Here is a 144,179-nt window from a genome sequence, read left to right as displayed (position 1 = left end):
GGTAACTGCAGCTATTTGAAGTTTCCTTGCCTAACGTGTTAAGAATATTTCTTAAATTGTCAATGAACATTTTTCCATGTTTCAATTTCTTTCACCTATCTATGAGTTGGAATCGACTCGACTGCACTGGGTTTGGTTTTTGGTTTGGATGTAATATACTAACATTAAGTAAATTTGATTGGGAAACAGCTATATCTGATATATTTATTTCAGATATTGAGCAAAAGGCAATGAAATATATCATCTTATACTTTTAAACAAATCTTTCTTAGCCAATGTGAAATGTGTCCGGTGCATATTGTCTGCATGAAAATATTATTTTTACCTCATAAGAGTACATGAATCTATCATCAACTACATGCTATTACTCAGTGTAAGACTGAGACATTTTAAACTATAGGACTGAAAAATTATTTTAAAATTATCCAGTGGAAAATTGAAGACCAACAATTTAATGCCTGTATGTACAAACTCTATATATTTGCATGGGTATAGATCATAAAAGCATTTTAGTACTGTATGGGTGAAAATAAAAATTACCCTTTAATTATAGCTAATGGATTTTGAATATGTAGTTAATGAGTGCTAGAATGACTTTATTTAAACTTTTTTCTTATTTCTTTAGCCACAGGGAAAAGAAGTTAAATTGATTAAAAAAAAAAAAAAAAAAAAACCTTGTGACTTTGTTTATAGCCGTAGAAATGGATACTAATCAAGCTGGAGGAGATCGTGTAGAAATCATGTAGTCAAGCCTTTCATTTGCTGGATGTGTAAAGTCAGGTACCGCTCAGGGTTCAGCCACCAGTCCCAGGTAGACCTGGGCTTAGCAGGACTCCTGACACCGGATTTGGTGTTATTCTCACCCACTATTTCTTATTTTATGATTGAGCCAGACTGCAGGTTTTGGCTCAACTTAAATCTGATTTAAAAATGACTTCCTACTGTATTTTTCATCTGGTAATCATTTATTATAAAATGCCTGTCACTGGAGATTACAGAAATAGCATGCACTAGCAGATTATAATGATTATTTTCACCCCCTACCCAGCATTTAAAAAAAAAAAAAAACTTTTTTTTTTTTTACCCAGCATGTGGTAGGAAATATTCGTTGAATGAATGGATATATAAATAAATAAGTTGTAATTACATATACATGCACACTCATTGCCATCAAGTTGATTCTGACTCATAATAACACTATAGGACAGAGCGTAACTGCCCCCATAGGGTTTCCAGGAGCAAATTGCCATATCCTTCTTCCACAGAGCAGCTGGTGGGTTCAAACCACTTATCTTTCAGTTAGCAGCAAGTGCTTAACCACTGCACCACCAAAACCCAATCCAAACCCATTGCCATCAAATGGATTCCAACTTATAGTGACCCTACAGGACAGAGTAGAGCTGCGCTATAGGGTTTTCAAATCTGTAAATCTTGATGGAAGCAGGCTGACCCAGCTTTCTTCCATGGAGCAGCTGGTGGGTTTGAACCATCAACCTTTCAGTTAGCAGTCAAGCACTTTAACCACTGCTCCACCCACCCACTGCCATCAAGCTGATTCTGACTCATAGTGACCCCATAGGGTTTCCAAGGCTTTAAACCTGTATGGAAGCAGACTGCCACTTCTTCCTCTCAAGGAGCCACTGGTAGTTTTGAACTGCCAACCTTTCAGTTAGCAGTCAACTGCTTTAACCACTGTGCCACCCAAAGCTCCTTAAATTGTAATTAGGATTGATAATCCTATGAACTAGCTGTACTTGAAAGAATTTTCCCCATTTTAGCAGTCAAGGTTTTACATTATGCTCTGTTAAAAAAAAAAAAAAAAATCAAAGAAGCTCATATTCGTAATCATGAATTTCTCAAAAGAATCTTTATTAACCTTCATTGTCCTTACCCCATTAACTGGTACAAAGATAAATAGCAAATGAAAAAAATATCTATTTATTTATAAAAATGTGTAATACAGTTAGAATAGAATATGTAATTTTAAGAGAGAAAATCTATTACTGACTTTCTATATATATTTTTTACAGGGCCAAGTAAACATGAGGTTCTTCATCTTTATCTGCCTTCTGGCTGTTGCTCTGGCAAAGCATGTAAGCATAACGGAACACGTAGGGGATCTAGTCTTAAAAGCTTAAGAGAGTGAGCCTTTACTGCTTGCAGAAGCTCTCAGGGTGGGTCTCAGTGAAGAGAGACTACTGTAAGTGTGTGACCTTTCTATTTGTGATCAAAGAGTGTGTTGACCCTGTTTTACATAGAATGTGAAGGTAAACAAACTTTCTATGAATGTCTTCACTATAGTGTTGCAAAGGCTATAGTTATAGGAGAAAAGGCATATATTTCCCTTCATCTATGTTTGAGAAGTCTGAATTTTTTAGAGGACTATCCTCACTCCCCTAGCATGTCTCTGGAAGTATAAGCAGGTCCCACCACTATGATCTGTGATTACTACATCAGCTGTCAGTAAAGTGAGGAAAGATTTTACCATTCTTGTTTTACTGTCTTGATTATTCAGAAACAACGATGATAAAATACAAACAAGGACATGTGACAGAGCATGGAGTTCACAGGCCTGAATTTAAGTGGTTACTTTGTAAATTACTCACCAAACTCCTGAGGTTATAATAACAATATTCAGGTCACAAAATAATGTGTCTGTAACAAGATAATAAATGTGAAAATGCTTTGTTAACACACACACATACATATATATATATACATACACACAAATATTACTGTTTATGTAATTCTGTTCTATCAACATTATTACTACCATCATCCCGAAAAAGAACACACCATCCAACTCCTTCTCACCCAACATCTCACTCTCCCCATAAGGTCACTCTGATTATGGTGTTCGGTTCTTTGCTACAACACACATTCCCACATCGAAGAGATATACACAGATAGGCATTTGTGCCTTCTTAAATTTGTAGCTATTGAAGAGTAAACTTAAGGTAAGAATTCCATTCCTTATATGAACAAGTTATATCAAAATGAAAAAAAAAAAAAAGGAAGAGAACAATGTTTAGAGGTCAATATTATCGCAAATCAATTGCTTCTTCTCTCTTACATTGAGATGTAACAACAGTCTCCTTTCAGTTTGGTAGTTGGTCTCAATCTTTTCTTTTAGTAGACACATTAACTCAGCTAAAAATAAAGAGGTGCCACTAGCAAGATTAGGATACTAAAATACTACTTGTGGCAGAGTTTTCTGGAAACTTAAGAATAATGTTATGCTTGTTTATTGATCATGTTTGAAACTAAGATGACTTTTCAAAGGAAACTCTATTCCACTAAATTTCCCCCATAAACAGTTGTTTAAAATTCCCTTCCCAGTAAAGAGTAGAGACAGAGATTCAACTTGGCAGCTTTAAATAAGTCATAAAAGTTACATTTGTGTTTCTTTTGTTTTTTTAATTTTTGTTTGTTTGTTTATACATAGGAGATGAAGCACCTCTCATCCAGTGAGGTAAGGTACTTTATTATGATCACAATTCCTGGTACCTAACAACATAGAGTAAGTTTTTACACTCATTTTTGTGACCAATAGCACTAGATATAAAATCATTAAAAAAAATTTTAAAAATTGAAATGCAACCATGGCTAAAAAGTTTGGAGATAGTAACCCAAAATCTATGCATCCAAGTATACCAAGATTAGATTTGTGCACTTTTACACTTGCTCTCCAACGGTCAGTCATTCAATATCCATATTAATACAGAGTAACAGTGAGCATTTGATATCCTGTGAATGCAATGACAGGTATCCATTCTTCATGCACGTCCGTATCTACATTAAATGCTAATTTCTAAATGCCTTCTCGCTCATGAGCACTTAACAGATATCTAAGGCACCTTCTATGTCTCCCAAATAATTGTCCTGTTCTCTGGCTGTGTAGCTCATTTTTAAAAATTGGGGAGTCAAGTTTACTCTGTAATTCAGGCAAAGAATAAGTATTTTATATTGAATTACTTGGAGAATGAGTGTGGATTGATATTCTTCAGATAGGATGAATAAATTTTATATAAATAAAAAATAAAATCATATTACCAACTTCTTAAGAAATCTGATAGCATCTACCAGGAAGTAAGTCATAATTTTTTATATTAAATATGTTTTGAAATAATCTATCATGTTTATATGGCAATAAAATGAATATTATTTATTTTGCAGAAGTATAAGTAGGATAATAATGTGGTCTTCCAGATCAGAAATGTAAAATTAATCTATTATTGCCTTTTTGTTCTATTGGTGGGATCTATTTTCTATCCATTGTTAAGTCATCTTAACATGTGCCTATAGTATTATTTTTTTCATCACTGAGCATGAAGTAGGTGATATTTTCATCATCTTAATTACTGTGAAATTAGATGAAAAGGATCCCAGGAAAACATATTTGTGGTCTATTTATGAACCTTGTTTTCAAAATAGCATGTTTCTGAAAGGAGTTCTTATTTATGGTCTTTGATTCCCTTCCTGAATCTGGTCATCATTTTGTATTTTCTTAGCTACCATTTTATATTAATTTTAAAAAATTCTATATAGGAATCACAGTAAATGAGAAGTCCCTCTCAAATCAAGACTTAATCAACACTTACTCTTTGTTTTGTTTTGTTGTGTTTTTTTCAAGAATATTCATTCCAAATCCCATGAGGTATAATACTGTGATTTGAAATCTAACCATAATGTATAGTAGAAATATTATATTGCTTTGATTAAAGTTGAAATTAAGGAGCCCTGGTGGTGCAATGGTTGAGCACTCAGCTGCCAACCAAAAGGTCAGCCATCCAAAATGCACCAGTGGTTCTGTGGGAGAAAAGACCTGGCGATCTTCTCCTGTAAAGATTACAGCCTAGGGAACTCTATGGGGCAGTTGTATTCTGTCATATAAGGCTGCTATGAGTTTGAATCGACTCCATGGCACACACACACACAAAAAAAAAGTTAAATTATCATAGATGGAAAATGTATTAAATGTCAAACAATAGAATTTGAAAACGAGGCCAAAAACATAGGCTTGTCCTAATTCAACGAATAATTCAGTTGAAGATTTATTTGTGTAGAAATCAACTATCGACTAAATACTTCTCCAGTTCTCAAGAGACCTAGTGACTGTGTGATTTTAATTACTTAAACTATATTTAATGTTTTTATCAAAATTGACTCTCTTTTAAACTTAAATAAACTTGATTTTAATAGAAACTATATATAATCACTACCACAATCACAGATTTGATGACTTAATTATGTGTTTTGTAATATACATTAAAATAAATGAATTATTATTATTTTTTAAGTTTATTCTAAAGTACTGCCTAATTAATCATGTATATTCATCTGCCTATTTAACAAATATTTGTTGAAGAAGAACTATGCCCTGGACAGTCTCCTGGGGTCTGAGGATACAACGGTGAATTCAACAAGCAAAATCTTTCTCTTCATATTCCAGCTTTCCACCCTTGGCATGTTTAGTATCAGTTAGAAAATTTTGCTATAAATTGCACAAAACCCAAACAATGGACATAAATCCATTTTTATGCCTCTCTTAGTGGAAGATGGGATGGCTCTCTACAGTCAGTATATTATGTCTTTTAAATAATTTATTTATTATTTATTAATAATAAATATAATTATGTCTTTTAAATAACTTTTACTCAGGAAGTCACAAAGAAGATAGATGAAATGGTGAGATATTTTTATTCATTTGATCTATATTTGATTGATGTTATTAATACCTAATATTAAATATTAATAGTAGCAGGTAGATCATCTAGAAAAATTGTCAGCTAATAAATCAGAAAAAAAAATTTTGTATTGCTTAAGAGTGATAATTTCACTCTGCCCACTTTATTTTGTTACCCTAAATTTGCTCTTATTCTCATAATTGAGATACTTCTATATAAATAACAGGTAATGTTTATTCCCCCCACTTATTTTCTGAAAGTAATTAGCAATGAGTAGCTAAGAAACATGATTTTTTTGGTTTTATTTCAGTTCTTCTTTTGACTTTTCATGCCAATCAAGAAGTAATTACTGATATTCAAGGAATAATGTTGAGGATTCAATTTCACCTGGTTTAACAGATTTTTATCATTATTCATTATTATTTCTCAAGGAATCTGCTAGCAGTTCATCTAGTGAGGTAAGGTACTGTTTCTTTTAAAATCAAAGAACCGCTTCTTTCAAGAAATAACATTCTGGTATTACTATAAAATAATTTGATAAATTATAGCAAATCCAACAGTCATGGGAGATAATGGAAAAACCCTACACATGACTCATTTTTCAGTGCTGAAATTGACTATTTTTACAAGAGGCATTATTCATTCCACCCCATTCTCTTAGAAAATGTGTATGTGACTCTATAGGACACTGCATTTTAAAGCAAGCCTACAGGGTCTCTTGCTATGAGTCAGAATCGACTCAACGGCACTGGGTTTGTTTTTTTTGGGGTTTGTGGCAAATCAAGAGCTTGCCAATTGCCTTCACCATAGATTCACTTTGGTGACCCTCTTAATATTGTTTAAAGATGGCCCCCAGATTAGTAGCATCAGCACCTAGAAATTTATTAGAACGGCAAATTCTTAGGCCCCACTCCAGACTTACCGAATCAGGAACTCTAGGTTGGAGCCAACCTATCTGTATTTTAGAAGGGTTTTTTTTTTTTTTTTTTTTTTTTAGGGGATAACTGATGCACATCAAACTTTGAGAACCGTGTTTGAAGGGACTTGAATGAGGGTTCAGGTTAAGAGTTGAATAGATCCCAGGTACAAGAAACACCTTCTCTGGTAGAAAGAGCGAAAGTGTGAGGGCATCCTGGAAGGGTAAGAAGTGTGATTATGGGTTTATGGGTCCTGGTCCAGAGACTTGTAGGCTGGGGTGATGCATAAATTCTTCATAGCCAGTGCCATGCCTGACCCTTTCTGTAAGGAAGTCTTAGTCTCATACAGACAGCTTCAGCCATGCTTGTCACTTCATGAAAGAACACGGAAGGTTTAGTTTGCTACACATCTCACCAGGCCTATTTTGCTTGTTTTCAGGCACCTACCTACATTATGTAGACATATGAAATTGTCTGAATAATGTAGAGATGATAAAAATCTTTGAAAAAAAAATATTTTAGTCACGTTATTAAGTTAGAGTTCTAATGATAAATATTTTCACTTATTTAATTCTCAATAAATGACTTGATTTCTCAATGCTAGTGACTTAAGCCCTGTAAACCCTGGTGGTGCAGTGGTTAAGAGCTACAGTTGCTAACCAGAAGGTTGGCAGTTCAAATTCACCAGGCATTCCTTGGAAACTCTGTGGGGGCAGTTCTACTCTGTCCTAGGGTCACTATGAGTCAAAATCTACTCGAAGGCAGTGGTTTTTTTTTATTTAAGCCCTGTAGTCTCTATCTAACATTGTACTAAAATTATTTAGACAAATACTCTATGACATTTAGGTAAAGCTATTTCTCACTTTGTTCCTTTAGGAATCTGCTGAACTAAAGTAAATAATTATCATTCAAATAAAATTAATTTAATATCATTGACTGTTTTTACTTTTTTATTTTTCTAACATGGTCTTTACTTTTAACAGAAAAGTGAGCTGACTGATGAAGAAAAAATCTACCTAAAACAGCTGGTAAGTTTTTAATACAATTTATTGCTTCAAGCAAGAGAGTATATTTTATTCTTTACTCTTTCTTCTCCCAAATGATCACTTGTTATTTCTTCTCAATGCGATGTTTAACACCAAATTTAGGATAAAAAATGCTTTTTCCTATTGTTACTCTGATATGCAAATATTATCTCAACATTTAATAAATATCGAAGAAGAACTGTGCCACAGACCACTCCATATATATCAATTTAAATAACAGTTGAAGGTAAGTGGTGCTCTGAAAGATCAAGGAACCAACCCAGGGTCATGGGAATATCTAAGCTTCCTTCTCTCTGACTCCAAGTATCCGGTTTTTTCAACCAGATACGGGGGCAGGGAGGGGGGGAAGACAAGCTGAGACACTCTTAACACACTCATTTACTTTTTACAATCAGTCATTTTGATCTGGAAACCTGCATGAACATGATTTTTTGAATTCTGCAATTCACTTGATGAATGTAGACACTGTTACAGTGAATTTTTATCTTAAAAACTCTGCTTTTCCTTGATCAAGTTACCATCACTTAGACATGATCTGAATAAAGTTCTAATTCATTTGGTTTTGTCCAGATCTTCCCTGACCAGTGAAGGAAATTCAATGCTTGTTTAAATACTGTTACCTTTCTTTCCTTCTGGAACAAAATAAACGAATTTTACGATGAGTTGAACTTTCCCCAGTATCGCCAGGCTTATCGTCAATATCAGACGGTCATGAACCCATGGACTCACATGAAGACAAAGACCTTCCGTCTTGCTCCTGTTCTGGTGAGTTCTGCATTTGTCTGTTTTCTTCTTGCTTTCATATAAAAGAAAGAATAATTAAATTCATGAGCGAAAGGTCTTAAACACTTTTAATGTAAAAAGTAAAACACATTTAAATAAAATTTTCTAGGACGGAAATGGAGCCCAAAAAATGATTTAGTCCAAATACTATTAAAAAATTGAACTCAAATGTCCTAAGATTTACTTAAATGTCATTTTACTTGAAACTAACAGCAAATCTTTGAGGTACGCAGAGGTAGAGAACATCATCTCCATTTTATAAAAGGCACTGAAATTTAAAGAAATGAAATCACTTGCTAAAGTTCTAATTAATAAAGTCACTTTGTTTCATAAAACCTTGTTTTACTTAGGGAACTTTTTCAAACACAAGGAATAAGTGGAAACCGAATGTAGAAAGCAGGCACTGCATTATAAACAATATGAGATTTAGAGACAGAAGACCTGGATTGAGTCCCAGACCTGCCTTGAACGAACTATGTTACTTTGGGCAAATCATTATACTATTTCTTGGATACGAACGATTTTCCTAGGAGACTCTTTAGAAGTTAAAGATACCATCCCCATCACTAAGAAAAATAAATAAATAACCATTTCATACTAAGGATGCCTAAGGAGCATCCTGAAGGTCAAAACCCATTTTTTCCCGAAGTACCTTAAATCTTTATCTCTTATGTCCACAAGGTGACAGAGTTGAGCCACAAAGACAATAGATTATCTATGTGATACTAAGCTATTAATCAGTCAAATGAAACAGTAACCCTGTCAAAAATAGGATGAGGAAGTCAGCTCACTATCCCTCATGGTTTATAAATTATGTTCACTGCAGTAGTGGAGAGGTTACAGTTATAGGTGAAAGCATACACTGCACTCCATATAGCTTTGAATTGGCGGGGAGTGATTACCTTGGCCTCGCGTAGCCCTTTGGCAGTATGTGCAACGTTCACAGCTACAATTGTGGATTCCAAAATCAACCTTCAAACCTGCCTAGAATTTCACCATTCTTGATAGGAATAGTTTGGAATATCTAATAGTCATATACGGACCAAGAATCTGACAGACGAAGATATTAAGCAAAAGTCCTGGATTTGAGTGGTAACTAGACAAGTTCCTTGCAAAACAATATCGTTTCTATGAAAGACATTTTCTTATACATGAAGATCTAATTACAATATTTTCTCCACAAAACAAGTAGGATTAACCAGAGAATATATGTGAAAGCGCTTACGTGATTTTTTTGCAAAACAAAAAAAGTAAAAAAATCATTTTACTAGATTACATAAGTGAAAAAGCTTAAGTGATTTTATTGTAAAAATAACTATATATATGTAACATAGCAATAATATTACCATCATCATTTTAAGGAATAATTTATAATTCATCCCTTATCCCACACCTAGCAAAGAGTAAGAGACCATATATCAATCCCTTCTTAACCCCCAAAATCTACATCTCAAAAGATCAACATTTACCTACTATTCTCAGTCTTTGCTACTTCATTCATCCCTGTATTTTAGGCATATGTTCTAGCTAACTTTGGTGTCTTCTTGTCTTTAAAGCAAATTTAGTGGTAAAGCTAAAGTGGAGAATTGCATATGCAATACATACAATTTAAGGAAAAGTATTTCAGTTATCAACTTGACATGCAACAGTAGTTTTTTCTCACTTAGGTTCTGCTAGTCTTAACCGCTGTCTTCTGTATCTTTTTATTCAGTAGTTGACCCCAAGAGTCCTTTTAATAAAATATTTTTACTCAGCTACAAGTTGTGCCACTAGCAGTTAACTAGTATACTAGCTAGTACTTTTGCCACAGTTGGATTTTTATTTTCATTTTTTATATCAAGAAAAATGCTTTAATGTTCAGCTTATACTTATCTTTGATTGAGGACACTTGCCCAATATTATCATTTTCAGCATTTATCATAAAGCTGAATATATACTTCCTTCCCTATGGATTCTATCATTGTAGTATCATTATATTAAAACATTGGGCATTCCACATATATTATTCTCTATTTTAAAAGGTGGTAACATTAATGTCTATAACCCAACACCTGAACCAGCTCCTAAAATGTAATAAATACCTGTCAGAGCAGTCAGTGGTGGTAGCTGGGCACCATCTAGTTGTGCTGGACTCAGTGTGATGGAGGCTGTGTAGTCGTGTTCCATGAGTCCTTTGGACTAATCTTTCTCTTGTGTCTTTGGTTTCTTCATTCTCCCTTGCTCCAGATGGGGTGGGACCAGTAGATGTATCTTAGATGGCCACTCACAAGCTTTTAAGACCCCAGATACTACTCATCAGAGTAAAAACAAAACAAAACTGTAATAAATACATTAACTAGAACCAGAATTTCTTCCAAGTTCACAGTCATTTGTGTATTACCATTGTACAAAACCATAAGGATTTTGCAAAGCAGACCCTAATTCAATTAAATTTTTCTTAGAAAGACAGATATTAGACTTGACCGTTTGATTAGGCCATCAAACTGAAACTTATTTTTCATCTTTATGCAGGACAAAGAGGACGACTCCTCCAATAAGGTAAGGCATTTTCCTGCAAAGACAAAATATCGGTCTTCAGTAGCAAATGTTGAGGCTGTACTGTCTTTATATATTGAGAAAGACTGGTCTTTCTCCTAAAGTTTTATTTTCATGTATAAACTAGATTTTAGAATTAGAGAAAATGAAAATAAAAGTGACTCAATGATAAGAAGCCTTTAGGATAGTGCACCAAAACTGCACACATTCAAGATTAGCCAGATTAGATTTGTGTACTGCCAGACCCTAGCAAAAATGTGCAATAGCACTTCTTTTGCTAGTGATCGCTGAATAATAATGATACCAATCCAGGGGTCATGGTGTACCTCCTCTGTTTTGTGAACAAAGTGTGAAGAATCCATTCTATGGCTCTGGATTCCTCAAGTTTGTACATTAAATGCTAATTTCCCAAAATGTTCCTGCTGATGGGTACATAACATAAATGCTTAAATACGCTGGGAATTTCACCCAACAATTTGCCTGGTTTTATTATTTTTTATATCATCGGTGAAAAAAAAGAGAAACTGCATGGGGGAAAAATAACATTTGAATGGGAAAGTAATTTAAATGTTTTACTCCTTTTTCTAAGGAACCTACCAGCATATCTCAGAAAATAAGTCACAGCTACTAAAATTAAATAAATTTTTGAAGCAATTTTCTTTATTTTGTTATGGTTATAAATATGTATTATTTCTTTTTCTAAGGAACCTACCAGCATCTCTCAGGAAGTAAGTCATAACTACTAAAATTAATTATTTAAGGTATATTTTTTTATTTTGTTATGGTTATAAATAAATGTCATTTATTTTGCAGAAACATAAGTAGGACCCAGGTTCTCCAATTCCTACGAGGAATGGAGATTTTACCATTTGGTGGTTTTCATTTTTATAAATTCCCAGAATTATTTTCATTTATTATTATTATATCTGTTTACTAAGCAAATAATTACCTAATATTTTTCTTAAAATTTATTCTAATGGAAATTTTATATAAAGAGTATTTAAACCACATTGAGGGAATTGGTGACTGAGTGGTAGATTTTCAACCTTTCATACAGGAAACTGGGGTTTGATTCCCAACAGATACACCTCAGGAGCAGCCACCACCTGCCTCGCAGAGGAGGCTGAGTGTTGCCATGATGCTGAACAGCTTTCAGCAGAGCTTTCAGACTGAGATGGACTAGGAAGAAAGTCCTCGTGACCTACTTCTGAGAATTAACCAGTGAAAACCCTGTGAATCGCTACGATCCAATTCACAAGTGATCATGAGAATGGCATGGGACTAGGCAGTGTTTCTTCCATGGTGCATTGGATTGCTATGAGTCGGGGCTGACTCCATGGCAACTAACAAGAATATCTAAATCACAGAATTAAATATCTTCTTTGATATACATGCACATATTTAGTGTACTTCAAAATAAATACCTAAACAAAAAACCAAACCCGTTGCCGTTGAGTTGATTCTGACTCATGGCGATCCTATAGGATAGAATAGAACTGTCCTATAGGGTTTCCGAGGAGCACCTGGTAGATTGGAACTGCTGACCTTTTGGTTAGCAGCCGTAGCTATTAACTGCTAGGCCACCAGAGTTTCCAAAATAAACACAGTACTCTTTAAAATGTTCCTTAATAAGCTAAAAAAATTAATATTATGAATATATTCAATCTTTTCAGAAATACATAGTTAGCAAGCCCTCTCTCCCTTACGGGGCCCTGGTGGCATAATGGTTAAAGAGCTTGGCTGCTCACAAAAAGGTCAGCAGTTCGAATCCACCAGCTGCTCCTTGGAAACTCTATGGGGAAGTTCTACTCTGTCCTAAGGGGTCGCTATGAGTTGGAACCAACTTGACAGCAATGGGGTAGGGGATGTCCCTTACCAAGGAGCCCTAGTGACACAGCAGCTAAGCTCTCAGCTGCTAACCAAAAAGTTGGCAGTTCAAACCCACCAGCCTTGGAAACCCTGCGAGGCAGTTCTACTCTGTCCTATAGGGTCACTATGACTAGTATTTGACTCAATAGTAGTGGGTTTGGTTTTATTTTTTTATGTCCCTTACATGATTTTTAAATCTTGGGGTGAGTGAAAGAGTAAAACAGTGAGTAAAAGAAGGAAAATTCCATTCCACTTCAAGGTTACAATCCAATGAAACACTAGTTGTGTGTTCCTACTAATTGGGGAACTCAATTACATCCTTCAAACTTGGGAGAACTCATATATCATTCAAACAATGGAAATAAATTCCTTCTTATTCTTCACTTGATGGAAGAGGGATTTTTCTCTCTATATCCAAGAGGAAATTCTGTATAGCCATTACATAGGAAACAGTTTGTTTAATCCTTCTTTATTTTCTTTAAGGAAACCCTAAAGAAGGTTATTGATATGGTAAGTATTTTTATATTTATGTAGCTATATTTGATTTAAAATTTTAGTAGGAAGATACGGTATGCTTTTTTGTTGTTTTTACGTAAAAACACGATGTTTATACGGCCCCTATTTGCATTTCCTTCAATTGTTCTTAATTCTCTCACTTAAGATACTTTCATTTCTATCTAACTTGTCTCTTACATGTTTTTCACTTTTCTAATGAAAAGCTACTTTTACAATTGTTGGAAAAAAAATTGTACCGTTATTTTTACTTGTCATACTAATGATCATATTGGTTACACGAAAAGTTCTGTCATATTATTGATATTTAAAAATAATAATGCTGCTAACTCAATTGACCTTAGTCTTCAGATTTTTGTCTTTTTTTATTTTTTTTAATTTCTCAAGGATTCTCCTCGAAGCTCATCTAGCGAGGTAAGTGACACTTTCACTGAAAGTAAAAAAGCAATCCATTCATCTACGAATAGAACACTTTTCTGTGATGTATGCTTATTTCAACAAATTAGTACCTGCTATTCTTTTATGGCAATGGTTTGGTTTGGTTTTTTGGTATCCTGTTAACAAAGTCACATTAAAATACACACGAGAAATAAAAGAAAAACTGTAAAAAAAAGTACTCAATTCAAAGTCATTTTGGGATCTAAACGTAACTGTCACTTACTCAACATTAGCTGTCCCATTCCAGGCTCTCGGCTAATGTATATCATAGCCTGATACTTTGGAAACTGAGTTTTTTAAAAACAGACCTATATGTAATCAGAGCTTTCCAATTGCTTTTACCTTAGTTTTAGTCTCCCAAGTTGGAATCACCTCTACGGCAACTTTTTTTTTTTTTTTTAAATATCAATTAGGAAATTGAATACTGAGTGGGTTAGATGAGTTGTATAGGTAACTAGAATAAGAACCACTTGCTGTGGTAGAAATAGCCAAGTGGTGAGCACAATGGGAAATGTCCTGGGAGAGCGTGAAGCATAGATTGTAGCCCAGAGTCTTGAGGCCTCAGGCAAAGCCCAAGGTCTTCCAATTTAGTGCTTTAGGAACCATGTTTTATCCTTTCTTTCAATCTCAAGAATCAGTCTCAACCTGAGAGCACATGGCCATGCCTGGAAAGGCCAGCAGGCTTTAGTTTGCCTCCCACCTCACCTAGCCTATGTGCTCATTGTGTTGCCTGCCTACTATCTAATCATTTGTCATTGTTTGAACAATGTACACAGATAAAGATTTTGCAATAACACATATCTTCAGGAATGTGCCACTATATTAACAAGAGTGTGTGCTCTGATAATGAATGTTTTAATTCATTCAATTCTTAATCCTTTATTCAGTAATTAAGACTGTATTTCTCATGAGTAATGAATTGGCTCTCAATCATCCAGTTATCTGTAGATCTCTACTATAACTATTTAGATATAAATTACTGGTATGTCATTCAGGTAGAGCTGATTTTGACTTTCTTTCCATAAGGAATCTGCTGAAGTATCCCCTGAGGTAAGTAATTTTCACTGAAATTATATACATTTAATATTACCCAGTATTGATTTCTTTTGTATTTTTATAACAGTTGATTTTGATTCTTAACAGAAAATTGAGCTGAGTGAAGAAGAAATGGAATACCTGAAACAGCTGGTAATTATTTCATAAACTTATAATTCAAGCAAAAGAATATATTCCAGAACATTTTCTTCCCTCACATTATCACTTATCATTCAATTATAAAGAAATATTTAAAATCAAATTCAAAATAAAACATTCTATTATAGTTGCTATTGTTATTTAGCCATTATCTTGGCAGACAAATTTGGATCTATATTTTAAGAAAAGGTCCCTGGGTAACACAGTTAAGTGCTTGACTATTAGCCGATAGGTCGATGGTTTGAACACACCCAGAGATGTCTCAGAAGACAGGCCTGGCAATCTGCATCCAAAAGGTCACAGCCTTGAAAACCTTACGAAGCAGTTCTAATCTAACCACATGGGGTCACCATGAGTTGGAATCAATTGGATGGCAACTAACAACAACAACATTTAAAAAAAAATTGCTTGGAGCAATTACTTGATTTTGGAGGGGATGTAAACCTCAAAATAAGTATTTTAATTTCAAATGATTTAGTTTAGATACCAGTGTAATGTGCTTGGGGTGCAAATAGTTAACACTCCCTATACTCTAACTTCTCTTTGACAGCATAGCATGACCTGATGTCTAAAAACAAAAGTCTATTAATGACTATTCTCAAACCATAGAAGTCTTTGTAATTAATCCGTGAAAGGTCATCGGCTTTGGAGTCAGACATTTAATATTCCAACTCCAGCTCTACTACTTGTAATATCTTTGACATTTAAATACTTAGTCTTTCTCAGCTACAGTATCCTCAACTAAAAAATGAACTTAGTAATACAGCGCTAACCCTTCTATGAGTATCATGTAAGTAAAAATATGTAAACAATATATTATGCAATGCTGGGGATAAAATAAATATATTAATAGTACTCAGGTTTATTGACATCATCCTCCTATACACTGTAGAATTTTTCTCCGAAACTTTTAAAACAGAACCAGTGTGCATTCCAATTCTTTCAAACTGTAATTCTCCCAACTGAAAACCTACTTGGTTTTGCCAAGTTCTAATCACTACGAGTTGAAATTGACTTCACAACAACCGTTTTTTTTTTTTTTTTTTAATTGCTGAGTCCAATGGACTCAAACATAGCAACGATCATGAAGATGGCCCAGGACCAGACAGTGCTTCATTCTGTTACACATAAAGTCACCCTGAGTCAAAAGCAACTCGATGGCAATCAACAATTGCTATGATGACCTTCCTTACAGTATGTCAAAATGATTCCAGTAGCATTCTCTCATTGTATCAATTTTATCATAGCCATTGATCTATCACTAATGATTGCCTGGCAATTTAAAAAAATTAGTTTTCTATTCATTAAAAAAAAAAACAAAACTGCCATCAAGTAGATTCCAACTGTGTAAATTATTTCCTGAGAAGTTGCCATTTTAATTTCATTTTTATTCCCTATAATAATCTGTGATAAGGTTTATGGAGCAGGCTTAAAGAAAGAAGTTGGAGATAGGGAACATTCATTGTACGTAAAATATGTGACCAGCACTGTGCTGTACGCTGGCTATGTGTTAACTTACCGTAATCCTGCAAAGCAAGTGACCCTTAGAGAGATTCAACAGCTGACTCAGAGTCATAGATTCCAGTGAATAAAATCTGAGAAATTGTGCTGAACCTATCTGGCTGTAAAAACCAAACATGAAAAAAAAAAAAAAGAAAAATTGGACACTGACCTTGGAAAGTCCAAAGATCCTCCTCTTGCCTTCTTACTGTTACAAATGTTTTCTTCTTTTCTCTTAGGCATTTTTGTGTGAGTGCCTGAATTAACTACAGGGTTTCTTCAATTCTGCAATTTGTTCTATAAATGTAGAGAGATTTACAATTATTTTTATATAAGTAAACTCTCCTTTTGCTGGATCTGTTTGGAAAAAAAAGAAATTACCTTAATAGGTAAAGTTATAATTCATTTTGAACCATGAAAGTAATTAAATGTTGAGTAATTATTCATGATTCTCTTTGTTTCTAGGTAAAACTTAACCAGGTTTACGAAAAGTTTGCCTTCCCCCAGGCTGTCCAAGCCGTTCACCCACCGCAGACAGCTGTGAGCCCTTGGCGTACTGTTAAGATAAACACCTACCCATTTCCCATTCTGGTATGTTTGATTTAGAAAAAAAAAAAAGTTTTTAAAAATATAGTTACACTTTGTGTCAAAAGAGAAATAAAGAAACAAAATAAAGAAAAAAAATCCCAAAGGGTTCTCACATAGAAATTACAACAAATTTAAATAAAAAATGCCACCAGAAATGAAATAAAAAATCATATAATTATAATACAACAATATACAATCATAAAAATACTGATAAATAATCTCGTTTATGTTGGATTTTATTTCCCTACATGTTTGCATATATATTTCACTTGATTTTAATTCCCTAAATGTGTGTGTGCATATTTCACTTGATTCCTACAGAAATTCCTTGAGGAAAGAAGATACAGATAAAAGTAGTTTTATTTTACAAAGGAGTCTATAATTTAAGGAAATGCAATGGCTTTTCAAGCTGTACTTAACAGTTCATGCTCATTTAATGAGAATCCTTTTTTTTTTCCTCTTTTATGTCCCCCGAAACTATCGCCCCCAGCCCCCAGCCCCAGCCCCAGCTACTTGATTCCTCAAAGGATTTGGATGTGTCTAGGAAACTACCACCCTTTTGCTTTGGTCCAGTTGTGCCGACTTCCCCCATATTGTGTGTCGTCCTCCCCTTCACCAAAGTTGACACTCTAATAAGGATTTTTTGACTTAGAATGCTTTTTTCCTAACATGGAAGAGAGAGAAATTGAATTTGGAAAGCTGACAATTTAGTATAAACTTTGAAGGATTTGGCATCAGAAGTTCTAGAGCCGAGACCCAGAACTGACAATTCTCTGGATGAGGTTTTTGATTTTTCATTTTTGGATATGATTGAGTTTCCCAGACAGCATGCAACATTTAAAGATACGTTCCTTATCGTTATGGAAAATAAAAATTCCATAATTTAGGTTCAAATGTTAGATTCCTAAAAAATGTTTTAAATAGTTCAAGTGAGATGTAAATATGCTTTGTGACATAAATGTATTGTAATTTCTTTCTTTTTTTAGAGGAACTTTTAAGGTTCTTGAAATAACTGCTGCTACTTGACCTTGGGTAAGTGCCTTCAGGCCTAGAAATTGAGCAACATTTTAAATAAAATCTTCAGTTAAGAATACAACATCAAAGAAAAATTATGTTTAAATGATAAAATTTGAGCTATTCTATGATGGAGCTCAGGTGGTGCAGTGGTTAAGACCTTGACTACTAAACAAAAGGTTGGCAGTTTGAATCCACCAGCCAGTACTTGGAAACCCTATGGGACAGTTCTACTCTGTTCCACAGGGTCACTGTGAATCAGACTTAACAGCAATGGATTTGGTTCAACAGGTATTCTATAATAAATTTTCCTGCAGTAATTTCTCTGGAAAAAACTCATTGATAGATTTTATCTTTTGAAACACCTAAAGCCTACTTTCTCAGCAGCAGTCACTATCACTTTCTTTGAGATTTCATCTGGAATTATATTTGCTTTCATGATAGATTTAGAATCATGATATAGACCCAAGTCAGTCTGATCCATATCAAAGATGCTCCTTGTGGAGTCACCTCCTTTTTTTCCTAATATTTTCATTGGAATATTAAAGTTTTCTCCTTTTCAAAATTCCATCTCCCTTAATTTGTCTCTTTTCATTCTATCTACATATACTAAGTTTAAACTTTTGGTCAAGACCAAAAGTATGTGTAGTACAGTAATAAGTACACGTGGCAAACGTGACAAAGTATACCACAGCAATTCAATAACAGCTGACATTTGTTGAGCTTTTACAGTGTGCTGACCGCAGTTCTAAACCCCCTTGTCTATGTTAATTAATTTTATGCTTATAACAAACTCCTAATATTGTTAACATTAATGACCAATGTGTAGATTAGGAAAGCAATACTCAGGGAAATTAAATAGTCTATGATCAAAGTGCATTTAAAAGTGAGTCAGGATTCGAACCCAGATGTCCAGCTCTTTGGCTGAACTTCATCTCAAACACTCCACTTCTGAGTCTAAACTGCAAGCAAATGCAAATGAGATATTAAATTGCGAGGGCAATTTTTTACTTTATACAGGCATTTGTCCCACAATTTGATTCTCTTTTGTCTGTTTGGCCCTTCTGATGTTAGAAAAGAACCAGACAACTTTTCCAAATAATCTTATGTGAGAAAAATAGTAATATAATTCACATGGAAAGAAGCTGAGGTTGCAGCTGTATTTTCTGAATAGATACATTCAGTTCATTGTCATCATTGATTCATTCTATATTTTGTGAGTGCTCATCAAGACTCTTCCTCTGTGGGAAACTTGTGAGCTCAACACTCCTTAACCTCAGTTCCAGAAAAAGAAAACATTTGCAAAAAAGTTTAGTAAATGTTAAATTAGAATTATAAGCATGATACTGTGGTAGTATGAAAAAGTCAACTGAGGCATTTGATTAAGGCCTGAACTATGACCTTTTAGAAAACTAGAAAGACTGCAAGCAAAACAATGTCAAAAGGATATTCTAAGGCGGAAACAAAATCACCAGAATATTCACAAAATAAACCTATACATAAACTGGTTTCTAATAAGATGGATTATGAAGGGTTTACTTTTAAGGAGACTTTTTAAAAATATCTTCAAAAGGATGTTTTCTGTTAAATACAATTATTTAACTGACATCTAGATTTCATTTAAAATAAGTACTTGGTATGAAGTGATCATATATTTATGCTGAAAAACTACTTGGAAATTAAGAATAATTTAATGGCTCCTTCAAATTTTGCTGAAAATATAAATATTTCCCCTTTTGAGCAACTAGAAGTATTATTTTTGCATAACACATTGTATAGTTTGGTTATTAATTTGCAATCATTTAGTCAGTTATACAACGAATACATCAGCACTAGAAAATATTAACCAGTATTAACTATGCTGTTGTTGTTGTTGGGTGTTGTCGAGTTGATTTTGACTCATAGTGACCCCATGTGGCAGAGTAGGGCTTTCCCATAGGATTTTCTAGGCTGTAATCTTGATGGGAGCAGATTGCCAGGTCTTTCTCGCACAGAGCCGCTGGGTGGGTTCAAACCGCCAGCCTTTCAGTTAGTAGCCCAGTGCTTGACAATTTTGCCAGCAGGGTTCCTTAGTATTAACTATAAATAAAAATATTCTGTTAGACCAGTATGTATATTTATATGTTTATATGTGTGTGAATATACATATATATTCTGGAATATTCATTTTATAGACAATCCAATGTTTTCATTTTATTCATAGGCTTGACTGGAAAAAATCATGGTGTCTTCATCTGTCACGTCACCTCATAATACCAACATGTGTTTGACATACTTGCTGAAAAGACTTCATTAGTGAGGCAAAAGAAGATTATGTGGAATATTTTCTGTGTTGTTTATAGTCTCTGTGTTAGTTCATGTTGGATATGTCAGATCTAGATTATGGCATCATATTAACTGTACTTATAATTAATTAAGGCCTTTCACCACTGTTTCTGGATGTAGAACCACATATCTCTTCCTGTAACATTAAAATTGCAAATGTACTTTTAAGTGTGTGGTCTTTATTTTCATTCCTCATACTTAAAGACTAGTAGCAACTGACTTAAGCCAGCTTGGGCAGCACTGAAATAACTTTGTGTACATTTGGGGCCCTTAATTCCAAGTGTGCCTCTCATATCTGGCAACTTTGAATGCTACAAATTTATGGACTTAAGTATAGCTGTATTCTCAACACTACTAAACCCTCATCGTTTTGGGAAAATAATGAAAAACAAAATCTCCTGCTCATTCAGAAATTTTTCTCCAGAAAACATAGGAAAGAAAGAAAAGAGTTTTATTATTAAGTATTAAATCAGATTGTGATGTGCATCACAGGCAGTCCACTAAAGAGATTGCAAAGGCAGAAAGAAATCACCTTATCTTATACAGCCAGGCCAACAGAATGCGTTACGTATATGTTCTCAAGATGAAGGATAAAGAGTCCTCAAGTAAGAGGACTGTACAGCACCACTTGCTACACGTAAACAGTAACCAGTTGTTGTTGAGTCAACTCTGATTCATGGTGACCCCGTGTGTATCAGAGTCAAACCATGCTCCATAGGGTTTTCAAGGGCTGCTTTTTGAGAAGTAGATCTCGAGGCCTTTCTTCCCAGGCACCTCTGGGTAGACTTGAACCTCCAATCTTTAGTTAATAGCAGAGCATGTTAAGTGTTTGCACAATCTTTTGTCATACATAGTTCGTTCTACATTCTCCTAGTAACTAGGGTTTGTAACCTACATGTGTTTCCTAACTGACTCTATATAAATGAAAAATAAGCATCTCATATCTTTATGGCACAGTTTTGAAACTTGAAGCCAGACAGCAAGTTAGGATCCTACCCTCCCACCTGAGACTGGGAGATAGGAGTGCTGTCTTTCTTGATGAGAATATTTCAAGGAGATGACTCACACTTTCTTAAGAAAAAAAATATTCCTGGATTGTAAAACTAGCAAGAAGTTTATTTAACTTTTAAAAAGATTTACAAACATATCAAAAGGACAGAGACAGAATTTACAAGTTTTCTAAACTAAATGTTCTAAGAACAGGGAGCAAACAAAATCTCTTTTCCCTTTTGCACCAGGAAGAATTAAATTTATTTCTCATTTTTATTTGTACTTACCATTACAATTCTAACTTTTATCTTATTTATTCCTTTTCCCAATTGTCTATCTCAAACAACTTTCACTAGCATCTTCACATTTGCAATCACAGTCCGTGCCTGGTCAGAAAACCCACAACATCAATCCACAAATGAATCAAGCACCGAAAACTTTAACCATCCAGGCCCTCCGTATTCTCTTAATAGCCCTCACTGCTCCTCTGCCTGTGACCCATCCTACAAAGAAAAAAAGGCTCAACTCTGGAAACCCCTACTTCTGCTGCTATTCTGCCCAAGCAGCTGAATCCCAAAGGGAAAAAAAAAAAAAAAATCCCATCTATGAAGTTGCCCTCTCTGTAAATCTATGTTTTCTAAACTTTTTTGGAACTTAAAACTGCTTACCAAATGTTGCTTTGTTGAAGTTAGTTATTTTTTCTCTTTTTTTTCAGAAATGATTCTTAGTTTCATTATTCTCCTCAAGGCTTCAATTATCTTTGCTCCACTCATTACCAAAAAGAATCTGCCTTTCTCCTTTCTGGAAAATGTTGAGACCATTAGACTACCATCCTTCCAATCTGACGCTTCTATGTAACTCTATCTGAATCCAAATATTAACTGTTTCCTTCAGTCTCAAAAGATGTGTTAATCCTCCTTTAGTTTAAAGCCAACTTCCATTTTTCTTCTTTCACCCCCTACAGAACTATTCTTTTTAATAAGAATGATTTAGGTAGTAAATAAATAAATAACATCTAAAATTTACTGGACAAAGATTGCATGCAGTACAATTAATACACCTTGTCTGAATTAATTCTCACAATTTTTAACAGCTGCAGTTGAAGCACTGTAGCTTGTTCACAAGGGCACTACTCTATTTGGTACTGTTGATTCACCCTTATATAGACAGACAGACAGATAGATAGGTAGGTAATAGTTGCGTTCAGGTGAACTCCAACTCCTGGCAACCCTATCTACAACAGAAGAAAAAGTTGCCTAGTCCTCCATCGTCCTCGCAATAACCAGCACGTTCAAGTCTGTTGCTGTAGCTACTGTGCCAATTCACTTTACCGAGGGTCTCCCTCCATCTTGGTGGCTTTCTACTTCACTAAACAAGATGTCCTCTCCTAGCGATTGATCCTTCTTGAGGACAAGTCCAAGACAAGTGAGAGACAATGCTCTGTTGTAATCCTTGAGGTTTTCATGCTTAATTTTCAGAGGTAGATCACCAGGCCTTTCTTCTTAGCCTGTCTTAGTCTGAAAGCTCCACTGAAAACTGCTCACCATGGGTGACCCTGCTGGAATTTGAAATACCGGTGGTATGGCTTCAGCATCCTCAACAGGCAAGTCACCACAGTAGGACAAACTGACAGACAGGAGGTTAGGATTAAACCTTGCTGCTTACTAATTCTCCTTCTAAGATCCTTCTTTTTGACTACTTCTTTCATATATTCTACATCAACTCTTTTTCTTTTTCTTACACATAACACATTTGCTCTCTAAGATTCTGACCTCAGCCTACTTCTTTTCTGACTATGTCCTTTTTACTACTTCATCTTATCACTTTAAGGGTTTTAATTACCACCAATTGTCTGATAACACCCAAATATTGAGATCCAGTCCTGAATTTCCATTTTCCAGTTTAGACTGATATACCCAATAGCCCTTACACATCTCTGTATAACACTATTAGCATCTTGAATATCTTTTTACTTTAACTCCCTTTATGCAAAACACATTCATGTAAATTTATATTTTGTTCTGAATTTGTCAGATCTATTTTGTTTATTAAAATAAAATGAAACAGGAATATATTATTTAATATAGCTGCTTTTATGGGTAACTATAAAGACTTCTAGGAATCTTCAAGGGCTCTCCAGACTAGCTTTTCTCATTAGTATGCATTGCCAGTGAGAGACTATTTTCCAGTTATTAGAGTAATTTGAAAAAATTAAAACAGAAAAAGGCAGGATAAAACCTGGGTTGTATTGCATCCTTATGGCGCTGTCCTTATAAGGTTGCAATAGCTCTTTGTTGAATATCTGTCTTATAAATGAAACAGCTTTTCGTTTCCCAGAACATGGAATTAGGTCATGGAGATAAAAGTGTGTTTTTTTTTTTCCTTCATTGCAAAATAGCAGGACATGTTCTTGCCCTTCAGTTTCCTATAACCATCCCGTATTCATGGAGAATGAGATTGTACACAAGATAAGAAAGCCACTTTTATCATCTGTACTTTTTTCTGACTATCAAGTGTAAATCCACACACGTCCTATTTTTTGAACTGAAAAAAAGGCATCAATAAAGTCAATATTTTAATATAGCAAACAAAAACAGGGACTAGCTAAATTTAAAAGTAGTTTTAAACTTCTTAATTTACCAAAAAAAGAAAAAAAAGTAGTTAATTTGGATTTTAATTGCCAAAGGCTTTGTTGTCTCTTTGTTTTTTATATTACTTTCTATTCAACAGGTCGTATAACTCATGTATTTCCAGTGCCTTGAAGAGTACTTAATAACCATTGTTTGAATGGATATGTGAATAAAGAAAAGAAAGAAATAAGGATGGAAAGAAGGGAAATGAAAGGAAAAGAAGGAAAAAATATATAATCAAACACACTGCATACTGAAATGTAATCCATTTCAAAAACGACTGAAGAAGGTTGTGTTTTTAAAAATGCAGTGTATGACCCCATGTGACAGAGTAGAATTCTCTGTAGGGTTTTCTAGGCTGTAATCTTTACAGGAGCAAATTGCCAGATCTTTCTCCCACAGAGCTGCTGGGTGGCTTTGAACCACCAGCCTTTTGGTTAACAGGCAAGCGCTTAACAAATTGCCTCTGTTCTGTGGAAGTGAAAATGATATCAGGTAATTTTTAAAAAGAGTGTGGGGGTAGTAGGGGGAGAAAACTAATTAACTAAAAGCATTAATAGTTAAAAAAAAAAGTCTGATTTATCTTTCTGATTACTTCCAAGAAAAAGTAGGTGTACCATTGGGCTCTAGAAGAAGAAAGACCTGGGTTTGTAACCTGACTTTAAGATCTTGGACAATGCCTGATTCTCTATATGCTTCAGTTTTCTAATCAGCAAAATGGGTATTACAATACTTAATTACATCATAGGATTGGTGAGAATATTAAAAGTCATATGCCATACAAAATTCTTTATCAAAATTGTATATAATTGTGGCTGTGGACTGCCCTACCTTTTTCTGTCCCTGGATGTTTAAAACCATTCTGCCTGAAAGGACCTCAGTACCAGCACCAGCACCAACTGAGAACATGTTAGAGATTTAGTTTCAAGCCACATCTTGGTTACTGAATCAAAATCTGCAATTTAGTGAGATCCTTATATGACTGATACGCATGATAAAAGTTGAGAAGGCCTGCCCTAAGGGATTCTAATGAGCATCCAGGATTGGGATTACTGACCTAATATAATACTAGGAATAACAGAGGAAAATATTATAACTGAATGACAGTTGTTTTCAAATGGGGGCAATTTTGCCCCCCACCCCAGGAACATTTGGAAAAAATGAAGACATTTTGGTTGTTGCTACTAGAAAAGGGGATGCTATTCACATGAGGAACCCTGGTAGTGTAGTGGTTAAGTGCTATGGCTGCTAACCAAAGGGTCAGCAGTTCGAATCTGCCAGGCACTCCTTGGAAACTCTATGGGGCAGTTCTACTCTGTCTTATAGGGTACTATGAGTCAGAATCGACTCTATGGCACTGGGTTTTTGGGGCACTGGGTATTCACATCTAGTAGGTAGAGGCCAGGAATGCTGTTAAATATCCTACAATTTACAGGACAGACCCCCACAACAAAAATGTAATCTGCCCCAATGTCAATATGTTAAATCAATATTTTAATGTATAAAAACGAAATTTTATCCAATTTTACACACATTATTTCATAAATACATGAAAAATTAAATACTTGCTTCCCAAATAAATGTTTCAGTTTTTGGAGCTAGAAGGAGAAGGGTGCGCTTGTATCAAATACTAAAAAATGTGGAAGTGACTTTGGAATTGAGTAATAAGTGGAGGCTGAAAATTTTGAGATGTATGCTCCAGAAAAAGCCTAAATTGCCTTAAAGTTATCATGGGCAGAAATACGGAAGTTGAAGGTGATTCTGGTGATGGAAATGAGAAACATAAGTTATTGGACACTGGAGGAAAGACGATCCTTATTATAAAGTGGGAGAATTATGTTCTACCATTAGGCGAAGAGTAGAACTTGTAAGCAATGAACTTGGATATTTAGCTGAGGAAATTTCTAAGTAAATTGTTAGTGGCATGGCCTGGTTTCTCTTTGCAGCTTATAGTAAAATGAGAGAGAAAAGAGATAAATCGAGGAAGAAATTATTAAGCAAAAGTAACCAGAATTGAAAAATTTGGAAAATACCCATCCTATCCACAATGCATAGATGATGTATTGATCCAACCAATCATCTCAGCAGTAACACTGCCAGCCTTGACTGAAAGAGACAGAGATGGGATGAAATGTTATCCTTCGTGAACATGTGCTATCCTTTAAGAAAGGGAAGAACGACTCCTAGGGTGACCCGTAGACAAGTGGTGCTGCAGATCATGGCTCAGAGGCTGGAAAGGCTGCTGCTGCCACCACCAGCCCAGAAAGCACAGGCCCAGCATATGGGATTTGTACCTCAGCCTAAAGATGAGGCTACACCTAGGGCCTGGGAGTAGGGATACTCCAGGGACCCAGAGGAGAGAACATGGAACCATAGAGAATTATTTTCAGGCCTCTAAATTTTTTAAATCTAATGGAATTTTCCCTGATAGGTTTCAGACTTGTTCGGGACATCCGATCCCTTTTTTCCTTCCAATTTCTCCCTTTTGGCATTGAAATGTCTATCCTATATCTGTCTCATCATTACATTTTTGAAGGACATAACTTGTTTTCTATATCACGAGTACACAAATGGAGAGGAATTTTACCCCAGGATGAACCATACCCAGGAGTCACACCCATATCTGGTTTAGATAGTTTATGTGATGAGATTTGAGACTGTTTGAGTTGATTATATTTAGATGAGAGTTGTAACTTAGAGTTAATGTCAGAATGGCTTAAGACTATTGGAGATGTTAGGATGGGGTTAATATAATTTACACATGAGAAAGACATGAATTTTTGGAGGCCAGTAGGTGAACTGTTGTGGGTTGATTTGTGCCCCCTCCCCGACGAAGTGTTCAATTCTGAACTACCAGAACCTGTGAGAGAATCTCTGATGGCACAATGGTTAAAACATTCAGCTGCTGACCAAAAGGTTGGCAGTTTGTATTCACCAGCTGCTCTGCGCTCTGTGGGAGAAAGATGAGGCAGCCTGCTTTGGCAAAGATTTACAGCCTTGGAAATACTATGGGGCAGTTCTACTCTGTCCTATAGTGTAGCTATGAGTAGGAATCAACTCGACAGCAGAGGGTTTTGGTTTTAGTACCCATGAAAGAGGTCTTATTTGGAAATAGCATCTTTGTAAATGTAATTAGGTAAGTTAACATGAAGTCATACTGGATATAATACAATATAACTGGTGTCCTTATAACAGGAGAAAAGACACCAACAGAGTCAATAAGGGAAGACAGCCACGTGAAGACACAGGCAGAGATTGTAGAAATGTTGCCACATGCTGGGAAAACCAGGAGCTCTCAGGAGCTAGAATAGGCAAGCAAAGATTCCTCCCCTAGCGCTTTCAGAGAGCATGCACCTTTCCACTCTTTGATTTCAGATTTCTAACCTCCAGAACTGTAAGAGAATAAATTTCTATTGTTTAAAGCTACCCAATTTGTAGAGCTTTTTCTAAGAAAGCCCTAGGAAGCCAGTACAGAGAGCCTTTTTCAGGCCCAAATTGAAATGATTGAGGAGATAACAGTCATTCTTACATAGGCTTCTGGAGCATTTATTCAATTTCAGATGTACTAGGACAATAGATTTCCTGAGGCCCCATGGGATGACAGGAGAAGCCTGAACTTAAACCCATAGGCTCTTGGTAATGGCTAAAGATATTTCATTGAGAAAGGTCGAATTGAAAATTGTATTTTTTAGGAAGATAAATGAGGAAGGAATGTATAGCTTGCAATGGGAATAAACTGAACTAGGTTAGTAGTTCTAAAATTAAACGAAATATGGAAGGAAACTCTTAAAAAAGGGAATCAACAGAATTAATGATTGATTGAATATGAGAAACCAAACAAAGGAAAGAAAAATCAATGCAAGTTTTCAGAATTGAATCGTCAAAAAAAAAAGCTAAACAAATAGGCAGTTCAGAAAAGAAACAATGAGCCATTCAGTGTGATTGGCGCTGGAGATATAAAGCCAATTAAGGAAAAGTTTCCACCCTTAAGTGGCTTATTATCTGGCTTTAAAGATGGGTGTAGACTACCATTGGACCATTACAGCATATCTTGTAAGAGGAGAAGTGGTATGTTTGAATCTGTCATTTAAGATAAGTACACAAACCAAATTGTGGAGGAGAGTGGAAAGGAAAAGTAGGCAGATAATAAGCCTAGTTGGGAAAGTGTCAAATAATTTTAGATGAAAAATGACAAGGACTTTAAATAAGACAGTGGTAGCAGGATAGAAATAACAGCAAAAGTATTCCATTGCACATTTTCATTATATACTACTACTTTAGGATAACTTCACTAATAATACATTTAGGTGTAATAGAGTTTTAACGAATTATGCAAGATTTTTAGGCAAGGACTTTTTGCTACAAGGAAATAAAACAACTGAATAAATATTAATAAAAAACCTCAAAATGTAAGATTATAGTTAATATATAGTTCATATATAACAAAAGAACACTTTTCATTTGGAGACTTGATTGGAAATTTGATATTGTGTTCTGCATTTATAATGATTCTTTTTATTAAATAATACTTCTGGCTTCTAGCATCATTTATGAAGCATCATAACAATACTTCCAATGTGTTTTGGAAAGTATGTTTTTTTCAGCGAATGCAGTTGCCCTGGGCTATCTGTGGGCTATTCATTCCAGGGTCCCGTAGATACCAAAACCCGAGGAGGCTCAAGTCCCTTATATAAAATGATGTGGCATACATAGTGTTTGCATATAACCTACGCACATCCTCCCATATACTTTCAACCAGTGTAGATTACTTGTAATACCTAATACAATATAAATGCTATGTAAATAGTTGTTGCACAGTACTGTATTGTTTAGGGAATTACGACAAGTGCTGAAAAGAGACTAAAGATCTGTGAAATGACTGGAGGCTATAGCAGGGATGCCTACACATCACTTCATTCACGTGGATTCAGCCTGGTGCTTGGTGTGCAGCAAATTCAAGTGTTACTTTTGGAATTTTTTTTTCTGAATATTTTCAATCCATGTTTGGTTGAATCTGTAGATACAGAACCTGCCGATACAGAAGGCTGACTGTAATTTTTAAAATAGGGTATATGTCATATCGGCATTTAAAAACAATTTGACCCAGCAATGGGTCAAATGATGAGAATGGTTGCACAACCTGAAGAATGAATTGTACATGTAGAAACTTGAATTGGTGTATGTTTTTGCTGTATATATTCTCAATAACAACAAAATTAAATAAATTATTAAAAATACATCGGCTATGACTTGGATTATTTGATTTTCTTTCTAATGTTCTCTGTTTTAATACTAATTATAAAAAGTTAGCTTACTTTGAATAATATAGTATCACGTGAGTAAGGGATGTCGTATCTTGATTTCAATTCTCCAGTAAAATGTTTTCTCCATCCATGAGATCACAACAATCTGTATATCAATATTTCTAAAAAAGGATCACACCAGGCCTTTTCATAATCGTCTGAGTCAACGTTTATTGAGAAAGGAAGACGGTGACATTTCTGAGTAGTTAATCAAGGCACACATAGCCACATACACACACACGTACACACACAATTTCTTTTTAATTTTGAAATTACTTTTAATTCAATAAATGCTGATTTATGAAGTTTATAAGAAAACTATAAAATTCTAACCAAAATCTTATCTTTTGTTTGAACTTTATTCATACTGGACCCTCTTAGAATGAATCTGAAAAGAAAAACTTCAATTACATATTGATTGTGGGTATTTGCAGTGAAAATGTCCCATAGATCATATTGCAATACAATGGTAATGAGAGAGATAACTTATTCACCCAAGTTCAGAGAGGCAGGGCATCTCTCAAGGGGAAAAAAGAAGCCTGAGTTAGAAATCGAACTCCAGTCCCCAGAGGGCCACTGTTAGGTTTGTCATAAAGGAACAACAGGGGAGTGTTAGGGCGGAGCAGAAGGTGAAACACTGAAAGATATGTGTGCTGTGCACTCTCTCAGAGATTGGACATTAGAGGCCACCTCCCCTCACCCCAAATTTGGCATGTAAGGAACATCTCAAACTTAACAAATCCAAAATAGAACTCAGTGTTACTACCCCCTTCCAGTATGCTCAGCCTCAGTTAATTTCACCACCTTCTAATCATTTTAAACATTTGGGAATAATCCTTGATTATTTATTTCTCTGTTCGTCACTTTTCACATACAATCATTCTTTCTACAAATCTAGTAGCTTTCACCATTATTAAATCACTGAATGAACACAGCCTATTCTAATCGCCTTCACTAATTCTTCCTTCATGTATTAGTCCAGGTCCTTTGAAAAGCAAACACCAAAACTGCGCTAAATGTGTAAGGACTGTATTAGTGGAATAGCCTTGTAGAGAGGACCGAAACTAAAATCAAACCCATTGCCATCAAGTCGATTCTGACTCATAGCGACCCTATAGGACAGAGTAGAACTGCCCCATAGAGTTTCCAAGGAGCACCTGGTGGATTGAAACTGCTGACTTTTTGGTTAGCAGCCATAGTTCTTAACCACTATGCCACAAGGGTTTCCTTGAGAGGGGAAAGGGAGAGAAAACCAGAAAAGATTGTAAGAACCATCAGACTACAAAGCAAGCCTGACCCTAAGGCAAAGAGAGAAGGAGTAAAGATTGTCTGGATGCCTCCTAGATTGCTTTGTAGTCTAAGGAAAGTTCAAGCATGGCCCTCAGGGAGCCTTCATGCTAAAGTCTAAGGACTCCCTTGCTACACAGTAACTCACTTCCTTTAGTACTATTGCAATACTCTATCACTGGCTGGAAGCAGCTTCTGGGAAGTATAGCCTTGGTGCGCTATGGGGATGGATGGATTTCAGAGCAAAGCAGCTGAGGTCCTTTGTCAATTGTGCTCCACAAGGCAGGAAGCGTGAGAGGTGTCTGCTCATGGAGGTCCCACCTGATCTCTTACAGAACTTCTTTTCTCTCCAGCTTCCCTAATCACACACTTTCTTCCCTCCAACTTCCCCCCATACAACACATGCATGGTTCTTTCTCCAGTAATCTCTTAAATATTACACAGATAATATAATTTCCCTCCTTAACCCTTTCATAAGCCCTGGGAGCTATATAATCCAGTTACATTTTTCACTCCTGGACATCATTGGCATGCATTTGAGCCACTTCAATATGCTCTGGGCCGTGGTGGATACTGAGATGGGGCAACTGCTTAAAAAAGAAGGAAGTTGGCCTGCACCACATTTGAGTGTTGAGAGCCATTCGCATGAGGGGATGCTTCCCAGAAGAGTTATTGTGTGAAACTTTTGTGTCATTTGGCTTCTGTACAGTGAGATAAGGTTTGCAAGTATGTTTACTATTTCCTTTGTGGTATTAGGAAGGTACAGTTACCAACATTCAGAAACATTCAAGTAAAAGAGTTATTTTTGGGGTGGAGACAGTTTGTGATGCACTTCCTGGGCCACAGGACCAATATGCCCTGTGAGTATAGTATGCTTCATGGAACATGGTACCAATATGGCCCATTCTAAATCAAACTGGTAACAATTATGTGCAAGAAATACAATGTTTATTCAATATTTCATGTGTACTTTTGGAAAGCTGAGTAAGATATTTTATGGCCCAAGTGTAACCAGGAAGCGTGATGTACTTTGTGGGTCATGGTATCAATATGTCCCATTTTCAATTGGCACCCCATTTTTTCAAATAATAAAAAACTACCAACAATGATTCAGCATCCATTCCATTAGTGAAAAAAAATAGCATCACCAAAAAATCTCCCAAATCCACCAAAACATTTCTCCATATATTAATGAAATTTTAATTAACACATCCAACATGCCATTTTAGATACTTATTCAAAAGATTTTAGACCATAAGAGGCACTGAGGTAATGAAATTTTTTTTTGTCTACAATAACCTAATTTTATACAAGAAAAAACTGAGACTAGGAGAGAATAAAATCTTACCCTGAACCACATAACTAGTTCATGGCAGAGGTAAGCCACACACACATGGAATACAGATAAGTATTTTACGTTACAACATCCTCATTTCCTATTATCATGTTCTAAATCAACCTGAGCTGAAGCACCCCTTGGAATCTGTAGTGCAAAAATTAGATGGAAAAACCACTTCTAATTACCATGATTTCTTACAATTCAAATCTCTTATAGGTATTTCAAATGACAGAGTTACCATATCATGGTGGAACAACATTTAGATACTGGTCCAATAACCTGTCTCAGGTCCCCCACTGCCTGGACTTCTTGTTTTCCATTTAGGAAATAAGGTAATATTTTTGTTTATTTATTTTTTAATCCTATAAACATAATAGTTTTAATACCTACTAATATCCTACAAGTTTTTTTTTTTTTTAAGAAACTAATGTCAGTGTACCTTAAGATACTTTAAGAAATTGTTTTATAACAAATATGAGCTACAGATTTATCTCCTTTTCAGTGTTTCTGAAAACAATTAACATGTAGACATTGGAAACTGTTTATTATACTATCTACCTTACCGGGAAGTGCCAAGGTCTTATTTTAAGGGGAAGTTCATCATAACAAGGTTTAGGGAATTAAGTATATGATGTGTGGCCACCTACATTCCTATCTTGGTCTGATAATCAGACACAATAATACAGTCATTTTAGAGTCTAGAAATAATATTTGTAACATACCTAGTACAATGTCTGGAATATAGAAGGTGCTTAGTAACTGCATTTTATTTCTATTTTCTTATTTTCCTACATAATAAAATATTTATTTAACTTTCAGCTAACATTTTCACATGTTTCAATTTCTTTCATCCATGGAAAATAAAATGTCTAAGTAAAATTGAGGTAACAAGCCATGTATAATATCTATGTCAGATATTTATAGAGGCAATAATATATTTATGATTTAAAACAACATTGTCATTATGAAATGCCTCTAAAATGAATATCCTGTATGATAAACTAGAAGCCCTGGTGTCACAGCGGTTAAGCACTAGACTACTAACCAAAGAGCTAGCAGTTTGAACTCACCCAGAGGCCCCAGAGAGAAAAACCTGGTGATTTGCTCTGGTAAAGGCTACAGTTAAGAAACCCCTGTGGGGGAATTCTGCTCTGTCACATGTGGTTGAGTATGAGCCAGAATCTACTAGACAGAACCCAACAACAACATATAGTAAATAAATATGTCTGAGCTATTTTAATAAGAGTGAGAATGTAAAAACATAATCGGGCAATGTAAATCTGAAGGCAGAGAAAAATGCCTGTGTGTACACAGTCTCTTGATTTGCATAGGTGTGGGTCGCAGACAGATTTAATGCTTTTTAGACAAAAAATATAATCTTGCCCCTTAGACATAACTAATCAATTTAATATTTGTAGGTTATAAAGAGTGAAAAAGGAGCCGTGGTGGTGCAGTGGTTGAAGTGCTGGGCTGCTAACAGAAAGGTTAGTGGTTAGAACTCACCAGCCGCTCCACTCCCAGGGAGAAGGATGTCTACTTCAGTAAAGATGTACAGCCTTGGAAATCCTATGAGGCAGTTCTACTCTGTCCTATAGGGTCAGTATGAGTTGGAAACAACCTTATGGCAATGGTTATAAAGTGTGAAATACTGTCATATATAAAAAATCCATTAGAATATTTAATTTTAGTTCTTCGTTTAACCACATGAAAAGAAACTGAGTGGATAAGTAGGAAAGTTTGTGGATTTGTTTGCAGTCATAGAATTAGAGATTGAGCTGGAAGGAATCTTAGAAATCATGTAGCCAAGTCTCTCATTTACTAGATGTAAAACGAAGTATAGCAACATTCAATGACTTACTCAAGTTTCAATAGCCAGTTCTGAGTTAAGCTGGGACTAGGAGCACTCCCAATGCCCACCCTGGTGAAATTTTCACCCTCTATTTCTTCTTCTTATGATAGAGTCAGACTGCATATTTTGGTTCATCTGAAATCTGATTTTAAAAGTCCTTGTATTTTGCATTTCTGATGACACTCTCCATAAAATTAAACAAAAGTTATAAAATTGTATGTCCTAATGGATTATACTTCTTTTTTTTTAATCACTCTATCTTTATGTCTAGAGTAGTGCCTGACATGTGTTACCAAATATTTGTGGAATAAATGAGTCAATTAATAAATAAATTAACCTATTTACATAGAGCCAATAATCCTACTAACTTACTATACCTGAAAGAACCTCCCACATTTCTCATTTCAAAACCTCATTTCAGAACCTTCTACATTTCAGAAACCAAGACTTTCTATTATGCTTTGTTCTGTTAATAAAGATTCTCCTGGTAATTTTTTCTTATAAAGAACCTGTCATATTCATATCCATATGCTCCTCAAATACATCTACTTGCATAAGTTCTTCATTTCCCTTTCCCTGGTGTCTAGGACAAAGAGAAATTATATCTAATTAATGAGACTCATTTAATTCTCAAGAAATGTCTATATTTAATAAACTAGGACTTTTTTTCTTGGTAGTACCAGCTTGGCACTCAATTTTCAAAATAATTAGCTCTATAACTCTGTTATAACAATTGAGATAAAATTTCTGGTGGATCATCCAAGTAAAGCCGATTCTCATTTTCTTTCCCTAAGGAACCAACTGAAGTAATCCCTGAGGTAATTTTCATTTTAATTAAATTAATTAAATATCATGCCATAATGTTTTATATTTTTTATATCCTACTAACTTGCTATGCCTGAAAAAACCTCCCACATTTCAGAACCTTCTACATTTCAGAAACCAAGACTTTCTATTAGTAGTTGGTTTTTGTTCTTAATAAAAAATTGAGGAGGCGGAGCCAAGATGGCGGACTAGGCAGACGCTACCTCGGATCCCTCTTACAACAAAGACACGGAAAAACAAGTAAATCGATCACATACATAACAATCTACGAACCCTGAACAACAAACACAGATTTAGAGATGGAGAACGAACTAATACGGGGAAGCAGCAATTGTTTCCAGAGCCTGGAGCCAGCATACCAGTCAGGTACGGCACAAGCACAGAGACGTGCTCCACCCCCCTGAACTAACCCTGGGAGGGGGACCAGCCGGTTCCACAGGTGGCGTGGGACGCAGCCGGTAGGAGAAGTCCCCGGGAGGCAGTGACTGGTCTTGGAGCAGAAAGAGCAGCATCTGAGCCGGGGAACCGTCCCGCAGGGATTTGGACTGGACGCAGGTATGCCATAAACACGGAGAGTTGCTCCACCCCCCTGAACTAACCGCGGGCGGCGTGGGACTCAGCCGGTAGGAGAAGTCCCCGGGAGGCAGCGACTGGTATTGGAGCGGGGAGAACAGCGTCCCAGCCGGGACACTCGGTCACGGCACAAGCACGGGGAGCTGCTCAACCCATCTGAACTAACCCCGGGAGGAGACCCAACTGGTTCTCGGAGGCGGCAGGGCCACGCGGCTGGAGGGACGAGAAGTCCCCGGGAGGCAGCGACTGATTTTGGAGTTGAGAGTGCACCATCCCAGTAGGGGAGCCTTGACGCTGGGCATGGGGCTGGAAGCGGAGGATCTGACCGTGACTCCAGCGGGCCAGACCCCCGGGGGGCAATCTCCACACAGCCAGCACACATAGGCGACGCGCCCGCGGGAATCTCAGATATAATAGTCATTCCAAGCAAGACAAGCAACTCTGGCTATATTCTGAGGTGCTACTCTCCTATCTATCTGTTCTCTCCCCCACCCTCCCCAGGCGGCTTCATTAACATCTGAATAGCCTGAGCCAGAGGGAGAACTCTGATAGGGATCTGACTGCATTTTTTTTTTAGCGGATTTTCTGGAAAAACTAGTTTCCCAGTGATGGCTCGGAGACAACAATCCATATCAAACCACTTAAAGAAGCAGACCATGACAGCTTCTCCAACCCCCCAAACAAAAGAATCAAAACCTTTCCCAAATGAAGATACAATCTTGGAATTATCAGATACAGAATATAAAAAACTAATTTACAGAATGCTTAATGATATCACAAATGAAATTAGGATAACTGCAGAAAAAGCCAAGGAACACACTGATAAAACTGTTGAAGAACTCAAAAAGATTATTCAAGAACATAGTGGAAAAATTAATAAGTTGCAAGAATCCATAGAGAGACAACATGTAGAAATCCAAAAGATTAACAATAAAATAACAGAATTAGACAACGCAATAGGAAGTCAGAGGAGCAGACTCGAGCAATTAGAATGCAGACTGGGACATCTGGAGGACCAGGGAATCGACACCAACATAGCTGAAAAAAAATCAGATAAAAGAAATAAAAAAAATGAAGAAACCCTAAGAATTATGTGGGACTCTATCAAGAAGGATAACCTGCGGGTGATTGGAGTCCCAGAACAGGGAGAGGGGACAGAAAACACAGAGAAAATAGTTGAAGAACTCCTGACAGAAAACTTCCCTGACATCATGAAAGACGAAAAGATATCTATCCAAGATGCTCATCGAACCCCATTTAAGATTGATCCAAAAAGAAAAACACCAAGACATATTATCATCAAACTCACCAAAACCAAAGATAAAGAGAAAATTTTAAAAGCAGCCAGGGAGAAAAGAAAGGTTTCCTTCAAGGGAGAATCAGTAAGAATATGTTCTGACTACTCAGCAGAAACCATGCAGGCAAGAAGGGAATGGGACGACATATACAGAACACTGAAGGAGAAAAACTGCCAGCCAAGGATCATATATCCAGCAAAACTCTCTCTGAAATATGAAGGCGAAATTAAGATATTTACAGACAAACACAAGTTTAGAGAATTTGCAAAAACCAAACCAAAGCTACAAGAAATACTAAAGGATATTGTTTGGTCAGAGAACCAATAATATCAGATATCAGCACAACACAAGGTCACAAAACAGAACATCCTGATATCAACTCAAATAGGGAAATCACAAAAACAAACAAATTAAGATTAATTAAAAAAAAAATACACATAACAGGGAATCATGGAAGTCAATAGGTAAAAGATCACAATAATCAAAAAGAGGGACTAAATACAGGAGGCATTGAACTGCCATATGGAGAGTGATACAAGGCGATATAGAACAATACAAGTTAGGTTTTTACTTAGAAAAATAGGGGTAAATAATAAGGTAACCACAAAGAGGTATAACAAATCCAAACTCAAGATAAAAGCCAAGAAAAACATAACGACTCAACAAACATAAAGTCAAGCACTATGAAAATGAGGATCTCACAATTTACTAAGAAAAACGCCTCAGCACAAGAAAGTATGTGGAAAAATGAAATTGTCAACAACACACATAAAAAGGCATCAAAATGACAGCACTAAAAACTTATTTATCTATAATTACCCTGAATGTAAATGGACTAAATGCACCAATAAAGAGACAGAGAGTCACAGACTGGATAAAGAAACACGATCCATCTATATGCTGCCTACAAGAGACACACCTTAGACTTAGAGACACAAACAAACTAAAACTCAAAGGATGGAAAAAAGTATATCAAGCAAACAATAAGCAAAAAAGAAGAGGAGTAGCAATATTAATTTCTGACAAAATAGACTTTAGACTTAAATCCACCACAAAGGATAAAGAAGGACACTATATAATGATAAAAGGGACAATTGATCAGGAAGACATAACCATATTAAATATTTACGCACCTGATGACAGGGCTGCAAGATACATAAATCAAATTTTAACAGAATTGAAAAGTGAGATAGATACCTCCACAATTATAGTAGGAGACTTCAACACACCACTTTCGGAGAAGGACAGGACATCCAGTAAGAAGCTCAACAGAGACACGGAAGATCTAATTACAACAATCAACCAACTTGACCTCATTGACTTATACAGAACTCTCCACCCAACTGCTGCAAAATATACTTTTTTTTCTAGCGCACATGGAACATTCTCTAAGATAGACCACATATTAGGTCATAAAACAAACCTTTGCAGAGTCCAAAACATCGAAATATTACAAAGCATCTTCTCAGACCACAAGGCAATAAAACTAGAGATCAATAACAGAAAAACTAGGGAAAATACTTGGAAACTGAACAATACCCTCCTGAAAAAAGACTGGGTTATAGAAGACATCAAGGAGGGAATAAGGAAATTCATAGAAAGCAACGAGAATGAAAATACTTCCTATCAAAACCTCTGGGACACAGCAAAAGCAGTGCTCAGAGGCCAATTTATATCAATAAATGCACACATACAAAAAGAAGAAAGAGCCCAAATCAGAGAACTGTCCCTACAACTTGAACAAATAGAAAGTGAGCAACAAAAGAATCCATCAGGCACCAGAAGAAAACAAATAAGAAAAATTAGAGCTGAACTAAATGAATTAGAGAACAGAAAAACAATTGAAAGAATTAACAAAGCCAAAAGCTGGTTCTTTGAAAAAATTAACAAAATTGATAAACCATTGGCTAGACTGACTAAAGAAATACAGGAAAGGAAACAAATAACCCGAATAAGAAATGAGAAGGACCACATCACAACAGAACCAAATGAAATTAAAAGAATCATTTCAGATTATTATGAAAAATTGTACTCTAATAAATTTGAAAACCTAGAAGAAATGGATGAATTCCTGGAAAAACACTACCTACCTAAACTAACACATTCAAAAGTAGAACAACTAAATAGACCCATAACAAAAAAAGAGATTGAAACGGTAATCAAAAAACTCCCAACAAAAAAAAAGCCCTGGCCCGGACGGCTTCACTGCAGAGTTCTACCAAACTTTCAGAGAAGAGTTAACACCACTACTACTAAAGGTATTCCAAAGCATAGAAAATGACAGAATACTACCCAACTCATTCTATGAAGCCACCATCTCCCTGATACCAAAACCAGGTAAAGACATTACAAAAAAAGAAAATTATAGACCTATATCCCTCATGAACATAGATGCAAAAATCCTCAACAAAATTCTAGCCAATAGAATCCAACAACACATCAAAAAAATAATTCACCCTGATCAAGTGGGATTTATACCAGGTATGCAAGGCTGGTTTAATATCAGAAAAACCATTAATGTAATCCATCACATAAATAAAACAAAAGACAAAAACCACATGATCTTATCAATTGATGCAGAAAAGGCATTTGACAAAGTCCAACACCCATTCATGATACAAACTCTTACCAAAATAGGAATTGAAGGAAAATTCCTCAACATAATAAAGGGCATCTATGCAAAGCCAACAGCCAATATCACTCTAAATGGAGAGAACCTGAAAGCATTTCCCTTGAGAACGGGAAGCAGACAAGGATGCCCTTTATCACCGCTCTTATTCAACATCGTGTTGGAAGTCTTAGCCAGGGCAATTAGGCTAGACAAAGAAATAAAAGGTATCCGGATTGGCAAGGAGGAAGTAAAGTTATCACTATTTGCAGATGACATGATCTTATACACAGAAAACCCTAAGGAATCCTCCAGAAAACTACTGAAACGAATAGAAGAGTTTGGCAGAGTCTCAGATTATAAAATAAACATACAAAAATCACTTGGATTCCTCTACATCAACAAAAAGAACACCGAAGAGGAAATAACCAAATCAATACCATTCACAGTAGCCCCCAAGAAGATAAAATACTTAGGAATAAATCTTACCAAGGATGTAAAAGACCTATACAAAGAAAACTACAAAGCTCTACTACAAGAAATTCAAAAGGACATACTTAAGTGGAAAAACATACCCTGCTCATGGATAGGAAGACTTAACATAGTAAAAATGTCTATTCTACCCAAAGCCATCTATACATTTAATGCACTTCCGATCCAAATTCCAATGTCATATTTTAAGGGGATAGAGAAACAAATCACCAATTTCATATGGAAGGGAAAGAAGCCCCGGATAAGCAAAGCACTACTGAAAGAGAAGAAGAAAGTGGGAGGCCTCACCTTACCTGACTTCAGAACCTATTATACAGCCACAGTAGTCAAAACAGCCTGGTATTGGTACAACAACAGACACATAGACCAATGGAACAGAATTGAGAACCCAGACATAGATCCATCCACGTATGAGCAGCTGATATTTGACAAAGGACCAGTGTCAATTAACTGGGGAAAAGATAGCCTTTTTAACAAATGGTGCTGGCATAACTGGATATCCATTTGCAAAAAAATGAAACAGGACCCATACCTCACACCATGCACAAAAACTAACTCCAAGTGGATCAAAGACCTAAACATAAAGACTAAAACGATAAAGATCATGGAAGAAAAAATTGGGACAACCCTAGGAGCCCTAATACAAGGTATAAACAGAATACAAAACATTACCAAAAATGATGAAGAGAAACCCGATAACTGGGAGCTCCTAAAAATCAAACACCTATGCTCATCTAAAGACTTCACCAAAAGAGTAAAAAGACCACCTACAGACTGGGAAAGAATTTTCAGCTATGACATCTCCGACCAGCGCCTGATCTCTAAAATCTACATGATTCTGTCAAAACTCAACCACAAAAAGACAAACAACCCAATCAAGAAGTGGGCAAAGGATATGAACACACATTTCACTAAAGAAGATATTCAGGCAGCCAACAGATACATGAGAAAATGCTCTCGATCATTAGCCATTAGAGAAATGCTAATTAAAACTACGATGAGATTCCATCTCACACCAGCAAGGCTGGCATTAATCCAAAAAACACAAAATAATAAATGTTGGAGAGGCTGCGGAGAGATTGGAACTCTCATACACTGCTGGTGGGAATGTAAAATGGTACAACCACTTTGGAAATCTATCTGGCGTTATCTTAAACAGTTAGAAATAGAACTACTATACAACCCAGAAATCCCACTCCTAGGAATATACCCCAGAGATACAAGAACCTTCATACAAACAAATATATGCATACCCATGTTTATTGCAGCTCTGTTTACAATAGCAAAAAGTTGGAAGCAACCAAGGTGTCCATCAACGGATGAATGGGTAAATAAATTGTGGTATATTCACACAATGGAATACTACTCATCGATAAAGAACAGTGATGAATCTCTGAAACATTTCATAACATGGAGGAACCTGGAAGGCATTATGCTGAGCGAAATTAGTCAGAGGCAAAAGGACAAATATTGTATAAGACCACTATTATAAGATCTTGAGAAACAGTAAACCTGAGAAGAACACATACTTTTGTGGTTACGAGGCGGGGAGGGAGGGAGGGTGGGAGAGGGTTTTTTATTGATTAATCAGTAGATAAGAACTGCTTTAGGTGAAGGGAAAGACAACACTCAATACATGGAAGGTCAGCTCAATTGGACTGGACCAAAAGCAAAGAAGTTTCCGGGATAAAATGAATGCTTCAAAGGTCAGCGGAGCAAGCGAGGGGGTCTGGGGAACATGGTTTGTGGGGACTTCTAAGTCAATTGGCAAAATAATTCTATTATGAAATCATTCTGCACCCCACTTTGAAATGTGGCGTCTGGGGTCTTAAAAGCTAACAAGCGGCCATCTAAGATGCATCAATTGGTCTCAACCCACCTAGAGCAAAGGAAAATGAAGAACACCAAGGCCACATGACAACTAAGAGCCCAAGAGACAGAAAGGGCCACATGAACCAGAGACCTACATCATCCTGAGACCAGAAGAACTAGTTGGTGCCCGGCCACAATCGATGACTGCCCTGACAGGGAGCACAGCAGAGGACCCCTGAGGGAGCAGGAGATCAGTGGGATGCAGACCCCAAATTCTCATAAAAAGACCAAACTTAATGGTCTGACTGAGACTGGAGGAATCCCGGTGGCCATGCTCCCCAGACCTTCTGTTGACACAGGACAGGAACCATCCCCGAAGACAACTCATCGGAAATGAAAGGGACTGGTCAGCGGGTGGGAGAGAGACGCTGATGAAGAGTGAGCTAATTATATCAGGTGGACACTTGAGATTGTGTTGGCAACTCTTGTCTGGAGGGGGGATGGGAGGATAGAGAGAGAGGGAAGCAGGCAAAATTGTCAAGAAAGGAGAGACTGAAAGGGCTGACTCAAGAGGGGGAGAGTAAGTCGGAGTAGGGAGTGAGATGTATGTAAACTTATATGTGACAGACTGGATTTGTAAACGTTCACTTGAAGCTTAATAAAAGTTATTAAAAAAAAAAAAATTGAGCTGACTGAAGAGGAAAAGAACTACCCAAAACAGCTGGTAAGCTTTTCATACAAATTAATAATTTTGAGTAAAAGAATATACTATAAAACCTATCATTTATATTCTAACCCACTTATCATTTCAATGCAATCAAGTTAATAATTAACAATATTTTTGTTATCACTGTTGCAAAGAGATTTGTATCAGTCTTTTAAGAAAATGAATGTTGAGCAATTCTCCAAGTAATTTTGCAGGAGTTTCAAACTTCAAATTTTGTTTTAAGTGCAAACAATCTAATTTAAATGCAAGTTTGTATACTTGATATCTTAATACGTGACAAATGGATCTCTCACATAATTGCTTGTTCAGAATGGACTTCTCTTTGACAGTATGACAGGGACTGATGTTTCAAAATTAAAGTCTGTTAGTGATTATTTCCAAACTATAGGAGGTCATCAAACTCATCATCTGTGAGCAAGAGACATGTGCAGCTGAGTGTTAGGACATAGGCTTTAGAGCAAAGCAATTTAGGCTTTCATTCTGTTATGTTACTAGTCTAAAATTACTAAAAATAGTAATACTGATCCTGAAGACTTTTTGTGAGGATCATGTCAAATAATACATGTAACTGTAATTGATTACTGGGAACACAATTTGAATCCTAATACTATTTCTTATAATTTAATTATTACCAATCTCCAGCACACAGCAAAAATTCCCTCTAAAACATTTATAGCACAACCAACTTGTGCTTGACCACTGTCAAAAGGCAGTTCTTCCAACTACAACCTGCGTTTTTAGTATCTTCTGATTGCTCTAAAGGTCTTCCTTTACTTTGTCAAAATTATCACCAAAGCATTCTCCCACTGTACCAATTTTATCATAGTGGTATATTCATCAAACATCCATTCTATGGTAATTCTAAATCTCATTGACTTTCCATTTGTAACAACTGGAAATTATCCCAAGGGAATATACCACTGTGTGTAATTCTAATTTTAATCGCTACAATAATCTATGGGCAGGTCCATTATAATCTATGGGCAGGTCCATTATAGCTAGTTCAAAATAGAAGAGAGAGTTAAGAAATGTTTATTAATCATAAAATATGTGTCAGGCACTATGGAAAGGGCTCTCTTTATGTTAATTCATTTATTTCTACAAAATAAATCACAAAGAGATTAACAACTGGCTCAGAGTCACAGATTCCACTAAATACAGATTTAAGCTCATTTCTATATGACTCTAAACATGGGTTTTTCTACCAGACATGGAAAAAAAAAAAAAAAGACATAACCTGAGACACTTAGTAAATCAAGAAATTATACTTTTTTTCTTTCTTCTCCTCTTTTTTTTTGAAACTTAGGCATTTTAGTCCAAGAGTTTGAATTAACCAAACAATTTTCTTAAGTCTGCAGTTCATTTTATGAATGTAGTCACTGAGTTGCTTTTGTAGAAATAATCTTTGTTGTTGTTGTTAGGTCCATTGGGTATTCTTTGGATTTTATCTGAGTATAAATTTTTAATTCATTTGATTACTTCCAGATCTGCTCTGATACATGAGATATTGAGATAATTACATATATATACACACACACGCACACACATAGTTAACCAATGTTATCAGAATTTTGCCCCCTCAATATCTCAAGGCTGTTTGTCAATACTAGACAGCTATGAAACCATGGATTCACATTAAAGCAACGGCTTACTAAACTATCTCCACTCTGGTGAGTTGTTCTTTTTTATTTTTAAAAACAAAATTAGAATTATCATTTGTGATAAAAGTAATCTAAGGAAATGAAATAGAGAAATAAAATTCCAAAAAAGTTCTCAAGTAGAAACTGAAACAGATTCAAATAAAAATTTCTAGGATGGAAATTAAATTATAAATTTTGCACTGCACATACTACAATAAACTATAGCTTATTACATTAAACAACTATAATAATAATTATAACTTGCATTTATGTTGGATTCAAATTTCCTAAATGTTTGCATATATTTTATCTAATTCCTATAGCAATTCTTTGCTATAGCTCAAGATGGAGAATATTATTTTTATGTTACAAAGAACATGATGTTTTAAAACTTGAAGTAACTTTAATGCCAAGTTTGAGTTTATATTTCCCCTTTATTTCATTCCAGAAAAAAAAAAAAGATCTTAGGAAACAGAGCAGGAAATTGAACCCAGAGAACTGACAATTTAATATAAACAATATGAGGTTTGAAATCAGAGGACCTGGCATAAATAAGCTTTTAACTGTGGTCAAGTCACTTCGCTTCTCTAGATACAAATTAAAAATATATTAATTGTACAGCATTTAAAGATACCTTGCATATTATTGAAGACCTGGTGGCACTGTGGTAAAGAGCTATGGTGAGCTACTGATGCTAACCAAAAGGTCTGTGGTTCCAACACACCAACTGTTCCATGGGAGAAAGATGTGGCAGTCAACTTCCATAAAGCTTACAACTTTAGAAATCTATGGGGGCAGTTCTACCCTGACCTGTAGGGTCGCTACCAGGCAGAATCAACTCTATGGCAACAGGTTTGGTGTTTGTTTGTTTTTGCATATTACTACTGAAAATAAGAATACTTGTTCTAATATGAAATGTCTAAAGAATATTCTATTTCATTGAAAAGTAACCTTTTTTTTAGTTGTAAGCATTCATTTTTAGTTAATATGTGTCATTTCTTTCTCTTATAAAGAGGTACTTCTAAAATTCTTAAATTAACTGCTTCAACTTGATTGACACAGTGGCTACAATAATGGGTTTAAGCACCATCATGAGGATGGTGCAGGATCGGACAGAGTTTCGCTCTGTCGTACATAAGGTCACCATGAGCCGGAGCCCACTGTTGGCACCTAACAACAGCAACAACTTGATTTTGTTGAGTGCCTTTAAACATAGAATTTAGCCATAAATTTAAATAGAAATTTTATGTAAGGAATAAAACTTTAAAAGTAAAATTCAGTAATGTAATTTGAATTTTAATTAAATCATATTTTGGCTTATGAAATATTCTAAATCTTGTTAACACCTTTTTGACTCACAAGTGTATTCTACCTCTGTCATTTCATACATGTGCATTTTGTAAATATTTTAAATTGCAATAAATTCCCTCTAAAGCCGATGATACGGTCAGCCAGAAGCAATGGCTCTGGGTGGAAATACTCACAAGTGTAACAGCCCAGGCTGTTTAGATCATGTAGACATTTTCCTTTCACCTTTGAGTTAAACCAAGGAGTTCAGAATCAGTATTTCTGTTTAGGAAAGATATATAAATAATATCAAGAGAGTTTCATATACAATTCAAGCCTTTAAAAACTAATTTTCTCTAGAGAAGTCATCAGTTTTTTTGAAATCCACAAAAACTAATTTCCTACTTTTCTTAATTTCTTTCTCTGACACTTTGACCATTGATTTAGAGCTTTGATGAAGACCCAAAGAAACTGTGACACACAGCAGTGGTGCCCTATGTATTCACTTTTCATATTTCTTATGATGTCACTATCGTATCTAGGTTATCTTCTCTTCTAGAATTCTGTCTCATTCAATTTTTCTCCTTTTCTCTTATATGTTCTTAATATACATTTGCAACATGACCAACTGGGTACAAAAAATAACAGCTGAGATTTATTGTAGGTTTACAATGGACCAGTCACAGTTCCAAGATCTTTGCCTATATTAACTAATTTCATGCTCACAAAAAACACGATTGGGTTGTTAATATTATCAGTCAATTTGAAATGAGTAAACAGAGGTTTAAAGAGATGAAATAAATTGTGTGTGATCACTCTGGGAAAACAAAGGAGCTAAGGATCAAATATAGAAATCCAGGTTCAACTGCTCCACTATGGATCCCAAACTACACTGTAGGAAAGTGATGGGATTCTTGGAATGCATAATTTTTTTAGCTTTCAGGAATGTTGTCATTTTGATTTTCCTGATGATGAAAAACAGGCAACTTTCAATAATAATCTTACGTGAGAAAAATAATAACATGACTGTTATGGATAAAAGCTAAAAAAAAAATACTCTTGTATTTTATAAATATGAATATACCCTTTGCTGTCATTGTTTATATATCCATTCTATTTTTTTTGAAAGCTTATTATTTGTCACATAATGTGAAAAACTTGAGAGATACAGAAATGAGATGTTGAACTTTTCTTCATTAAGCTCAGTCCCAAACAAAGACACAGAAATGATAATACTGTGTGCTAAATGCTAAGGTAGAGGCGGGGACAGAATAAATTAGTAAAAAAAAAAAAAAAGAAAGGTCAAGTGATGCTTCACAGATAAACCCTGAACTAAGTTCTTTGGATAATTACAAACAAATTGAGCAAAGCAAGGACAGGAAAAAAAAAATACAGATCATAAATATTAAAATTGACCAAAAAAATAAAAAGAAACAGAGAACCCAAAAATGTTCAATGGATTTTGAAGAATTTAGTTTTGAAGTGATTTTTTAAAAAATCAAGCTAAACCTATTTTGCTCATAAAATTATTTTACTAAAATCTAGATTTCAATTAGATCAAATGGTTTTAAATGTAAGAGGCAGTCATACTTTGTATGCTTAATAAACTATTTTACATGTAAGGGTAGGAATTAAAATATACTTTCAAAATTAGTTAAAATATAAATAATACAATAAAATATAAATACCTAGCATTTAATGAACAGACATGTTATTTTTATATACTGCGTTGAAAAAAATCTTTCAGTCATTCATTAATTCAAGAAATACTTATTAGAAGCCTACTATGTGCTAGGCATTATGTTATTATAAATAATAGCATTTATTCTGGCAGAATAGGGTGGATGAGTGTGTTTGTGTTCTGTATACAAGCACACTGTATATGCTAGAATATGTGTTTTATAGATAACATATTATTGTGGGTTTTTTGTTTTTAGGTTTGGAAAATCCATCTCCTACACAACTTTCTTATCTATCATATCACTTCACACTACCAGCATGTTTGAGTAGGCTTATTGAAAATACAACAATGTTGAGCCAAAAGAAGACTGCAGAAGTTCCCTGTATTTTTTATGCAAGGGTAAGTCAAAAAGTATTACTACAAAATTATACGAATCTTTATTAAACAAAAATATCAAAATGTGAAGCTATGGTTTCTCAGCATATCCTCTATCTTGGTCTATACACATGTGAAGGTGGTGTTTACATCTCTCTAACCCTTCCCTGAAGAATTCTGCGCTCTTCAATTTACATCACATCAAAACAGCAGTTTCAGCATCCTCAAGGGACTCAAATTGTGTTCCTTTTAAATGTTCTTTGAGTTTGGGGAACAAAAAGTAGTCTAAAGGGGCAAGATTAGGGCTGCAGAGTAGATGGGGTAAGGTTTCCCAACTAAATTCCCATAGGACAACCCTTGCTACCCTCAAAGAACGAGCAGGTACATTGTAATGATGGAAAACAATTCCTCAGCACAACTTTCCTGGCCTTTTTCTCACCAATGCAGTTTTCTTAAAAACTTCTTTGTAATTAGCCCCTGTGATCATCCTGTGTCCTCTGAGAAAATCTATCAAGATTACCCCTTGGGAATCCCAAAAAACAGTTGTCATAACCTTCTGAGCAGTCTTCCCTCTCTGGGCTCATCTTTGAGGTCTTTCCAACCTTCCTTAAAGTACTTGATCCATCTAAAACTGTTGTTTTATGTGGGGCAGCATTCCCACAAACTTGTTACAAAGCTTCCATGACTTGGGAAGCTGTGCACTTGAGTTTTGTTAAAAATTTGGTATTAGCCCTAACCTCAAAATTGTTTTTTTCCATGGCATAAAAAGCATCCTTTTTTTTGAAGACACCCTAACAAGATTAAAATAAGTGCATTACTGAAAGAACTTGCCTGCAGCCATCCTTTGATCATAGAGACATGTTTAAACACGTTTTATTTGGAATAATACTTGCATGGATGAGCTGGAACCCTAGTAGCCAGACTTTTTGATGTACCCTCATACTTTACCTGTTAGTTCATAATGAATATGCTGGGTCTGTACTGTGATTTTGTGTGCATTGTGCTAATGATTTCATATGTACTGTGCTGCTGAAAAAAAGGAGCCCTGGTGGTACAGTGGCTAATGTTTTTGACTGCTAACCAAAAGGTCAGTGGTTCAAGATTACCAGTGGCTCCGTGGGAGAAAGATGTGGCTGTCTGCTTCCATAAAGATTTTCAGCACTGGAAACCTTTTGGGATCATTATGAGAAGGAATCAGCTTGATGGCAGTGGGTTTTTTTTTTTTTTTGGGGGGGGTGCAGATGATTATTTAAAATGTTTTCACCACTCTTTCTGAGTTATAGAATCACATTTATTTTCCAAAAATAAAATAAAATTTCAAGTGCAATGTTTCATATGCCGTTGTCATTTCTATTGTTCGTATTTGCAGACTAGGCTACTGATATTAACATAAACAATTCTTTAACAATTAACTTTAAATCAGCTTAGCAAGCACCAAAATAACTTGGCACACTTTCTGGGCACTTAATTTCAATTTTGCTTCTCATAACTGATACCTTTGAACACTATAAATTTTGTTCTCCAACTACAGCTGGGTCCACAGCACTATTCTGCCATCATTCTACCATCCCTATGATTTATTCTTGGACACAATTTGCCACAGCATCAATCCCAACCTTTCTTCAGATCCCTCAGTCTTCCTATCTTGGCTTACATTGTCATGCCAAAGTAGCCAGTCAGGTACTGAGAACATAAGTCTAGTGATGTCCACCTCATTAATGGGTCACCAGATGAAGAAACAGCAAAAACAAACACAGCTGGGTGCATATGGGGGTTATGACGGGGGATGAGCATATCCAGAGAAGATGGAGAGATGCAGAAAAATAAAGGAAAGGTGATTAGGGAGGAAAGGAGGGGGATGAAAAGTTAATGGAGTTTAGTAATTTGTAGTAAGCATTTGGTTTGTGATGGGAAGGCACTGGAAGGTTATCTAATGGAAAGGACATTATGTGGCATGTGTTTTTGATGGGCGAAAAGGTTTGCAGTTTGGGGAACTTTCTTTGACTACATAGAATACTCCAGTGCTTTTATTCTCGAATCATATCCCATTCTATCCAATTCCTCTTAGCCTCACTTCTTTTATTATTCTGTCTGAACTTGGAAGAGTTTTTCATAAAGGGGTCACATATGAAATATATCTTAAAAGGGTGGAGCAGTAAAAAACTAAGAGAATTTTCCTTTGTCTTCATAGAACCCTCCATCCCTTAACACTCTGATTGTATGCTATTCACTATTCCCTATTGGCCTCACTTCCTTTCTTTGACAGTCCAGACTTCATCCTTGATCATTTCAAATATTATCTTGATTGTTTATACAACTCCTCTGTCCCTCTGCATTTAAACAATTTTACCTGGAAAAGCCTCAACCATGTAGAAGCCTGAAATCTGTTTTTACTGCCACTCCATCCAGGATTTGAATTCTAAAGTAAGTTTATGTTTCACAAACTTTGCTGGTCACTGAAGGCTGCTGAACAAACTTCTTCTTATTGGTGTTAGATTTAGCTGCCTTCCTCAACTCTCCTGAAGTTTCTGTTCTCTCTTATCAGAAAACAATTTCCCTTTCTACTTCACAGACAATATTGAGTCCATCACACATAAAAACTATCCACCTTCTAATGTGATACCTCGATTACTTGATCTAAATCTGAACATAACTTTGCCTCTTTTTTTCAGTCTCAAAAAATATGATGACCTTCCTCTAATTCAAAACTAGTAACTCTTTCAGTACTTCTAAAAATTTCCCCTGTAGTATGTCCTTTTTAATGATGTTCATTGTGGCAAAATTAATAGTGATGATTATAATACCTAAAATTGACTGAGTAGCTATGTACAGGTTAATTTATATATTTGTCTCAATTAACCTTACAACTATTAATATTACTCCTATATTACTAATATAATTAGTAATATTGCAACTTTCAAATGAGAAAACCTAGCTGGAAAAGAATAAGTTACCCCCAATGGTGCTATTCTCTTTGGTTCTGTTGGTTAAGACTAACTTCCTGGTAAATCTCCTTATAAATCTCTTTCTTTGCCTATTTCTTCCAAGGATTTTACATGGATTTTTCTTCTTTTCCTTTACATAATGTTGATGTCCCTAGGTCTCTGTCCTCAGCTTAGTTTTTTACTAACTCTACATATTTTTCCTATATGATTATATCTACATTAATAATTTTAATCGCTACATATGTCAGGTATTCCTAGTACCCTAGATCCAGCTCTAAATTTCTGCCCCCACCCCCCCATTTAGATGGTTGTACCCAATTGTCTCCTGGACATTTCTATGTTTGTCAGTTTCCTCAACCAAAAGGTAAGCAATTTGGGGACATGACAACATTGTTTCACTTGAATCCTCAGTAATGAAAACACTATCTGATATTCAGATGAATTTCCAGGTCATTCCATATTTTTCAGATCTACTATTTTATTGCAGTAAAATAAAATTAGAACATGGCATTTTTCACACCTGCTTTTTGGAATAAGTAAATAAGCCTCAAGGATTTGTCAAGGACTCTCCAGATTCAAGTTTCTCTCATTGGTATAGATGGATGGCTAAAGAGTTTTCCTGTAATTGAATGAGTTTTAAAAATATTAAAACAAGGAAATACATTATAAAAACTTGGCCATGGGTCACATGCTTAAGACAACATACTTCATAGTATATCTTTGTTGAGTATTTCTCTGGTAAATTAAACACTTTGACATTTTCAGGGGAGTAGTGGTTAGTCATGAAGCAAAAGATATCCTGTTTCCATTACTACAAAATAGAAGGACATTTTTTGGCCCATCAGCTTTTAAAATCATCTAAAATCACAAAATAATGGACTTAATAATGTCTTTGTTTTTAGTGTTCTGGTCTGAAATATGGGGTTAATTAAGTTTAAATGCAGTTTCTCAACTTCTTCATTTATAGGAAAGTAGTGCCTTTAGACCTATAAATTCTTAATGACATATTAATTTTGTCTCTAGATTAATTTTCATATTTTTTTTAGTTTTTTTGCGCCAAAAGTGTATATAACAAAACATTTGCTATTTCAATCCCTTTTCAATGATGTTAATTATGTTCCCCATATTGTGTAGTTGTCACCAATATCTGCTTTCAAAAATTTTATCACCTTTACCAGAATCTCAGTAACTCTCACCAAAAGATCCCACATTTTCTCTTTCACCTCCTGGTAACCACAAAGAAATTTTGGTCTCTATTGCCTATTCTAGATAATTTATATAAGTAGGATTATACAACATGTGTCCTTTTTTGTCTGATCTATTTCACTCAGCAAAATGTTTTCAAGTTTCATCCCTGTTAGAGCATGTATCAGAATTTCACTGTATGGATATTCCCTGTTTTGTTTATCCATTCATCTATTGATGAATATTTGGATTGTTCCCATCTTTTGGCTATTGTGAATAATATTACAATGAACATTGTTGTACAAAAACCTCTTTGAGTTCCTGCTTTCAACTCTTGTGTATATATATATATATATACACACACACACCTAGGAATAGAATCATTGGATCATATGGTAATTCTAAGTTTTTTTGTTTGTTTGTTTTCCACAGCCTGCACCATTTTACAATCCCACTAACGAAGGACAAAGATACCAATTTCTCCTCATCCTTGCCAACATCTGTTGCTTTCCATTTACTGATAAATAGCTATCTTGGTAGGTATGGAATGGTACCTCATTGTAGTTTTAATGTGCATTTCAAATATGGCTAATAAAGTTGAACATTTTTTCATGTGCTTTTTTGGCCATTTGCATATCTTCTCTGGTAAAATATCTATCCAATTTCTTTGTCCATTTGTTGATTGAATTGTTGTTCTTTTTGTTGTGGAGTTGTGGGAGTTCTTCATATCATCTCTGTTTTGAACCCTTATCACATATATGGTTAAGAAATATTTCCTTCTGTTCTGTGAATTGTCTCTTCACTTTGCCGATAAAATCATTTGATGTATGCAAGTTTTTCATTTTGATGAAGTCCAGTTTATCTATGTTGTCTTCTGTTGTTCATGGTTTTGGTGTCATAGCTGAGGATCCATTGTCGAAAAAGAAGTTCCCAAAGCATTACCCCTGTGTTTTATTCTAGGTGGGCACAGCCTTTAGACTTTGCTCATTGCTCCCTTTCTAATCCTGTGAGAGTTCTGATTCAGGCCAGACTGAAGTTTCAGTCCTCAGGCAGCTACCTGACCTTTCAGAACAGGCATATTGAACAGTGTGCCAGCAAAATCTGCCCTATTCATTTCAGAGCCAGGTATCAAGGCCCTTTTGTGAACACAAGCTGTGGTTTGGCTGCAGCTCCGCTACGTGTGCCTGGTTGCCCTACCAGAAGGAGAAGGGCAGGGGCAGTAGAAAAAGATTTTCCTACCATTGCGAAGTTGCTTTTTCTTGCTTCAGTTTGTGGTAAGTTGTTGTAATACTCCCCCCACTTTTTCAGAGTTCTTATAAGTTGAGTTCAGATTTCTGATTGCTTTTCTTGGTGCTCATGTGGGAGGGTCAGGATCTTAGGCCTGCTCATGCTGCCATCTCCCCACAAGTTCCCTAGATTATTTTTCATCCACTGAGTTTCATTTCTCACTTATCTCCAGAGCCTATCATAGTACTCAATCATAATAGTACTAAATAATAACTATTGTTTAAATGACTAAGTGAAGGAAGAAAAGGATAAATGAAGAACGTAAGTAGAGAAAGAAGGTAGGGAAAGAGAGAGAAAGAAGAAGGGAAAAGAGAGGATAGAAGAAAGAATTTAAAAAGTGAAAGAGGAAAGGGGAGAACAAAATGAAGGAAAAAATGGAAGGGGAAAAATAAAACTATGGGATGGGAAACTGTTCAGTGGCTTTCAGAAACTGGAGAAAGGGGAAGGAGGTGATTACAAAAAGGCTGCACAAGGGAGTTTTTTAGTCTAATGGAACACTTCTGTATGGTAACATAGTGGTGAATATATGACTCTATGGATTTGCCAAAACCCATAGAATGATTCACATTAACAGTGAATTTAACTAGATGCAAATTAAAATTTAAAAAAAGGATGCTGGGGAAACCTATACTGGAATGCAGACTGTGGCAAATAAATCCAACTGTATTAAAAGTACATGACGCAGCTTTGTTGAGGGAAATGTCAGGGAAGGGGCTTATCTAAGAAACTTTGGATAACACTGCCTTGACTATATAGTAAAAGACTAAAGACAGAAAAGAATATTTGCTAATTTACCTTGAGATATCATCTTTAACCTAAAAGTTATTTAAAAGTGTGTTGTTTAATTATCAAATATTTGAGATTTTTTAGATATATTTCTGTTATTGATTTCCAGCTTAACTATTTTGGATCAACAACATAATCGTTATTACTTCACTTCTTTTGAATTTGTTAAGGTTTGTTTTATGGCCCTAAAACCCAAAAACCCACCACCATCAAGTTGATTCTGACCCTACAGGGCAGAGTAAAACTGCCCCAAAGTTTCCAAGGAGCACCTGGCAGATTTGAACTGCTGACCTCTTGGTTAGCAGCTATAGCACTTAATCACTGCGCCACCAGGGTTTCCTATAGCCATAAGTACAGCCTAAAAACCAAAAAAAAAAAAAAAGCCCCAAAAGTTGCCATGAGCAGATTCAATTCACAGCAACCCTATAGGACAGGGTGGAACTGCCCCATAGGGTTTCCGAGAAGTAGCTCATGGATTCGAACTGTCTACCTTTTCGTTAGCAGCCAAGCTCCTAACCACTGCACCACTAGGGCTCCAAGTATGGCCTAACTTGGGAAATCTTCCATGGGATCTTGAGAAGGTGTGCATTCTTCTGTTGTTCATTGGAGTATTCTATGGATCTCAGTCAGCTCAAGTTGGTTGATCTGATCATTTTTCCCTTATGAATTTACTGACTGCTTTTTCTATCAGTTACTGAGAAATGGGAGTTGAAATCTCTTACCGTAGTTTTCTATGTCCATTTTTTCTTTCAGATTTATCAGTTTTTGCGTCATATTTTGAAGTTCTGTTATGTCCACAAGTCCTTTGATTGTATCTTCCTCGAAAATGGACCCCTTTATAATTATGTAATGTCCCTCTTTATCCCTGGTAATATTCTTTGTTACGAAGTCTACTTTGTCTGAAAATAATATAGCTACTCCAGCTTTCTTTTTGTTAGTGTTTTCACAGTGTATTTTCCTGCATCCTTCTACTTTCAACCATTCCATATCTTTATACTTTAAGTGGATTTCTTATATAAAGCATATATTTAGGTCTTTTTAAAAATATATAATACGACAATCTCTCTTTTAACTGGTATATTTAGACCATTTTTATTTAAGGTGACTACTGATATGGTTTGATGAAAATTTATCATCTTGTTAGACGTTTTCTATTTATTCTCTTTGCCCTTTATTTCTTCATTCATCTTTTCTATCTTCACTGAATTTAATTGAATATTTTACTATGATCCTATATAATTTCTTCTGTTGTACATCTATTTAAAAATTTTTAGTGATTGCCCTAGAGTTTACAATATGCATTTTTAAATAATATAAGTCTACTTGTTTCAAATAATATCATACTGCTTCATGTGTAATGTAAGAATTCCTCTCATTCTTTGCGCCATTGTTGTCAGACATTTTATTTATACATATGCTATAAACACACAAAACATTTTTCTACTTATTCAAAGTTCTTACAAGAGTCAAGCCTAGATTTTAAATAGTAAGTTTTCTTTATGTTGTTGTTGTTAGGTGCTGTTGAGTCAGTTCCGACTCAGCAACCCCGTGTACAACAGAACGAAACACTGCCCGGTCCTGCGCCATGCCCACAATCATTGTTATGCTTCATCCCATTGTTGCAGCCACAGTGTCAATTCATCTCGTTGAGGGTCTTTCACTTTTTTGTCGGCCCTGTACTTTACCAAATATGATGTTCTTCTCCAGGGATTGATCTCTCCTGACGACATGTCCAAAGTATGTAAGACGTAGTCTCACCATCTTTGTTTCTAAGGAGCATTCTGGCTGTACTTCTTCCAAGACAGATGTGCTCTTCTTTTGGCAGTCCATGATATATTCAATATTCTTGCCAACACCACAATTTAAAGGTGTTGATTCTTCTTCGGTCTTCCCTATTCATTGTCCAGCTTTCCCATGCATATGATACGATTAAAAATACCATGGCTTGGGTCAGGTGTACCTGAGTCTTCATGGTGACATCTTTGCTTTTCAACACTTTAAAGAGGTCTTTTGCAGCAGATTTCTCCAATGCAATGTGTCTTTTAATTTCTTGACTGCTGCTTCCATGGGTGTTGATTGTGGATCTAAGTAAAATGAAACCCTTGAAAACCTCAATCTTTTCTCCATTTATTATGATGTGGTTTATTGGTCCAGTTTTGAGGATTTTTGTTTTCTTTCTGTTGAGGGGAAATCCATAGTGAAGGCTGTGGTCTTTGATCTTCCTCAGTAAGTGCTTCAAGTCCTCTTCACTTTCAGCAAGCAAGGTTGTATCATCTGCGTAACGCAGGTTGTTAATGAGTCTTCCTCCAATCCTGATACGCCATTCTTCTTCATAGAGCCTAGCTTCTCAAACTATTTGTTCAGCATACAGATTGAATAGGTATGATAAAAGGATACAACCCTGACGCACACCTTTCCTGACTTTAAACCATGCAGTATTCCCTGTTCTGTCCAAACAACTGCCTCTTGATCTATGTACAGGTTCCTCATGAGCACAAATAAGTGTTCTAGAATTCCCATTCTTCCCAATGTTATCCATAATTTGTTATGATCTACACAGTCGAATGCCTTTGCATAGTCAATAAAACACAGGTAAACATCCTTCGGGTATTCTCTGCTTTCAGCCAGGATCCATCTGACATCAACAATGATATCCTTGGTTCCACATCCTCTTCTGAATCTGGCCTCAGTTTCTGGCAGTTCTCTGTCGATATACTGCTGCAGCCACTTTTGAATGATCTTCAGCAAAATTTTACTTGCATGTCATATTAATGATATCATCAGGCAATTTCTTCATTCGGCTGGATCACCTTGCTTAGGAATAGGCATAAAAACAGATCTCTTCCAGCCAGTTGGCCAGGTAGCTGTCTTCCAAATTTCTTGGCATAGACGATAAGCACTTCCAGCACTGCATATGTTTGTTGAAACATCTCAACTGATATTCCGTCAATTTCTGGAGCCTTGTTTTTCGCCAGTGCAGCTTGGACTTCTTCCTTCAGTACCATCAGTTCTGATCATATGCTACCTCTTAAAATGGTTGAACATCAACCAATTCTTTTTGGTATCGTAACCCTGCGTATTCCTTGCATCTTCTTTTGATGCTTCCTATGTCGTTTAATATTTTCCCCATAGAATCCTTAACTATTGTAACTCAGTATTAGTACTGCAAATCAAGCTTTATTTTTTTCTTCAGTTCTTTCAGCTTGAGAAATGTTGAGCGTGTTCTTCCCTTTTGGTTTTTTATCGCCAGCTCTTTGCACGTGTCATTATAATACTTTGTCTTCTTGAGCAGCCCTTTGAATTCTTCTGTTCAGTTCTTTTACTTCATTTCTTCCTTTTGCTTTTGCTACTTGATGTTCAAGAGCAAGTTTCAGAGTCTCTTCTGACATCCATTTTGGTCTTTTCTTTCTTTCCTGTCTTTTTAATGACCTCTTGCTTTCTTCATGTATCATGTCCTTGATGTCATGTCACAACTCATCTGGTCTTCAGTCATTAGTGTTCAATGTGTCAAATCTGTTCTTGAGATGATCTCTAAATTCAGGTGGCATATACTCAAGGTCATACTTTGACTCTTATGGACTTGTTCTAATTTTCTTGTGTTTCAACTTAACTTGCATATGAGCAACCGATGGTCTGTTCTGCAGTTGGCCCTTGGCCTTGTTCTGACAGACACGTGGGGCCTGTGCACTGGCTTTATAGCAATTAAAAATAAGATTTTCTTTTTTTTTTTTCCCTTCATTTATTTCATTTCCTCTCTCTCTTCATTTCTTGTTTCAGACCCAAGTTTTGACCTATATTATAGCCCTGCTACCTGAAGAATTGTCTTTAATATTCTTATATGGTATGTCAGATGACAATGCATTCTTCATTCTTTCGCTATTTATTTAAGAATATATCACTCTTTCATCTGTTTTTTTAGTAAACAATTTTTTATTCATTTTAATTATAATTTAAGCTATTTTTGACTTTGGAGGTTTTTAAAAACAAAACCAAATTAGATTCACTTCAATGTCCACTGATACCTTTTTTTATGAAATTTGTGTGATGCTGACAGGTCATATTTTAGCTCTGTAATAAAATCTATCTTGATTTACCATTCTTCAGCTTTCTTTAGAATATGCTCCCTAGTTGAGAACTTGTATAAATAATATACTACTGTTCTTGCTATTTCCAAAGCAGTCTTCCAAAAAACTGAATCTGTCCTTTATTGTCCTTGGTCTCTAAGGGAGGATTTGTAATTACTTTATCGAAAGACTTTGGCATTCTGTTAAATAATGAGCGCATATCACATTGAACCATGTCAGTCAACATTCGTGAACTCAAACTCTTCCACTTTACAAATAAATATTCCCAGTGCATCTTTGTCTATGTCAAATCCACACACAACCCTTCTCCTAACATTGCAGTTCTGATGCTAAGCACTCCACAAACATATCTAGGTCTGCAACCACTTCATTTTCAGTGTTGTAGCTTGAGTTCTGAATTGTGTAGAGTGCACGTGTTGCAAAGGTCAACCTAGTTGTATACTGTTTGGAAGCAGTTTGGGCTTTTTCAAATCTATACACTTGTTTTAGGTAACCTTCTAGTTCTTTATGCCTTCATTTCTTCATTTTTTTTCTGCGCGCGTTCCAAGGATTTAAAAGCACTGGATCTCAGGAGGCACCCTGTAATTTTTTCTTTCACTTTTGAAGGATATGCTTTCAGCTCATAGAATTCTGAGTTGACAATGTTTTATTTCCATTATTTTAAGTATATCACTTTTTTTTCTTCTTGCTCGCATTGTCTCTGACAAGAAGTTTACTGTAATACTTATTGATATCCTTCTGTAGATAACTTTTGTTTGTTTGTTTGTTTTTCCCTCTCACTGTCTTCAAGATTTTCTCATTGTCTGTGGTTCCCAGAACTTTCAATAATATGTTAGGGATCTCTGTGTGTGTTCACACATGTCTGTGTAGTATTAATCCTGCTTACTGTTCTCTAAGCTTCTTGTATCCATGGTTTTGATGTCCATCATTGATTTTGCTAAGTTCTCAGCCATTTATTCATTCAAATATTTGTTCTTTTCCTTCTAGGATTATAATTACATTTATGTTAGAGTATTTCATATTGTCCCTGAATTCTTAGATGCTCCGTTCTTGTTTACTTTTTATGGTTGTTTTGCTATTTTTTTCAATTGTGTTTTAGTGTGATAATTTCTATTGATCTGTCTTCAAGTTCACTGCTTATTTCCTCAACTGTGTCAAGTCCACTGATGAGGCAGTCAAATGAGTTCTTTTTCTCTGTTACTGTACTTTTTTATTTATAGCATATTAATTTGATTTTTTCTTATAGTATTCATCTTTGTGCAGAAATTACCTATGTGATCTTGTCTACCTTTATCAATAGAATCTTTAACATGTTCTTCATAGTTATTTTAAATTATCCATCTGGTAGTTCCAACATCTGTATCACAATTCGTCTGGTTTTGACCTTTCCCTTTTTACTTGCAGACTGTGTTCTTTTCTAGTCCTTCTGTAGGTCTTGTAATTTTTACTGAATGCCAGACATGCATTACAGTTCAGTAGATAATGAGGCAATTATTTTTATGCTTGACCATGAGCACACTTTTTATTCTGTGAGTCCATTAATGTAAAGGTTTGGGCTGATCTAGTTCAGAAGATATAAACTTACATACTAGGAAGAGAGGATTCTCCATCTTCTGACAAATGCTACAGGCAGTACTATGATCCAAAAGGGCATCAAGCTGAAGTATTTCACATTATTCTGATATATGGCTCAGGCACTGCCAGCCAGTACTATTTCTTATCATCATTTCCTACTTGATATTATGTATTACTAGAGTCTTTCAATTGTCAAAAATAACTTCACAGGGTGGAAGAATTCTTTCAGTTTTTAATATTTATTCATAGGAGAATATTCATGTTTATAAAAGTAATACAGGAAGAAACACCACACTGCTTTAAAAAAATACGCTATTCATTATATTTCATGCTTAACCTAACATGCAGTAAAGCATAAGTTTCCTTCATTATATTTTCTAATCAATGCCAAAATATAGTCAAATAATAAATTGTGGAAAGTTGTATTTAGGAATTAAGCTTAAAGTACTCAAATTTTTCTTTTAGTGTCATTCTGTGGAAAAGAACTTCCCTATTTTTTTAGTCCCCTAAATTTCAGGTCAAATCCATCAAACTGACAGGTTCTTATTGTTTCAGATTTGATGCTGATTTATTTTGAAACAAAAGAGCTAACATTAAATTTAGGACTCCTTATAAATGCCTCTGGAAAAAAAGGAATGAGGCACATTGTCCAGTTCAACACCAGAACCTGAAGGCATTAGTTTCCATTCTGGAACAAGGTATCTTTTTTTTTTTTTTAATCTATATTAACATTTTCCCGTGCTTTAAAGGTTCTGTACTGAGTCTGAGTTAAATAAACCTTAATAGATTGCCTATAAATAAATGGCACATTTATACGCTTCCCTGGGTTGGGGAGGGTGGTAACACAGGGTCTTTCTGTGTACATCTACTCTACCACACATCAGGTATTTTTGAAATTTCACCTCATGACTGCATGGGAGAAGGAGACTTATCAATGGAATTTCTTTCCCTAGGTTCCAGCTGGCTTCGGGAATTCACGTAAATGCTAAAGGATGTTTTGATTCCACTCGGGGGGTCCCATATTCTTCTGTAGAATTGAATAATTTGTTATTAAGTAAGGTTCTCTCATCTATTTGTTTAAAATCTAAAAAAATAAAAAAGACTAAGGAAAAGACGGAAAAATTCTATTATATGAATCAGCATAAAGGTTGTGTTTCTTCTGGAGCGTTCTAAAGCTCTAAGTCACCAGTGATATATGGATAGATAAATAAATTGAGAGACCATGAGAGCAAAGAAATTTTTTTTAAATGTTGATAAATCTGTTTTTTTTTTTTTTCCATTCCCGAAATGATTTTTAAGGACTCTAAGACTATAATCCCATTATCCTTCATTAGCTGTTAATTATTCTGATGGGAATAAACACGATTTTTATGTATTTCATAAAAAGCGTATGTGCATAATCTCAAACAGTTCTTTCTATCCACATTTACGGTTTTGGTTCACTGATCAGTTCCCAAAAGAAAAATAGCACTGGTAGGGGAAAGAGTCTTAATTATTTAGAAAATTGCCTGAAAATCTGGCTGTAGCCAATTAAGTCTTTCTGTTTCAGAATGCCAGACAGGGATAAAAGCAATACTTTTATAAGGAATATTGACATATGTTAACTTTATATTGTTAATGTTTAGAAGTATTTTACAATGAGGTATAGAGTACTTAAAAATAATTAGACTATATTGAGAGATAAAAATATTATCTTTAGTTATAATTCTCAATCTTTTTGTTTCCACTAATTATCCTTTTTTTTTTTTTTTTGTCTTTACAAAAGTGTTAAAATGTACCAGAGGGAAATTTTGGTATGATAAAAAATTTCAGGAAAGATTCACTGAGTTGGTTAATTTGTTTCTTTTTCTGTTCATTTATTATACTACCCATTCTAAAAGAGTTTCAGGTAGCTTAGAAAAATACAGAGAAAAATATTTTTTTTAATGTAGATATTTTGGTGAAAAAAATAAGATAAAGCCAAAGATGAAGTAACTAACCAGAAGTGGGGTGCCATAATACCCTGTAGAGCTCTAAATAGGGGCAAGAGATCTGACTCTGAGACTCCTGGCAGCCAAAGAACAAAGTAAATGTAAAACCAAGAAATAAGGAATATTCATGTCTCTAAGACGTTAAAATATGTCAGTAGCTCAAGAAAAGCCCAGGTACTGGGACCTGTCAGAAATTATATCAATGATGGTCACGTGGAAGCAGAGTGAAATACAGATCTAATAACTCATCATGTATATGTATATATATTTAAAATTTATTGCATACTTTCTGTAAATATATATATTTTTAACATATATTTTACATCTTCTGTATATATATGTCTCTCAGTGACACAAACAATTTGAGCCCAAATACAAACCTAAAGGTTAGCTTTTCGAATTGACCCAGGAGCTCCATGGAAGAAAGGCCTGGCACTCTGCCTCCATAAAGATTATAGCCAAGGAATCCCCATATAACAATTCTATTCTGTCACACATGGGGTTGTCATGAGTCAGAATCAACTTATTGGCAATGGGATTTCTGTTTCTTTAATATCACTACAATTTCAAAACAATAGAAGTGCATTAGTTTTTATCTTAAAGTGCCTCTCAAAAAAATCAGTGGTGTAATACCGGAATATATTATAACAAAGGCCGTTCAACATGTGGTCAAAATCATGTCCAACGGGTAAGTTCTGGTTCCAAGATAAAAGGTATGTTTTGAGAAATGGATGGTGTGTTTAACTCCCAGGGCTTCTTCCATAAATATTTTTCCAGTGTAGATCTTTTTAAAGAGTTAAACAGGAAAGTATTCACAACCTTTTATCAAAAAACTTGAAATACTATCATATTATTAAAATATGGTTAGCATCCAGGTAATATATTCACATTTTACAAAAAAAAAAAAAAAAGACAATGGAAGTAATTATAAAAACAATTGGTCATCATCTAACAAGAAATTACTCATAAAAATACTTAAGTAATATTTAACATTTAAACATTCATTTAACAATAGATCATGAACTTGATTTCATGTCAATAAATACATATTTATACCATATTTTACTGGCTGAATAACATACTATAGTTTGGATATGCCATTAAGTGCTTAAAAAATCATCTCTTGCTGGCATTTTTATTATTTCTCATTTTGAAATGGTAAAAAATGCTATAATAAACATCCTTGTATGTATATTTTTTGTAAAAGTGGAGATTGTTATATTTTTGGTGAATGAAAAGGTTATAAGCTTTAATTGTCAACCAACTAGAGACTGGTTGTACATTCTCTGAAGAAAATTAAAAGCCTAATTAAGACACACATCTAAATATATGGCTGCCTCACTACTTTACAGAGGTGGAGGACAAATCCTTTATCAAAGGCCTCAAGTTTATGCCACAGGGCATAATGAAAATAATTTTAAGCTGGAAGTTTTTCCAAGTAGATGATACTAATCTCCCACTGATGCCATAAAAAGAAAATCTCAATAAAGCTGTCACAGAAGGGCTACTTTTAAGCAATTCTATTTCCTAGTAAACCCTCCGGGACAAATTAGTTGCAAAACATATCTAATGAATTGACTTCCACTTAAAGACAGTTCGGTCACAAGTAGTTCATGAAGGATATCTGCCAAGAAAGATAATTTTGGCTTTAGTGCCATTCCTATTAGGTCATATGGACAGTAATGAAATAGGACAAAATCACCTGTTCAGGGTCTTCCTAGCTCAGAACAATTAACTCATATATTCTTTTGCCTCTCTCTAGGAGAAGAGAAATAATTTAAAAATATAGCATACATTTTCAGAAGTTATCAGTTTATGATATTAATCTCCATAGGATCAATCAATATGAAGCTTCTACTTTGGGCCTGCTTTGTGTGTGTTGCTTTTGCAAGGGTGAGTAAATGGACTTTCAACATTCTAATGGTAGTATGATTATCAAACAATAATGGGCAGAGATTCATGTTAATGATATGTTGTGGTGCTTGTAGTGATGCAGCAGAGAGACATGTTAGTGGGCATGAGGTTTGTACTGACAAATTTTTCAAAATAAATTAAAAAATTTAGAATAATAAAATTGTAATCCCTGAAAATGGATAACAGCAAGAAAAGGAAACGAATTCAGAAATGTAGTGGGCTGGAAAAAAAAATATGTATATACATATATATATAAAAAAAAATGTATAGAACCAGAATTCCTTGTTGACAATCTTAAAATACGAGATTACACCGTCAAATTATCTAAAGTTGGAACTGTAAAGAGGTGGCAACAGACAACACACACGCACACACACACGCACACAAACACACTACAGACAAAATCTGGTAAGTGAAAGAGAATACAGCAAACTGAAAGGGTTCGGATTATTTTAATGTAGGTCAGATCAATCTCATTCCCTATTCAGATATACAAATAAGAAGCTGAATGGTTTTTCAGATGATAAAAGTTTGTGTATGTGGAAAATTACAAACCAAAATTCATCCAGCCAAACTAAAACTTCTTGAGGTAATTACCTAGGTCAAAAAGGTAAAACGATGATGATTTTGATGATAAACAAGTAATATATACTGATGACTCATATTTCAAAAATAAATTATAATAATTATGAGGCTATGCAGTCTTTAATAATATGAAAATCTGAGTACAGATACTTTTTAATGAATTAATATACTAAAAATTATTTTTCCCTTTGTTTTAGAAGCGTTTGCCCTTCTTCAGAGAGGTAAATTTTTTTTTATCCATATATGTATTTTTTTATTATTATCTTGAAATGCATTTTACGTTTAGAAACTTGGATTTCTTTTCAATGAAAAATTGTGACCTCTTTTGCTGCTAAAACATGAATGCTATTAATCTTCTCTGGATTGCTAGAAAATTACTTATGAAATAATTGTATTTGTGTTAAATTTTTTTACCGTAAAGCCTTGATTCCTTTTCAATGGGTAGAAGCATTAATTAAGTGCACTTTCCTTACAGTGTAATGAAGTTTTTGGTATGTCAGGCTTTCCCTTCAAGCCATGATAAAATTGTTATAGATTGCAAGATAGTCACATAAAAATGAGAACAAGGCAAACAACTACATCGTTTAAAAAAGAAAATTCCAAGTAACTCAGAATTTTTTTCAGTTCTATTCACTGTAGATATAAATAGAGATATAAATATAGATGTTTTTTAGTGATGTAAAATCTAAAAGCAACATTATTTTCTTCTTTATCATTTTAGAAGTTGTTCTCATCCAGCGAAGAGGTAAAATATATTTTTTTCTCTATACTTATATTTTAAGATGTTGAAATCTATCTCACATTATTAATATTTTATTTAAAATAAAATAAAATTAAATATTTTATTTAAAATAGTGTTTAATAATATAAAATAATTCAATATTATTATGCGTTTCTTTGAAAAGCTAGGAAAATAATTGAGCAATGTGTCCTCTTACTGTGATGAGCCCATTTAAATATGCATGTATAAGCAGAGTATATTTATACTTATAAATTCTTTAATTTTTTTATTAATACTGGTATCTTTCTTACATCTTTCCCAAACTGATGTCTTGCCTGCCTACTAGGATAAGCAGTTTAAAATAAAATTTAATCATGTAAATAAAGTACTACATCAAAGAAGAGTATTGATTAAGAAGGCAGTATTTTTCAATAAATACAAAAGATGGGTCTATGTTTCTAAATGGTGTGTATTATTGATAGGGAGCCCTGGTGGCACAGTGGGTAAGTGTCTGGCTGCTAATTAAAAGAGTGGCAGTTCAAATCCACCAGCCACTTCTTGGAAACCCTGTGGGGCAGTTCTACTCTGTCCTATAGGGCTGCTGTGAGTCGGAATTGACGCGACAGCAATGGGTTTGAGTTTTTTTTTCGGGGGGAGGGGGGATTACTGATAAATTAACCCGGAACACATGTAAAGAAAATAACTCCGTCAGCCAGTTAACTGGTAAACATAATAATAATATTTTTTTTAGAGTTGCTATCAATAATTCTGACTCATGGAGACCCCAAGTGTGTCAGAGTAGAACTGTGCTACAAGGTTCTCAATGGCTGATTTTTCACAAGTAGATCATCAGGTCTTTCTTCCTAGGCTCGTCTGGGTGGACTGGACTCTCCAACCTTTCAGTTAGCAGTCAAGCACATTAACAGTTTGCACTGCCAAAACCAAACCAAACCGGTTGTCATGGAGTCGATTCCAACCCATGGCAGCCCCAAGTGTGCAAAAACAGTACTGTGTTCCATCGAGTTTTCAACGACCGCAATCTTTTGGAAGTAGATAGCCAGGACTTTCTCCTGGGGCATCTCTGGGAGGAATTGAATTTCCAACCTTTCAATTAGCAGTTGAGCATGATAACCATTTGGACCACCCGGGGACTCTGGATATATTAAATGTAACTTATAATATTTTAAAATGATATTTATATTATTGAAATTTAAAATTCCTTTAAATATAATTGAGCTATGCAACAAATCAAATAATCCAGAGTCCTGAGATATAAACCATAAATGGCCTGCAAATGAAAACCAACAAATTTATGTTAGGAAATAAAACTATTCGTGTATGTGAGACTAAGAAACATGAATTTTCTATTTATTATGACATAGTGTTAGGACCTTGAAGCTCTCTGACAGTCTTACATACATGTAAGGGCCAAACCTAGAGCAACTGGAGGAAAATGTGGGGGTCCTTCTACTAAAAGACATCGTTTGAAATTTGACAGTAAATGCATCTGTTACTTTAATAAGCAACTCATCCAAAACACAAATATCACAGGGAAAATCAGGTGTGAAAAGCCAGTAGTCGGTCATCCACAAGCAGTCTGCTTTCCTTCTTAATAATTTAAGATGGATAGACTTGAAGGAGTGGGAGCTTTGATGAAGGGTGGGGAGCAGTTAGAAGGACAAAGCCGGAACGTGGGACACTCGGAAGAGGTATATGACTAAGTGCTTCAGTGGGGCACTTTAGAGATCTGGAGGAAGCCTGGAAGCATGGATCCTGTGCTGTGTACTCTCTTTCCTTCCATATTTGCCCTAGCCTAGGCTGCCATATTCTGCAGATTCTAACATGCTCTTTCCTAAATATGAAATATTTTCCCCTAATTTGGGGTTTATATAATTTTCTTAAGAAATTATTAGTTCCCAAAAAGTCCAAAAGCGCATCAGCCTTAGGAAAAGGACTAAACCGGAATTAAAAAAAAAATACTATCATCACTTATTATGTGTAATCACAGTAACAACATGAATAATATATAAGTAGGCTAAACATAAATAATCAACTTTAATGGACTTCTTTTCTTCTCCTTTAGGATTACAATGGCAATCATCTTTACCCACTTAAGCCATCTCTGAATAGTCCCTATCGCCCACCAGTCAATTATCTCCCTCCTCATTACTATCCCTCACAGTACGACGTCCCTAATTACCCTGAATTTCCTAAACCTGGAGAACAGGTACCTCCTTTTCCCTGGGTTCTCACTGCTCCTGGGGCCCCTGCTTTCTATCCTAACCCTAATTTTCCCCCAGCCGCTTGGCTTGTCCCTCCTCCTCCTCCTCCTCCACCTGCTGGGCCTTCCTCCTCTGTCCCTCCTGCAAGAAACCCTGAAGCCCCTGCTGCCCAGCCTCCTTCAGTTGAGCCTGCTGCAGCCAATTCTGCAGTAGCTGAGCCTGCGATCACTGAGCCTGCTGCAGCTACACCTGTTGTCCCAGAATCTCAGTTTTCTGTTTCTTGACCAGGTAGGTTGCGTAAACCTTGCCACGGTAATGTATGAGATTTGTAGGAGGGCAGAGAAGCACAATCTCCCTCCAAGCAAATAGATATCTTCTTAAATATTTTGAACAGCTCTGTTGAGATATAATTGACATATATCAAACTGTACATATTGAAATTGTATGCTTTGATAAGTTTTAACATTTGTATACCTCCCATTGCCGTCAAATCAATTCTGACTCATAACGACTCTGTAGGACAGAACTAGAACTGCCCCATAGATTTTCCAAGGACTACCATTTGGTTAGCAGCCGCAGCTCTTAACCACTGTGCCACCAGGGCTACGACATCTACATAAACCCTGGAAAAATTCACTAGGATAATTAACATACCTGCCACAGGCAAAAGTTGTCTCCTGTTGCTTTGTAATCCCACATTCCCCTTCCTTCCATCCTTGACCTGTTTTCTGTTACTGTAGATTGGTTTTCATTTTCTCAAATTTTATGTAAGTGGCATCATACTATAGGCACTCATCATGATTATTCACAGATCTGTCCATGTGGTTGTGTATATCAATAGTTCATATTTTCTCTCTCTCTCTCTGCTCTCTGTAGAGTTGTATTTCATTGTATGGATGTACCATAATTATCTTTATCCATTCTTCTGCTGGTGAACATTTTAGTTGTTTTCAATGGGTTTTTTGTTTTGGTTTGTTGCTGTTTTTTATTTGTTTGTTATTACAAATAAAGCCGCCATAAATATTCATGTACAAGTCTTACCCTTTGCTATCAAGTCATTTCCGTTCATAGCGAACCTATAGGACAGAGTAGAATGCCCCATAAGGTTTCCAAGGATGTGAATCTATACGGAAACATCTTTCTCCTGCGGAGATGCTGATAGGTTTAAACCTTTCAGTTAGGATCAGTCCCTGGAGAAGGACATCATGCTTGGCAGAGTACAGGGTCAGTGGAAAAGAAGAAGACCCTTAACCAGGTGGATTGACACAGTGGCTCCAACACTGAGCTCAAGCATAACAACGATTGTAAGGATGGCTCAGGACCGGGCAGTGTTTCGTTCTGTTGTGCATAGGGTCACTATGAGTCGGAACCGACTCGACGGCACCCAACAACAACAAGCTTTTATTTATTTTAGGTGAACATCTACAAGTGAAATGGTGGTTTCATATGGTGGGAGTACATTTAAATTTTAAGAGATTGACAGATAGTTGTAAAAATTTACGTTCCTGCCAGAGGTGTTTGAGAGTTCCAATTGCTCCAAATCTTCAGCAGTCTTTGTTATGGTCAGTCTATTTAATTTTACACATTCCAAAGAGCATGTAGTTGTATCTCTGATTTTAATTTGCATTTCCCTGATGAGCAATGATGTAGAGCATCTTTTCTTGGCTTATTTGCTATCCACATATATTCTGAAAGAACCGAAGAAAAAATTCAAGCCTCAAGTTGCAATACAGGAGGATTCTATGGGGAAAATATTACACGATGCAGGAGGCATCAAAAGAAGATGGAAGGAATACACAGAGTCACTGTACCGAAAAGAAGTGGTCAGCATTCAAACATTTCAGGAGGTAGTGTATGATCAGGAACCAATGGTGCTGGAGGAAGAAGTCCAAGCTGCCCTGAAGACATTAGTGAAAAACAAGGCTCCAGGAATTGATGGAATACCAACTGAAATGTTTCAAACACATGGATTCAAAGCTGGAAGTGCTCGCTCATCTATGCCGAGAAATTTGTGAGACATCTACCTGGCCAACCGACTGGAAGAGATCCATATATATGCTTTTCCAAAGAAAGGTGATCCAACTGATTGTGGAAATTATTGAACAATATCATTAATATTTCATGCAAGTAAAATTTAGTTAAGATAATTCAAAAGCAGTTTCAACAGTGCATCGAGAGGCAACTCCCAGAAATTCAAGCTGGATTCAGAAAAGGACTTGGATAGAGGGATATCATTGCTGATGTCAGATGGATCCTGGCTGAAATCAGAGAATATCAAAAAGAGGTTTACCTGTGTTTTATTGACTATGCGAAGGCATTCAACTATATAGATCATAACAAATTATGGATAACATTGAGAAGAATGGGAATACAAGAACACTTAATTGTGCTCATGAGGAACATGTACATAGATCAAGAGGCAGTCGTTTGAAAAGAACAGAGATACTTCGTGGTTTAAAGTTCGGAAAAGTGCAAGTCAGATTGTATCCTTTCACCACACTTGTTCAATCTGTATGCTGAGAAAATACTCTGAGAAGCTAAACTATGTGAAGTAGAATGCGGCATCAGGATTGGAAGAAGAGTCATGAACAACCTGCGTTATGAAGATGACACAACATTCCTTGCTGAAAGTGAAGAGGACTTACTGATGAAGATCAAAAACTACAGACTTCAGTATGGATTACACCTTGACATAAAGAAAACAAAAATCCTCGCAACTGAACAACTAAGCAATATCATGAAAAATGAAGAAAAGATCAAACTTGTCAAGAATTTCATTTTTCTTGGATACACAATCAACACCCATGGAAGCTGCAGTCAAGAAATCAAGCGACATATTTCATTAGGCAAATCTGCTGCAAAAAGACCTCTTTAAATTGTTGAAAAGCAAAGATTTCACTTTTATTATTCAGGTAAGTCTGATCCGACCCATGGTGTTTTCATTCACTTCATAAGCATATGAAAGCTGGTCAATGAATAAGGAAGACCAAAGAAGAATTGATGCCTTTAAATTATGGTATGGGCAAAGAATTACGAATATACCAGGACTCCTAAAAGAACAAACAAACCTGTCTTGGATGAAGTACAACCAGAATGCTCCTTAGAAATAAGGATGGTGACACTTCATCTCATACTTTGGACATGTTATCAGTGGGGATCAGTTCCTGGAGAAGGACATCATGCTTGGTAAAGTAGAGGCTCTGCACAAAAAAAAAAGAAAACCCATAATGAGATGGATTTACACAGTTGTTGCAAAAATGGGCTCAAACATAGCAATGATAGTGAAGTTGGAGCAGGACCAGGCAGTGTTTTGTTCTATTGTACATGGGGCCACTATGAATCAGAATCAACTGGATGTCAATGGGTTTGTTTTGTTTTGTTTTTAAACAATAGTAAGTCTTCCAATTCATGAAATGATATACCTCTATTTTCTTAGGTCTTTAATTTCTCTCAACAATATTTGGTAATTTTCAGTTGACGGGTCTTGCATCTGTCTGATTTGATATTTTATTTCAATTTTTGATTCCTTTTTTATAATACATAGAAATATATTTAAATTTTGTATTTATCTTGTGTCTGGAAAGCTTGTTAAACTCATTTTTTAGTTTAAGTAGCTTTTCTGAATATTTTTCCAAATATTTTACATGTTATCTTCTAATCAAGACAGTTTCCCTTTGTTTTGCAAACTGAATGCCATTTATTTATTCTTTCAGTTGTTAAATCATTTATTCATTCATTTACTACATTATTTTACTAGCTGCAATCTCCAATACAATGTTAAATAAAACTGATCAGAGTGGATATCCTTGTTTTATTCCTGATATTAGGGGGAGAGCACTCAGTTTTTTATATAAAGGATAATGGTAGCAATAGGCTTTTTATAAAGACTTTTTACCAAGTTTAAAATACTCACTTCTATTCTGTGCCTGAGAGGATTTTCATCAGGAACAAATGCTGAATATTTTTCAAATACTTTTCTGCATCTGTTAAGATGATTACATGTATATATATATCATACTAGTGTGTTAATGAAGTGAATTGCATGGATTGATTTCTAAACATTTAACAAACCTTGCATTGCTGGGACAAACTCCAGTAGTTTCTGATGTATTGTTCTTTTTACATATATAACCAGTTGCCATCTAGTCAGTTCTAACTCATGGTGACTCCATGTGTGTCAGAGTAGAACTGTGCACTATAGGATTTTCAATGGCTGATTTTTTAGAAGTAGATCACCAGGCCTTTATTTCAAGGCAACTCAGGGTTGACTCAAACTACTAACTTTTCAAATAGCAGCCCAGAGCTTATCCATTTGTACCACCCAGGGATTCCATTTATATATTACTATGCTAAAATTGTGCTTAAAATGTTTGCATCTGAGTCAAACATTGGCCTATAGCTTTCTAATCTTGTAACTTCTTTGTTTTTTGTATCAAAATAATTCTGGCCTCATAAAATGAGTTAGAAAATATTCCCTCATCTTTATATTCCTGGAAGAGTTGTGTAGAGTTGATCTTAATTATTCCTTAACTGTTGGTGGAATTCACCAGTGAAGTCAACTAGGACTAAATTCTTCTTCGTGGGGAGGATTTTAACTACTTTTTTTTTTTTTCAAATAAATACAGGGCTATGACTATTTCCTCCTTTTTCTTGAATGGCCTTTGAGTATTTATGGCTTTCAAGAAAATCATCCTTTTCATCTAAGTTGTAGAGTTTAATAGCCTAAAATTATTTATTAATTGCCATATTATCATTTTTTAATATTGTTGGAATCTGTAGCGATGTTATTACTCACATTCTGATATTGGTCTTTGTGATTTTTTTTTTTCTTTTTTTTCCCTGATTTGTCTGGCCAGAATTTTATCTATCTTTTTAATCTCAAAGATTCATCTTTGGTTTCACTGACTTATTGTTTTTGTTTTCTGCTTCACCAATTTATGCTCTAATTTTCAATATTTCCCTCTTTCTGCTTGAGTTTTATTTACTTTTCTTTTTCTATTTTCTTAAGGTATAGGTTGTAGTCAAAGATTTGAGACCTTCCTTCTGTTTTAATACAAGCATTTATTACTGCATTAGAGGCATCTCACAGATTAAGACCATTTATTTTAAATCTTATTCAGTTCATATACTATAATTTCTCTTTTTATTTCTTCTTTGACACATGGGATATATAACCAAAAAAAAACAAACCAAACCCAGTACCGTCGAGTCGATTCTGACTCATAGCAACCCTATAGGACAGAGTAGAACTGCCCCGGATATATACAGTTGTGTTATTTTCCACATATTTGGGATGTTCCAGAGATCTGTCATTTATTTCTAATTTAATTTCCTTTTGGTCAGAGAATATACATTGTAAGATAAGAATCAATTCTAAAAAATTAAGATTTGTTATGTGGCCCAGAATATGGTCCATCTGATAAAATTTTCATCTTAATTTGCTTTTGTTGCTTGGCTATAAAGATCATGTGGACTGATAGTATTGTTCAAGTCTTCTGTATCTTTACTCATTTTCGAAATATTCTATCAATTGTTCTTTAAATTATTGAGAGAAGGTTGTTAAAAATCTCTGCTTGTGTTTGTAAATTTGTCATTTCTTCTTTCAATATATCAATTTTTTCCTCATTTTTTTTAAAGCTGTTACTCGGTATATGTTGTTTTTAGGTACCATCAAGTTGGTTCCAACCCATAGCAACCCTACATACAAAAGAACAAAACACTGCCCAATCCTGTGCCATCCTCACAATCCTTGCTATATTTGAGCCCATTGTTGCAGCTACTGGGTCAATCCATCTTGTTGATGGTCTTTCACTTTTCTCTGACCCACTACTTTACCAAGCGTGATGTCCTTCTCCAGGACTGGTCCCTTCTTATAACACGTGTAAAGTACATGAGATGAAGTCTCATCATCCTTGCTTCTAAGGAGCACTCTAGCTGTAATTCGTCCAAGATATATTTGTTTGTTCTTCTGGCAGTCCATGGTGCTTCTGGCAGCCCATATTGAATTACACCAACACCATAATTAAAAGGTATCAATTCCCTTTGTACCTTCCTTATTCATTGTCCAGCTTTCACATGCATATGAGGCAATTGAAGATACCATGGCTTGTGTCAGGCACACATTAGTCCTCAAAGTGACATCTTTGCTTTCTAACACTTTAAAGAGGTCTTTTGCAGATTTTCCCAATGCAGTATGTCATTTGATCTCTTGAGTGCAGCTTCCATGGGCATTGATCGTGGATCCAAGTAAAATGAAAACCTTGACAACTTCAGTCTTTTCTCTGTTTATCATGATGTTGCTTATTGTTCCAGTTGTGAGGATTTTTAATCAGGATAGCGTGGTATATACATTTTTCATCCTTTTACTTTTGTTATTTTTGTCTTTATATTTAAGTTTTGTTTTTTTTTTTTTAGGCTGCATAAGGGTTGGTTCTTATTTTTTTAAACAATCTGCCCATCTCTGCCTTTTAACAGTGGTGTTTAGATCATTTACATTTAATGTGATTATTGATATGGTAGGGTTAAATTTATGAGTCAGAATCGACTTGATGGCACTGGGTTTTTGTTTTGTAGGGTTAAATTTAGCACCTTTTCATTTTCTATTTGTCCCACTCTCTTTACCTTCTTTTCTGCCTTCCTTTGGATTAATTGAGGGGTGTGTGTTTATGTGTGTGCTCCCATTTATCCTCTGTATTAGTTTACTATCTATAATTATTTGTTGTGTTATTTTATTGGTTTTTTACCAGGGTTTATAATATATATCTTAATCTTATCACAGTGCACCATAAAAATCTGCTAACAGTATGCTTCAATTTCTCCCCTCTAAACCTTTCTACTGTTGCTGCCAGATGTTTTACTTTAAATTTTTTTAATTTTATATATTGTAGTTTTCATATATAAAGGTGCAGTTTGGGTTTTTTTTTTTTTTTTTTTTTAGTTGGTTTGTTGGTTTTTACATTTCCTGTGTCTCTATTAATTTGTTGAAACTTTCCTTTAACATACAGAATATTTGGAGTGCAGTTACAATAGTTGTTTTAATGCCTATCTATTAATTCTACTGTCTGTAGTTTCTAGGTCAGTTTTAACTTTTTTGGTTTTTCTTCTTATCATGTGTCTTATTTTCCAACTTTTCTGAATGTCTGGTATTTTTTAGTGGATGAAAGATACTGTAAATATTATCTTGTTGAGTGCAAGCTATTTTTGTATCCATATACATGATTTTGAGCTTTATTGTGGGTTGCAATTAGGTAACTATGTTTTTAAACTTCTTTAGGCAGAGACAGCGTATCATTTTATCTAAGACTAGATTTTTCCCGTTAGTGAGATAAAGCTATTATCAGCACTTAAGCCCTGTGAATTTTGAAATTTTTTTAACTGCAACTAGCAGACTCAAGAACTTTCTCCTGCTCTGTGTGAGTTCCAGGAACCAGATTTTATTCCATTTTGTCCTTTCAAGTGGTTCTTTCTCTGGCCTCAGGTATTTTCTTTATATGAATAATTAATACTCAGTTGAAGACATAAGGGTAACCTCTTTAGATTTTTGTACATGTGTTTCTGTGCCCCTTTACTCTCAGACACTCTGCCCTGTGAACTCTAGCTGTCTTGACCTTCCTGAACTCCTATCTCATTTGCCTAAACTTAGGGAGACCATCAGACTCTGTCTGTGTTCTACCTCCCCATACCAAAGCCTGAAAAAAACTCCAGGCAGTAAGCTACACCACCATAGGGCTCATTTCCTATCTCTTAGGGATCACTGTTCTCCATAGTCTATTGCTCAGTTCTTAATGAATTGCTGCTTCATATATATATTTTTTAATTGTTCAGGCAAGATGGTTAATCTGATTCCTGTTATCCCATCTTGACATGAAGGATACGTTTTCTGGAATTTTATGAGAACTATTTAAGAAGCACTTAGTTCCTAAGTTTTAGGAGATGTGGCCCAGACAATTGGGAAAGTGGGATTCCAAGCTACACAGAAGATACTCTGAACTCTGGGGACAAGCAATAAGCAAATGGGAGTTGAAATCCATCAGTGAATAATTTATAAATTACATTTCTGCCCTGATAGGATCCTGTTAGTAGTTACTCCATAGAATAAAATAAAAAACTTCCTTCCTCTAAGATATAAGAACAGGTAAATGTAAAAAAAAAAATTTTAAATGTATAGAGACCAAAGTTTATAAGTGGTTACTAGTGGTGGGAGGGAGAGGGGAAGGGGGATTATTTTTTTATGGAGCACTGAGTTTTGGTTTTCAGTGATAGGAACATTGCACTGATTAAGTGTAGAGTTGCACAGCCAATTAATGAAATTGATGTCAATAAGTTGTACACCTTAAGAAATTAAATTGGCAAAAGTTATGTGATAAATATATTTACAACAACAACAAAAGAGGAGCAGCTGCTGAAGCTGCTTGTGTACAAACACCTCATGGGATTTAGTTCCTTGGTTCCAAGGTTTAGGGTCATGGTTTTGTGAGACATTCCAGTTAATTGGCCTAATATCATGTTTAGTACTTCTGTTCTACCTCCTAGTCTGCTGCGTAGTGCCTGGGGTCTTGAAAGCTAGCAAGTGGGCATCCAAGGTACAATTGGTATCTATTCATCTGAAGGAACAGAGAAAGAAGGAAAGTAAGGAATAGGAGGGGGAAATGGAATGGAAAGCTAACCACTTCCATTAACAACTGCCTCTTTGAAAATGAGACTAGAACTGGATGGTTCCCTACTACCATTACTGAACATTTTCATCAAAGATTCTACAGAAAAATCCAGATCAAAAGGGGGAAAATGCAGAACAGAATTTCAAATTCTCATGGACTCCAGTCTTTCTGGAGCCACAGAGGCTGGATAAACTCCTGAAACTATTGTCCTGAGGCAATTTTTAAACCTTAAACAAAAATATCCCCCGAAGTCTTCTTAAAATCAAACAACCATTTAGCTTAAATAATAAAGAATGTCTGCCTTGAGCATTGTGATCATTTGATATCTATTTACGTGGGACCAAATTGACAACAGCAGCTGGAAGAATTAAATAGGAAATTTAGGGGGCAGTGAGTTTATGTTACCAAGGGAAGAAGAACTCAGAAAAGGAGGGTGAGGATGGTTGCACAGCTTGAAGAATGTAGTCAGTGTCACTGAATTGTACATGTAGAAATTGTTAAATTAATGTATGTTCAGCTATGTATATTTCAACAACAACAACAAAAAAAAAAGATAACGAGGAATCTAATTAAACGGTTGTTTGGAACTGCTTCAGAAGAAGTATAAAGCTACCCTTATTCTCTGAATCTTCACTCATTAACACATTCATTCAGTAGGTTTCTTTGACTTAAATCATTTCACATCTACCAATGAATACTTGTAGTTCACAGTTCATGTGAGGGCAGAGGGAGAGTGGTAGAAAGTGGGGATAAAAAACATAGGACCTGATAAAAAAAAGGACCTTGAAAATACCACTAGATATACCTTGGGCTTTATCATACAGTGAAAGGAATTTATTAAGGACCTTAGCTGAGAGAAGTGATATGACCAGGTCTCTGTTTCAGAAAGCTAAATAGAGTGGTAAAATAGAGAGTATTCTGAATATGAGTTATGAAATTCATTAGGACACTCATTAGGATTTGCAGTTGACCATTCAATAGTCTTAAAATAACACTAAAATCATGTTAAATTAAAAGAATAATAATGTTTAAAATAACATTAAAAGAAAGAAAAAATAAACAATCTTGCTTTAAGTGCAAATAATTTAGAAATTTTCGTATACAATAGTATGTTACAAAACTTCTTATATGAGCATTTTCTCTTGCAATCAAGTTCTTTGCTATATAAATACCACCACAACCAAACAATAACAACAACAAAAACCGTTGCTGTGGAGTTGGCTCTGACTCACAATGACCACCATAGAAAACATAATTAAGTATGAGTAAATATTCATTTCTGCCCCTGACTTTTAATGTAACATAAATAGAAACCAAATTCCAGATTCAGCACACTTCCAAACACAGCTTAACACTAAATTGCTCTTCTGCCTTTCAGTAGGAATAAACTCTGAAAAGCAAGTATTAATTTCCTACTATTTCCAGATATATATATATATATGTGTGTGTGTGTGTGTATGTTTTTACAACAAGTATTAGTATTGTCTGTCTCATTTTTTAGATGAGAACGCTTAGGTACAAGTGAGTAATTTGCCTGAAATCACACTAATAGTGGTAACAGAGAACTCACACAAAATGTTTGCAATCTTCCATCACTTTTCATGATGGACCCAAATTTCCCCCTTGTGTCACTAAGACTGGAGTGCAGAGGGAGATATTATGTTTGGGATAAATAAATAAAGTTCTAGTTCATTAAAATGCTCTGTCACTTAAAAAAAAAACAAGAAGAATTATATCAGGGACATCATGATTATTACCTTTAGTATTATATTTTAAAAATTCTGTTTTGAATGTACCATTATTTAGATGTAAATCAGTAGTCAATGCATTATTTATCCTCGGCTGTGGTAACAACTAATTCCCAAAACATTAGTGTCTTACATAATAAAAGATTATTTCTTCCTCACATCATGTCACATTCTGATGTGAGTGAAGCATATGCCTTTCATGTACTATTTCTGGAAAACCTGGACTCAACAATCCTGATGTCAGGGTAAGAGAGAGTGAGGAAGCACACCAATTATTAATTGCCAAAGACAGGAAATGGCACATATATCTTCTCACAGCCAATTGGTCAGAACTAGACATGTGATTCCACCCTGCCTGCAAAGAAGCCTGGGAAATATAGAGGAAAGAATGGAGCACTTACTTTCCCTGCAACAATAACACATTCTTGTCGTAATATAGGGGTACATGAGTCGGAATAACTTGACAGCAATGGGTTTGGTGTTTTTTAATAGTAATATAGTGGTGCAAGTGTGTGTGGGGGGGGAGAAAATTTGGAGGGTAAACAAATGGGATTTATGCAACTTTGTATTTAAATTTTGAGTCACTAAAATCAAATAACTCATTTTCAGATATGGATCTCTGGCACAACTCCCTCCTAGAACATTGATTTGTACTCTTCATCTAATAAATCAGAATATTACTCTGTATCCTTCACTCAAGATGTTGGTCCTACTATGATGGCATCTATGGATTATGTCATATACAATAATGGAGATGAATAACAACTGTATTGGATTGGAATTTGAATTTATTTTCTTTTACTAATAAATGTCTTTTGCAAGCACATATTTTTATTGATATATTTTATTTAATTTTCCAAAGATTTACCTATAGCTTTGTTATTCTTGTTAGGTCTTGTCAAATTGGTTACAACTCACAGCAGCCCTATGTACAACAGAATAAAATACTGCCTGGTCCTGCACCATCCTCACAATTGTTGTAATGCTTGAGCCCATTGCTGCAGCCACTGTGTAAATCCATCTTGTTGAGGGTCTTCCTCTTTTTTGCTGACCCTCTACTTTGCCAAACATGATGTCCTTCTTCAGGGACTGGTCCCTCCTGATAACATGTCCAAAGAATGTGAGATGAAGTCTCCCCATCTTTGCTTCTAATGAGCATTCTGGCTGTAATTCTTCCCAAATGGATTTGCCCATTCTTCTGGCACTTCATGTTATATTCAATATTCTTCACCAACACCACAATTCATAGGCGTCAATTCTTCTTTTATCTTCCTAAGGAAGGAAGACTGATTGCCTATAGCAGTCAAGGCCATTATTCATTTGCTTGGCTGGACTAACTTCTTGTTCTCCATTTGTTTTTATCATGTATGTATTATTTTCCATTTTCCAACATAAATGCCCTTTTTTACCTTTTAGGGTAAAAAAAATGCAGGGCTACTCCGTGTTAACATCGTTATTTCTGGAAAGCTGAATATGGGGATTGGCAATGTTGCTGCCAAAGCACTACCTGTTGATAATCTATACTTGAAAGTCTTCTTTTTCATTTAGTTACCAACCAACCTACCCCACTGCTGACAAGTTGGTTCCAACTCATAGTGACCCTGTAGAGAGGAGTAGAACTGCCCCATAGGGTTTCCAAGGTTATAAATCTTTACAGAAGCAGTCTGTCACATTTTTCTCCTGTAGATTGGCTGGTGGGTTCAAACCACCAACCTTTCAATTAGCAGCAGAGCACTTTAATCACTGCACTACCAGGGCTCCTTCTTTTCATTTAGCACTCATCTAAAATAGCTATTTTCTTCTGCAAAATGATTTTTCTTTTGCAAAAATATCAAAACATAGACTAAGTTACATATCTAAAGGAATATATATCTAAAGAATAGAATTTCTAAAGCTCTGGTCCCAAGACATTTATTCATCAAACAGCTTTCTGATATGCTCTGTGCAGGAGTCATTCAAGGTGCTAGGAGCATAGATAGGGATGAGGAAAAATAAATAGAAAGGAGCCTACTCTCACTGAAATTACATTAAAGTGGAGTGAACCCAAAAAATAAAAAAGAAATCCCAAGATGATGATAAAACAGGTGTTTAAAAACTAAAGCATGGTGCTGTGATAGAGAATTAAAAAAAAAATTTTTTAATACAAACAAAGCTTAAGCATCTTCTCTAACCATGTACTTTGCTGTGGAACTCATTTTCTAGCTCTTCCCGATGAATCACCAAGAAGACATTAATTCTGTACTTCTTTATCTTTTAGTCTTTCATATAGGACAAATAAAAATAAAAATGTGTTAAAGTGATCATTCAGTATACAAAATATAGTATACTGTAGTGATTTTTATCCAGTGGCCAAGAAGTTAATTTTTGTTCCATATTTATTCATTTGCTCTATTAATATTTTTGAGTGTCTAATTTATTATTTATTATAGGTCATGTATATAATAGAGGTGCTAGAAGTAAGCAGCATTATAATAAGACAAAACTTCTCTGCTCAAGCACCTTATATTCTACAGGTTCACTTAGTCAATAAAAAAAATAATTTGCAACAAAATCTAACTAGTAAGAAATTTTATGAAGAAAAAGCATAAAGTAAGTTAAGCTGGTAGATAGTGAGAGAATGAGGAAAGGCTACATACGATTGGGTGGTCAAAGAATGCCTCTCTGAGAAGATTGAGTAGAGAGCTGAGTCAAGGGAAGGAGTAAGAAACACAAAGCTCTAGGGGACTAACATTCCAGCAGAAGAAACTGAGAATACAAATGCTCTCATGTAGGAAAGAGCCAGCCAAGCTTGGAGAAAATCAGAAGACTAGTGTGGCTAGAGTAGTGAAGAAGAGAAAAAGGGGTTAAAAAAATGAGAACAAAGAGGTATACAGGGCCTTCACACTCATGAAGACTTGGCATTTAGCTCTAACTTATGATTGGAAGACATCAATGTTTTCAGGAGAGTTGTGTCGTGATTTTATTTTCATTTTAAAAATTAGTCTGGCTTCTTAGTGGAAATTATGCTCTAACCAGGGAAACAAGAGTGAAAGACAGACAAGTTAAAAGCTGTCTGCAATAGTCCAAGAGGAGATGATGGTGGCTTCACCTAGTATGGTAGCAGTTGAAATGCTGAAAATGAAAATCATGAAAAGGTGAAGTGTCAAAGATTAACTAATGAATTGAGTTTGTGTTGTGAATTGAATGTTTGTCCCTCAAAATTTTATGTTGAAACCCTAACCCCTGTTGTTGTTGTTAGGTGCCTTCGAGTCGGTTCCGACTCATAGACCCCATGCACAACAGAACGAAACGCTGCCTGGTCCTGTGCCATCCTTACAATCTTTGTTATGCTTGAGCTCAGTGTTGGAGCCACTGTATCAATCCACCTAGTTGAGGGTCTTCCTCTTTTCCACTGACCCTGTACTCTGCCAAGCATGATGTCCTTCCCCAGGGACTGATCCCTCCTGACAACATGTCCAAAGTATGTAAGACGCAGTCTCGCCATCCTTGCTTCTAAGAAGCATTCTGGCTGTACTTCTTCTAAGACAGATTTGTTCGTTCTTTTGGCAGTCCATAGTATATTCAATATTCTTCGCCAACACCACAATTCAAAGACGTCAACTCTTCTTCGGTCTTCCTTATTCATTGTCCAGCTTTCACATGCATATGATGTGATTGAAAATACCATGGCTTGGGTCAGGCGCACCTTAGTCTTCAGGGTGACATCTTTGCTCTTCAACACTTTGAAGAGGTCCTTTGCAGCAGATTTGCCCAATGCAAGGCACCTTTGGATTTCTTGACTGCTGCTTCCATGGCTGTTGATTGTGGATCCAAGTAAAATGAAATCCTTGACAACTTCATTTTTCTCCGTTTATCACGATGTTGCTCATTGGTCCAGTTGTGAGGATTTATCTTTTCTTTAGGTTGAGGTGTAATCCATACTGAAGGCTGTGGTCTTTGATTTTCATCAGTAAGTGCTTCAAGTCCTCTTCACTTTCAGCAAGCAAGATTGTGTCATCTGCATAACGCAAGTTGTTAATGAGTCTTCCTCCAATCCTGATGCCCCATTCTTCTTCGTATAGTCCAGCTTCTCTGATTATTTGCTCAGCATACAGATTAAATAGGTATGGTGAAAGAACACAGCCCTGACGCACACCTTTCCTGACTTTAAACCAATCAGTATCCACTTGTTCTGTCCGAAAAACTGCCTCTTGATCTACATAAAGGTTCCTCATGAGCACAATTAAGCATTCTGAAATTCCCATTCTTTGCAATGTTATCCATAGTTTGTTATGATCCACACAGTCAAATGCCTTTGCATAGTCAATAAAACACAGGTAAACATCCTTCTGGTATTCTCTGCTTTCAGCCAGAATCCATCTGACATCGGCCATGATATCCCTGGTTCCATGTCCTCTTCTGAAACGGGCCTGAATTTCTGGCAGTTCCCTGTTGATATCTGCCACAGCTGTTTTTGAAGGATCTTCAGCAGAATTTTGCTTGTGTGTGATATCAATGATATTGTTCTATAATTTCCACATTCGGTTGGATCACCTTTCTTGGGAATAGGCATAAATATGGATCTCTTCCAGTCATTTGGCCAGGAAGCTGTCTTCCATATTTCTTGGCATAGACGAGTGAGCACCTCCAGCACTGCATCTGTTTGTTGAAACATCTCAATTGATATTCCATCAATTCCTGGAGCCTTGTTTTTTGCCAATGCCTTCAGAGCAGCTTGGACTTCTTCCTTCAGTACCATCGGTTCCTGATCATATGCCACCTCTTGAAATGGTTGAATATCAACTAATTCTTTTTGGTATAATGACTCTGTGTATTCCTTCCATCTTCTTTGGATGCTTCCTGCGTTGTTTAATATTTTCCCCATGGAATCCTTCACTATTGCAACTTGATGCTTGAATTTTTTCTTCAATTCTTTCAGCTTGAGAAACGCTGAGCGTGTTCTTCCCTTTTGGTTTTCCATCTCCAGCTCTTTGCACATGTCATTATAATCCTTTGTCTTCTCAAGAGGCCCTTTCAAATCTTCTGTTCAGTTCTTCTACTTCATCAATTCTTCCTTTTGCTTTAGCTGCTCAACACTCAAGAGCAAGTTTCAGAGTCTCCTCTGACATCTATCTTGGTCTTTTCTTTCTTTCCTGTCTTTTCAGTGACCTCTTGCTTTCTTCATGGATGATGTCCCAGATGTCATTCCACAATTCATCTGGTCTTTGGTCACTAGTGTTCAATGTGTCAAATCTATTCTTGAGATGGTCTCTAAATTCAGGTGGGATATACTCAAGGTCATATTTTGGCTCTTGTAGACTTCCTCTGATTTTCTTCAGTTTCAGCTTGAACTTGCATATGAGCAATTGATGGTCTGTCCCACAGTCAGCCCCTGGCCTTGTTCTGACTGATGATACTGAGCTTTTCCATCGTCTCTTTCCACAGATGTAGCCAATTTGATTTCTGTGTGTTCCATCTGGTGAGGCCCATGTATATAGTTGCTGTTTATGTTGGCGAAAGAAGGTATTTGCAGTGAATAAGCCGTTGATCTTGCAAAATTCTATCATTCGATCTCCGGCATTTTTTTTATCACCAAGGCCATATTTTCCAACTACTGATCTTTCTTCTTTGTTTCCAACTTTTGCATTCCAATCACCAGTAATTATCAACGCATCTTGATTGCATGTTTGATCAATTTCAGACTGCAGCAGCTGATAAACATCTTCTCTTTCTTCATCTTTGGCCCTAGTGGTTGGTGCGTAAATTTGAATAATAGTTGTACTAAGTGGTCTTCCTTGTAGGCGTATGGATATTATCCTATCACTGACAGCATTGTACTTCAGGATACATCTTGAAATTTTCTTTTTGATGATGAATGCAACACCATTCCTCTTCAAGTTATCGTTCCCAGCATAGTAGACTATATGATTGTCTGATTCAAAATGGCCAATACCAGTCTATTTCAGCTCACTAACGCCTAGGATATCGATGTTTATGTGTTCCATTTCATTTTTGACAATTTCCAATTTTCCTAGATTCATATTTCGTACATTCCAGGTTCCAATTATTAATGGATGTTTGCAGCTGTTTCTTCTCATTTTGAGTCATGCCACATCAGCACATGAAGGTCCCGAAAGCTTTACTCCATCCACATCATTAAGGTTGACTCTACTTTGAGAAGGCAGCTCTTCCCCAGTCATCTTTTGAGTGCCTTCCAACCTGGGGGGCTCACCTTCCAGCACTATATCAGACAATGTTCCACTGCTATTCATAAGGTTTTCACTAGCTAATGCTTTTCAGAAGTGGACTGCCGGGTCCTTCTTCCTAGTGTGTCTTAGTCTGGAAGCTCAGCTGAAACCTGTCTTCCATGGGTGACCCTGCTGGTATCTGAATACCAGTGGCATAGCTTCCAGCATCACAACAACCCACGAGCCCCCACAGTACGACAAACTGACGTGGGGCCCTAACCGCTGGTACGTGTGAATGTGGCCTTGTTTGGAAATAGGGACTTTGATGATGTCATCAGTTGGGTTTAACATGAGATCATATCAGGATAGGATGGGTTTTAATTCAATCAGAGTAATGTCCTGTAAAAGAGAAGAGACACAGAGAGACAGAGGGAAGACTGTCATGTGATGATGGACTAATGCTGCAGCTGCAAGCCAAGGAATGCTGGGGGCTACCAGAAGCTGAGAGAGACAGGAAACAGCCTTCTGTAGGGCCTTCTGAGAAAATATGGAACTGCCAACACCCTGAATTCAAACTACTACTAACCTCCAGAACTGTGAGACAATAAATTTCTGTTATTTAAAGCCACTAAATTTGTGGTACTTCGAAACAGCAGCTATCAGAAACTGATAGAGTTTGGTGTAAGAGGGAAAAAGGAGTAAATGACCCATTCAGATTAGGTGGAGATGTAGAATATATACCTGGATACAAGTATGGTTCACAAGGAAGGGCAGTGACAAGTGCTAGTTGAGTAAAAGCATGCCGTAAGTATAGGATCTAGGCCATTGCTTCTCAAACAGCTTGTTGGTGAATTGTTTGTTACAGTTCTGTAAGGAGATAAGAAGCATATATCTAGACTTCAAGTCAACACACTGTTTCCTAAATTTGGATCCTAGGATTAGCAGAGACCTTGTATATCCATATGAAACTTTCAAACCTAAACTCTACCTAAATTCTTGAGTCACGACTGAGTATAGTGAAAAGTAGTAGATCTCATCAGTCATCAAGTTCTGTCTATTCTATAGGCTGCATATGTCTCTCATCTGTCCTGTCCCACTTCATCCCCACTGACCCTGTCTTATTTCCCTCACTTGAAAGATCACAGTAACTCCTAGTAGGTCTTGCTGCTCTCATTTTCCTCTGAATCCAGCTCTTCTCATCCTACTCAGCCTCTTCACAGTAGCCTCTCCTTCTCTAATCTACTCTTCCTATTGCTGCAAAACTGGTCTTCCTAATACATAGTTTTAATACTGATAATCATTTTTGTATTGAAAATAAAATCTTACCAGAGTAAGTACTCCGGGCTGCATCGTCCCCCTTGCCATTTACAATCTTTCCATTATATTTTATCGTCTAAGTGGCCATAGTAACAGTCAAAGGTCTAGTTCTTTTTTTTTCCAGTGCAGTAAATTGCTTGATTTCTTGACTGCTGATTCCATGGGTGTTGACTGTGGAGCCAAATGAAATGAAATTCATGATAACTTTAATAGTTTCTCCATTTATCACAATGAGGCTTATTGGTTGAGGATTTTTGTGAGGATTTTTCTTTCTTTATGTCGAGGTGTAATACATACTGAAGGCTATAGTCTTTGATCTTCATCAGTAAGTGCTTCTAGTCCTCTTTACTTCCAGCAAGTAAGGTTGTATCATTTTCATATTGCAGGTTGTTAATGAGTCTTCCTCCAATCTTGATGTTGCATTCTTCTTATAGTTTAGCTTCTCCGTTTATTTGCTCAGGATACAGATTGGAGAAGTAATGAGAAATGATTCAATCCAATACACTTTTTCTGATTTTAAACCATGCAGTATCCTTGCATTCTGTTTGAACGACTGCCTTGTAGTCTATGTACAGCTTCTGCAAGAGTACAGTTACAGGTCCTGATATTCCCATTGTTCATAATATTATGCATAATTTGTTATGATTCATACAGTTGAATGCCTTTGGGTAGTCAATAAAACACAGGTAATCATCTTTCTGTTATTCTCTTCTTTCAGCCCAGATCCATTGGACATTAGCAATGATATTCCTAGTTCAGGGGAGGATTATCCAATAGGCAATGTAAGCAGGGTGCTAACCTTGCATACTAGATCATCCGTAGTGAACAATTTTACATTTTTTTTTTTCACCACATCAAAGATTCTGCTTCAAGGTATGGCTGGCATCTGACTCTCTCCCAACCCCACAGCACCTTATTGCAGAATCAAAGGCTCTTTTCAAATGTACTTCATCCATGTCATTAAGATCAACTCACTTTGAGGAGGCAGCTCTTCCACAGTCATTTTGAGTGCCTTCCAACTCCAGGTGCTCATCTTCCAGCACTATACAGACAGTGTTTCACTGCTATCTGTAAGGTTTTCACTTGCCAGTTTTTTTTGGACATAGATCGTCAGGCCCCTTTTTTAGTCTGTCTTAGTCTAGGAGCTCTGCTGAAACCTGTCCATCATGGGTGACCCAGCTGGTATTTGAAATATTGGTGGCGTAGCTTCCAGTATCACAGCAACAGGCAAGCCACCACAGTATAACAAACTCACAGACAAGTGGTGAATTCAACCTCTAAATCTGTACAATATTCCACTTATCATCATATAAACATTCTAAATTCTCTAAAGAATTTAAAAATATAAAGAAAAACAAAATGCCTTAGCATTCTTATTCTCCTCTAATTAACATATTTTCTTCCTTTTTCCTTTCATAGTCAAATTTAATAAGAGATGTGTACACTAACAGTGTTTATTGCCTCACTTTCAGTTTACTCCTCAGCCCCTGAAGTCTAATTTTTATGTCTTCTACTCCTCTGAAAAAGAGCCCTGGCGGCACAACGATTAAGAACTTGGCTATTAACTGAAAGATTGGCAGTTTGAACCCACCCAACAGTTCTGTGGGTGATCTGCTTCCGTAAAGATTACAGTTTAGAAAACCCAATGGGGCGGTTTTACTCCATCACATGGGGGTCATTATGTGTCGAAAATCAACCTGACAGCACCCAACAACAACATGCACTTGAAAATATCTTGCCAAGGTCAACAGTGACCTGTTCTTGCCAAATCCATGGATATTTTGAAGGCCTTAGCTTATTTGATCTAATCTTCAATGTTCTTCTTCCTAAAAACACCACTTCTAGGAAATATCAAGTCCTATCAGTACCCCCATACACTTAAGGCTGGTATAAAATCCATAATCAAAACACAGGTGTAAAAATCTACCACTGCATTTTGTATAACAACTTTTCTTTTTTTTCTTTCTCTCTCTTTCTTCCCTTTTCTTCCTTTCTCTTTCTTTCCTTCCTTCCTTTTCTTTCCTTCCTTTCTTTTCTTTCTTTCCTTTTCCTTCCTTCCTTCCTTTCTTTTCTTTTCCTTCCTTCCTTCCTTCCTCCCTGCCTCCCTCCCTCCCACCCTCCCTCTCCTCCCCTCCCTCCCTCCCTTCCTTCCTTCCTTCCTTTCTCTCTTTTCTGAGCACCCTGAGTGGAAACTTAATCTAGCTACTCACAAGTAAAGTCTGTAAATCTAGATGACTTCTCCTTTACATCTGCTTTTAAATTAAGGAAAATGAAGGATTTTTCTCCTCTTCCCTGACTGTCATCTGATTTTACTGGATACTGAGCTAATTCCATGGCCTGTGGAAAGATATATATATTTTTGGACCGTCTCTGCACACGGGCTTTTATTGATCTATAATTAGTCTCAACTGGTCCATAGGTTTAGTCACTTCACTGTGGTCAGCTAAGAGAATCATGTCCACATCCAATCCATGCCAGAGAGCCCACCCTATAATTTCAGATGTCAAATCAATTTTTTCTGGGCCAAGAGCCCTCAGTCAGCTCACCAGCTCTCTTTATATGAGGTAAATTTTGTACCATATACCAGGGCTGGTATTGAGAAGTGTAGAGGAAAATTTGGATGTTTTCTCACTCCACTCTCCTCATGTGCAAATATCAGGCTTATCTGTGGCTCTTTTAAGCTAGATATCCAGTTTAAACACAGACAATGCACAAGGATACACAGGAAAGTTCTTAGCAAGGGCTCTTTTCTCCCCACCTCTAAACCATGAAATAAATTCACTGACATAGCCAAACTTAACTGTGGGGCAGGGGGTTGTCATCCCACTAGACTGGGACCGGCGTTGTTTATGGAGAAGCAAGGGGGCGAGATGTAGCACCTCACACGATGGTAGTCTCTACCTCTCAAGTATTATTTCCATCTCTTTGTTCTCTACCTTAGCAGGTATTTTAATAGTCTGTTGTTGTTAGGTGCCATCAAGTTGGTTCCAATTCATAGCGACCCTATGTACAACAGAACAAACACTACCTGGTCCTTCGCCATCCTCAAAATTGTTGTTATGCTTGAACCATTGTTGCAGCCATTGTCAATCCATCTCATTGAGGATTTTCCTCTTTTTTGTTGACCCTCTACTTTACCAAGCATAATAGCCTAGATGATATTGTATAGCTCCTAAGTCTTTCCATATTATATCTAGAACATGACTTTCAGGTTTTAAAGTAAGATATTGTCCTGTTGTTCATGTAAAAAAAAAAAAGTTTTATTGAGGTATAATTGACATACAATAAAAAACATATACTTAAAGTGTTCCTATTTTGACACCTACCTACAATAACAATTTTTTTTTTTTTTTACAATAACAGTCTTCATATCTCATAACACAAGCAGAGCTGTTCTTGGAGAAAATGGGGAGAAAAAATCTTTGTCATATTTCATATTATTATGCTTTACATATCAATGATTCTTAAGTCCAGATTTCTTGCTTGTGTGGGTATTATATATCACAATACCCAAAATTGACAGAGATGCAGAAAATTAAGAGACCCCTAGAGAGAACATGAAGGAAGAGTCAAAGAAATAGGATGCTTACAGAGTGTAATCATAGCTTAGCAAGCTCTATCTACAATGTTAAGAAAGAACCACTACCATGTATGTGCAATACGACTGCTTCCTACCTTCACCAAGACAGTTAATTGAGAGACACAGAACTCTGCATGATACTGGAAAACATGGCTTTTCTCTGCATTCTCTCCAGTACTCACAACCTGACCACCATCTTCCTACAGACCATCAGGTCTAAGCTTACTTATCAAAAAAAAAAAAATCAAGGTCTTTGAATTTTTTCTCTTTCCCCAGGCCCTGGAGACAGAGATGTAGAGAATTATTTTCTGAACTCATCATTTTCTGAACCCGTATGACACCATTACCCATACCCTGAGACCCTTACATTATACCCTACTGATCTCATGATCAGTCTCCAGTAAACCCACTATATTCTGAACTTCTACCCTGAACCTTCATTTTATTCCCTGATCTAAATTAAATTTTGCTGATTCTTAAGGACAACATCATTGCTTAAAATGATCTAAATTAAAGAAGATCTAAACAAATTAAAAGTTATCCCACATTCATGCATTGGAAGACAATATTGTTAAGGTTCCAATGCTCCCCAAACTAATCTATTGATTCAACACAATTCCTATAAAAATCCCAGTTGCATTTCTGGGAGAAATTGACAAGATGCCCCTAAAATCCATGTGTAAGTGAAAGGGACCATGGGGTCTAGGGGCCAGGGTTTGGGGGGACATCTGGGTCAATTGGCATAAAAAATTTTATTAAGAAAATGTTCTGCATCCCTCTTTGGTGAGTGGCTTCTGGGGTCTTAAAATCTTGTAAGTGGCCATCTAAGATGCATCAATTGGTCCCAACCCACCTGGAGCAGAGGAGAATGAAGAACACCAAAGACACAAGGAAAATATTCGCCCAACAGACAAAACGGCCGCATAAAACCAATACTCCATCAGCTTGAGACCAGAAGAACTAGATGGTACCTGGCTATCACCAATGATTGCCCTGACAGGGAACACAGCAGAGAGTCCCTGAAGGAGCAGGAGAAAAGTGTGGTACAGAACTCAAATTCATGTAAAAAGACCAGACTTAATGGTCTGAATGAGACTGGAGGAACCTTGGAAGCTATGGGCCCAGAATCTGTTAACCCAGAACTAAAACTATACCCAAAGCCCACTCTTCAGACAAAGATTAGACTGGACCATAAAACATAAAATAATACTCATGAAGAGTGTGCTTCTTAGTTCAAGCAGATACATGAGACCAAATGGGCTGCTCCTGTCTGGCAGCAGGATGAGAAGGCGGGAAGAGACAGGAGCTGGTTGGAGGAACACAGGAATCCGGGATGAAAGGGGGAGTGTGCTGTCACATTGTAGGAATTGCAACTAGTGTCACATAACAATATGTACATACATTTTTCTATGAGAAACTAACTTGAGCTGTAAACTTTCACCTAAACCACAATAAAAAAAAAAAAAAAGAAAGAAAGAAAGAAAAGGAGCAGAATAGTTAAAGCAATCTTGTAAAAGAATAAATTTGAAGGACTCATGCTCCCCAAATTTCAAAATTTACTGCAAAACTATGGTACACATGACATTGGTACTGGTATAAGGAAAGGCATACTGATCAGAAAAGAATTGACAGTCCAGGAATGAGCCTTTATATTTATGACTGATTGGTTTGCAATAAGGGTGCCAAGACAATTCAGCAAGAAAAGAATAGCCTTTTAAACAAATCATTCTGGGAAAACTGGATATCTACTTGCAAAAGAATTAAGTTGGACACCTAATATCACTACACACAAAATTAATTCCAAATGGATCATAAACCTAAATGTAAGAGCTAAAATTGTAAAACTCTCAGAACAAAGCATAGCATTAAATCTTTCTGAACTTGAGTTATGCAATTGTTTCATAGATGCAATACCAAAAGCACAAACAACAAAAGAAAAAATAGATAAATTGGACATTAGCAATAAAAAAAAAAATGTGCTTCAAAGACACCATCAAGCAACTAAAAAGACAACCCACAAATGGGAGAAAATATTTGTAAGTCCTGTATCTGATAAACGACTTGAACCACGAATGTATAAAGAACTATTACAACTTAACAGTAAAAAGACAAATGACCCAATTAAAAAATGGGGAAGGTATACTAGAAGAATGCAAGATGTTAATAATAGACAAAATTTCACTTTATATTGAGGAAGCATTGCTTTTGGCACTAGAGAACATCTCTTTTTAAATTAGATAAAAAGTAAGATGCATTTCACCTTTATCATGCTATGATTCGTTCTCACAACAGAGGGGATTAAAAAATCCTCAGAGTAAAAGCTATAAAAAAATAGAAGCTGTTAATTTCTGAATAACCGTATAAATTTCTGATGATGCTTGAATGAAAACAGTGATATGATTGAAGATAATATCGGGCCCTGAATTAAAAAAAAAAAAAAAAAGAGGTTTACATAGCTGTAAGACTGGGTCTTAGATCCTTTCAGGAGAATTCTTTGCTTAGCATTAAGCTTAGAAATAAGGTAATTCTGTTGGAAATAACTTTACTCACTGTTCTCTTTGGATATTTGCCAGAGGAGGAGAAAATTTATTGGTTATACAAAGATAGGCAGTTCTCTGTGGAAAATTAAAATTATTGTAACTTAATTTAATTATTATGTAATTATCTGTAAAGTGGGGAGTCAGCCAAGTATGTAAAGGAGATAGAGAAATCATTTGTAACATAATCCCTGCGCTACAAGTGCAAATATTAAATCCTAGCTAAGTTTTACTTACCATACTATAAAGAAATAATTTGGAGTCCTGAAACCTGAAAGAATTATCAGTTATGTTGTCAATCTATTATTCTTCTTCATGTTTACAACGATGTCTAGTATATTTGGCATAAAAGATGTGCAATAATAATTTCTTGATAGATTCAACGTAATGAATATTTTCTATGCTTTTCTTTCATTATGTCATGTTGTTGTTGTTGTTGTTGTTGTTGTTGTTGTTAGGTGCCTTTGAGCCAGTTCCAACTCACAGCTACCTTACGTACCACAGAAAAAAACACTGCCAGGTCCTGTGCCATCCTCACCATCATTGTTATGCTTGAGCCCGTTGTTGCAGCCACTGTGTCAATCCATTTCATTGAGGGTTTCCCTTTTTTGCTGACCCTCTACTTTACCAAACATGATATCCTTCTCCAGAGACTGGCCCTTCCTGATAACATGTCCAAAGTATGTGAGACAAAGCCTCGCCATCCTTGTTTCTAGAGAGCATTCTGGCTGTACTTCCAAGACAGATTTGTTTGTTATGATGTGATAATAACTATTACTCATACTTATATGTAATTTTGATAAAAATGAGGAAAAAAGTGTTAACTTTCCATGTGAATTTGATCTGTTGCAATAGTGTAATCTGGAATTCAATTTCTCCCTAATGGGCAGCTTTAGCTCTTATTCTGGTATTTATTTCATCAACATTGTAAGCGGCATTTAATTTAAGATGCTCCATACATCATTCTTTTAGAAGATTGGAATGGTTGGTGTTGAAAATTGAGGGGAAAAAAAAATCTCCAAGTGTCTTTTCAAAGATGAGAAGATGGGAGTTCAAAGCTTTATGAAGAAATAAGGAGTTGAATAAATTATCCTTTTTCATCTAAGCTTTTTTTCTACTTTTAGAAAAAGCTTAGATGACATTATTTTAGGTAGCAATAAGCAAGAAAAATGCTTCACAATTAAGCTGTGCCATAAGGGCTTGCTAATCATCCTATGCCACACACGATTTTTTCATATGTCTCATTACTTTGAAAATTCTTTCTTTAAATCCTGAAATACGTGACAATTTTTTCACCTTTAGCTGCATTGCAATAAGGAACAAAATCTCTCTACATAGCTCAGTTACAAAACAACACAGCTTCTGCTTATGAGTGCTTTATAATTTTTCCTTTGTGAAAAAAAAACTGCATTGCATTCATTACTCAAACAACAATTATTTCCTTCATTAATATCAAATTTACATCCAACTACTCTCTATGCCTTTCTATATATGTAATATTTTTGGTTTAATACCATATCATAGTGTAATCTCTTAAAAGACATTTTAAATGAAAATTAAACTTAACACTATAAGAAGCCATTGGTTATAAAGGTAAGTTCCAGTTTGAGAAAGGTTTAAATGTGAAAAACTTGCATCTAAGAGCCAAAGAAATACAGTATCTGTGCACCAATCTGGAAAGGGAATTTAAAGGTAAAGAGTATGCAAGGAGGACATCTGAAGAATTATTAATGGCTTAGACTTCTCTTTACCTGCAGCATGAATAACTGAGCTGTGACTAAATAACTTGCTTTAATTGTGACATACAGCCTATGGGAAATTAACCTCCATCTACATGGGGGGAGGAGTAAAATGAAATAGTCTTAATCAGAACAAGAGGAGAGCATAATACACTATGAGAAATATGACAATTGGAGATTTTTTTTTTTCCTTAAGACTTAAATATATCAGGCAATGTAGGATATAGCCTAATGGAAATGAACTTAAGCATCATTCACCAATATTGCATTATGTTTGAGATTGGGATCATAATTATGTTTAGCACAGTTCCTCCTTAAGGAAGCAATTCTAGAGTTAAAGGAGCCAGACACAAAGACTGATTTTTTCATTACAATGCTGTACATTCTTAAAGAGCTCACAATAATTCCAGGATTCTATAATTTGGGGTCTGGGATTTTAGCTCTGGTAGTGCAATCGTTAACCACTCAGCTGGTAACTGAAAGGTCAGCAGTTCAAACTCACCAGCCAGGGGGAAAGACCTGGCAATCTGTTCCCGCAAAAGATTTAAAAACCAAACCTGTTGCCGTAGAGTCAATTCCGACTCATAGGACAGAGTAGAACTGTGCCATAGGGTTTCCTGGAGCAGCTGGTGGGTTCGAACTGCTGATCTTTTGGTTAGCACCTTAGCTTTTAATCACCGGGACACCCAGTCTCCATCGGGCAGTTCTACTCTGTCCTATAGGGCTGCTGTGAGTTGGAATCAATTAGATGGCAAGGGACAAAGTAAATATGGTAACATTTTTTCTACAGAAATACTATATGATTAAATTTCTATTTTTGATTTGCATTTTGAATCTGTTCATGGCAAGGACCGTTAAGTACGAGAGAGAGTTGAGATTTTTTTTTTTTCTGGTTGCTTGTTAGATAAAATTAGGATGTTATTTTGTGGATTAATTTTAAACAATTCAATAGTAAAAATATTTGATCTAAATTACTTTAACCTAAAAACATTTTAACAGCTAGTTCCATAATTTAAAATAATTAAGTTACAATATACTTCAAACATATAGCGAAATATAAAAATAATATAAAAGACTCCTATGTACCAGGGTCTATATTTAACACATTTTACTAATGTGCCATATTTGCTAGAATTCTTTTGTTGCCATTGTTGTTGCATTGTTTATAAATAAATGAAATTCTGCTAACCTTACTCTAGTTTTCCTGTCAATCTCTCAGCTGTCCTCACCACCACACTGGTAACCTGAAGTTGGTCTTTATGCTTCCTAGGCTTGTTTTCATTATATTATTACATATGTAAGTAGTCATTAGAACATGTATTCGTTGTTGTTGCTAGGTCCTGTTCAGTTGGTTCCTACGCATAGGAACCTTATGTACAACAGAACGAAACACTGCTTGGTCCTGTGCCATCCTCACAATTGTTATGCTTGAGCCCATTGTTGCAGCCATTGTGTCAATCTATCTTGTGGAGGGTCTTCCTCTTTTTTGCTGACCCTCTTCTTTACCAAGCATGATGTCCTTCTCCAGGGACTGGTACCTCCTGATAACACATCCAAAGTATGTGAGACATTGTCTCGCCATTCTTGCTTCTAAAAAGCATTCTGGTTGTACTTCTTGCAAGACAGATTTGTTCGTTCTTTTGGCAGTCATGGTATATCCAATATTCTTTGAGAACATCACAATTTAAAGGCATCAATTCCTCTTCTGTCTTCCTTGTTGAACTCCCAGCTTTCACATGCGTATGAAGTAATTGAAAACACCATGACATCAGTCAGACACACCTTAGTCTTCGAGGTGACATCTTTACTTTTCAATACTTTAAAGAGGTCTTTTGCAGCAGACTGGCCCGATGCAGTGCGTCATTTGGTTTCTTGACTACTGTTTCCATGGGTGTTGATTGTGGATCCAAGTAAAATGAAATCCTTGGAAATTTCAATTTTGTCTCCGTTTATCGTGATGTTGCTTATTGGTTCAGTTGTGAGGATTTTTGTTTTCTTTATGTTGAGGTGCAATCCATACAGAAGGCTGTGGTCTTTGATCTTCATCAGTAAGTGCTTCAAGTCTTCTTCACTTTCAGCAAGCAAGGTTGTGTCATCTGCATAATGCAGGTTGTTAATGAGTCTTCCTCCAATCCTGATGCCCCGTTCTTCTTCATATAGTCCAGCTTCTTGGATTATTTGTTCAGCATACAGATTGAATAAGTATGGTGAAAGGATACAACCCTGGCACATTCCTTTCATGAGTTTAAACCATGGAGTATCCTCTTGTTCTGTTCTAAAGACTGCCTCCTGATCTATGTACAGGTTCCTCATGAGAACAATTAAGTGTCCTGGAATTCCAATTTTTCACAACATTATCCATGATTTGTTGTGATCCATATAGTTGAATGCCTTTGCATAGTCAATAAAACACAGGTAAATATCTTTCTGGTATTCTCTGCTTTCAGCCAGGATTCATCTGACATCAGCAATGATACCCTTCTTCCCATATCCTCTTCTGAATCTGGCTTGAATTTCTGGCAGTTCCCTGTTGATATACTGCTGCAGCTGCTTTTGAATGATCTTCAGCAAAATTTTACTTGTGGGTAATATTATGATATTGTTTGATAATTTCTGCATTCAGTTGGACCACCTCTTTGGGGAAGAGTCATAAACATGGATCTCTTCCAGTCGGCTGGCCAGGTAGTTGTCTTCCAAGTTTCTGGCATAGGTAAGTGAACACTTCCAGTGCTCCATCCATTTGTTGAAACATCTCAATTGGTATTCTGTCAATTCCTTGAGCCTTGTTTTTTGCCAATGCCTTCAGCGTGGCTTGGACTTCAGTACCATCAGTTCCGATCATATGCTACCTCCTGAAATGGTTTAACTTTGACTAATTCTTTTTGGTGTAGTCACTCTGTGTATTCCTTCCATCTTCTTTTGATGCTTCCTGAGTCATTTAATATTTTCCCCGTAGAATCCTTCACTACTGCAACTAGAGGCTTGAACTTTTTCTTCAGTTTTTTCAGCTTGAGAAATGCCAATGTGTTCTTCCTTTTTGGTTTTCTACCTCCAGGTCTTTATACATGGACATATAGTATATATTAGAATTATATTAGAACATATACAGGTATCCCTCGCTTTTTGTAAATTTGCCTTACATCACTTTACTTTTACATAAGACCTACATTTGTACCTGTTTTGGCTAACTGAAAGAAATGTGAAGATTTTTGCTTTTACAAAATAAGGCAAAAGCGGAAATAACATTCAGTGTTTGTTTTGTAGCAGTCTTTAAAGAGGCAGAGCGCACCCTAAGCAGCTAGACCCTGAGCAGCCATAGTGGAGTCACCAAGCTCCTTCCCAGGGAACTACACTCAGCATCTCAGCATCGTATCATTCCTGCTTTTACTATATGTTAGTATTATTTGAGGTTTCATGTGCTACTTGGCAAGATTTGGTAGTTATGTTTTGGGTCTGAGAATGTTCAAAATCTTTTTAAATAGTAATTGCTTCTTTGCTTTATGCCATTTCAGTTTTGAAATGTTTCATAGGATCGCTCTACTTCTGGATAGCAGGGGAAACCTGTAGTACATATTAGAACATACGGAATATATTATAAGTATGCTAGAATATCTAATAGGTTTTTTGTGGGAATTTTTTAAATTTAAATGAATAATATACTATAGTACCTCCATCTGTCTTAGTTATCGAGTGCTTCTGTAACAGAAATACCACGGTGGATGGCTTTAACAAACAGGAATTTATTCTTTCACAGTTCAGGAGGCTAGAAGTTTGAATTCAGGATGCCAGCTGTAAGGGAAGGCTTTCTCTCTCTGTTGGCTCTGGGGGAAAGTCCTTGTCATCAATCTTCCTCTGGGTCTAGGAGTTTCTCAATTCAGGGACTCTGGGTCCAAAGGACCCCTTCTGATCCCAGCTCTTGTTTCTTGGTGGTAGAAAGTCCCTTCTCCTCTCTGCTCTATTCTCTCTTTTATGTCTCAAAAGAGACTGACTCGAGACACAATCTTATCCTGTAGATTGAGTTCTGCCTCATTAACATTATAGAAGTTAGGATTGACAACACATAGAATAGTCACATCGGATCACAAAGTGGTGGACAACCACAAAATACTGGGAATCATGGCCTAGCCAAGTTGACACATATTTTGGGGGGACATGATTCAATGCACAACACCATCTAAACTGTGCCTCTTCACTCTGCTTTTATATTTTTAACATTTATCCATGTTGCTCCTTGAACCTAGTTATTTTACTTTAACTGAAGGTATGATAAATCATGATATCAAAATCAAATAATAAACTAGGGTTCCCATATGATCAGTGAGATTCATACGAGATTGACAAGGTCCATTCAAGGCTTTTGCAGGGAGGTCTGCAAACATTTTTTATTTTCTACACCATTAGTTAAAAAAATGAGGATTAACCCCAATCTAAGCTTTTTTTTTTAAGCATATTTATTTATAAATAATATGTGTGTGTGTTATTTAAGTATCTAACATTTACCCAAACTAAAAATTATATAAGAAAAGGGAAAGTTATGCAAATAGAATTTTCTAGCTCCACCAATGGATAATGTTGTACACTTTTTGTGTGCATGTTGAAGTTGGGGTTTCACTTCTGATATAAATAATCTAAGAGAAGGAAGAGTAAGGGTGTCAGACAGAGTAAGCCAATAGACACTTATCCTTAAGAACTTTGCAACCATTCTAGGACAAAACATTTTAGAATAGGAAAGACGCTTTTTTAAAAAAAAATAATTCAAGTAAATATAAAATAAATAAACCATTTTTCTTTTTTCTTAGCTGAAAGTCATTTGAAGCAACTCCTATGTGTTTGGTCTTGAGGTAATATTTTGAACATTTAAATATAATTAAGGTTTAAGTCTTATAATGTTACATTATTTTTAACGAGTTTGAATTCACAAATTTTCCAAGGTATGACAAAAGATGACATAATGAGTTCAACCACTTTTTAAGACCTATATTTCAGTAAGTGTATCTGAAGTCATTCTTGACACTGATGTATATATTTCCATCTTCCTTTAATGGCCACCTTGCCATAGAATCAAAATGTGATAAAAGTTTTCAAGCAGGGATTAAATTAGAAACCCAATATACACAAAACCTCCAATAAATCACTCATTACTAATCACTTAATATTTGAATAAAGTTTCTTGAATAACTTCCTATATTTATTTATATTCAAATTACATTTCTATTTTCGGTAACTACTGATTTCTGGTATATGTGTCCCAAACCATCATTTCCTTAATAAGGATGACTCATTTTTCATGTACATTTATTCATAATGGAGGAAGTATAGAGATTAAGGCATAGACTCATAAGGGTCTCATTCTCAGCCCCACACTTCCTAACACTCCACAGCCAATTAGCTTTCCGAAGCCCCAGGTTCCTCATTTTCCAAAAGAAGATAATGACTTTCAAGCTTATAAATTTACATAAAAAGAGGTGAGAGAATATTATAAAGAATGCAGCATAACAAAATCACTCAAAAATGCTTCATCTTATTCAAATTATTATTAAGACATTTAAGAGGACATAAGTCACCACTCACAAATAAATTATAACTCGGAGACATTTTTAATCTATGCACAAGTGAGTAGTCTTTAAATATATACATGGTTTAATACCTTCCATTCAGTTTCAACAGTTTTGTACTAGCTATTTTATGCATATGTGACAAAATTAAATCTCTGAAATATTAATGTCAATTTTTTGGAAAAAAAAGTTAAAAAGTAATTATTAAATAATTGGTGAGAAAAATCAATGAACTAATTAATTACCTCAATCTGATAATTACGTATTATCATCTGCAAGTCTCTAACTCTTTTGACTATAATAAAGACATTATAAGCATTTCTCTCAGAACAGCTATTAGCATTTCAATGTTTAAATTTAACGCATTGTAAACACATAGGCTGTTTTATTTATTATGCTCTTTTTTTGTTCATTATATTAAAATATAATTGGAATCACATCTTTTAGCTTGCAGAAAAATGGATTTATGAAAAGAATTGTAATTATTATTGTAATTTTTTCAAAAATGTATGTTAATCTTAACTGTATATTTCACAATTTTAACATAATACTGGCAAGAGGGAGCTAGGAAAGGTTTGTGTGGGTTTGCAATCTCTAAGAAAGAACCTCAAGGATGGGTTCCTGTAATAAAATATCATAAGCTCACCATCGAAGATTGTGTGTGGGCAATTTACTTGTTTAACATATTGTCAAATGTTTTGGCCACAACTGCTTTAAGATGGAACATATCATGGTCTCCATGATGTCTACTTCTCCATCTGGGTCCCATACACATTTGAATTTACAGCATTTGTGAGGATAATCCTAGGAGAGCACAAACATTTCTGTCCTACTGAAAAGACTCATCTGAAAAATGAATATTTAAAAATGATTCTATATACTTCCCCAAATGATTTCAGTCACAATGTCTAGAAAATCTCAACTAAATAAGAAAAATAAGAGAATACTTTCTGATTTTTTCCTTGATTTTGTTGTAAACCTCCATGTTTCTACAACTCAGCCATGGCTTTACTACTACCCAATGGCTCATCCGGCTTGGAAATAATAAATGAAATTTTCATGCTGAACTTCTGTTGTAGGGATCCCATAGGGAGTATATTGTCTCTTTTACATCATCTTTACCTGGACTAGACAATATAATCCTATACACATGAACACACAAAAAATGATTAACATTTTGCCTAAAATAAAAGCTCAGATAGGACTATGGAGTCATTGTAGAAAGACAAAAGAAGCGCTATAGATCCAGGTATGCTTTACAAAGCAGATCCTCAGAAACTCCATTTAATTTTCAAAAATGATTAATCAGTTTCCTCGCCTCAAAAAGAAAAGCCCTTTTCTGAGAACATTTCTGTAAACACACCAGGTTGAACATCATGTGTCCAACCCAATGTCATGAAACATGCTGGGGAGTTTTTGAAGACGTCAGTAGATTTCCCAGTGATCTTCTCCTCCTTATAGTAAATTTCTTCTTCACCCACAGTCTTCATCAACAGACCACTTCTGGAAAAACTCAGGGTGGAAGTTTTTATCCTGACTGCCTTTTACCCACAAATCTTCAAAAGTTTCTGAGGAGGAAGGGAAGTGATATATGGAAGACAATCAGCCTTCACGGAAGAAAGAACTGGTACCAACATTCCAGGGGGAACAAAGACAAAAGCATTTGAGGATCCAGAATTAAAATCAGCAAACCACATGGAATAATATTGTTCTGTTGATCAGCATAGACATTTTATTTATTTTTTATTTTTCCCTCGGTATTTAAGTGAACATGAACATGATCTAAATGATGATTTATTGAACACCTGATTCTTCCTAATTTTATGGAGATCTATATACCTACAGTTTAGATACACCACTCATGGCTACAAGGTAATTTATCATTTATTTCCAAATGTAATAGATCATCTCTAAAACTATTTGTTCAAAAATATTTAATACACTCAGACTGAATATTTATGATAGGTAGTAGAGTTTAGTGGTTCAGTAGTATGGATACTGAAATCAGACCAAACACAATTAAATTCCACATTCAGTAATTAGTAACTATATCACTCAAGACAAATTCTTTAATTTCCAAGGGCATGATTTTCTCCTCTGTGAAACTGGGACAATACTATCATGACCTAATCGTGTTGCGAGTACCATATGAGATTATGTAATACATCTGTAAGCACTCAGTAAATGTTATTATTGCTGTGTTATTTTACATATCAATGGGCTTTTTCCTCCAATAAATTAAAATAACTTTGCTATATAAACCAAATAAAGACAGATAATCGACGGCAGTGGGTTAATTAACTATGGAAAAATATCCATTTTTGGCCTAACCCTCTGACTAGGTATAGAAGAGGTGAGAGAATACAGTTTTGAAAAGAATTTAGCATAAAGGAAGCACTCAAAAATTCTTGTTATTATTAAAATTAGTATTAAGACATTTAAGAGGACATAAGCCATCACTCGTTCATAAATTATAACTGTTACATTGCAGCTTCCAGTTCTGCGGATGTGCAATCTTCAGTGGAGCCTGAGGGTCCGTGTTTCTAACAAAATCCCTGATGATACTGATGGTACTGGTCTTGTGTAGCAAGGCAATCGAGAGAGATCAGGCAATCTGACCACCATTGCTCTGTCTTTATTCCTTCATCCTTCCAAAATCCAGTTAAAACTTTACTTGCAACTATTAACTCATCAAAAAAAAAGCAAGGATTTGGCTTTCTGACAAATCAAAAAAATTTCACTGAGTTAACATCATGAACAATACATAATTTGAATACAGAATTATAGCAGTGATGATAGTTATTCTGACTATATATATTACCAAGTAACTTAAAAGCCAAAAATTCAGTAACTACTTCCTGACAATCACTATATTCTTTTTTCTTTTGATTATTTTTACTACACAAAAAGGAAAGTTTATAAATTGTGTTAAATTAGTGGCATTTGTATTTAATCTATTAATGTAATTATATTAATTTACAGTGATTTAAAAAATAAGCCTCTCAGGAAATATCTCTCAAAAAAAGTAGATGAAAAACACATATATAAAGGACTGAAACACAAAAGACCCTAAATCCTTTCCAGTGCTTGAAACACAAAAGAAAAATGCTGTATTTTTTTCAATGTATATGCATATGATAATTCTTTCACTTTAAAAGGTCATTGCCTCTCAGGAGCTTATTTCAAGAAAAATTAAGATGCAGCCAAAAAGTAAATGTTGAAATTATAAAGCCATACAAACTCATTTTTCTTTCATGAGTCTGGTACACATTTTTAAAATACCAACTTAATATTATTTGTTTTTTTACAGATACAGATGGAGAAGTCAATGAAATCTGTCTAAAATGGTCTTGTTTCTTCTTAAAATTTTATTTCTTATTATGTATTAAAATGTCTCTCTGTTTTGCTTTCTATTTTTCAGACAGTTTAATTACAAAAGTAATGATTGTGTATTTTGGTTTTCTTCAGTTCTTCTTCAGGGAATAAAATTTATGTAAATGATTATTGTTAGAACTTAAAATATGTGATGATGACCATAAACCTTCTTGATGTACTTCATAAATGGACTGTGCACATTGTTTTCTTTTTATTGTTGTTTTTCGAGTTCCTAAAGCTTCTTCTTGAAAGTGTACAGGAAGTAGCAGGAGGAGATGGAGCCATCAGTCCTGACCCTCTTCCCACTCTCTTGTGTCCAAACTATATTTCATATCTCAGTGGAGGGCAGGGCAACCCTTGATCAATATCAAGGTGAGAAAGGAGTTTGACTTGCATTTTCCCTTTTCTCCTTCATTCCACCAGGAACCAAGTCCTATCCATTCTTTTCTCTCCATCTATTTTTTATCTGTCATTTCAATTCAATCCAACATGATGACTTTTTCCTCTCACTTTGGGGCATACTTATAAAAAATGTTTTGTTGTTCGTTTAAAATTGGTTAAAATCCTCAGAGGATATGGGAGAAAAACTAGGCTCCTCTTTATAGGTCTTCAAGTTAAAATTTTTTTTTCAGTTTACTTAAAAATACCCAATTTGTATGGTATTGCTGTCCTAATGCCTGGGTTGACGTAAGGCAGAATCACGGGATGAAGTTTGAACAAGGCTTAGTTATATTTGATTTTGGTAACATTCTTCCTTTCAGACATGCGTACATACACACTCATACACACAGACAAATAACTATACTTATTTCAACCTCTATCTCCCTTCCCTGTACTATGCTTGATTGTACCTCAACTTTCACCTCTACAAAAGGTCAAAGGAGAATGGAAATAACAACTTTTCTAACAGGAAAGGAAGAGGTAAAGTCTGAGATGATGGTGAAAATCTGACCATAATTAATTTTTAAATTATAGTAACATTAGGTGAACTAATTATTTCAGCAAATAAATGAGTGGTATCTGATAGCAAAGCACAGAGGAGAGACTGTGGTTCCAAAAAACCCATTGCCTCAAGTCAATTCCGACTCATAGCGACCCTATGGGACAGAGTAGAACTGCCCTGTGGAGTTTCTAAGGAGCGCCTGGTGGATTTGAACTGCCAACCTTTTGGTTAGCAGCCATAGCATTTAACTATTACTCCACCAGACTGTGGTTAACACATTTCAATTTTGACGAAAATCACCAGATAATTATGCAAAGTTGATCCACTCTAACAAATGGAATGGAAAAGCAGGAGGATGCAAACAAAGAAAAAGATTCAAGATTGATGTCTTCACCTCTCTCCAATCATGTTATTAAAGATTCATGGAAGCAAATGAATTTTCACATAAAAATATATGGAAAGTACTTCTTCACAATGTCTAATTACAATCAATGCAACCTCGCTGTAAGGTCTATTTCTATCACAAATTCCGCCTGAAGAAAGGAAACAGAACCTTTAGTGGCGGCTCTAGCAAAATCTCAAGGGCAGCCTTCATGCTTATGCCCTGGAAAAAGGGCGACATGGACAGGAAGTAAAAGCTGTCACTTTTCCATCAGCAATGTAATTTCATGTGCTTAGAATGTATTGTTGTGGTATTTAGTATTCCTACTGTACATGAGCCAAAAGACCTCAATCCTTTAACCTATATACAGAAATCAGTTTCCCAGACAGTGAATTCTCTTAATTGTTTCCCTGAGGTTTCCTATAAATCTGCCGCACAGTTCAAATTAAAAAGCTAGACACAGTAATCTAAGTACTTGGCCTTTATATGTCTAATTTAGTAAGAAAATTCCCTTATCTCTTTAACTCCAGCAATCCAAAGGGCCAAGAAAATAACAATACACAGAGGACAACTTTCAATGATACCAGGTCCAGTAATAATTATGAAATAGTCAAAAGTTTTCTTTAATGTCCTTAAGCTCATAGCCCTGTTCCCTTCTACTCTGCCATATGTTAACTCCCTTCCTGTTCTATTCCTGTCTACACCTGGTCTCACCAAGGTAGCTTAAGAATATGAAGGGCCTTTTACAAACCACTTCTTTCTGGGGGTGGTCTGTGCTTCCAGCTCTAACCTGATGAGGTTCTATCATTGGCATTTATTTATCTAGGTAAAAGTTTAAGCTTTTTTTTTTTTTTTCCCATGAGAAAAGGCAACACTAAAACAGAGCTCAAAGTTCTAATATAAAAAGATTGCATTTGAACACAGTTCAAAAGCTCTAACTGAAATGAAATCAACTCTTCTGGGGAAATTTCTGCCATCAATGAACAGATAATAAGTAAAACTCACAGATGGAAAATCACCTGACCTTTGCAATTGACAAGCCCTATAATGAGGAGCCCTGGTAGCTGAGGTTTAAGAGTTTGGCTGCTAACCAAAAGGTCAGCAGCTCAAATCCACCAGCCACTCCTTGGAAACCCTATAGGGCAGTTCTGCTCTGTCCTATAAGGTTGGTATGAGTCAGAATTGACTCAAAACCAATTTTTTTTTTTAGTATATAGATGACAATACATATTGCTCAATCATACCTTTGGGTATATACACAGGTGGCTGTCCTCTGATCTGTCTGTCCTTTTGGCTTCAGAATACCAACAAGGTCAGTATTGTCCACGAACTACTTTGAGTAATCCGCTGGTGGTTTATTTTGGATAAATTCCAGCCTCCTGACTTTTCCTCATGTCCTTGTTTCCTTTGGCTTTTCCCTGGTTGGCAATCAAGGTGTCTCTGTTCTTGTTTGTGAATGTGTCTTTGGCTTCTGCCGTCAGACTTATTTTTCTTGTACTAAACTTTAATCTTTGGCATATGCCTGGGTGAGCTTGTCCTTTGTTGTGACCTATTAGTCTGTGCCCTTCTTACTAGAACTCCTACGGAAGTTGGCTATTCCTCCTAATATTGTCTTTGGGCTTAGGGGATCATTTTGTAAGCTACTGAATTGACATTGAATTTTTTTTCTAGCATTTAACATTCTGAAAGCCTGCCACACTAAAAAAATATATATATATATATATATAATTATGTCTAGATTTAAACTGCAAAATATATTATTATTCTCACTGCAAAATATACTATTGTGTTGCCCCATTACTCAGGAAGTCCTATATATTAGCATTACTTAGCAAACAGTGAAAAACAAATGACACATACCCATTACATATTAGACTTCATAGTTAGATTTCAATAGACACAGAGCCCCTTCAATCAAAGTAGTTTAAATAAATTCTGAAAGGTATTTATACCTTCTTATTTTACTTACAGAAAAACTACCAACCATCCACACTGATGATTACCAGTGACCACTGTAACCACAAATCCACCAAGTATAATTTGTCCCTTAACCTGAGCATCTGTTTACCGTTGTTGTTAGATGCTGTCAAGGTGGTTCTGACTCATAGTGACCCCATGTACAACAGAATGAAACTGCCAGTCCTGCGCCATCCTCATGATCGTTGTTATGCTTCAGCCCATTTTTTGTAGTCACTGAGCATCTGTAGCCTCTCAAATGTCTTCAATATAACTTGTTGGCTAAGATTAAGCTTAGTAGCACTGTAGTTAAGTGATCAGCTGCTAACTGAAAAGTTGGTGGTTCAAATCCACCCAGTGACTCTGCAGGAGAAAGACCTGGCTATCTGCTCCTATAAAAATTACAGCCTAGAAAACCATATGGGTCAGTTCTACTTTGTCACACAGGGTCACTGTAAGCCAAAAATTGACTCACAGCACCTAACAACAAGATGAAGCTTGGGTTATGTACAGTGAGTTGTTTGGAGTATTTTCTATGGCATAGATTTAGCATGTCTGGATAATTTAGAATGCTGCATAATAAATAACAGTTTATGTTTTTAATTAGAATCAAAAAGAAAAGGAATTACAGTGAAGAAGAAAATAAAACACCAAGTATTGGCCTATTTGATAGAGACAGTGCCCTCATGTGGTGATGCTCAAGCAGATCCTGTATGTGTTTGTAAACCTCTCTAACCTGCTTTATAGCTGACAGGTAGTTACACCTTGTCATGGTGCCCAACCCATGCCTTTCGCAGTCATCACTGATTGATGTAACCTTAAAATCCACCTCAGCAAAACACTGTAAGTAACTACATGCAATCAGTTGTGACTGGCACTTAAGATAAAATTGTAATTCCTTTAATTAGGCACTAAAAACATTATGTAAGATACCCAAAACAATTGGATCCAACAGGGAATAGTAAAACTTAGGAGCCCTGGTGGCACAGTGGTTAAGTACATGACTGCTAACTGAAAGGTCAACAGTTTGACCCCACTGCTCCACGGAAGAAAGATATGGCAGTCTGCTTTCATAAAGATTACAGCCTTGGAAATCCTACAGGGCAGGTCTATTCTGTCCTATAGGGACTCTATGAGTTTGAATCTACTCTAGAGCAACGGGGCTTTTAAGAAGACTCATGTCTAATGTCATATTTCATTCATTTTCCTTACATTAAGAATACATTATCCATTTTTTATGCAAAAGACTTGTTTGTGCAAAAAAAAAAAAAAGCAAATAGGAAGAAAATCGAACTCTGCAATTATATCACCAACCACATTCGTTGTCTCTTTTCCTTCTTTCCTCTCCTCTCTCTCTTCCTATCTTTCTCTCTCTCGTGCACAACACACACACACACTCGCATCCCTTGCTTAATTGATAAACGTCAGAGGCCAACAAGATAAGGTCCTACTATATTTATTTGGATTAGGAAAATCTATGCTATAACCTCTGACTGCCTGCCATTAATACCTCTTCCTTCCTGCATCAGTTTCCCACAGATACCCCACATTCCAACGATCTTGAATCAGTAATTACTCTCCCAAAGTATCAAGCTATCTTATTCCGCACGAGTCCGCACATGATGTGCATTCTGTTTGGATTTTTTCATTCCACTTTATGTCAGCCTGGTGGACTCCTACTCTTTCTTCAGGGATGAACTAAGGAGCTCTTTGCTCTATAAAGTTGTTTTAGGTAACTTCATCCTTGATCCACATATCCTGATAAAACTGTACCACACATTTTTTTCACGTGTAATTCTCATATGTTAGACATAAGTACTCTGAGTATAGTATCTTTGGATCATTGCTACTGTTGTTAACTCTGTCAAGTTGGCACCGAATTCATGATGACTGCAATGACTTCATGCATAAGAGAATAAAACACTGCCCAGTCCTGCATCATCCCAACTATTGGCTGTGGAATGGACCGTCGGGATTCATCGGGTTTTCTTGGCTGCTTTTTGTAAGTAGATTGCCGGTCCTTTCTTCCTAGTCCTTCTTAGTCTGAAAGCTCCACTGAAATATGTTCAGCATGAACACAAGTCACCATTGACAAATGGGTGGTGATAGTACTAAATAAATAACATTGAGTTAAAGGAATAATGCCACCTGCATTTTAATGGGTGATACTAAGATTTAGCAAAAGAATAAACCATGAGTATCAAACTTTCAACAATATACCAGAGATGTTTGGAAGAAGTAAAAAATGCAGGATAGCAGGGCAATAGGCCTATGGGCAGTAGTTTTCCATTCTTCACTCATAAAGCTATCGTTTTTCTAAGTAACCTTTTTTTTTTTTTTTCATGTAGCCTGGTGATTTTCAGTCGGGGAGAAGGGTCATATATATGTGAATCATTTCGGAGATTTTTTTTTTCCCCCCAACTCTCCCGATTCTCTTATAGACTTCTCACTGGGGACTCAGGGTATGGCAAGTTTTTCTTAAAGAGCTTTATTGAGAATTATTTTTTTTATGATATGGTAAGCTATGCATTTTCTCATTTAGTGGCATTTACTTCCCATATATTATCTAAAGAGAAGTACATAATTTCCCTAATTTTACTGGGAAGGGAATGGATTCAAAGAACTTAATTAACCTTTCCTAAGTTAAATGGCTCCTAGGTGCCTTAAATGGGATTCAAACCCAAAGCTTTTTGATAGAAAAGCAGTGTTATCAACATACTATCTACACAATAAAACTAGGTGGATCTAGTAAACAATTTATGTACAAATTATTACAGTTGTGCATTAATATGAATTATCATCAATTATTGGGAATTACCCTACTCTGAGTTTTAACAGGGTCTTCTCTTCACAATGTTTTTACCCAAACAGCACTGACAAATTAAAAACTTCAGGTTTTGTCACTTGTGTGGGTGATGGTTTGAGATCCACAAATTTTGAAGTACTTCAGAAATCATACTTCATGAGCAGCTACAGTTTTTGGCAAAGTGTTGGGCCTTCGCTTGGCCTGGTGCTACATGGTGGTTACATTCCATGACCATTCCTCCTACCCCACCCGGCACGAATCATTGGACGGACTCTTTCCTTGAATTCTGCAGCATTTTGACATTTAAAAGAAGAGATCAATGTACCTGTTTTCTAGAAATTTTTTTTACCAAGAATTTTTAGTACATTGAAACTGCTGGAGATTTCTAAAACACATTCTCGTAACTGCACGCAATTAGCCCTAGGCAAGGTCTTCACAATCATTTATTTCTGAACAGGAAATTGTTTCTGGGTTTGCAAACAGAATTTTTGTCTAAAGGCTCATCTAATCTTCGAACCTAAAAGTCAATTCTCCAAAATGCTTATGAAATATAGAACTGGGAATTTCATTTCTACCACCCAACCTAAGTGACTCTCTCTTTCTTCAAAGACATTTTTTATATACTTTGTGCCATCAAGTTGATTCTGGCTTATGGGGACTCCATGTGTTGCAGAGTAAAACTGCTCATAGAGTTTTCTTGGCTGCAGTATTTATGGAAGCAGATTGCCGAGCCTTTCTTTGCACTGCAGAGTGTGTTCGAATCACCAACTTTTTGGTTAGCAGACAAGTGCAAACCATTTGCTTCATCTAGGAACATATTTTTATGGGGTAGTATTAAAAGCTTCTTCCAAAGTTTTGCCCAGAATTTGTACTTGGTTTTTCCAATTTTCAAAGACATCCTGGGCTTAAAATTTGCATGAAGGCACCAAACAAATGCAAATTGCTTGTTTCAGCAATAAGAAAACTCAATCAGCAAGCTTCACTGGGGCAAATAATTAGCAGTAAATTTTACCTTCCAGAGAAACCAGGATGAGTAATTACTGAAGAAAGAGTGTCCTAGGTAGTTAGGCTGATGCTGATTGAGGAATTCTTGTGATCACATAGGCCATGCTGGTTCACAATCCTTTCCCACAAATTGTTTCATTTGCCTTGGTTGTTAAGAGTCATTTCAGACCAACCTAACACTTATTCAAAGTCCAGGCTTAGACAGAGAATCTTATGTAAAAACCCAGCCTCATTACTCAATTTTAGGCTCAGACATTTTGCAAATCATTACATAATATTTACTCATGTACAACTTTAGTCTGCTTTACAGAGATTAGTTGCCAAGTTAAGAAATCCTTCTTGGTAATACTTTTCATCCATTTATACCTTCTTGGTTAGAATCTATTTTGTACAACTTTTAATTGATTTTTTATATCTTCGAGAAACATTTTTATAAAATTTTTGCCTTGGAAATAAAAGCATAAGAAAGTAAGATTTTTCAGGATATTGTAAAGAAGGTGTCACAACAGAAAGGAATATTTTAAGAATGAATTATCAATAAAGGATGAATTTTTTCAACTCTTACGTATGAATGGTACAACAGAATACAAAGTAAGAAAAATACATTTGTAGAAATGTAGGTTCATAACCATCAAACCCAGGCGAAAGAACCATTCAACTCACTAAGTGGGATAAAAAAAAGTATGAAAATGCAAACATTAAGGTTATAAAATAGGTCTTTGACAATTATGTGTTGCAGTATAGTTGGTTGTTAAAAAGATGACTTTGGAGCTATATGGGCCTTGATTAGGGGGCTCAGAAACCACATAACCTTGGGAAGAATTTTTAATCTCAGTGAGCCATATGTTACTCTCCTGTAAAATGAGAATATCAATATCTAAAACTCAAGGTTGTAATGAGGATTCATACAATTGAGCTAACATATAAATAAAGCAATTAGTATAATACCTGGCACAAACTACACGTTAAATAAATGATACATTATTTTTACTTTAATTAATATCATCACTGTCTTTCAGTGATAGGCACTGTGATGTTTTACAGAAGCGTGTTATTAAATGTCTGCAGGTATGTATACATAGCTATGTATGGAGAAAGTGAGAATGTGAGAGCAAGACTGTGCTCTGGAATGTAACTGTACTAATACTTTTAAATATTTGATGTGTCCAATGTAGTCACGAATTTAAGAAAGTAGAATTCATTGTAAGCAATATTACCATTTATCAGAAATCTCATGAAATTCTTATTTAATAAAAACAGAAATTGACCGGTAATTTACAAATGAATTCTGGAGACAGAATCTAAAATACACACTGAAGCAGATGCTTTATGAAGACACGATGTCAGTGTTTTCACAGTGTTTTACACTTCTGAAAGCAGTCCTGATGAGGAAAGTTGTCATAGCACCGGTTTATTAGTTCTTGACTTCTGTTGCTTTAAGTGATTGTTTTTTCAGGTGGAAGACAGTCTTGGAAAAGGAATAGAGAAAAATAAACTCCCTTCACTGAAATATGACCAGAACAAAAAAGCACTGTCGTTAGGTGACCTTTATGGTTGGCAGTCTTCACTGAGGGTGCTTCACAGATTTGGAACAACAGTCCTGGGTATATATCCTTCTCAGAAGGAGTTTCCTAAAGGTTTTAGAAAAAGCAGAAATAAATTGTATGTCTTAGGAGATATCTCTTAGAAAACTTCCAAATGGCTGGATAGAGACAAACTTTAGAAACTCCAGAAAAATGGAGAGACACTGAATATAACAGAATATTGTCAGAGATTATGTTATTCAAGAGATCAGGGGAATCTTTAACAAATAATTTGAAAGGAATATTCATCAAGAGTGTCATACAATTTATTTAGCGTATTTCAAACAGGCATGGAAAATTATCCAATATCTTGGTCCTGTGTAATTCCATAAAGCATGGTATTAAAAGAAACGTGTACTTTGGAAATAGACTCATGTTCAAATTTGAGCTCCACCACTAAAATACTATGCCACCTTGGGCAAATTATTTACCATCTGTCATGGATTGAATTATGTTCCACCAAAAATGTGTGTATCAATTTGGCTGGGCCATGATTCCCAGAATTCTGTGGTTGTCCTCCATTTTGTGATTGTAGTTTTATGTTAAAGAGGACTAAGGTGGGACTGTAACACCCTTACCAAGTCACATCCCTAATCCAATCTAAAGAGAGTTTCCCTGGGGTGTGGCCTGCACCACCTTTTATCTCTCAAGAGATAAAAAGGAAAAGGAAGGGAGCAGAGAGGGGGGACCTCATACCACCAAGAAAGCAGTGCCAGGAGCAGAGCACATCCTGTGGACTTGGGGTCCCTGCACAGAGAAGCTCCTAGTCTGGGGGAAGATTGATGAGAAGGCTGACAGAGAGAGAAATCCTTCCCCTGGAGCTGAAGTCTTGAATTTGGACTTTTAGCCTACTTTACTGTGAGGAAATCAATTTCTCTTGTTAAAGCCATCCACTTGTGGTACTCCTGTTATAGCAGCACTAGATGACTGAGACACCACCTTATTGATGATAATGATAACCTGCAGATTTTTATGATTAATTGAGAACATGTACTTAGAAAGCATAGCCTAGTATAAGCCATATGGCACTAAAAAACAAACTTTAGTTTCCCACATCTTTAAATATCTATGCCCTCAACATAAATCATGATCATTAGTATTACTGTATCATGTAATATACATCATGTAAAATATTTATGACCATGGCAACCAAGCTATCTTATTTGAGTGATTCAGGCAATACCTATTTTCTGAAGACATTAATACACTGGAGTCAGCTATTACTGCCTCTTAAGAGCCAATAGGTAAATGTTTAGGAATTTTACAAGCCAGTTGTTAAGCCATTTATAGCTTGAAATTGGCCATGGTGGGAGGATTTACATTATGGAATTTTGGAAATACTATAAATCAAGGGTTTTATTTATTTATTTGCTTATCAGAGTGCTGGTTTACCAGCACATCACTGTACTGCCTGAAGAAATGATAGAATTTGAGGAAAAGAATGGTTGGAAAAGCAATGGGTTCTCCTTACTAGTACTTTGCAATTAATATTTTCAATTTTTGTCAATAATATTTTTAATAAAAGAACTGATTAATTGATAATATATGCCCTTACTCAATTTTGGCCTAGGAGCCTTCGTCTACCCTAGTGTTCCGTGGATCTACTTCTAACATTACAGTGGCTGTTTGTTTTTTACTACAGTTCTACTGTACCAGCAGTTGCTGCTGAGATGATTTCAACTCCTAAAGACCACATGTGTGTCAGAGAAGAGCTGTGTTCCATAGGATTTCAATAGCTGATTTTTTGGAAATAGATTGCCAGGCCTTTCTTCCGAGGCATCTCTGGATAGACTCAAACCTCCAATTTTTCAGTTAACAGTCTATCAGGTTAATCATTTGCACCACCCAGGGACTCCAAAAGCCATCAAATTTGCCATGCTGAGCTCTATCAAGATAGATGCTTCTGTGTATTATGCTTTATTCATGTATTCATTCAGCAAATATTCAGCACCTACCTTTGCCAAGTTCTGGGGATGCTCAAAGTGCTTACAGTCTAACAATTAACATAACTAACACTGAGTTTATCATATGACCTGAGCAGTAATCATGTCAACGGCCCTGTGAAGTTTCCCCCATTTTCAGAAGGAAAAACTAAGCCTCAGAGAGTTTTAAAACTTGCCCACAATTCAAGAAGCTTGTAGTTGGCAGGGTTGGAATTAGAGCCAAGGCAGAATGACTCCAGATTCATGGTCTTAACCTCTATTCTATATGGTCCCTCTTTGAGATGAGGAAGTAGTTTGAAATAGGTAACAAATATATGCAATAAGCTGTGGAAGTGATGGTTTTGGGAAATTAAATTTCTATAGCTCTGGTTTATCCTGGTCCTAACTTGGTGCTCCACAAATGTATGCAGTGCTTAAATTTCTGTGAATTTTTTGCAAAATTTCTAGGTGCTTCTTTTTTTTTCTTACCCTGGAGAGATCTCTGCTCTTTCCCTGAAACTTGGATATTTTCTGTCAGAAATGTTTTGCAATGATAGAATGTGGAGCAAGTTTTCTAAACATCTTTATAAAAAGAATTACCAGGAAAAGTCTGCAATCATGGACACCATGTGTAACACCTTAAGGTTTTTCTGTTTAACTGTGGTATCAGGTAATATTGGAGAGTATTCAAAAAAAGCTCTGCTGCTAGCCAATAGGTAGCAGTTTGAATCCACCATCTGCTCCTTAGAAACCCTACAGGGCAGTTCTACTTTGTCCTATGGGTCACTATGTGTCAGAAATGACTGCACAACAATGGGATTCTATAGTAATTCAGAGCCAGCTAAGTGAAGAGAAATAATTAACACTTGATGAACTATGCTCAGGTCTTCATGTTACTCAGAGGTAATATTTTCGTGACTGAAGCTTTGGTCTCTGTCTCAGATTGAGATCTCCAGAAAGCAGAATCTGGGGTAGAAATTAGCATGCAGGAAACTTATAAAGTACTCCTGGAATTAACGCTCATGAAGGGAAAGAGAAGAAGCAGGAATGGGTAAAGTAAGAATCTCAGCTGCTATGAAGTCAACAAAGGTTTTAGTCATTCCCATGGGGAGTTCTGGATCTGGAACTGAGAGAGGCCTGGGTTTTAGTAGGTTAGTTGTAGGGTGTTAGCTGGCCCAGGAAGAGGTGTGCTCTTGGGCAAGGCATCATTTTTTAGCTGAAGCATTTCTTGAAGAGATTAACTTCTGGCAGCACTCCCAGCAGCTAGGATAATAAGTCTTTCATTCCTGAAGGGGGCTCTGGTTAGCATATGACAGAATCTACTACAGAGACTAATATAAAATTCTGAAAAAGAAGAGTTAGAAATCAAATATGACTTTCTCCATCACAAAATGCAGAGGACAGGGTGACATGAATCTAGATGATGACCAAATAACCAACACCAGTAATTTAGACAGAAATATTCTGAAAATGGAGCAGAACGACAGACTAGGGTGAGAAGTATGTAGCTCTTTTCTTCACCCTTGTCCTCAAAATCTGAGTTTATTATATTGAGTGACCTCCTACATACAATTTCCATTCATACCATTATTTTTCATAATCTTTATACCTAATGGTTTCTAGATGATCCTCCATCTGCCAATTTCAACCTTATTTTTGTCCTTGCCTCAATGTTCGGATGTGATAGCCCTATTTTTGCAAGCAGCAAATATCAGTTTCTTCTTTCGCTATTCATATAGCAAGCATAAAAATGCAGTCATTTCTAAAACTGCTGAAGTATGGATTAAGACTTAACAAATATAAACACACATAATTAGAAATGTCTACTCCTTTCTACCAAATTCCTCACATACGTGAGGGAAATATGGTAACAGATTCTACCACAGAAGAGTATTTAAATCAACCTAGATTGATGATTTTGGTTTGGAATATGAAAGTCTGCATTAAAAATTCTGATGCATTATAATATGCCTACATGACAGGCTAAGTTTCTAAAAAGAAGAGTAATTATAGTAAACAATATAAATAGGCAGTGATGGATTACTCAATAAGAAAAGTATCCACGGGTTTACTTGTGTTTGCTTACTAATCTGTGGTGTACAATTTCGCCAGATGAAAAACAGGTGAAATTGTCCACCACAGATTAAGTAAACACAAGGTTACTTACCAGTTAATCCGCCCCTGTAAATAGTGTTTTATCATGACTTTCATGACTTTCAGTATTTGCAATGTACTAGGTAACATTCAACCTCAAAACAATTGCTATCAGAAAGCATAAAATCTAGTTAAGGAGATAAACTTCAAATGTAACAAAATGAAAAAAATAAAAAATCAGAATTCTGAGGGAGCGGAACAAAGCAGACTGACCTAGGGGTACCACTCCTCTTGACTGGGACATTTTCATGGCAGTCACAAGACCATAGCATGGCCTTGGCTAGATGTCTGAGAAGGAAAGGAAAGCAAGGAAATGGCCAAAGATTGTATAGTACATCATGTACTTCCTCTCCCATGAAAAGAAACCAAAGTCAAATCAAGTTACTAAAATTATAAGATTTTGATTAAAATGGAGTATTTGGGTGGTGGTTGGATGGGAGGGAAAGGTTAGGGTACAGAAACCAAATAATGGCCAAACACTGGCTATAGGCTCAAAAAGAAGAAACAGAGATACTGGGCCATGAAAATGCAGGTCTGAAATTCACAAAGAGCAAAGGGTACAAGTAAATACTAAAGAGGGTCAGTAGAGACAGAAATCATTTTAGGTCAGGGGCCCAAAGGAGTGATTTCAGAGAAGGTAGATATTGATTTATGCCTGGCCCAGGCACATGTTATATGTGAGAGGATGGCCTCCCACTGAATTCTCTACTAGCCATTCTTTAGGGAATAGCAAGAGGCTGATAGTTCTAGCCCAGCTTAGTTGTATGCTGGTCTTTCTTGACTTCTATGAAATATAGGTGCTTTTGTGGTGCTTTTGTGAAAGGCAGAAGGTTTATTTTACTTACAACCTCTACTCCTGAAAACACTACTTAGGGAAATTATATTTTATAGTCATAATACATATCCACTGTGATGGTTAAGATTGTGTGTCAACTTGGCTGCGCCATGGTTCTCAGTGTTTTTGGTAGTTGTATAATATGATCACTTCCCTGTTGAAATTTGATATGTGATCAACCCCATGATGGAATCTGCTGAGTGGTACTGGTGGGGGTGGGCCCTGTGGCAGCTCACTGCCCCCTCAGCCTTCATCTCTCCGCCTTTCACCCTCTACTTCCTTCCTGCTTACCTTGCAAAAGGTAGTTGGCTTGTTCTGGATCCAGCAGCTATCTCTTGTCTGGCCTCTGGTTCTTGGGACTTGAGCTAGCAGCTTACTTGTCCATCTTGGGACTCATCGATCTTCACAGCCTGCAAGCAAGAATCCCACTCCCTACCTGCTTATCTTGGGTTCACCAGCCCCTGCAGCTATGTAACTCAGGAGAAATCTTGCAGTCTTGCCTGCCAACCTTGGAGATTCCTCAACTGTCACAGCCTGTGAGCGGGAGTCCTGCTCTCCGACCTGCTCATCTTGGGGTCAACAGCTTCTACTGCTCTGTGAATTGGCAAAGGCCTCTATCCTGATCCAAGGACTTGGGACGTTCCAACCCCTACAATCGTGTGAGCTGTTTCCTTAATATAAATCTCTTTGTATATATTCATACATGTTACCAGTTTTGCTTCTCTAAGACATGCAGACACCTACAAATTCTAAATATAATAGACTCATATAAAGAAGCCCTGGTGGCTCAGTGGTTAAGTGCTAGACTGCTAACCCAAAGATTGGTGGTTTGAACCTACCATTCGTTCTGTGGGAGAAAGATATGGCATCTGCTTCTGTGACGATTACAGCCCTGGAAACCCTAGAGGGCAGTTCTACTCTGTCTTATAGGGTCACTATGATTCAGAATTGACTCAATGGCAATGGGTTAGACTCACAAAATAAAACTAGAGTCTACAAGCTAGAATATATTGCCATGGTGAACACGTGATAAATAATTTTAGTGTACAATATTAAACAGAAGTGGCTCCTTTAATAAAGTCTCAGAGAAAAAAGTAAAACATCCTAAATAAATAGAAAAGATTTGATTGAGGTAGGAGCCAACATGCCACTATAGACAAAAGTACTGTGCCATCTCTCTGCAGCAAAGACCTGAAAAACTAAGTAAAATAGATACAATCCTGGAAACTTAAGTATCAAATGAAGAACTTGTTCAAGCACTGAATGGAATAAGAAACAGAGAACAGAGAATGAAGAGAGCTAGAGAGTAGAGGTCATCTACCATGGGAAGGCGACTTCATGGAGCTTCCAACTGGAGACAAAGCATCCACTAACCAGGGATACACACTCCCCCACCCCTTCTTACCTACATGAGGCCTTCACCACTTTCCAGTGGACTGTGGTGTCTGAGCCAGAAAGATGCCAGATCTCTGCTACCCAGATTCACCATCTTGGAGCTTGACCACCAAGGATCACGGATGGAGAGTATGGGAAAGCAACTTCACAGAGCTCCCAATAGAAGACAGAGCACCCAGTAATCGGGGATACAGGCTTTCCCACTGCCCAACCTTCTTTCCTCTATGAGGTCTCACCACTTTCCAAGGGGCCATGGTTGCTGGCCAAAGAGACACCAGCTGACTGCTGTTCAGGTCCACCCTGCCCTTACCAGCTGACTCCTCCAGCACCATTTTTTGTTTGTTTTGTTTCTTGTTTGCTTGGTTTTGCCTTTGGATTTTTTCTTATTTCTTCTCTCTCTCTCTTCCTTTCTTTCCTTTCCCCTGCCCGACTAGCCACATGTGTAGTTCCATCCCCTTCTTAATAGGCTATGCCATACCACTCAGATATAGAGCCACTGGTGCACAGCCTTCCAGGGTCTGCACCACCCCTACAGGCAGGTTCCACCAGCACAGGACCTCACTGGGTCTGCTCCACCTCACCTGCCGAATCCTGCATTGGTGTCAGTTTATTTACTTTTTTTTTTTTTTTTTTTTTACTTTTGTTGCTCTCTCTTCTTTCTCTCACCCACTTAGCTCCACATATCACATCCTCTCCCTTCCCTCCTACCTATCTGCACCAAGCCCTGAGTTTTGCACACCCAAGTGGTGCCAGCGTGGTCCCCCGGACCTCGACCTACATTTCCCCTTGGTCCCTCCCAGTTGGCCCCAGTTCATGCCACAAACAATCCACCCCCACCCATTCCTCCCACCTATTGGACCTGCCCTGCTGCACCACCATTGAGAAACCATGCCTACCTGGACAAGTTGGTGAGAAATATAGTGCCCACAGACAAGAAAGCGACAAAATACGGCAGGCTGCCTGTCCAGATGCAACAAAATCAAACAAAAAGGCAGGAGGAAACAAACAACTATACAATCAATAAATGAAGAAAAATAATTCCTGAGCGTTCTGGAGACAGAAGACAATATGAAAACATAATAAAAACAGAACAGGATGGCTCCAGAAAGTGACCAAAATAAAATACCAGATGACCTCCCGGTAGAAGAGGAGCCATTGAAACTACCTGGTAGGGAATTCAAAACTCTAATATTTAGCACTCTCCAAGAGACGAAGGAAAATGCAGACAAAAAGAGGGAAAAAATAGAAAAATCAGGGAGAACATAGACAAAGTAATGAAAGAATTCAGGAAAATAATATAGGAACAAAATGTCAAAATGAATAAACAACTAAAAATCATACAAAAATAGCAATTAGAAACTCAAAAGATAAACAGTAAGATTTCAGCCCAGCTGCCCAGCCACTTGTCCACTGAAGCCATCACCAAAGCTGCAGGATGGGGAGGCAGGTCATGGCGTCCTGTGTGGGGAGCAGGACCCTGAGCAAAGATTGTGAACTACAAGATGCATTTCCAGATGATCAACAAACAGCAAGTGGAGGACATTACTATCGACTTCTTCTACCGGCCGCACACCATCACCCTTCTCAGGCTCATGTACTTCGCCTTCACCAGGGATGATTCTGGTCCAGAAGACAACATCTGGAAGGGCATCCTCACTGTTATTTTCTTCCTTCTTATCATCAGTGTATTAGGTTTTCCCAATGGTCCATTTACTAGGCCTCATCCAGCCTTATGGAGTTTTTTGGACTCAGTGTGCTCTGTTTCCTGTTCCTGGTCTTCCTCCTCTTCCTGAATTTCAAGCAGGTGAAATCCATAATGTATTGGCTAGATCCAAATCTTCTCTATGCCACCAGGGAAGCAGATATCATGTAGTATGCCAGGAACTGTCACGTTATCACCTGGGAGAGGATTATCAGCCACTTTGATATCTTTGCATTTGGGCATTTCTGGAGCTGTGCCATGAAGCCCTTGCTGATCCATAGTTATGGCCTCTGCTGGACAATCGGTATTACCTGGGAGCTAACTGAGCTTTTCGTCATGCATCTTCTGTCAAATTTTGCTGAGTGCTGGTGGGACCAAGTCATTCTGGACATCCTGCTATGTAATGGTGGTGGCATCTGGTTGGGCATGGTTGTTTGCCAGTTCTTAGAAATGAGGACTTACCACTGGGCAAGCTTCAAGGACATTCACACCACCACCGGGAAAATCCAAAGAGCCATCCTGCAGTCCACCCCTGCTAGCTGGACCTATGTTCAGTGGTTTGACCCCAAATCTTCATTTCAGAGAGTGGCTGGGATATACCCTTTCACTATCATCCAACAGCTGACTGAGTTGAGTACCTTCTTCTTGAAACATATGTTTATGTTCCAAGCTAGCCATCCACTAAGTTGGTGCAGAATTCTCTTTATTGGTGGCATCACGGCTCCCACAGTGAGACAGTACGTATAATACTTACCTCATAGAACAGAGTGCTGGGTGTTTGGGGTCATTGGTTTCCTGGAAGCTATTGTTTGCATAAGATTTGGGCAAGATCTCTTCTCCAAGACCCAAATACTCTATGTTGTGTTTTGGCTTCTTTGTGTGGCTTTCACTACTTTCTTGTGTTTTTACAGCATGGTGTGGTATGCAGAACACTATGGTCACCGAGAAAAGACCTATTCAGAATGTGAAGATGGCACCTACAGTCCAGATATCTCCTGGCCCCATGGGAAGGGCACAAAAGGTTCTGAAGACAGCCCACTCAAGCATTCAGACAACAGCAAAAGCCATTCTTCTAGAAGAAGGAACCGACATTCCAAATCTAAAGTCACCAACAGAATTGGAAAGAAATGAAAGATCCTGGGTAGTCAAAAATGTTTCAGAGAGTGCCTAGAACTGAAAGGGAAACAGAACTCATTTGGGCCTCCCTGTTAGGAGGTCAGAATGCAGAGAGCAAACAGGAAGAGGAGAGGAGACTTTAGAGGGTCATTGTGTGAGAGCTTAAGTCTTGTTTCCCACAGACCTGGCCACACCAGACAGATTACGGCCTGGGGTTCTGTGCCAATGTGGGGTCTCTTCCAACTTCAGCACTTGGCATGCAGTCACTGGTAGCAGTAGAGTGTGTTTGAAGGAAAGGGTAGCTACTTACAGCTGCCAAGAGCAGCTTTGCACTTAGGTGCACTGTGAATGCATTTTAAACGTCCTCATTCAGACAGAGTATCTTCAGTACCGTTAATGAACCTGCAACCAGTTTTTATTTTTATGAATCTGCCTTTCCATTTGAGTGAATTAAGTTCAGGCCACATTTCTTCTTCTTCTTTTTTTTTTTTTTACTATTTGTTTTTAAGTTAGGGTGCTTACAAGCCTTCTGAAGCCACCGCTGGAATTGATATTCAGGGATGACCATATTCCCTTCTAGATTCAAAAAAAAGGCGGGGGAGGGGGAGAGGTTTTGTCTTACTGTTTAGCATCCCAGCTCAGCCCCCTTTTAAAACCTTAAACTACATGGAGGTTGTAAATCAGTCTAAGAAAAGGTTAGTTACCTGCATAGGATCCGGGGCTTCATATATGAACCATCTTTGTTCCATTCTGAATGTCACATGTCCAAGACTGACCTACAGGGCACAAAGTGAGCCTGTCAGGGTCTGCAAACACCGCAGCTGCTCCCACAGCCAGGTGCCTTGTACATTTGATTTGTTTCCCTTCCACCGTGTGTTCCTAACTTTGTCTTTTAGTCACATGTGAGGTGCTGATGAGTATTATATTCCATCTGTGCCATGCTCTAGAAGATTTACCCTATAGTTCACCACCTCTGAGGGATCCCTGTTGTAAATAAAACAATTCATGTTAAAGCCTGTCAATAATAATAATAAGATTTCAGAAATGGACAACTCAATAAAAGGTTTAAGAGCAAATTTGAAAATGGAATTACAGGATCAGTGAAATTGAAGACAAATCTTTGGATACCACTTTGAGGAAAAATCAGAGAAAAGAATGAAGAAAAATGAAGAAACCCCAAGAATGATGTGGGATACAATCCAAAGCAAAAATTCACCTGTGATCAGAGTTCCAGAACAGGGAGAGAAAGCATAAAAAACATTAAAGATTTACTGACAGAAAATTTTCCTAATTTTATGAAAGACAGAAAGCTCACCAACCAAGAAGCTCAAAAAAACCCATATAGGATAGATCCCAATAGAAAATCACCAAGACATATCATAATCACACTATCTAAAAACAAAAACAAAGAAAGAATCCTGAGAACAGCTCAATAAAAATGAAAAGTCACATACAAAGGGGAACAATAAGACTAAGCTCTGATTACAAGGCAGAAACCATGCAGGCAAGAAGGCAATGTAGTGACACACATAAAACCTTGAAGGAAAAAAATTGCCAACCAAGAATAATATATCCTGCAAAACTTGTGCTCAAATATGATAGTAAATTTAGACATTTTCAGATAAACAGAAAATAAGGGAACATGTAAAAAACCAACCAAATTTATAAGAATTATTAAAGGGAGTCTTTGGGTTAGAGAACCAGCATCAGACAACAACATGAATCTAGGACACAGGATAGCATCAGCCAGATACCAGCATAGGCAATGATCTCTCAAGGATAAAACAAAACTAAAAGAATTACAACAGGGAACCAGAGAGGTCAATCTGTAAATAACAATAAAGTCAGAACAATAAAAGAGGGAATAAACAGTATAGGTATAGGACTTTCAAATGGAGAGGAAGTCAAGATGATATCAAATAATAAAAGACTGAATTAAACTTAGGAAGCCCTGGCCCAGATGGTTTCACTGGAGAATTCTACCAAATATTCAGAGAAGAACTTGTACCCGTACTACTCAAACTATTTCAGAACATAAAAAGGAAGGGATGCTTCCAAATTCATTCTATGAAGCCAGCATAACCCCAATACCAAAAACAGGCAAAGACACCACACACAAAAAAAAGATTACAAACCGATATCTCTCATGAATATAAACGTGAAAACACTAGCCTACAGAATTCAGCAACATATAAATAAAAAATAATACACCACAACTAAGTGGTATTCATATCAGATATGCAATGATGGTTCAAAGTTAGAAAATCAACCAACATAATCCACCACATAAATAAAACAGAAGAATCACATGATCACCTCAATTGACGAAGAAAAGACATTCGATAAAGTCGAACGCCAACTCGTGATTTAAAAAAAGCTCAATAAAATAGGTGAAGGGAAATTTTTTAACATAATAAAGGGCATCTATACAAAACCAACAGCCAACATCATTCTTAATGGAGAGAGGCTGAAAACATTCTGCCTGAGAACATGAACAAGACGAGGATGCCCTTTATCGTCACTCTGATTTAACAATGTGCTAGAAGTCCTAGCTAGAGCAATAAGGCAAGAGAAATAAATAAAGAACATCCAAACTGATAAGGAAGGAGTAAACTATCCCTACTTGTAGAAAATGTGATACATACATAGAGAACCCAAACGACTCCACGAGAAAAATACTGAAACTAATAGAAAGTTTCAGTAGATAGCAGGATATAAGATAAACATACGAAAATCAGTTGGATTTCTATCCACCAATAAAGAGAACTATGAAAAGGAAATCAGGAAAGAAATACCATTTAAAATTGCCCCTAAAAAAAAAAATATAGAGAAATAAATCTAATCAGGGATGTAAAAGACCTTTACAAAGAAAACTACAAAACACTACTGCAAGAAACCGAAACAGACCTACATAAATACAAAAACATACCATGGTCATGGATAAGTAGACTCAACCTTGTGAAAATGTCAATTGCACACAAAGTAATCTGCAAATATAATCCAATCCTGACCGATATACCATCAGCATTCTTTCAAGAGATGGAAAAACTAATCATTAATTTTATTTGGAAAGGAAAGAGGGCCCTGAAAAGTAAAGAATACTATTAAAGAAGAAGAGTAAAGTAGGAAGGACTCACACCACCTGACCTCAGAACCTACTATACAGCTATCGTAGTCAAAACAGCTTGGCACAGGTATAAAGAAAGACACTTTGATCAATGGAACAAAATTGAGCACGCAGATGTAAATCCACTCATCTGTGGTCACCTGATCTTTGACAAAGCCCGTAAGTCCACTAAACAGGGAAAAGACAGTCTTTTTAACAAATGATACCGGCAAAACTGGATGTTCATCTGTAAAACAAAAAATGAAACAGGACCCACACCTCACATCATACACAAAAAATAATTGAAAATGGATCAAAGACCTAAATATAAAACCAAAAACTATAAAGATCATAGAAGAAAAAATAGGGTCAACGCTACAGTTCCTAATACACAGCATAAATAAGATACAAACCATAACTAAAATACACAAACACCAGAAGATAAGCTAGATAACTGGGATCTTCTAAAAATTAAACACACTCATCCAGACTTCACCAAAAGAGTAAGAAAAGAATCTACAGACTGGGAAAAGTTTTTGGTTATGACAAATCCAACAAAGGTCTAACCTCTAAAACCCACAGGAAAATTCATCACCTCTACAACAAAAAGATAAATAACCCAATTTAAAAAATAGGCAAAGGAAATGAACAGACACGTCACCAAAGAAGACATTCAGACATCTAACACACACGACCAAATGCTCATAATCACTAGCCATTACAGAAATGCAAATCAAAACTTCAGTGAGATACCACCTCACTCCGACATTACTGGCACAAATAAAAATTTTTAAAAAAATGTTGGAAAGGCTGCAGGGAGACTGGAACGCTTATGCACTGCCCGTGGGATGTAAAATGGTACAACCATTTTGGAAAACGATACGGCACTTCCTTAAAAAGCTAGAAATAGAAATACTGTATAATCCAGCAACCCCACTCAGAGGAATATATTCTAGAGAAATAAGAACCGTCACATGAATAGACATATCCACACTCATGTTCCCTGCAGCATTGTTCATGGTAGCAAAAAATAGAAACAGCCTAAGCACACATCAACAGATGAATGGATAAACAAAACTATGATACGTACTCACAATGGAATATTATACAACGATAAAGAACAATGATGGCTCTGTGAAACATCTCACTACAGGGATGAATCTGGAGGGCATTATACTGAGTGAAATAAGTCAATCACAAAAGGCCAAATAGAGTAGGAGACTACTATTTTAAAAAGTTATGAAAATGTTTACACACAGAAAGAAAAAAATTTTGATAGTTATGAGGAAGGGGAGGGGTGAGGAGGGAAAATAAGAAAAAAAAAAAAAGAGGTTTGATTGAGAGCCTACTTATTCCCTGCATTTACTGTACAAGTTACAAATGATGTGAGTTTTAGTCACAAAACCTATTACCCTCATTTGAGTTGCTGTGGCATAGTACTATTTTTCTGTTTTCCCTTCCTTTCTTCCTCTCTCCCTTTCTCTGTCTCACACACACACACACACACACAGTGATTAGGTGCTCAAATATAACTTGGAAATGCTAGGTTAAATAAAACTAAACAGGTTTCTTCACTGCAAGGCTTCTCAAAGCCTTAATTACACTAATGAGCTGTGATTTTCCAAGGAAGTGCTATATTCCAAAAAAACCTATTGCTGTCCAGGCAGTTCTAACTCATAGCGATCCTATAGGACGGAGTAGAACTGCCCTACAGAATTCCCAAGGATTGGCTGGTGAATTCGAACTGCCGAACTTTCCAGCCGAGTTCTTAACCACTAGACCACCAGGGCTCTAAGAAAGCGCTGTGATGTGTAGCATTTCACAAACATATAATGGAAAATTTTTCAGCAGTATTTTTCTGAGGAATGCTCTCTAGAATACAGACTTGATTTTTTTTCCTATTCTTTTTGTGTACAGAAACCTTGGTTATACAGTAAAATTGTCCATTGTATTTAACAGGAGAAAGTTGTAACTATCAAAAATGACCTCTAGGTCCTTTGTTATAATTTCCTCCACTGTTGAAATTGCTCTAAAGATTTCCCCAAAACTGTAGATAAAACTTCAAATAAACATTTAAATATATCCTCAAAAACAAGTGTGTGCTTCAGTTTCTGTAGTAATGGGGTAGTAAAAATTTTAAACTTGCGACGGCACTGGGTTCTGGGTTAAGTTCTCTTTGTTTTCAATCTTTTACTTTCTGCTTGTAAATTGATAGATATTCATTGGGAAATTGTGTTGGCTTAAAATATCTAAACTGAGAGATTTTCCCCTCCCCCCCAAAAAAATCATAGTGGAAAATTTAAGTTTCAAATGCTTAGCAGTGGCAGGTGGCTTGTACCTGTTATCCTGCAGGGAAGAATAATTTATATTTCTTAGTCTTCCTCTAGAAAAATACTCCTTTACTAATCTTACAGAATATGTAGAATCGCATACATTTTTACCTTAATAATGTGAACTTATCCTTGCATTTAAGAATCTACTGGAATTGGAGAGTCAGCACTAAATTAAAAGATGTTATAAGATTGTTTTCCTCCTTATACAGAGGAAGATAGTGATTTCCAAGGTGTAAAATTATCTGATAATCTAAGATTATATACTTATTTATATTATATACTTAGTACTTTGTGCTTTGGAAAGCCTACTGGATTAAGAATCAGAAGACCTGAATTCTATCCACAATTCTGATACTTTTTTGACAGTGGAAACAATTGTAATTTTGATGGTGGCAGAAACCTTGTCTGTTTTACTAGTGTTAAGTTCTCAATGCTTAGCAAGGATATGAACTGTAAGCAAAAGCTATTTGCTCCCTTAATTAATTAATTAACTAACCCTTCTGTACCTCATTTTTCTCACTGAAAAGTGGGGGTGTTATATGTATCCTGCCTACATTAGTGGGTAACCAGGGATTCCGGGAAAAATTATAGCTCATATGCCAGAAAACTATTATTATAAGCGGTCAGTAGGGCTGAGATTTAGGACTCAGATTTAGTTATCTGGATCCACAGGAGGTTAATCTACTTCAGACTGGTCCTTAGTAAGCCTCTTGGCTGATTTTTCAGGTTGAAGTAAAAAAAAAAAAGTGGAAATAATATTTTGAAAGGGTTGATTTAGAAGTCATTGTTGTTTAATTTTTACCATTTATGTTATTGTGACAGAGCAAACATATGGGTATTTTCAATGGTACGTGATCCAACAGTTACTCATACTTGGCATTTAAATGTTTTTGTACTTTTATTTTGAATAAATGGGTACCGGGTATTCTGATAATTGATCTAAAAGAAAAGTCATAGCGATATTATCTGGTTCCGGATTTCCTCATCTTGTGTCCCTGCACCTTAATACATATAGGCTGACCTTGCTCTAGATTTATACCACCTTTCCTGAATGAAGACATTTACTTAACAAAACTCAGTGGCATACCTACTGGGTGAATGACACGGGAATAGAAAACTGAGTAAGTTCAACACAGGTGAATGGGGGAAACAAGTATATTTGGCACAACGTGATAAGAATTAAAGGGCAGCTTCCTGTGACTTCCTTTCCTACCCAGAGATAACTTGCCCTCCACTCGGAGTTGGAAGCTATCAACCATGAAGGTCATTTCTTCTGGTATAGACAACTATTTTCCACTTCAGCGTGTACACCTGGAGGGCTTCAACTGTTATTCTCTAGAATACGCAAGTAATGAAAAAAAAAGAAAACAATGACTGAAATCTTCCAACTACCATCAGATTTGAGGAAGGTAGCTAGATGCAACTATTCATCACCAGGATAATTTTTAAGTTGACACTCTTTTGGCTCTTTAATATAGTTCCTGACTTTTTCAGTGCTTGGCCCTAACACCTTTCTGGCTCAGCTGTGAGGTTAGCTACCTAAGAAGCTGAAAATGCAGTAGGAAATCTCAGGAGACTGAGAATTTATGGTGAAGAAAAGTTAACAGTATTCAGACTAGACCAAGGTCATTAGTCACAAATAACTAAATGTATAAAATCAGGCAATATAGACATCTATCTAGTTTAGCCAGTCAGCCAGTCTACTGGATTTTCCAGGCAATAAATGGTTACATTAACCATCCAGCTTTTCTTAAAATGCCATCAACATCAAGGGTCGTTTAACTGTTATGGACAAACTAAAAACACAGCTTTCATAAATCTCAGGGAAAACTCCCTTCTAAGATATAAAATCCAAGTTCCTCTTCTTTTGTAAGAAAAAGATCTATTTATTTTAAATGATATTTATCTTGTGTTGTTTGACTAGATGAATGACAAATAATATAGTCATTTTAACATTAATGATCATGAAGCTACTAAGAAATGTCTAATCCCATGAAGGAAAGCAAATTCACCTAGTTTTGCCCTTCTGAACAGCATGACAAGACCAATATTAGTTTTTTAAGATTAAAATAGCCAAAAGAATTATTCCACAATGAAATGAATTGGTAACATTATCACAACCCTTGTGATCCATTAGAGTGGGGTCAATATTAACAACAACGAACAAGAGGGGAAAAAAAATCCCTTTATGACAGTAATTTAAATAATGACAATTTAAAGACAGTAATAATTCATTGTAATTTAAATGCTAAAATTATATTTAGCAAAAGGGAATTTTTGAAATAGAAAACATTTACTCATCACTAAAAATTGTACAGCATCCTTCTTTATATTTATTATTCATTCACAGTTGGCATGCTTACGTGCAGATACACATTTCCTAGACATAGAAATCTAGTAATTCTTTTTAGGATTTCATTCTATAGGTAGAGGGAGATCCACTAATGTTTTCAGGGTCAAATCTAAATGAAATTAGCTAGTATTTACTCAACCCAATGTTGAAGAATTAAAGAACCTTTACTGTTCCCTAACTAGATTTTGAAATTTTGTCTTTTAGATCTACACCTTATGTTGAGTAATTCTGTATTTTACTCTTGAAATAAAAATAGTCACCCTTTATCCTTCAATTTAATAAAGGTCTTAAAAGTTACTATGTTAAGGTATTCATTTTAAGAATTTAAAAGATGGAGTAGAACAAAATCACTCCAGAAGGGTTAGTCATCACCAAGGCAGAGGTGAGGAATGATCACAACAAAACATTTCTCAGGGGATAATTTAATAACATTACTAAAAGTGTGGGTATCCATATACCGCCTAAATGATTAGGAAAGGGGTTATTAGCTAAGTCACTGTCTGAAACCCACTGAATCACTAGTCCCTTTGAAAAAATGATTGGTCCTTTTTTTCTGAAGATGGGTTTTAAAAAGTAAGCTAAGCTGAAAGATAAAAAGAACCCAGATCTTGCACAGTTCTAGATATCTCTTCATAGGCCAAGAAGTAAGGTAAGAGATCAGATTTTGCTTCCATAGTTTTAAGAACCAAAATCAATGAACTCTGCAAGATAGACTATTAAGGTCACCCTAAATTTTAAACATTCATTTAGGTCAGTGATTTGAACTGGGGCAGGAATTTTCATATCTAGAAGGCAAGCAATAAAATATTTGGGCAGTTTACACTATAAATAAATATAACAATTTAAAGTTTTAATCTATTTCTCTAAATTAGAAAAATGTTAATTCAGTATTAGACTTCTAAGATTATTTGGTATTGGACTGGTGTTGTCAGATCTTTATTGTAGTACTTTTTAAATATAGACATTAAGTTTCTTTCATATTAAGGATCCAGTTGGTTGACCCCCATCTTGAGCCTCCCATTGCCTGAATGACCCACTCCATCAGTGTAGAGCAGCACCAGGAATGAGTTGATCTTATTCACTAACCTATTCAACTGTACAGTATGTCTCTAAATGAGTCATTTGGTTAAGCTGAAAAGACAGGCAAACAACTTGGTTTTTAGTAAACAGCTGTTCTGGAAAAAACAATAAGTTCTGTTTTAGAGATTAAAAATATGTCTTTTTCATTTTAAATTCTAAATTAAATTTAAATTAACTTAAATTCTAAAATATAAGTAAATTAGTCCTCTGAACAGTATCAACTAATTTTATTACTATAGAGATTTTTTTAGTAGAGAGTCTTTTTAAAGCTAATTATCACATTAACTTATTTTCTAGGTATTTCATCTGAAAATGAAAGTAATAATTCTCCTTGGGCTCCTTGGAGCCACACTGGCAGCCCCAGTAAGTGATTTCATGCTACAACTGATCTTATGCTATAAAACCTATAACAAACCCATCTTTTACCACTTCTGGTTTTATTTTTAGCTTGTCCCACAGCGCCTTGTGTCAGCAAGCAACAGCAATGAGGTTAGTTGAAATACTTAAAACAATCTCTACTTTTTTTTTGGGTTTTTTTTGGAAACCTGGTGGGGAAGAGATAAAGAGCCTTCACTTGATTTATCTTCGATTCCTATCTACCAGCTTTTATGCATATCCAAACACATTTTCAATTTTCATGCTTGCTTTGTATAAAGGTCATTTCTACAATTTTAGTTTTGCCTTCCTCCTCTGATTGTACATTCTTTATAGAAGAAACAAGAGCTTTTATATCTTTTCATTCTAGCAGCAGCTAGTACAAGTGTAGTATATAGGTGTTTAAGAGCGTAAAATGACTGACTAAAGCCCTGGAGTGGGCTAACGTCATATAGTCTCAAACGTAGCAGGGGAGAGGTTGTTAAATGCCAGGCCTGTTTTCAACTCTAACCTCTAATCACTGTAATTTTATGTCAGCTTAATGAGAAAATGTCTCACTTGTAACAAGAAACCGATCGACCAGTTATGACTTGCGCTGTATTTGTGGTAAACATAGTTCTTAACAGTGTTAGCATGTGTCATAATCTTATTTTCGTATCATCTTTCCCTTTCTAGCTACTTCTGAATCTTAATAATGCTCGGCTTTTGCCACTACAGTTTCAGGTACCTTTATCTCAGTAATTATTTTAAGGGGTATCTTTTTCTACTCTTCATTTCGTGTGAGGATTTATATGAGAAGAAAATGTTCTCTGATTCCATTTTGAAATCTTGATTATTAAAGTTATGAATTTATCCCACATATTCTTATGACTGAAGAGTAAAGTGAGAAATTAGAATCTGATTAACATTTCTTTATTGAGGACTTTGTATATGCCAGGCAGTAATTCTCACAACAATCCTGTGAGATAATTCAATGAACTGTTTTACCTAAAGTCATGCCCAGCTGCCCAGTGCGGGGGGGGGGGGAAACAAGTTTTGAAACCAGTCTGGAAACTGCAGAATCTGTGTTCTTTTATCCACTCATTCTACCCTCTATTTCTCACAAGCATTGGGAATTTAGCTGTGCCTCTTGTTATTTTTTTTTTTCTTGTTATTTGCATGGCTCAAAATCTATCAATTTGCTTTTCTTTTTTTATAATGTAGCATAATTTTTTTTTTTTTTTTTTTTAGCATAACTAGAAATATAGAAACTGCTTACATTGTGACTCTTTGTTGCTCGGGATGGTTTTTAAGTTCTTTTTGACATGAAAGAAAACACTTTCTTTCCTTTGTGTCCTTCCAGGGCCCATTTAATTCATTGACTCCTCCTTTCTCTGGGATCCTGCAACATCGACAGCAGGCTCAAGCTCCTGGACTGTCCCAGGTCTCTTTGCCAACCCTAGATCAATTTGTTGGACTGTTCCCAAATCAGGTACCTTTCCCAGGACAAGCCAATTTTGCCCAAGGACCTCAGTGGGCCCAGCTAGACCCCTCACAGGCTCAAATACCACTGCAGACCCAACAGGGCCCTAATCGCGTAAGTTGGGACTTTTCTATCTTTTTGTTCTGAAGTGAGATAGAGATACATTGACTGTTAAAGTGAGTACAAACATGAAGTAAGAAAGGAGTTTTCGAAAAAGACTTTTTTCTCATAATATGTTGTCAAGTCAATTCGGACTCATAGTAATCCTACAGGACAGAGTAAAACTGCCCTATAGGGTTTCCAAGGCTGTAATCTTTACAGAAGCAGACAGCCACATCTTTCTCCTTTGGAGTCACAGAGTACACTTAACCATGGCCTCCCGGGTTTGAACCGCTGACTTCACCGTGAACTTAACCACTGTCCCACAAGTACTTCCTTATCTTTTTTATTCCTAACATGAAAAATACTGTTCATGCTAGCTATTCTTGGATCACAAACCACAAATCAGAAGTGTTTATGTTTTGGAGAAGAACATTCAGGATATTTCATCTAAGCTGCAAAAGCAATTTGCATCAACAATGGTACATATAGTGTACGACCTTTCATTGTCGTCAAGTCTGGTAATACAGATGATAAATTTCTATGGATAGGTCTATGAAAAGAAACCCATAAATTCTGATGGTCAAGTATGACTTTTTTATGATTCCTTTCTTGGCAGGTGATGCCTTATGTGGTCTCCTTCAAATTGCCCCAAGAGCAGGCACAGGTAAATGAATAGTATGCCACTGGAGAGATGGTTCTGAATGTTTTATTTTATATTTCAGCCCTGATTCCTATTACAAGACTATAAAAGCCATATAATGATATCACTATCTGGGTACCATCATTGCTGGGCTAGCATTAGTTAGTCACTAGTAACAGTTCCTGAATTGAGCGCATCTAGGGAGTCCCCAGGGCTCTTGGGCTTCCAAGGCATTGCTATGTTGGAAATAGAGGAGCTCACTAAGCCCTATGTCATGCCTTCTCTGCACCAAAAGTGTTGGCATTTGGAAACAACTCAAGAGTATTAGTCCATGGGCTGTTTGCTCAACCCTAAATTTTGTTTTAGAGGTAGATGGATTAAACTGGCATTGTACAATATTTAGACATGAGAGCATTTGCCCGTATTTTCTGGCTGTTATGAAATTCAGGTTAAAACTTTTCTAGGTTCTTGTATATTATCAATTAAATTCTGCATTTTACTATCAAATGGTAGTGATTTCCATTAGAGAATCTAAGAAAAATTAATGCAAGCTAGTAGAATCACTATATTAGTATAAAAAATCTTCAAGCATTTGGTAGTCAATTTTATAATATCCTAGGTTCAGAAAACAAGGATCATGAACTGTTAACCCATTGCCATAGAGTTAATTCCAACTCACAGGGACCCTATAGGACTGAGTAGAACTATCCCATATTCCAAAGGGCAGCTGGTAGATTCTAACTACCGCCCTTTTGACAGCAGCCATAAGTCTTAACCATTGTGCCACCACGGATCCAATTTTTTTTTTTTTTTGTAATATCCTAGGTTCAAAAAACAGGAATATAGACGGGTGATATTATTCACCAAAAGGCATTGACCTCTTGATAAAAAGTTACAACACTTCACTCTACTGTAATCCTAACCAATTTTTGTCCTACCCTATACCTACTAAAAAACAAAAATTACTTCTAGACATTATCTCATTCTCTGTTATAAATATCTAGTCACAAACATGACACATGGGATTACTTCACTTTAAGGATCAGGAAATGGTGTCTTAAAGAGACTACCCTCTCTTAATGAAATTAAATAGCTGAGTTGCAATGTAATTCTCCACTCCTCTTTTAATCACTAAATCAGTGGCTTTCCACCCTGGCTTTCTTTCCTCATAATCTCTGTGGTTAATTTTGAAAATTACAAATGCCTGGACCTTACCCCAGGCATAATGAATCAAAACCGTATGAGTACATGCTATAGCGTCACTATGACTTGGAATGGACTTGACGCCATATGACAACAACAACAGATGACAAATGTGATCATCTTCTAAAATGCTAAATATGTGATTTTGATTCTCAGCCAGGGTTAAGAACATAATCCTTCTTGAACCATAGTTTTGCTTTGTTTTAACTCTCATCTAACACAGCCTCTTATTTAACGATGCAAAAAACAGGACAGCATTCAAAACTATATGTATATCCTATGATCCAAATTTTCGATAAAGACACACACAAAGACGTGTAAGCAGAGGCTGATACATGATAATGTGAATGGTGAGGTTGTAGTTGATTTTATTTGTTCCTTCTCTATTTCTAGATTTTCCAAACGTTCTAAACCGCATACAGATTATTTCAATAAAAGGGTAATAATTAGAGGCAATGCATTCTTAACATTCCATTCCTTGTAGCAGGATTTCTAATACCATGTCCTGCAGCATGATGATTTAAAAACAAAACAGAAAATCCTACACAGCCTATCCTCCTCTTAGATATTTGCAAAGTAATAATGTCTCTGAGATGTCCTGCCTCATTAATTTAGTTGATCCCATTAATTCCTAAGTGTGCTTGACCAAGTAACCTTAAAAACAACCAAGTCCAATATCATATGGGATGCAAGTTTTTCCTACAGTTTAGGAAGGGTTTCTTTGTGCATGTCTTTGTTTACATTTAATGAACATAAGAGAATAGCCTAGGCTTATCTAAAGGAACCTCTTATATACTTCCCCCTTTACAAACAGACACTTCAGTACTATCCACTGTACGTTTACCTACCCTGGGAGCAAGCTCTACAAACAGTCACCTCTACACAATTACCTCAACAAGCAGGACAGCAGCAAATTGAGGTGCAGGTACAGTAAATCTCTGATTTTCTTCTGACTAGTTTCGTCTAAGACTAGAGAAGATAAGATACATTTTCAGAGACAAGAATAGCTGAGTATATTTAGTGCAAAAACTCAACACTTTGAACTGATGGTCATAGAGGATATGGTGCTTTCTCTTTCACTTGTGTAGACTAATGTGGTAATGCCCCAAGACTGGATTTTGAAGGAATAAAGTCAGTAAGTGGCCTTCTACAAAATCAGAGATCAAAATCTGAATCACCTTGGAACACAGATTTTTCTCACTTTTCAAATCTATGAGCATCCTTCTTGTCATATATACATATATATGTAGTTGTATATATCTTAGATAGATGGGTTAGATAGATGATAGATATAGTTTTTTTTTTTAAGCATAAGAAAAAAATTGCTATCGTGATGAAAGGTGCCTGTGATCACTAGATCCTGGGATATAATTAGATAACATATTGACTTTTGTGTATTTCCAATGGATTTTCAGAACTCTAATATAAATTCTATTTGGTCATACATAACTAGCATTCTTTTAGTTATAATGGAAAAATTTTTTTTAATAGTCTAACCACTACTCTAAAACTTGCCAACCCAAATTAGAGAACACTGAAAATTATATCTAAATGACTGGTAGGAGCAATTCAAATTAAGTCATGTTAATTTAAAGACAAAGTTTTAACCTAGAAATCATACAGTATTAAGAAGATTCTTGGTCACTTAACAATAATTAACTTTACTACCTGGAATATTTGAACTTTAAAAGGAGTATTTAAAAGAATATAAAAATATCCATAATTATAATAATTGTTTATAGCAAAATTATGGTAAAAGTCACCTAACGCATTTTTTGAAAATCTGACAGGTACCATTTTATACTCTATTTGAATATATTCCACAACAAGCAGAACCTGTAAGTAAATGCAAACTTTTCATTTCTAAAAAACATAACATTAAATCCACTTTCATTATAATCTATTAAATCTGCCAGCGGCCTTCAGACAAAGGCTACCAGGAGCATAAATACAGCTGAACAAATATGGATTTATCCACTCATTGTAACAAGGAAGAACACACATCACAGGGAACTGTAGGGTAAAGAAGTAATAATTGTTGACCTTACCCTTAATAAGAAGGTATTAAAATGACTTATCATAGCATTTGGACTCATGTTAGGTGATTTGGGGGAGAGTTTAAGAAAGCGATAGTTAGCTCTGTATTCGGTTGTCTCAGGAAGTGGGGTGGTTTCACGATTGGGCATCTTAACAATTCTTACTTAGAAGGCAAGAATAATGGTGTGAGACAAAACTGTGATTTTTGTCTCATACTAGCCAGGCTGTGAAAATATGTGGTATTTTGTGGCATACACAGTGACCTTGCTTTAGACAAGATTGTGAAGAGGTCTTGCTTTTTGTTTCATATCTTTGTGTTCCGGACAACCTTGTCTAATTTGGAGTTCTGTAGGATTGTTTATGTTTGTCAAGAGGAACACCATGACCTAGCAGGGAATGCAGGCCAGTTGCTGGGTCAGGCCAGTTCCCGGATGTCAGGAGTTGCTTTTCTCTTTCTCAAATCTAAATTATTTTAGTTTTTAAGAAATTAATTTAAGAAGTTGGGGACTGTTTAACTGACCTGGGTGGTAAAACAACATATTTTTATAGATCAATAATTTACCCTTTATTTTAATTTTCTGATTTTTCAGGTTATACCAGGAGGACAGCAACAAGTAGCCTTTGAGCCTCTTGTAGGCACAGCCCCTGAAATTGCTCTCCTGGTAAGATTCCTTGGAACACTTTGCTAGCACCAGAAATCAACAACTGAGAACTTACAGGTCCCAGTGCTATTGTTCATTTTAATACAAACTTACGATTCCATCAACAATTATTACTTCTTTACCCTGTAACATTTTGCCAATCAAGATTCAATTCATTCAGTTCATCAAATATTTATTGAGGGAATGCTATGTGCCATATATTCTTCTAGGCACCCTTGATTAAAAAGCACATATTAAGAGAACCATGTTTGCTAGTATATCGATAGTTTTACTAAAAGCTTATTATCTAGAAAACTAATGAAAGCCCTTTCTTGTAAAACAAAATGTTTGCCTTCCATCTCAATCCTGTTGCTTTATATTCTTCCCGATTTTTACTTTGTACTTAAACCTGCAAACTTTTTTTTTTTTCTTTTTTCATTCTCCTTGTCTATAGCCAGCAGGAGAAGTGGTGCCATATTTACAAAAAGAAATGACAAACTTTAGGCATGCCAGTGCAGGAATTTACAGGCCTTCAACTTCACCAAAACCCAGCACAACCCATTTTTTCACTTCTGCTGTAGACCCAACTATTACCCCAGAGTTCATGGAAGAAAAGGTAGAGTAATCAAAAGTTTATTTTTTGTGAGAAATTGTTGTCTAAATTAAAATATGAAGATACAGTTAGTGCTTTAATGTATAGGACTTAGTCATGGAAATAATGACTTAATGACATAGTAAAATATATGGATTTAACCCTGAATAAGGAAGCAAACAACCATTTACTACAAATCAGTTAATGAGAATATTTTCAATTTTGATTTGATAAGAGCTTCTTATAAATGTCCTTTTCTCTCTAGGCCAAGACTGATAGCTTAAGGGAACCATAAGACATTCTGATCATTCAGAGTTTTTGGTAGGTATTTACCAAAAGACATGCTTGTTAGGTATCATGACATATCTTAATTTGAAAAGGGAAAAAAAAAAGTCAGAATGACTAGTGAAGAATTCTCATCCAAGTGATTATGAAAAAATAAGTTAGTGCCTATACCTCCCTACCAAAATTAATAATAATTATAGACTTTCAAGGGTTGAAAAAAAATCAAAATGAATTTTTGATAACCATGTCTGCCTACACCATAAGCTTGGTGTAAGCTCTGACAACAGAAATAGTAAATATATTAGGTATATATATATACGACATTCTATAGAGTGCCTCCAAGTTAATTTCACTTTGCAGGCTAGAAATTACAATAATGTCAATACATCTGTATTATATTAGAATGAAATACAGCCTCAAACTGATTAAAAAATTACATATAGGCATGGAAATTTCAAATTTCATATCCTTTATGTTCAAACATAACCTTGATTACCTGTTTTAATGGACTTGGTTGGCTGTGGGCTAAGGTGAGAGTAGAAGGTCAGGGTGGATATGGCACCGAGAAATAAAGAATACACACCGACTGAAAAGCAGATAATTTGGCCTGAAACGCAAACTAAAAGGCAAAGGTTCTAGAAATCTCCTCTCTGCTGCCTATGAATCTCTTCTCTTTCTTCCTCCTATGAAAATGAATGCTCGATTTCTTCAGATTAGAGAAGTTTATAAAATACAACCAGAAGTGAATAGTATTGTCATCTCTTTAGAAAAGTCTCCTCTGTAATGTAATACCTTGTACAAAGTAGGTTTATGCAAGTTATTTAGTCAGAAGTATTAGTGGGATTTCAGTATAATGTCAGCTTCACTCTGTGTGGCATCAACACCAGTAAACATAAAACTTCTTATTTGTTTATTAAGCAATTTAGTAAATATCTAGAAAATTTTACACAAAAGTCTAACAATATTAAAATGCTCTTTTATTTTTCAGAGAAAAAGATGTGGCTGTGTGCCTCAGATACCATTTTAGGCTATTTGCTTCCTCAATGCTAATATCAGTTATTTGAAATAGACAAAATATCTTGGCCCTTCTCCTGAATTTCTTTTTTACTTATAAATAGTATTATACTCTTTAAATAAGTCAGAGAAAAATAATATAATCACATAATAAGTACTGTCTTTACAAATTGTATTTCTTTTTAAATATTCTACCATAGCATAATCTGGAAAGTAGCAACACTGAGAATAAAACTAATATCATTGAATCATTGGATCACTGTATTAATAAATGATGTCTCTGGAAAATGGTTTCTTCTATGACAATAAAGATATACTGTCATTGGACTTATGATGAGTATGGTGATTGAGACTAATGGAATAAAATGTGTACCTAATTTTGACATATTGTCTCATTATTTCCCCCAGACCTATTCTACCAGCTTCCTTCTGATGCACTCTTCAGGAGAATCAAAATTATTTGGTGGCAGTGTATGCTCCCAATATGATATATGAGATATACTAGGGTATCTGACAAAAGTAAACATAATACAAAAAGATGTTAACCCTTGAATACAAAACAGTTCCTTGGGTAGTACAACGGTTTGCATTCAACTACTAACCTAAAGTGGCACTGTGGAAGAAAGACCTGGCAATCTGCTTCTGTAAAGATTATAGCCAAGCAAAACGTATGAGCACTTCTGTTCTGAAACACATGGGGTCGCCATGAGTTGGAATTGACTCTGTGTCAAAGGATTTGGTTTGTTTATTATTGCCTTTTTAATATATAGCACAGCTATACAACCCACTGCCATCGAGTCGATTCTGACACATAGTGACCCCATGGATTTCCCAAGGCTGTGAATCTCTACAGAAGCAGACTGCCATGTTTTTCTCCTGCGGAGCCACTGGTGGTTTCGAACTGCAGACCTTACAGTTAGCCTTTGATTGCTTTAACCACTGAGCAACCAGGGCTCCTTACAACTACACAAGAGATGGCTGTTCTCACCCAAAGAATATATGCCCCAAACCAAAGAAGGTTGTATGCTATTTGGAGATGAAGTATCCTGTAGAGAAAAGGGCACAGATTTTAAATCTCATCAGATTTAATTTCGAATGTAGTTTCGAACCTTCAGCTAGTCACTTAACTCTGAGCCTCAGTTTCCTCAGGTATAAAATGGAGATAGCAATACCTACCTTTTAGAATTTCTATAAGGACCACAGGAAATAACACATGTAAGATGCCTGACTCATACGAAGTATTGAGAAAAATATTAATTCCCTCCCCCACCCCCATTCTCTTGTGACTATAGAAGTATTTATTGCTACTATTTTCTCAGCTTTGGGCCTTCAGCTGAAATTCTAAAAAAAATAGGAAAACTGATATTTAATATGCTTTATCTATTTGTGTATATATATGTGTATGTTGATGTGTGCAAGTGAGTGAGTGTGTGTATGTGAGTGTATGAGAGAAAAAATGAATGAATGGATATATATTAGGTGGTTTCAAACAAATTTGGTCAGTAATCTAAGCTTTACACTTGATCACAGTTCTAGCACCTTATGGCCCCAAAATTTAGTAATGTTATGAACCTGTAATCTGCTACTTACCCTTAAGGAAGAGTCACCCACTAATTACCTATCCTGCCTTTGTCTTACGTTGTATCCCTTTTCCTTACGTTTATGTGTTGAATGAATATAACTCTAGGTAATCTGCTGGACCTCTTACTATTGGACGAGACAGAGGGATCCATATACTAGATATCTGATAAAGCTCAGTAACATGGTGTCCCAAAATCCCAAGAGTTCACAAAGTCATTGTGAAAAGGAATTGCTGAGTGCTTAGACTACAACCTTGTAGTTTTTAGACTACAACCTGGAACGTAGCAAGAACTCAACTTTCTCTTTAAGGAGACCAAACCCATTGCCACTGAGTTGATTCTAACTCCTACAAACCCTGTAGGACAGAGTAGAACTGCCCTTAGGGTTTCCAAGGAGGGGCTGGTGGATTCAAACTGCCAACCTTTTGATTGGCAGCCAAGCTCTTAACCACTGCGTTAAGGAGGAGGGGAAGGGGGTATTCAGAGGCTCGAGAGGTGAGCACAGCATACATATTTTTCCAAGAGGCGACAGTAAAGAGAGCAGAACTCAGGGAAAGCCACAAAACTCTAAGCATTAAGCTATAATCCAGTCAAGAGCTTGATAATATTAGGGGATATAATAACAGATACTTTGAAAAAATGGGAATTATATAAATGCAATATCAAACATATATGAGTATAAAGTAGATAAGTACTACATAACCTTGTAAATACCACACCTATCATGATACGGAACATTTCTATCATTCTCAGCAAGTTCCCTCCTAACCTTTTCCCATCAGTCATGTATCCTCACTCTCATGCCAGGCAACTACACTGTTTAGTTTCTATCAACATATATTAGTTTTGCCTGCTCCAGAACTTAATAGGAATCAAATAATTCAATGTGTACTCTTCTGTGCCTTGCTTATTTTAGTCAATATAATGCTTTTGTGATTCATCTATTGTCCTAGTTACCTAGTGCTGCTATAACGGAAATACCACAAGTGGATGGCTTTAACACAGAAATTTATACTCTCACAGTCTAGTAGGCTAGAAGTCCAAATTCAGGGCATCAGCCCCAGGCGAAGGATTTCTCTCTCTGTTGGCCTTCTCATCAATCTTCGCCATCAATCTTCCCCCAGACTAGGAGCTTCAAAATGCAGGGACTCTGGTCCAAAGGATAAGCTCTCCTGTTCTTCCTTCTTGGTGGTATGAGGTCTCCACTCTCTGCTTGCTTCCCTTTTCTTTTCTCTCTTGAAGATAAAATGTGCTGCAGTCCACACTCCTGGGAAACTCCCTTTACCTTGAATCAGGGATGTGACCTTGGTAAGGACGTTACAATCTCACCCTAATCTTCTTTAACATAAAATTACAATCACAAAATGAAGGACAACCACACAATACTGGGAATCAAGGCCTAACCAAGTTGACACATATTTTGGGGGACACAATTCAATCCATGACATCTATGTTATTGTCTAAGTAGTATATTCCGTTGTATGAATATACCACAGTTTCTTTATTAATTCTATATTAATGGATGCTAGGAACATTATTGTATAAGACTTTTTGTAAAGATAGGTTTTCATTTTTCCTGAGCAAATACTAAGAAATAGAGCTAAATCATAGGGTAGGTATATAAGAAACTATTAAATAGTTTTCCAATGTAGCATTTAATATTCTGACCAGCAGTGTATAGGAATTCCAGTTACTCCACCTCCTGGCCAATATTTAGAATTGTCTGTCTTTTTAATTTCACCTATTTTAATGAGTATGAAGAGACATCTCATGGATTTACTTTGCATTTTGCCTGATGACTAATAATGTTATATCTTTTTCTATGCTTATTGGATATTTGTAGATTTTTTTAAAGACAATGTTCAAGTTTTTTGTTGATTTAGTATTGAGTTGTAAGAGCTCTTTATATATTCTTGGTGAAAGTACTTTGTCAAATAAATGTATTATGAATACTTTTCCCTGTCTGTAGCTTACCTTTTCATTTTTTGCAGAGTTTTTTTTTTGATGTTGTCCAATTTTTCATCTTTTTTTAAGTTAATGTTTCTCACGTCCTATCAAAAAAAAATTTATCTACCCCAAAGTAATGAAGATTTTCTCCTATGTTTTCTTATAGAATCATTACTGTTTTAGCTTTTATATTTAGATCGGTAGCCATTCATTTTTGTATAGAATGTGAGGTTAGGAATCAAGAATAATTTTTTTTTCATACAGAAACACTGCTGTTCCAACATCACTTGTTAGAAAGACTGTCTTTTCCTCACTGAAATGCCTTGAAACTTTTTGAAAATCAATTGACTTTATGTATGTGTATCTATTTTTTTTAACTCTCTAGTCTATCCCATTTAACTACTTTTATATCTTTCTCATCGTTAATACATAGTCTTGATTACTGAAACTTTATGTTTTTGGCATTTTCATGTAAATTTTAAGTTCCTACCCTGCTGTAGTTTTTTGGGGACGGTACTGAAAGTGAAGATCAATTAAAGTTGTCTTAATAATACTGACTATTTTAACTAATGATCTTGTCATATATTTACTAAGATCTTTAATTTATCTCAGAAATGCTTTATGATTTTCCATGTAAAGGAAGGGCAATTTTTGCTAAACTTATTTCTAAATATCTGATCTTTAAAATTTCATTTCTTAATTGTTCTTGTTAGTGTATAGAAATACAACTGATGCTTTGTACATTGAACTTATATCCTATGATCTTACTAAATTCATCTGCTAGTTCCCATAATTGCTTTAGTCACCATTAGTCCATTTCAAGAGGTAGCATATGATCAGGAACCAACGATACTGAAGGAAGAAGTCCAAGGTACACTGAAGGCATTGGTGAAAAGCAAGGCTCCAGGAACTGACGGAATTCCAAATGAGATGTTTCAAACTGATCCAAACTAGAAGTGCCCACCCGTCTATGCCAAGAAATTTGGAAGACAGATACCTGGCCAATCAACTGGAAGAGAGTCATATTTGTGCCAATTCTAAAGAAGGCGACCCAACAGAATGTGGAAATTATCAAACAATATCATTAATATCACAAAAAATTAAAATATTGCTGAAAATCATTAAAAAATATTTGCAGCAGTATGTGGAACAGGAACAGCAAGAAATTCAAGCCAAATTCAGAAGAGGACCTGCAACAAGGGTTACCGTTGCTGATGTCAGATGGATCTTGGCTGAAAGCAGGTAATACCAGAAAGATGTTTCAAAAACCAAAAACCAAACCCACTGTCATCCAGTCGATTTCAACTCAGTGACCCTATGGACAAATTAGAACTGCCCCACAGGGTTTCCAAAGAATGGCTGGTAGATTCAAACTGCCAGCCTTTTGGTTAGCAACGGAACACAACAACAGTGTCTATGATTTATTGAGTTTGCAAAGGTATTCACTGTATGGATCATAAAAAAATTATTAATAACATTGTGAAAATTGGAATTCCAGAACGCTTAATTGTGCTCATGCAGAACCTGTGCATAGACCAAAAGGCAGTCATTCAAAAAGAACAAGTGGATACTGTGTGGTTTAAAATCAGGAAAGGTGTGTGTCCAGTGTTGTATTCTTTCACCATACTTAGTCAATCCGTCTGCTAAGTAAATAATCTGAGAAGCTAGAATATATGCAAAAGAGTGGGACATCAGGATTGGAGAAGGCTCATTAACAACCTTCAATACACAAATGACACAATCTTGCTTGTTGAAATCGAAGAGGACTTGAAGCACTTACTGGTGAAGATCAAAAGCTGCAGCCTTCAGTATGGATTACACCTCAACATAAAGAAAATAAAAACCCTCACAACTGGACCAATAAGCAACATCATGATGAATGGAGAAAAGATTGAAATTGTCAAGGATTGCATTTTACTTGGATCCACAATCAACATCGATGGAAGCAGCAGTCAAGAAATCAAAAGACGCATTCCATTGGGCAAATCTGCTGCAAAAGATCTTTTTAAATGTTAAAAAGCAAAGATGTCACCTTCAGGACATGGCATTTTCCAATCACTTCATATGCATGCAAAAGCTGGAAAATGAATAAGGAAGACAGAAGTAGAATTGATGCCTTTGAATTACAGTGTTGATGAAGAATATTGAATATACCATGGATTGTCAAAAGAATGAACAAATCAATCTTGGAAGAAGTACAGCCAGAATGCTTCTTAGAGGCAAGGATGGAGAGACTTCATCTCACATACATTGGACATGTTATCAGGAGGGACCAGTCCCTGGAGAAGGACATCATGCTTGGTAAAGCAGCGGGTCAGTGAAAAAGAGGAACACCATCAACAAGATGAATTGATGCAGTGGCTGAAACAATGGGCTCAAACATAACAAGGATTGTGAGGATGAGGCAAGACCAGGTAGTGTTTTGTTCTGTTGTACATAAGGTCAGTATGAGTTGGAACCAGTTTGATGGCACCTAACAATAACAATATTAGAGAACATACTCTGTATGATTTCATTTTTTTTTTATTACCATGAAAAGGCATCTGTAATTGGCACCACACTAAACTAAGTCTCAAAGACGAAACAGATCTACATGGTTTATCAAAGATACAGACATTTTATAAATTAAAAGCTTGTAAAAATAGGGTGAAAAGTTCAGGTGAGAGCAAGAAACAAAAATCATCTCATGTTCTGTCAAAGAGTTCTTCCAAAACTCCATGTCCACAAGAATGGGTATTTTGAACATCTGTCCTCAGGCAGGCTTTTGCCTAAGACAATCTTTTCAGCTGATGGGCACTTTGCTCTGATAATCAGGTCTGCTTCATTGGCATGGGGATGTTGGCTGATGCCTGCTCCAGGTAGGCCAAGGACTCCTGAGGAAGGTCGGCAGGCTTTTTGTGCTGCATGTTGATGTCATCCAGCACCTGCTGCCAATGCCACAGCTTGGTCAGATGTTTCTGGACCAGGGCACCTTTCTGCTGCAGTTCATTCCTTAGTTCCAGGACATCCTCTTTGATAACTTGCTCTGGTTTCTGGGCAGATAAATGTAATCTTTTTTTGTAGGAAAAAAGTTCTGTCTTGCCACATCCAGAAACTTCTGGATACACTGATCAACACCAGTTCAAATTTCTTCCTGATCGGTGCCATTGACGTAGTCATGACTCACCAGAGGAGCAAAGCAGGTCACAAAAGTGGACTCCAGTTCATCCATCAATGTAATGTTAGAGGACTTCTGATCTCCTGGCATGGCCTGAAGAAGCAAAGCCTGGCCCAGGAGTCCCACTGGGGTGGCGGGGGCCCTTGTGGCTGTCCAGAGAACATGCTACCTAGCAACGCCCCCATGTATGCAATGGCTAGGAAGAGACCCCAAGATTTTATTTCTTTGAAATGTGTATATAATTATTTTAAGGCTTGAACTACAGGCTGCCTCGATGAATGTTGCCCATGCACTTAAAAAAAAAATGTATATTCTGAAGTGCAGGATGCTCTGTTCTGTACATATCTCCTAAGTCAAGTTGTTTGATAATTCCATTCAATTCTCTTATGTTATAAATGATTTTTTCTGTCAGGTGAAAATAGATGTTAAAATCTCCAACTATGGTTGTTGATTTAGTCGCTTCTCCCCTACTCCCATCAATTTTTGCTCTGTATATTTGAACCTCTAGTTTTAGGTATGCATTGTTGTTGTTAGGTACAGTCAAGTTCGTTCCCACTCATAGCAACCCTATGTACAACAGAACAAAACAGTGCCCCATCCTGAGCCATCCTTACAACTGTTGTTATGCTTGAGCTCATTGTTGCAGCCACTGTGTCAATCCACCTCGTTGATGGTCTTCCTCTTTTCCACTGACCCTGTACTCCGTCAGGCATGATGTCCTTCTCCAGGGACTGATCCCTTCTGAAAACATGTCCAAAGTATGTAAGACACAGTCTCTCCATCCTTGCCTCTAAGGAGAATTTTGGTTGTACTTCTTCTAAGATTCTAAGACAGATTTGTTCATTCTTTTGGCAGTCCATGGTATATTCAATATTCTTTGCCAACACCACAATTCAAAGGTGTCAATTCTTCTTCAGTTTTTCTTATTCATTGTCCAGCTTTCGTATGCATACGATACCATGGAAAATGCCATGGCTTGGGTCAGGTACACCTTAGCCTTCAAGGTGACGTCTTTGCTCTTCAACACTTTAAAGAGGTCCTTTGCGGCCTTTTTCTTTTTTGTGTGGCAGATTTACCCGATGCAATACGTCTTTTGATTTCTTGACTGCTACTTCCATGGCTGTTGATTGTAGATCCATGTAAAAGGAAATAGAACTATTATTTAGTTTTACGCACCAACCACTAGGGCCAAAGAAGAAGAAATAGAAGATTTTTATCAGCTGCTGCAGTCTGAAATTGATCGAACATGCAATCAAGATGCATTGATAATTACTGATGATTGGAACGGGAAAGTTGGAAACAAAGAAGAAGGATCAGTAGTTGGAAAATATGGCCTTGGTGATAGAAACAATGTCAAAGATCAAATGATAGAATTTTGCAAGACCAACGACTTCTTCA

The 144,179-nt window shown here is 36.1% G+C and overlaps 3 protein-coding genes, 1 long non-coding RNA gene and 3 pseudogenes across 4 annotated transcripts in view; 5 read left to right on the top strand and 2 right to left on the bottom strand.

Annotated features, from left to right (window-relative positions):
- LOC126077144 (alpha-S2-casein-like) overlaps window positions 1-20,519 on the top strand; it is a 21,012-nt gene extending 493 nt beyond the window's left edge. Inside the window, exons 2-16 of the mRNA XM_049886187.1 lie at window positions 2,031-2,093; window positions 3,446-3,472; window positions 5,662-5,688; window positions 6,119-6,145; window positions 7,588-7,632; window positions 8,329-8,415; window positions 10,945-10,971; window positions 11,673-11,696; window positions 13,321-13,347; window positions 13,738-13,764; window positions 14,815-14,838; window positions 14,932-14,976; window positions 16,948-17,073; window positions 18,057-18,102; window positions 20,288-20,519. Coding sequence (XP_049742144.1) covers window positions 2,043-2,093; window positions 3,446-3,472; window positions 5,662-5,688; window positions 6,119-6,145; window positions 7,588-7,632; window positions 8,329-8,415; window positions 10,945-10,971; window positions 11,673-11,696; window positions 13,321-13,347; window positions 13,738-13,764; window positions 14,815-14,838; window positions 14,932-14,976; window positions 16,948-17,073; window positions 18,057-18,068 — 576 coding nt within the window. The 5' untranslated portion in view covers window positions 2,031-2,042 and the 3' untranslated portion in view covers window positions 18,069-18,102; window positions 20,288-20,519. The remainder of the gene's footprint in view (window positions 1-2,030; window positions 2,094-3,445; window positions 3,473-5,661; window positions 5,689-6,118; window positions 6,146-7,587; window positions 7,633-8,328; window positions 8,416-10,944; window positions 10,972-11,672; window positions 11,697-13,320; window positions 13,348-13,737; window positions 13,765-14,814; window positions 14,839-14,931; window positions 14,977-16,947; window positions 17,074-18,056; window positions 18,103-20,287) is intronic.
- A 31,664-nt stretch (window positions 20,520-52,183) lies between these two features.
- On the top strand, window positions 52,184-77,651 carry PRR27 (proline rich 27). The gene is made up of 6 exons (XM_049886188.1): window positions 52,184-52,529; window positions 62,793-62,851; window positions 63,655-63,678; window positions 64,179-64,202; window positions 66,262-66,688; window positions 77,415-77,651. Exons 2-5 carry the CDS (start codon window positions 62,804-62,806, stop codon window positions 66,682-66,684), a joined length of 519 nt encoding a protein of 172 aa, XP_049742145.1. The 5' UTR covers window positions 52,184-52,529; window positions 62,793-62,803; the 3' UTR covers window positions 66,685-66,688; window positions 77,415-77,651.
- LOC126077142 (rRNA N6-adenosine-methyltransferase METTL5-like) lies at window positions 57,306-57,938 on the bottom strand (annotated as a pseudogene).
- Window positions 77,652-96,924: 19,273 nt separating the features above from the next.
- On the top strand, window positions 96,925-101,212 carry LOC126077151 (uncharacterized). Its single transcript, XR_007517665.1, has 3 exons — window positions 96,925-96,986; window positions 99,184-99,572; window positions 100,192-101,212. It is a non-coding gene; the product is annotated as an uncharacterized LOC126077151 (long non-coding RNA).
- Window positions 101,213-117,506: 16,294 nt separating this feature from the next.
- On the top strand, window positions 117,507-119,647 carry LOC126077129 (phosphatidylserine synthase 1-like; annotated as a pseudogene).
- Window positions 119,648-127,705: 8,058 nt separating this feature from the next.
- ODAM (odontogenic, ameloblast associated) lies at window positions 127,706-136,130 on the top strand. The gene is made up of 12 exons (XM_049886174.1): window positions 127,706-127,767; window positions 128,044-128,109; window positions 128,194-128,235; window positions 128,797-128,844; window positions 129,464-129,697; window positions 130,302-130,349; window positions 132,343-132,453; window positions 133,319-133,366; window positions 134,156-134,227; window positions 134,661-134,822; window positions 135,064-135,119; window positions 136,072-136,130. The coding sequence occupies exons 2-11, from the start codon at window positions 128,059-128,061 to the stop codon at window positions 135,091-135,093; spliced, it is 846 nt and encodes a 281-aa protein (XP_049742131.1). The 5' UTR covers window positions 127,706-127,767; window positions 128,044-128,058; the 3' UTR covers window positions 135,094-135,119; window positions 136,072-136,130.
- Window positions 136,131-142,434: 6,304 nt separating this feature from the next.
- Window positions 142,435-142,966, bottom strand: LOC126077145 (mediator of RNA polymerase II transcription subunit 28-like; annotated as a pseudogene).
- Window positions 142,967-144,179: the final 1,213 nt, after the last annotated feature.

The sequence above is a fragment of the Elephas maximus genome, chromosome 5, assembly GCF_024166365.1.
Source record: "Elephas maximus indicus isolate mEleMax1 chromosome 5, mEleMax1 primary haplotype, whole genome shotgun sequence".
Taxonomy (NCBI): domain Eukaryota; kingdom Metazoa; phylum Chordata; class Mammalia; order Proboscidea; family Elephantidae; genus Elephas; species Elephas maximus.
This window is presented reverse-complemented; position numbering and strand designations above follow the sequence as displayed.

What these genes read in the sequence shown, in the direction of transcription:
- PRR27 (XM_049886188.1), top strand. Translation starts at nt 62,804, where the DNA reads ATGAAGCTTCTACTTTGGGCCTGCTTTGTGTGTGTTGCTTTTGCAAGG. An exon ending in GTTTGCCCTTCTTCAGAGAG is followed by an intron (nt 63,679 to 64,178) that starts GTAAATTTTTTT and finishes TTATCATTTTAG; the next exon opens with AAGTTGTTCTCATCCAGCGA. An exon ending in TGTTCTCATCCAGCGAAGAG is followed by an intron (nt 64,203 to 66,261) that starts GTAAAATATATT and finishes CTTCTCCTTTAG; the next exon opens with GATTACAATGGCAATCATCT.
- ODAM (XM_049886174.1), top strand. Translation starts at nt 128,059, where the DNA reads ATGAAAGTAATAATTCTCCTTGGGCTCCTTGGAGCCACACTGGCAGCC. An exon ending in TTTTGCCACTACAGTTTCAG is followed by an intron (nt 128,845 to 129,463) that starts GTACCTTTATCT and finishes GTGTCCTTCCAG; the next exon opens with GGCCCATTTAATTCATTGAC. An exon ending in CCCAACAGGGCCCTAATCGC is followed by an intron (nt 129,698 to 130,301) that starts GTAAGTTGGGAC and finishes CTTTCTTGGCAG; the next exon opens with GTGATGCCTTATGTGGTCTC.